Source organism: Lontra canadensis, unplaced genomic scaffold (genome assembly GCF_010015895.1).
Source record: "Lontra canadensis isolate GAN:19392208 unplaced genomic scaffold, GSC_riverotter_1.0 scaffold42, whole genome shotgun sequence".
In the NCBI taxonomy this organism is placed as follows: domain Eukaryota; kingdom Metazoa; phylum Chordata; class Mammalia; order Carnivora; family Mustelidae; genus Lontra; species Lontra canadensis.
The window spans coordinates 11790703-11934881 of record NW_022631036.1 but is presented as its reverse complement, the minus strand read 5'-3'; the positions used below and the strand labels follow the sequence as shown (position 1 = coordinate 11934881).

Here is a 144179-nt window from a genome sequence, read left to right as displayed (position 1 = left end):
AGGATGCTGATATTTCTTAATATAAGGAGAACAGTTTCATTTATGACTTCCCTGAAATAAATGAAGACCAAACCTACATGGAATTTTGAACCATGATCAGGACAAAAATCCTGGGAATTTTTGGAAAGGAAGTAATTTTCTCACAATTTAAATTTTCACCAGAGGAAAGATATTCATGTGTTTCTGGACTATTTCAATTCATTGAGCTCCACCTGTTTCAAATAATGAGGTCCTTTATACAATCAAGGAAGTCAAACACAGCACTATAGTTTCTGAATTCGTACAAATTATTTTCCATTATAAAGGATCCCTATCATTGAGAAATAGCTTCTCTACTCATAGCAGTGATAAGAGAATGGCATCCTACTTTTTTCAGTTATATGAATATTTCCTTTAAGACCCAGCATTTTAACATTGCTGACTCTTCAGACTGATGTCTTGAATTAGGGCCAATTTAAGGAAATGAAATGCATATGTACAAATTCTGTCAGTAAACTGAGACAACTAGGTGGGTCATTTTCTGTTCTCTGTGCACCGGAATGGGCTAGACCTTTTCTTAAATGAAATTGAAATATTTGTCCTTTTATCATGGCTTTTTAATTTGTTCTAAGTAGATTTTATGAACCACAGGAAAAATATTGAAAATAATTTCTCCAACATAACTTCTGAGTGGTAATATTGTACAAGGATCACTGTAAAGAAAGGAAAGAGTTGGATACAATGGACATTGGATGTGTAGAAGTGCCAAAAGATACCATTAGTTGGTAATTTGCAACTGGTTCATATGCCAAGCATTGCAAGGTTTAGAGGAAAATGTGAACAACAGAATCTCCATTTTTAGTTTTTGATACTTTAGTTGCAGGCCAACAAGAGCTGGAAGGTTCAGACATTTATTTTGAAATAATGAGAGAAGTTTTTCATTTCTGAATTAGTTAAAAAGTTCGTACTAAGACTGCCCCAAGGCATGGACTGTGAATCCAAGTGTATCCATACCAAGTCATCTTTCATTTAAGTGTGTTTAATAAATCATCTTCCTAAGTGGCGCTGGGGGTATAAAAGTTCATGCCTCTGGCACAGCTGAAAAGGAGAAAAAGATCAGGAGCATGGAAGTTTTAAGAAATGTAATTTTATTTTCAACTTAGTTTTTCTGACATATAAGGAAAAAATGCTCTTTAAAAAATATTGCTACTTATATAAAAGCAGTTGCTCCTAGATGGCTCAAAATAATAAAATTTGAAAGGCTGAAGATGGTCCAGCTTTTGTCCAGGATTCAGTGGATTTCATGGAGCAAGTGTTAGACTGAAGCTTCATGAGGACAAGGTTAGGTGACCATTCATTGTTGAGTGAATTAGGAAAAGTGGAAATTTTAGTTTCTTTTGACTCAGATAAGTTATTTGGATATGGATAAGGACATAGATTTTGGTACCTATGCTGGAGAGATTGGGCATGACTTTTTTTTTTTTTCCTCTTTTCAATCAAGCTGTGAGTTTTCTCTCTATAGTCAGCAATTTGACAGGATCTTGAAAACTTTGCATTTATTCACTAAAAGGGTTTATAAGCCATTCCTCAAGGTTTGGTAGTTTCATATATTCATTCAGTAGGGAAATATGTGATGAATGCCTACTGTGTGCTAGGCAGTGGTTCTACCCTAGCCTTATATGTACCCTTGTACATATGTCCCTCTGCTCTTGGGGACATAGACATGTAAGCAGTTACAAATCAATACAGAGTAAGTGCTATAACGGACCTTGTGATATAACAGATGTTATATAACGGATGTGCTATAATGGATACATTGTGATAACCAATGTATCACAGGAGCATAGAAGGTAAGTATAAGACCCAGATTTGAGGTTTTAAAAAATCTTTCTAGCGGAAGGAGCATCTGAGCTGAAACTTAATTTAAAATATAAGAGAGTGGGGTGCCTGGGTGGCTCAGTCGGTTAAGTGTCTCCTTTCAGGTTAGGTCATGATCCCAGGGTCCTGGGATTGAGTCCCAGGCTCCCTGCTCAGTGGGGGGCCTGCTTCTTCTTCTCCTGCTTCCCCTACATATGTTCTCCTCTCTCAAACAAATAAATACATCTTAAAAATAAAATAAAATAAAATAAAATAAAATAAAATAAAATAAAATACAAGAGAGCTAGAAGAAGGAGGCAGAAGGAGTGCTCAAGGCAGGAAAGCAGGGTAGATTGTGGAACTAAAAGTGCTTTAGAAACACTTTGAAGTGAAGAGTGGGGAGCGCTGAAGTGTCATGGTGAGCAGAGGCCAGGTTCAGAAGGGCCTTGAAAGCCATGCCAGAGAGTTTAGAATTTATCCTTAAAGCTTAATTAAAATAATAATAGTAATAAGAAGCAAGGATGATGGGGAGTCATTGAAAGCTTTTAAGGAAAGAAACTATATAATCAGACTTGTGTTTTAGAACACCCACTGGTTGTCGGGTAAGAAACAGAGAAGACTCAAGGCTGGTTGCAACAGCCTAGTGAGAGATAATCTGAAGCAGAGAGGTGGCTGTGGGGACTGGAGGCTATGGGCTGGTTAAGGAGATCACTATGAGAAAGAATGTCCAGGTCTTGTTGATTCACTGGACACGAGGTACATGAAAGACCAAGGAGTTATTTCATGGTGACTCCCATGAGTGTTAATGGAGTCTTAGGGAAATGGAATGGATTGTTTGGTGCCACTTACTGAGGAAGGAGGACCAGGATGAGGTAAAAATGTTCGGGTATGTTAAGTTTTAGGTACCTGTAAGATAATTGAAACTGTCTAGAAGACAGTTAAATATATAAGACTAAAGCTAAGGAAAGAGATCTGAATGAAAGATGCAGATTTGAGCATTATCAATCTAAAGGTGGAAATTGAAACCATTGAAACTGGTTCAGGATGAACATATATATAGAGTCTTACAGTGTGATCCTTAGGGATACTGGTTCTTAACAAATGGACAGAAGAAGAAGAATTAGCCAGGGAGACTGAGACTGAGTGAAGAGATGGGTAAGAGGTATATCAATTGAGTGTGGGCTTAAGGAAGCTAAGGAAAGAAAATGTTTTGAGGAGGAAATGCTTGTAGAGGCCACAGTGTAGTGAGTTGAAGACAGGAATTAACAATAAGGTAGCTGTCAGTACCTTGGAGGGAGCAGCTTTCTGGGAATGGTAAGGGAAGAAATCACTCCACTACGAAGGGAGAAGTATGTGGGTGGTGAGCCTGTGGAGAAGGAGAGCTGCTTTAGGGAAGTGTGAATGTGAGGAGAGTAGAACAATGGTATGGTGTCAGATAGGAAAGGGTACTGGGAAAAGCACATGTGGTTTTTGTTTTTTGTTGTGTTTGTTTGTTTATTTTAATGAGCAAGACTGGAGTATGTTCAAATGTAGATGAGAAGAATTTGAAGGTGAAGTAAGAGGGTAGGTTTAGGATTGGATAATTGAAAGAGAAAAGATCCCTGAGGAGGCAATAGAAGAGAGAGTCCCAAGAAGAGCTGAACTGAGAAGGGGGTAGGTCTGAATTTAGACAAAAAAAAAAAAAAAAAAAAAAGGCACATTGGCTGGGCTGTGGTGGGAGTTGGAAATTTGAAGAGCTTGAAAAATGTTTGAGATGATAGCCGTGTGCAACAGAAGAAAGCTAAAACACACACACACACACACACACACACACACAGCCAAGCAGCACGGAGGACTCAGTACAAGTTAAATGCTATGAAACTATAGTGGCACCAAGAAGACTATGATTTTTATTTCATTTTTCCCTCTCCAGCAGTGCCCAAGACCTGAGCTTAGTCAAGGAGATAGCAGATATGGTAGGTATTTCTAGCTCTGTGTCAGTGAAATGCAACAAGGACAAGATAAATGAGACATTTATATCCAAGTAGTTGAAGAGAGGGACTAAGTACTTTTCTCCAAACTTTTTGTTCTCATGTTCTCAGAAGAATTTTGAAAAACTGGCTATACCTCTCATACATTTTGAAGTTGAAATCTAAAAACATTTACCACAAGCTTAAAAAATCATAAAATTAAATAGGTGCAAAGTATGTTTCATATGGCTTATTTTATATAATACACATACATTAAGTGTATTTTTAGTCAAATCTTGGAGCTGTAGATTTAGCTCATTCAGTTATAGAACATGTCCTCAGGTAATCAGGCATCATTGTTAAACTAATCAACCAAATCAGAGTTACTTTTCATCGGAAAAGGTATGATTTTATTTTAAAATTCATATAGTCATAAATCTGCCTAACACGTTCCTCACCTCTATAGTCTGAGATAAGTTAATTGCTTGATGGATGGATGATTGATTGATAGGTACATAGGTGGATAAAACAAGACATGGATGAATAGATACCTGTCTAGACTATGTCTCCTGGATGAAACAGGATCCTCCTGACTATTTCTTTTTGAAGCTTTCATTGGCTTTACTTTTAAGAGACTTTTTCTTAGGAAAGGGACACTCTAGATTTGTTCCTATTTTTGACTTTGGTTTTTTACACCCTGGAACCATACACCAAAATACCATTTAGGACAGGGGAGAGCATGTCTTTCTTTTGTAAAGTGGAGAAAGGGGAGAAAGGGAGGAATGACTGCCAAATAGCAGTTTGCAGGCAGATCAGTTTTAGGACTGAGTTTGTGGAAGTTTAGAACTGGAAGTTTTTACCCTAAAGGTATCTAAGCCCACTTACATTTTGGAAAATCTTTGTGCCTGTACCTTAGTTTGAAGATTATTGTGGGCCAAAGCCAGACCAGGGTAAAGAATGAAGGTGAGAGGTTGTGGGTTGTGAGAAAGTACAAGGGTCAAGAAGCCTGAGATCTTCTAGTTTCAAGATCTATAATTTCAATGCCTAATGTTTAGTATTTTTTGTGTGCTTGACATTCGGAGAGCCTGTGTTGGTTTTTATTGAAAATGGAAATGTTGGGACACATTTGGGTTTGTGTTTCCCTCTGGCACAGTGTAGAGAGACTGGTCTTTGGAGCCAAACACACCTGGATCTGAACCCTTGCTCTACCATTTACTCACTGTGGCTATGGGCAAACCAGTTGTCCTTTCTATGCATCAGTTTTCTCATTTGTAAAATTAGAATAATACTATCTGCCTTGCAAGTTGTTATAACAACTATTACTGGTTCTTTTATTCAACAAATATTTACTGAATGCCTGCTATGTGCCAGGCACTGTTTGAACATTTGGAATGTAAGAATAAACCAATCAATGGCAATTAAATGGGACGTGTTTGAGGGTAGGACACCTGTTGTATTCTTCTGTAACACAAAGACAGTAATTACTGTGTGGAAAATGAAGGACAACTGCAAATGTTCAGTGTTTATTTTTCCTTCTCAGGTCTAAGCTACTTTTTTTTACTCTCACTTTTATAAAAATACAGTCTTCCACAAGATAAAAACATGGCTCTCACAAATATGAGTGAATACTTGTCAGAGATTTTTCCAATTTATTATTAAGTGAGAGAACCAATATGAGGGTAAAACTGATTCCAAGAGCATTTGAGGAACAAGGATATATACAGTTCATTAGGGATGACATTAAAAAGTAAAAAACGTTGGAATAAGTTACCTTGGTTAGGTGTGAAATTGACTAGTGGCCCATAGGACAACAAAATAACGAGCTTTAGGATTATCTTTTTGCTGTATTCTGAATGTTTATCTCCTCCCACTGTTCATGTGCTAAGATCCTATGCCAATGTGATGCAATCAGGAAGTAGGGCCTCTGGGAAGTGCTTAGGTCATTAGTGTGCAGTCCTTATGCGTGGGATTGATATTTTTATGAAAGAGACCCAGAGAGCTCCCTAGCCCTTCCACCCTGTGAGGTCACACTGAGATGATAGCCAGCTATGAACCAGGAAGTGGGCTTTCCCCAGACACTGGCTCTGCCAGCACTTTGATCCCAGACTTTGGAACTATGAGAACTGTCAGGAATAACAAATTCTAAGATTTTCCAAAATGTGTACATGTACATGTGTATTGTCGTACATTCAGTTAATACACCTGAACTTAGGCTTAAAGCCAAGACTCTAAAAATAATATATAAGGTAAGAGCAACAAAGAGATTTTTTTTTCCTGAGAAAAAAATTACAAATGGCAAAAAAGGAGCTTTCATGATACTTTTGGGGCGGCCCAATTAATCTCAGAAACTACTTCCCTATAACTGATTACATGTGTTGTGAATTCCATAATATATGATATGGAATAATAGTAAACACACAAGTATTGTCAATTTTGTGACATATTTGCTCAGAAATAGCTGCTCTTATTATCTCAACAACCTTGTAGTCAGAACAGACACATTATGCCTCTCATTTTAAGAATAAAAAATGTGATTTAGAAAGTGGTTCAGCAACAGGGCCAAGACTGTAAATCAATGCTGCTGTCTTGGCTCTAATCTATTTGACCTGACAGGCTGGAGATGGTTGTAAATGCAGTCCCCAGTTTCCAGGTGAGTTATGTTCCTAAAGATCATTTGTGGGTCAGTTGTTTTGAACTCCACACGTTTTCCCATAGAAGTAGCAGGATGAATAAAGGTTATGTCTCCAGTCCTGCCTGCCAAAGCCTTTAACCCGTGGTGCTTCCATCCTTCAGGGATACAGAGACTCTTACTATTAATATCTACTGGAGAATTACTTCAGAACTCTGACTTGGAATGTAGGGAGCACATTTTCCCGTGCCCTGCCTCCTTCCACTTCAGCACCAGGGTTGACAATGGACAGCACTTAGAGCTTTCCACAGTGGATAGTAGCTCTGGCTGGCTGGGTGGAGAGAGGCTCTCACATGGGCGCCTAAGGGCACTCAATGCAGAATCTCTGGAGAGAGTCCTGACACAGATGCCTGTGTAGAACAGGCCTGTGGAACTTTGTGGGGTGTGTTTGAGGAGGGGATGCTGAATGACTGGATTGAAGCCTGTGTTGACAAAGGCAGACTGTTCTTTTTTTTTTTTTTAAATATTTAATTAATTTATTTATTTGACAGATTGAGATCACAAGTAGGCAGCGAGGCAGGCAGAGAGAGAGGGGGAAGCAGGCTCCTCGCTGAGCAGAGAGCCCAATGTGGGCTCAATCCCAGGACCCTGAGATCATGACCTGAGCTGAAGGCAGAGGCTTTAACCCACTGAGCCACCCAGGCATCCCCAGACTGTTCTTAAATTGGTGGACCCCAGCAATGGGTGGACAGTCTGACTGTGCAAGTCATGTAACAGCTCCTTGAATGAGATCCACAGAAACCACAAAGTTGCTTTTTGCTTTCTCGCTATCCAGTTTAACTCATTCAACAAACTGCTTGTATTTATTTAAATTTCCTTGTTGTTATTATAAAGTATATTGTCAGTGAATTGGAAAATTAAAGAATATTGAAAAGTACCAAGAAAAATGTAAAAAATCACATAACCCTTTTCATCCAGAGATAAGCATTATTAGTTTAAAGGTTTAAATCAGAATTAGGGAAGATATTTCAGACATGACTCTAAAAACTATTCCATAAACTTCTCAGTAAGGGAGTCTGGGGTCCAAGCTTAAATACAATTGAATTTTCCTATCATTTTTCCCAAATAAGGTAATGTTTAGAATATCTCCAGTCCTTATTCTCTTACTTAATACATTGGATCATATATTGGACTTTGTTACTGTTTTGTCACCTTTTCTCAAATTGATATGTAAGAACTATTGAACATTGGAGGAGGATTCGTAGTCAAAAAGCCCAAGCTAAAGGAACACAGTACTTAATGGTGAATGAGGGCATGTGCTTATTTATCCATGTCCTTGCCAGCACTAGGATGTATCAATTTTTTTCTTTCTATATATTGGTCCAAGTGATAAAGGAAAAATGTTTCATATTGTTATTTCTAATTAAGGTTGAGGTTGTTTTCTGTAGGTTGTTTTCTGTACATATCATAGGATATGTACCTGGGTGGTACGAAAAAGAGTTGGGATCTGAAACCAGGGATATGGAGGGTGTGCAGGCAGCAGTAGATGTCGTAAGCACTGATGAGGGCCTCACTGGCAAGGGTGTGTGTGTGTGTGTGTGTGTGTGTACCCATACACATTATGAGGGAGGGAGGGAATTTCTATATAATCAGTATAAATATAGAGTTCCTGAAGTGGTGGGGAATTCCATGTAGTGGCTGAACATCTGAAGTCATACCTGTGCATCCCCCTTCCCTCACATCCAGCAGTGAAAAGTGCTTGGGGGGTTGACAGGCAGGAGTTTTAATGAAAACAAAAAAGAAAATCACCCTTTCCTAACTACTAATGATGGATCTATACTTAATCCTAGTTTATTTACTCATCTGTAAAATGGAGATAATAATAGTATCTATCACTGGACCATTGTGAAGATTAACTGAGATAATATATGTAAAATAATTAGCCCAGGGCCTAATATATGGTAAATTGTCAATAAATATTAACTTTTGTTATTTATTTTTTGTTTCTAAAATAAGGGGATGAACTAAGCAATCTCTAAGACCTCTGCCAGAACTACAGATCCAGATCCTAGATATTGAAAATGTATAGCTGTCCTTATTTGACCCACAAGTTAAAGAAAAATTGAATACATGACAGATTTAAAATGAGCAAAAATGAGCTGGGTAATTGCTCCCAATTTAAGCTATGTCTTCAGGTAAATGAACTGGGTAGATTGGGATAAATGCAACATAACCTGTAAGAAGTGGCTCTAACACAGTCAAAGACACAATCAAGCCACCAGGAAGGAGCTGCCCACATTTAAGGCCACCCCTTTAGCTAACCTTACACTGTTACTGAGGAAGACAGAAAAGTTGGTCAAAACCTTGCAAGTAAATTCTATAAAACGCAAAGAACAGTTATCAGACTTTACTGAAAATCAACAATTCTTATATAGAAGTCAAATGTAAATATTTGCAATAATGTTTGAAAACAAAACAAAACAACAGACTTACCAGGGTTAGAGCTGTTGACCTGTCAATATTTAGTCTTCTAAATCAAGTCTTTGTAATCTCGGCTCAGTATATTTAAACACTGAGCATAATAATTTTCCTACTTTAGGGGAATTTTGACACCCAAAGTTATTTATTTGACCCTGAGAAACAAAATCCCTGATCCTAAAGGAACTGCCTGATAAATTTAGAATACAGAATCCTGAGTTTAAAGGGCTTAGAGATCTAATCGTTTCTATAATATTCCTAACAATGATTTGATCTCTCATTAGATCCTACTGAAAGTTATGGTCAGTGTTACAGGTGCTCCCTGAAACTTTTGACATCCCTCTCCTTTCTGGCACTTGGGGGTTTTACGTTCTCCCATTTCCTTGAAATTAGACATAGTCATAAACTTGCTTTGGCCAATGAAGTTTAAGTGGAAACAATGTGAATCATCTCCAGGCAGGAACATTTAAGAGCTAATTTCCGATTCAAGCTGTTTCCTTGCCATGATGACTGCTGGAGACATGTGTTCGGATGGCAGTTTCATAGGATGGTGGGACCTCTGCTATCCGGGATCTCTGCGTGCTTCAGTAATCAGGGCTCCTGATGGTGGACAGGTAGTGTAAATAAGAAATACATTTTTGTGTGTGTGCCACTGAGATTTGGGGGTTCTTTGTTGCAATGGCACAAAACTAAGCTAACTTGATCATACTTTACAAAGCTTTGTTTTTGTCGAAGCCTCTTTTATGGCTGGATAGAAACATTATTTTAACATTGTGTCTTATATGGAGCTAAAATATGATTTAATCTTTTTATGCCCTCTGAAACAGAAGAGAATTGCCACTTTTGTTTGTCCACATGACAATCCTTCAAATATAAGAACATAAATTTTTTGTTCCCTATAAGTCCTCTCTCTGCAAAGAAATGCTATTTGTCTATTGACACAGAGTTTCTTGACTGGTCTGGTTACTCTCTGGATAACTTTTGTTTTTCCAATATCCCATTCAAATGTAATGCCTAGAACTAAATACAAATCTTACCAAATGAGATACTGCAGAATATTGGCTTTTCTGAGATTTGTGATAATGGTGGATTATGATCATTTATTACAAGTACATTATTTTAAATCAGGCTTAGGACTGTCATTTTTAGACAGGTTCCAGCACTGGGTTTGGTTCAGGAAGGGTTTAAATTCCACATATGAGTGAAATAATATTTTTGTTTTGAAGAGGTTAACTTTTTTTAAAGTTTAAAAAATTTTTTTAAAAATTTCTTTTCAGTGTTCCGGAATTCATTGTTTATGCACCACACCAGTGCTCCATGCAATACATGCCCTCCTTAATACCCACCACCAGGTTCACCCAACCCCTCAACTCCCTCCCCTCCAAAACTCTGTTTGTTTCTCAGAGTCCACAGTCTCTCATGAAATCATGTTATTTGTCTTCCTCTGACTGACTTATTTTTCTTAGCATAATACTCTTCAGCTCCATCCATGTCCTTGCAAATAGCAAGATTTCATTCTTTTTTGTGAATAATATTCCATTTTACATTTTTATGAATAATATTCCATTGTACACTTATACCACATCTTTATCCACTCATCAATGGACACTTCGGTTGATTCCGCATCTTGGCTATTGTGAATAATGCTGCAGTAACCGTAGGGCTACGTATATCTTTTTGAATTTGTGTTTTTATTTTCTTTGAGTGAATACCCAGAAGTGGAATTGCTTGATTATATGGTAATTCTATTTCTAATTTCTTGAGGAACATCTGTACTATTTTCCATAGCGATTGCACCAATTTACATTCCCACAGTGAGGGAGGGTTCCCTTTTCTCCACATCTTTGCCAACACTTGTTATTTCTTATGAAGAATCCACTTCTGGGACTCCAACTTCCAATGAACAATATTTTGTTAACATTCATAATCATTTACATAGTTCTTATTTCCATACTTGCATGTTGGTCAAAGCTAGTTTCTCCTGAACTGGAGCACTGTAGATGTCATCTGTCTTTGGTCTTCTGGCCACAAGAATACCTGCTCTTATTCACCATCTTTCTGTATGTTGGGGACCCATAGTTCACTCTTTGAATTCTGCTAAGAAGTAACATTAGGTTTGGATCTGGAAATTTGCCTCAAGGAACTGGATAATCAGCTCCATTCAGCTCTGTTCACTCAAGGTCTTTTCAGCAAAGGTGAAAGCCAATGTACCCTACACTGTTCTCTTCCAGAAACTCCTCCTTCTCCCTTTATTGGCCTTCTTTAAGATGTACAGTTAGACACATCTGAACATCAGGCTGCACATGCTGCCCTTCCTAATTCCACATGCTCATGAAATGCTTACTGCTTTTCTTTACTTAGTCTTCCCTCCATGTTCCAGTTCATGACATTATTGCCATGTTTCTTCTCAGACTTTAGGGAGTTTTCCATATCATATCCTCTCTAACACTCCCATTCCTATGTTGCATGAATTCATTTTTTTTTAAAGATTTTATTTATTTATTTGATCACAGACAGAGATCACAAGCAGGCAGAGAGGCAGGCAGAGAGAGAGGGGGGAAGCAGGCTCCCTGCTGAGCAGAGAGCCTGATGTGGGGCTTGATCCCAGGACCATGGGACCCTGGGACCATGACCTGAGCCGAAGGCAGAGGCTTTAACCCACTGAGCCACCCAGGCGCCCCATGAATTCATTTTTTAAAAAAATTCTTTAAATTCAATTCAGTTAGCATATACTATATTATTAGTTTCAGGGGCAGAATTTAGTGATCCATCAGTTGCATATAGCACCCAGTACTCATTCCATTAAATACCCTCCTTAATGCTCATCCCCCAATTATCCCATCCCTCCACCCATGCCCCCGCCAGCAACTGTCAGTTTGTTTCCTAGAGTTACAGCATCTCTTATGGTTTGCTTCCCTCTCTCTTTCCATCTTATTTTATTTTTCCTTGCCTTACCTTATGTTCATGTTTTGTTTCTTAAATTCCACATATGAGTGAAATCATATGGTATTTGTCTTTCTCTGACTTATTTTGCTTAATGTTATACCCTCTAGTTCCATCCATATCATTGCAAATGGCAAGGTTTCATTCTTTTTGATGTCTGAGTAATATTTCATTACACACACACACACACACACACACACACACACACACCACATCTTCTTTATCCATTCATCTGTTGATGGACATCTGTACTCGTCCCATATTTTGGCTATTGTGGACATTACTGCTATAAACTTTGGGATGCCTGTGCCCCTTCAAATCACTATGTTTGTATGCTTTGCATAAATATCTAGTAGTATAATTGCTGGGTTGTAGGGTAGTTGTATTTTTAACTTTTTGAGGAACCTCCATACTGTTTTACAGAGTAGCTACACCAGTTTGCATTCCCACCAACAGCATAAGAGGGTTTTTTCTCTGCATCTTTGCCAACATCTGTTGTTTTCTGAGTTGTTAATTTTAGCCATTCTGACTGGTGTGAGGTGGTATCTCATTGTGGTTTTGATTTTTAGTTTCATGATGCCGAGTGATGTTGATCATTTTTTTCATGTGTCTGTTGGCCATTTGTATTTGTTCTTTGGATAAATGTTTGTTCATGTCTTCTGTCCATTTCCTGAGTGGAGTTTTTGTCTTTTTGGATTGTTGGGTTTCCTCAGTTCTTTATAGGTTTTGGATACTAGCCCTTTATCTGCTGTTATTTGCAAATATCTTCTCCCATTCCATGGGTTGCCCTTTAGTTTTGTTGACTGTTTCCTTTGCTGTGTAAAACTTTTTTTTTATTAACATATAATGTATTATTTGCCCCAGAAATACAGGTCTGTGAATCGTCAGGATTACTTCATAGCACTCACCATAATACATACCCTCCCCAATGTCCATAACTGTACAAAACTTTTTATCTTGATGAAGTCCCAAAAGTTCATTTTTGCTTTTTTTCTCTTGTCTTTGGAGACATGTCTAGCAAGAAGTTGCTGTGGCTGAGATCGAAGAGTTTGCTGCTTATATTTTCCTCAAAGATTTTGATAAATTCCTATCTCACGTGTAGGTCTTTCCTCCATTTTATATTTATTTTTGTGTATCATGTAAGAAAATGGTCCAGTTTCATTCTTCTGCATGTGGCTGTCCAATTTTTCCAACACCATTTATTGAAGAGACTGCCTTTTTTTCCACTGGATATTCTCTCTGGCTTTGTTGAAGATTAGTTGACCATAGAGTTTTGAGTCCATTTCTGGGCTCTCTGTTCTGTTCCATTGATCTGTGTGTCTGTGTTTATGCCAGTACCTACTGTATTGAATTTATTTTAACTTCTCTGCCTAAATATTCTTTTTCCATGATACTCTAAATTTACTGAGTCCAAACTCCTGTAATAATTTTCTTTTTCAGTAATAATATTTATCGGTTTCTGTCTTACATAGTTGTTTGTATGTTTGCCCTATTTGAGTTCATTCTTGTGATACTCATAAAGCATTGTCTGTCATATTTTCAGAATGCAAAAAAATACTGGTCTACTAGATCACAAGATTGACTCCTCTATCCTGTACTCTCTCTAGTACTGGCATCTTGCCTTGTGTATTATTTTCACTCAAGCATTTGATGAAATAAGTTTATTTGTGGGAAAACGCATATCAAATTATTTTGTCAATTATAGGATGAGGGTAAGAGAATTTAACTTACTTTCAAATGAAATGTTTTTATATTAGTAGTATCATTCAGCCGAGCATTTCATGTTCCTTTACCATTAGGACCAAGATAACATATTTTATACCTCAGCATTGATTCTGTAGCAGGCTCCTGTGGTTAATAAAAAAAGTGCTAAGTATAAAGCGCTTCTCCATTAAGCTGGGATTCTTTCTCAGAACCCATCTCCATGATAGTTACTGTAAGTTATTAGAGGGAGAACATAATATTGAATATTTAAATGCTTACTAGATCAAGTGAGAATATTATATGTGAATCTTCCTTAAATACAGTTGACCCTTAAGCAATATGGGTTTGATTGGATAGGTCCAGTTATACATGGATTTTTTACAGTATAGTTCTGTAAATGTATTTTGTCTTTGATTCTGTTAGTAACATTTTCTTTTCTCTAGCTTACTTTGTGGTAACAGTACAGTATATAATATGTAAAACATAGAATATATGTGTTAATTGAATGTTTATGTTATCAGTAAGGCTTCTAGTCAACAGTAGGCTATTTGTAGTTAAACTTTTGTGGGGAGTCAAAAGTTTATATGTGGACTTTTGACTGTGCAGGGGGTCAGCACTACTAACCTTGGTGCTGTTCAAAGGTCAACTATAATAATAATAATAATAATAATAAAAACTCTTCTGTATTTGTGTGGCAAAGAGATCTTGTAGAAGGCATGAATCTGATTTGGTTTATGGTGTCCATGAGACAATAAGAAAGAAAAGGTAAAATAATTTTTTTAAAATCATGAATTGTTTGAATCCTGAAATATTGTAAATGTCACGTAACTAATCCTCAACTGCAGACATAGAATCTACTTAAAGACAGAGAACATCTGTAAGTTCTTGTACCTCATGACCACTAAGTTTTTCTAGTGTGTTATGACAATAGTGTGGGAAATTTTACTGTCTGATGCAACTGAATTCTTTATATTTTTTAAGAAAAGATACAGCTGCTAACTTTCCTCTCAAATACAATATAATATTCTAAATCCATGTTTTATTACTCTTCATATTAAAATAAAGGATAATGGTTACTATTAACACAATAGCTCTTAATCTAAGGGAATATTTTTTAGATTTACAAGGCTATCTGTATAAATGATCATTAATCTTTGGAATATCAAGATAAAAGTCTTAGAAATACCCAGTTACTAATTTTTAAAAATATTGTAAAACTGAGTTCTGATGCTGAAAACCCATGAAACAAAGGTTTGGAAGCTTCATCGTGTTTTGTATATAAAGAAATAAGAATCTGGTTCAGTTATTTCTGCATTCTTTAGTTGCTTGTTCATTTTCTCATTGCTAACCTTAATTTCTAGATACTTTGAGAAGAGTCAATCTTCTAAGCTAGGGAATTTTTTTTTTTAAAGATTTTATTTATTTATTTGACAGACGGATATCACAAGTAGGCTGAGAGGCAGGCAGAGAGAGAGGAGGAAACAGGCTCCATGCTAAAGCAGAAAGCCCGATGCAGGGCTCCATCTCAGGACCCTGGGATCATGACCTGAGCCGAAGGCAGAGGCTTTAACCCATTGAGCCACACAGGCACGCCGGGAAACATGTTTTTAATGTAAATAAAGAGTAAATATTTTATGGGAAGAATCTTTGTCCCAACTTTTACCAGTCAAGAAATTTAATATTGTTAAGGACATATTTAAACAGGTCTATTAGAGGTTTAGATTTTCCAAAAAGTCCTTCCAAAGATTTCCTAAAAGAATAATTTTAAGGTTAAGAATTGTTATAATATAGATTTTTCTCCTAGAGCAAATACTATGAAAATACCTAATATTATGACTTTATAGAAATTTAATCCCAGAAATAGTGAAGCATAAAATTGAAAGTATGAGGAAAGGAACTGATTTGTTAAAATGGCCAAATCAATAAAGGTTAATGTCAAAGAACAAAACTGAATTCTGATGAATTCCCATGACCAGACAGATTGATTTGGTGTTTCATTTATTTATCATTTCATTTATTTTCAAGGTTTAGAAATTGACCTAAGCTTCAACTGATGAAAATTATATTAACTTTGTAAGATATGAAATTCATAGCCTTTTTACTTGGAGTGTTGAAAAAGAAATTCTTTGTTTTAAAAGTAAATCTATTTTATTTAGCCTTTTAAAAAGATTTAAAATCCTATCAAATGTTAAGCAAAGCAAAGAGATTTTAAGGAAATGATTTAAAAAAAATATTTTAATACATGCTATTCTGGATCTTAGAACAAAGGAAAAACTATTGACATTTGTACATCTAACAATTTCCTTCTAAAAATATTCTTGTTTATTGTAGAACATGTACCAACATATTAACCTTTATTGACCATTTTATTGAAATAGGCTGACATAATTTAGTTTACTATAATCAGAAAACAGTAGAAATACATATCACCTTCTTTTATTGTCAAAGGAAGAATGTTAATGAAGAAAAATTTAAGCGGTATCCAAAGAATGAAATTGTTCATGAAACTCACTTCATTTTTTGTCGGGTGATAGTTAGATATATTTAATACAAAATGAAACCACAAATTATCCATGGAAGATTAAAATTGGGTATCACTGGGGCACCTGGATGGCTCAGTTTGTTAAATGTCTGCCTTCATCTCATGTCATGATCCCAGGGTCCTGGAATCAAGCCCCACATCAGGCTACCTGCTCAGCAGGGAGTCTCCTTCTCCCTTTTCTCCCCATTCATGCTCTCTCTTGCTATCTCTGTTGCTCTCTCTCTCTCTCTCTGTCAAATAAATAAATAAAATCTTTATTTTTTTTTTATATATTTTTAAAGATTTTATTTATTTATTTGACAGAGAGAGAGAGCACAGGCAGGCAGAGTGGCAGCAGAGGCAGAGGGAGAAGCAGGCTCCCTGCCGAGCAAGGAGCCCAATGTGGGACTCAGTCTCAGGACGCTGGGATCATGACCTGAGCCAAAGGCAGCCGCTTAATTGGCATCCCAAATAAAATCTTTAAAAAAATAAAAATTAAGTTGTGTATCACTATTTGACAGACAGACCAATGGCTTTCCAAAGTGATCCTAATCCCCAGAATCTAAGACTATGTTACATTACATGGCAGAGGGAAATTAAGATTGAAGATTGAATTAAGTTTGCTAATCAGCTGACCTTAAAATAACGACATTATTCTGGATTATTCAGGTGGGTCCAGTGTACTCCCAGAGGTCCTTAAATGTTTAAGGAGAAGCAGAATAGTCATTATCAGTGTGAATGCAATGTGAGAAAAACTCACATAGCCGTTGCTGGCTTTAAAGACACAGGGGGCCTATCAGCCAAGAAATGCAGGTGCCTTGTAGAAGATGGAAAAAGCAAGAAAACAGATTCTCCCCTAGAGTGTCTAGAATGGAACACAGCTCTGTTGACACCTTGATTTTAGACCACTAGACCTGTTTCAAACTTTTCACATCCAGAACAGCAAGATTATAGAATTGTGTTGTTTTGCACCACTGCTTGCATTAATATGTTACCATGATAGGAAATTAACACAACCATATTAATAATATTTTTTGGACATCTTAAGTTAAAATTTTTGAGACCAGTTGAAGGAGATGTACCTAGCAATGATAGTAGCCATAGTTACCCAGCGGAATTGGCTGTTCTGTTTACATTTTATAAAGCTCTTTTATGTGAGTATCTCATGGGCTCTTCATTGTAATTTAGCCAGGTAAAGAGGTAAAAGAGGCTATATTGGTGCGTATTTTAGAGCCATGGAAACTGAGCTCTAGAGAAATGATGTGGCATAGATAGAGATAGGGTCCAGTCCCTCATCTTCCTTTGCTGAATCCTATGTGCTAGCCCAGCACTGGTAGACATTGGGAAGACTGTTAACAAGCATGAGGCTTGTCTTATTTCTAAGAGCTTAATTACAGTTTGAAGGGTTGGTAGCTGCTTGGATTTCAAACCAACCTTGAAAGTTATGAATATGGGGGCGCCTGGGTGGCTCAATAGGTTAAGTCTCTGCTTTTGGCTCAGGTCATGATCTCAGGGCCCTGGAATCAAGCCCCACATAGGGATCTCTGCTCAGCAGGGAGCCTGTTTCCCACCCGCCCCTGCCTGCCTCTCTCTATCTACTTGTGATTTCTGTCAAACAAATAAACAAAATCTTAAAAAAAAAAGTTATGAATATGTCTGGATTTGCTATTGATAAATCTTCTCAGATTTTGGTTGTGTGTAGGTGATACAAAGAAATTGTAGAGTTTCTTATGAATTTCTATTATGACCTTGAAAAAATGGTGAACAATTTCATTTGTTTTCTGAGTTAAGGATATCCATTACTTGTTCAGTTGCTGGGAAAATTGAGAATGAATGATCCTCCTTGCTACGATTTAATATTTTTCAAGTTTCAATTTACTTATAAAATTTATTTTATTTTGAATTTAATATTACTGAGTTAATTTGGATTTTATAATTTATATCAGTCATGGAATAAAAAATTCCAAGCCCTTATTAAAGATTAACAGTGGGTGAAAGGATTGATTCTGCCATGGAACATGGTAAGGTAGTGGAGTCAGTATTGTGTGACTGTTACAAGTATGGGATGCCTGAATTTCAGCTCTGGTTTCCCTCTTCTTAGCTGTGTGACTTTAGGCAAGCCATTTATCTTTCTGTACTACCAATTCTTCATCTGCTAAATGGGATTTGGAAAATTATTAATTTATAAGAGTTACAGCAGAATTAATTAATATGTGGAAAGTATTTAAAACAGTGCTTTATGTAAGTGTTCGTTGTTATTACACAACTCCTGTTTAAATTCATTACTTTTAAAAGAGAGTGAAAAACCTCTTTTTAAAAAAGATTTTATGTATTTATTTTGAGAGAGAGAGAGAGAAAGAGATTGAGCAAGCAGAGGGAGGGGCAGAAGGGGAGAGAGAGAGAGAAAGAATCTCAAGTAGACTCCAGGCTGAGCATGAAGCATGATGTGGGGCTCAATTTCACAGCTGTGAAATCATGACCTGAGCTGAAATCAAGTCAGTCACTTAAGTGACTGAGCCACCCATGCACCCCAAGAGAAACCTTTTAGAAACTGTGCTTCCTAATCTTGATATAATAGTTTTATGTCAGTTCCTATTATATCTAAGGTAAACATTTTGTATCTGCAATAAAAAAACTAGTGCTTTTATGATACTCCTAATAATTTATTTCCTTTGAAATAATAGATTTATCATCAAACTGGAACTATTTAATCATACATTAATAGAGACAAAAACCACATGGAATTTGTATAATGTGCTATGTGAATTATCAATAAGTTCTATAGTGGAACATTCTTTCCATTTCCCTATTCTATATACTACATGAGGAAGAATAAACAATTTCCCAAAGTTGCCAAAAACTTAGCATTTTACTGAAAACTTCATCAAGTTTTGTTTGCTTCATATTATCTTTAAAATTGGTGACAACAGTCATGAGTAAAAACAATCACTTTATGTTATATGTGGCATTCTACATACCCAAAACAAAAACAGAAAGAAAACCCCAAAAAACCCAAACCCAAAACCCCCAAATAACAATGGAACAAATTTGCAGTGTGAAAACTTAGGTAAAAATAAATATCTTTATTAAAATCAAAATAAGCAGTGATTTTAAGGTACATGGTCAAATAATAAGATGTATAGATAGATAGATATAGATATCTATATATATAATTTGATTAAATAGATGGCTTTTAGGAAGGCAGTAATGGTTCTAAATCAAAGGAATAGGTATTGATAAAAATAGTGGTTAATATACAATGTGAATTTTGATTATATATCATTGTTCATTGGAGAAATTAGAATTTTTATTTTAACATTATTAATTCCTTTGTGGAAAACAGAAACTCATTTTATTTTCATACTTGGATGAAGTTACATTTTAGAGACATTTCCCACTGAAAGGAATATCTACATCATGTAAACTGTGAAATGCCAATGGAATCTCAATTGTAAAGAATTGCGGCATATTAACTGATGGTTTATTAAAAGAGACAAGCATCAGGAAAATTACCACCGCCATCTAATTTTTGTTATGACTTCACTTTTGAATGATAATTTTTAGCAGGGTATGAATTTCTAGACTGACAGTTTTTTCCCTAGCACCTTGACAAGTGATTTTATGTTACTGCTATCTGAACCATAGTTTAGAACAAGATCTTATGTTGCCAGCTTGGAATTCCTACTAATAAATTATATTGAGACTATGATAGACTCAGTCATCAAGCCAGCCTAGATCGAATTATATTTGAGACATATTACTGACAAGGATTAGTATTCAGGATAAATAAAGAGAAAAGACAAGTGACATGTAAAATGGGCATAGCATATGAACAGAGATTTCACGTAGGAGGAAAAAAGTGTTTCTAATAAACATATGAAAAGATATTAAATTCCTTGGTAATCAGGGATATATATACTACTTCACATGTGCAAAATTGGCAAATATTTGAAAAGATCAACCTTGTGATGTTATTTAATCATGTTGAGAAATGGGAACTCTTGAATACTGCTAATGGTGAATATACATGAGTAATAATAATAATTGGAGTACAATTGTTGAAAAGAAATTGCATTGGACAAGTGAAACAAAAAACGAAAGCTATTTAAGACTGTTGTAATTAATGAGAGAGATTGAACTCTACTGTACTGAAACTAAAGGTGGAGGAATTTTAAGTTCTATGTGAGCTTTGGGGAGAAGGTACTGGTGGATATTGGGGCAAGTTGGTCAATTGTTGTTGGTCATCTGTGTTTGCTAATTGTTGCTTATCTAAGTTAGGCTAAAATTCTCTGATTGAAACTGGGAGATGGGGTACTATATAACTATATATACATATTAATTTTTCATTAAGAACATAGGAGGATTAAATAATATGTGTTGAAATATAACCAATGGTATTTTTTTCTTTTCAGTGTAACAGAATTCATTGTTTATGCACCACACCCAGTGCTCCATGCAATACGTGCCCTCCATAATACCCACCACCTGGCTCTCCCAACCTCCTGCCCACCGCCCCTTCAAAACCCTCAGAAATTGCTTTTCAATTAAATCATCTGTGAATTGGAGATAGAATAGATGAGGTTCCGGTAACACAGGAAAAAGGACAATTTTTTTTGATAATTTTGTAATTTATTTTTAAAATTACAATAGAAGTAACATGACATGTCATATTAGTTTCAGGAATACAGCATAGTGATTCAACAGTTCTATATGTTACTCAGTGCTCATCATAATAAGTGTACTCTTAATCCCCTTTATCTTTTTTACCCATCCCCTCATTCACCTTCTCTCTGGTAACCATCAATTTGTTCTCTATAGTTAAAAGTCTGTTTTTGTTTATCTCTTTTTGTCTTTGTTCATTTGTTTTGTTTCTGAAATCCCACATATGAGTGAAAACATATGGTATTTGTCTTTCTCTGTATGACTTATTTCACTTACCATTATACACTCTAGATCCATGCATATTGTTGCAAATGGCAAGATTTCATTCTTCTTATGGCTAAGTTATATCCAATTTGTGTGTGTGTGTGTGTGCATGTGCCTAATATATATATACACACACACACACGTGTGTGTGTGTGTGTGTGCATATATATGCTACCTATATGTACTCTTTCTTCTTTATCCATTCATCTGTTGATGGACACTTCAGTTGGTTCCATATCTTGGCTATTGTAAATAATGCTCCAATAAATGTAAGAGTACATATAGTTTTCCAATTAATGTTTTCATTTTCTCTGGGTAAATACCCAGTAGTGGAATGGCTGGATCATATAGTAAGTCTATTTTTAATTTTTTATAGAACCTCAATGCTGGTTTTTCACAGTGACTGCACTAATTTGCATTCTTACCAACAGCGCATGAAGGTTCCTTTTTATCCACATCCTTACCGACACTTGTTTCTTGTGTTGTTGATTTTAGCCATTCTGACAGGTGTGAGGTGATATCTCATTGTAGTTGATTTACATTTCCCTGATGATGAGTGATATTGAGCATGTTTTCTTATCTCTGTTGGCCACCTGTATGTCTTCTTTGAAAGGATGTCTGTTCATGTCTTTATGCCCATTTTTCAATTCAATTATTTGGGTTTTTTGGGTGTTGAGTTGTATAAGTTCTTTATATATTTTGGATATAGGATATGCCATTTGAAAATATATTTGTTTCAGTATGTTATGTTTTAGCTTTGTTGAATATTTCCTTTGCTGTGCAGAAGCTTTCTATTTTGATGTGGTCCAGGAGTTTATCTTTGCTTTTGTTTCCCTTGTCTAAGGAAACATATTGCTTTGGCAATGTCAGGGAAATTACTACCTGTGCTTTCTTCTAGGATTTTTATGGTTTCAGGCCTCACATTAATGTCCTTAATCCATTCTGAGTTTGTTTTTGCGTATGGCATAAGAAAGTGGTCTAGTTTCATTCTTTTGCATTTAGCTGTCCAGTTTTCCCAACAGCATTTGTTGCAAAGATTTTTTTTTCCATTGTGTCTTCTCTTGCTTCATTTGTTGAAAATTGTCTTACCATATAATTGTGAGTTTATTTCTGGTCTCTGTATTCTGTTCTGTTGATCTATGTGTGTGTTTTTGTGCTAATAACATATTGTTTTGAATACTACAACTTTGTAGTATATCTTAAAATCTGGAATTGTGATATCTCCAGTTTTCTTCTTCCTTTTCAAGATTACTTTGGCTATTTGGAGTCTTTTGTGGTTCCATACAAATTTTAGGATTCTTTGTTTTAGTTTTGTGAAAAATGCTATTAGTATTTTGATAGAGCTTGCATTAAATCTGAAGATTGCTTTGGGTGGCATTTACATTTTAACAGTATTTGTTCTTTTAATCCATGAGCATAGAATGTCTTCCTGCTTGTTGGTGTTGTGTTCAATTTCCTTCAACAGTGTTTAATAGTTTTCAGAGTACTGGTCCTTCATCTCCTTGGTTAATACCTTATTTTATTCCTAGGTATTTCATTATTTTTGGTGCAATTGCAAATGGGATTGTTGTCTTAATTTCTCTTTCTGCTGCTTCATTATTAGTGTATAGAAATGCAATGGATTTCTGTATATTAGTTTTTTATCCTGTGATTTTACTGAATTTATTTATCTGTTCTTTTTTTTTTTTTCTTTCAGTTTTTTGGCAGAGTCCTTAGTCTTTTGAACTGAAGTGGTGAGAGTTTACACCCTGTCTTGTTCCTGACTATAGAAGAAAAGCTCTCGTTTTCTCCCCACTGAAGATTATATTAGCTGTAAGTTTTTCACGTATGGACTTTATTATGTTAACATATGTTCCATCTATCTTTACTCTGTTGAGGGATTTTTATCAAGAATGGATATTGTATTTTGTCAAGTGCTCTTACTGCAACTGTTGAAATAGTCATATGGTTCTTATCCTTTCTTGTTGATGTGATGTATCATGTTGATGATTTACGAATATTCAGCCACCCTTGTATCACAGGAATTTTAGTATATGTGCTGCCGAAGCGAGCACCTTGTATCGCAGGAATAAATTGCACTCGATTGTGGTAAAGGTATTGATTTGTTTTGTTTTAAATCTATTGTTGGATTTGGTTTGCTAGTATTTTGTTGAGGATTTTTGCATCTGTGTTCATCAGTGATATTAGTAGTGTCTTTATCCGGTTTTTGTATCAGAGTAATGCTGGCCTCATAGGATGAATTGAGAAGCTTTCTTTCCTCTTCTATTTTTTTTGAATAATTGAGAAGAATAGGTACTAACTCTTCTTAAATGTTTGGTAGAATTCACCTGTGAAGAAGTCTGATCCTGGACTTTTGTTTGTTGGAGGTTTTATGTTTTTTATTTTTGTTTTTTATTACTAATTCAATTTCATTGCTAGTAATTGGTCTGTTCATACTTCCTATTTCTTTCTTGTTCAGTTTTGGGAGTTTATATGTTTCTAGTAATTTTTCAATATTTTCTAGGTTGTCCAATTTGTTGGCATGTAATTTTTCATAATATTATGATCTTTTGTATTTCTGTAGTATCAGTTGTTTTTCCTCTTTCATTTCTGATTTTGTTTATTTGAATCTTTATTTTTGGATGAGTCTGGCTGAAGATATATTAATTTTGTTGATTCTTTGAAGGAACCAGTTCCTGCTTTCTTTGATCTGTTCTACTGTTTTTGTTTTTTTTTTCCAGTTTCTGTTTGGGAAAGAAGAGAGAGGCATGATAAATTCAAAGTGTTAAAAGGGGGAAAAAAAATCAGCAACCAAGAATACTCTACCCAGCAAGGCTATCATTCAGATTAGAAGGAGAGATAGAGTTTCCCAGGTAAACAAAAGTTAAAGGAATTCATGACAACTAAACCAGCCCTATGGGAAATGTTAAAGGGAAAAAATTGAGTGGAGAGAAAAAATATAGGCAGGAGTAAGAAAAGTAGAAAGTAGTAGAGCAGTAAAATTAAGTGTATCTGTAAAAACCAGTCAAGGCGGGATACCTGAGTGGCTCAGTTAGTTAAGTGTCCAACTCTTGATTTTGGCTCAGGTCACTATCTTGGGGTTGTGGGATTGAGCCCTATACTGGGCGCCATGCTGAGCATACAGCCTGCTTAAAATTCTCTCTCTGCTCCTCTCTCTCTCTTTCTCTCTTTCTCTCTCTGTCATAAATAAATAAGTAAATAAAACCAATTGTATGTGGACAGGAGTGGTTATTTTCCTTTTGGAATGATGATGAGAAAAATATTTGATGCTACCAGCCATTCGATATATCAGTCAGTTCCCTCCTAGCCAGCCTATACAGTTGTTTTGTTTTGTTTCTCCAAAATAGAAGACTGCATTATTTATCCTACAAGGAAGGAAGAAAATGAGCAAACTATATCAGGGCTCCAATAGCATACATGATTTCATTCTGAAATCCTATAGTTACACTTTGGACAATCTATGGAAAGAATATTTTGGTGGAGCTATGATTTTTAATTGGATAAATTTATATCCTTTATTAGAATGAAATAAAAAAGGGAGGACTTTTGGCCACATTTCTGAGGAAATGTTCAAAAGAAAAGAAATGCTTTTTTTAGTAAAATATTTTTAGGAGAAAGAGACTGAATGGAGGCAAATAGATAATAGAAATAGTTGGGTGAAACATTCAAGCACTGAAATATACCTTAGCATCTACCTAGAGAGTATCTTCTCATTTAAAATATTCTCTACAGGAAAGGGTCAATTTTACATCTCATCAGTTTCAAATGTACTAATCACAAGATGCAATTTTAAGGTGATTATAAACAATTTTATATAAAAACTGGTAATAGCACCTTTTTTGAAGCCATATATTTTTCCCCCCAAAAATTTCATTGACAAGGGATTAGAAACAGATGCAGCTGAAAAGACTGCATATATATTAAAACAATGATTATTTGCCTACATTATTCTTAATGTTCAGGTAATATTTATATTTAAGAATTTTTTACTTTGCTTTAATGTACTTGGATAAATGTTTTTTTGTTTGTTTGTTTGTTTAAGAAAAATTTTCAAACTCTTCCTTCAGTCATATTCAGGAATTTCCTGGACATGTCTTATAACTGATGGTATAAGTTGACAGTCCCATGTCTTACTGAAACTGTGTTTTCCACCAGTGTCCACCACTATTCCATCAGGTGCATGCCTCTGCCAGGTGCTGTTGTTTCTTGGTAGCTTGATAGAAACCATGATGTCATGGTATTGAGCAGGCAGTGGTGTCCTATAGCACAGACTAGGGTGCTGCTTGGCAGTCTCCAGTGGCTCCCACGAGTATGATGGTTTCCTTTATCTTGACCATGACAAAATTGACCCTCAGATCAGGGGAAAAGTGGGGGAGATGTGTTCTCTTTCTCCTTTGTCTTATACTTTTTTAGATGGTCTTAAAGCAGTGTGGCTTGTGCTTCTTTGATTTGCAGGGTTTTTAGTGAATTCACTTTTTAAGTTTTTGTTTTGTGTCCATTTCTAGAATGTGTCTGAGGACTTTCATGGGGTAGAATGCACTACAGTGTTCCCACAAACTTCCCTCTGGCATTTAGAGTCAGCCTTTCTTACAATTTGTTCTCTCCCAGGAGACATTTCTGGTCCCCTACAAAAAAATTCTTGTCAAGTCATCCCTTCAAGTTTACCAGACATTTCCAGATATGTTTCAGACTTATCAGTGGTATAACTTGAGTTGTTTCTCAGGAGACTCCTAGTTCCCTTACAAATAGGCTTCTCTCAAACTTGTCTGAACAACTAAAGTCTGAATTCCCACAGTGGGCACAGCCTAGACTCAAGTTGAGAGTTCCATTATATAATGAACTTAACAAGTAAAAAAAATGTTTTGAGCAGCTTTTTATTTTGAGGGCATTCAACAACTATGTATCAGGTATGTACAATGGGACAAACATAGTGTTCATTGTCAGGTATATAAAGATTCCCAAGTTGCAGTCCTTATCTTCAAGGACTCCGGTATAGTAGATGGATTCATAACTGTAATTCATTGTGATAAGTTATAGCAAGATATGTGAAACACAGTGATAACATTATTACACAGGGGGGATATGCATATGCATACAGAGATGGAGATATGAAGGTTTCTGGAGTGCAGAGGTATGCTTATGGATGGGGAGGGTAGAGAGGAAGAGTTGAAAGTAATGGTGTGGAATGTAGATTGAAAGATGGACATAAGCCAAATATAAATGCTGTGTTCCATGCTGAAAAATTTCAACAATTTAGAATCACTGGAACATTTTTTACATGACAGAGACTTAATCCTATGTGTTTTAGAGAAATGATTTATTGGAGGGGGCATGTATGAATTAGATTATACTTGTTACTTAATAGAATGGAGACAAAGAGATAAATGGAGAGAGAGTATTTCAGCTGTCTAGACAAGAGATTATGAATAATGCACATTGGAGATGGAGAGGATATTTCTATTATTTAAGAGTGTGAATAAACAGGACTCAGTAAGTGGATCTAGGCATTCTGTGAGAAAGAGGTAGTCGTCTCTGAAGATTCCTGAATGATATTCTTTTTTTTTAAATTTAAATTAATTTTTTTCAATGTTCCAAAATTCATTGTTTATGCACATCACCCAGTGCTCCATGTAAGTGACTTCCTTAATACCCACCACCAGGCTCACCCAGCCTCTCACCCCCTCCCCCCTCCAAAACCCTCAGTTTGTTTCTCAGAGTCTGTAGTCTCTCATGGTTTGTCTCCCTCTCCGGTTTCCCCTAACTCACTTCTCTCCATCTCCCAATGTCCTCTGTGTTATTCCTTATGCTCCACAAGTAAGTGAAACCATATGATAATTGACTCTCTCTAACTTATTTCACTCTCTTCCAGTCCTGTCCATGTTGATACAAAAGTTGGGTATTCATCCTTTCTGATGGAGGCATAATTCTCCATTGAATATATGGACCATGTCTTCTTTATCCATTTGTCCGTTGAAGGGCATCTTGGTTCTTTCCACAGTTTGGTGACTGAATGACATTCTTAACACTACTTGAAACAGAGAATGCAGGATAGGAAAAATTTTAGGAAGGAAAAATAATGCATTCTCTGTTATAAAAGACTAGTTAGGGGCGAGAACATGGATAACAAAAGGAGATTAAAATGCAGGGAAAGAAAATGGAAGAGACAGGAAAAGTAAACATGAACAGAGACAGGTAAAAGCAAAAAAAAAATGTAAGGGAAATTCATAAACAGTTGCAGAATGGTATCTAGGTTTATATTTGAGAATTAATTCTGTTTTTAGTTCTTTGTAGTATGACATCTAAAAGCAATGCCATTTTAATTTTGCAACTATAGGCATTGCTGTTGTTGCTATTGTTTTTATTCATGATTACAAGATGAATTTGGTAAATATTTGTTCTCCGATTTAGAGAAAAGTGAAAAATGGTATGGGAAAGGGAGAGAAAAGAAAACAGAGGCCATGTTTTACTGAAGTTATCCTTCAGTAAAATCTATCAACAATGCCAGCTTTTGCAAAGGAATTTGTGTCTTTAGTATTCCAGAAAAATCAACAAATTTTCACTGGATTCATATTTAGTTAAGAGACTGGAAACTGAGGAGCTGGAAAGATGGGATACATCTTATGGCTGTTTTTTAGTTTCTTTCATGGACTGAATAGGTAACCAAAACTAGGAAGACCTGGGTCTTCCTTTGTTCAGGGCATACAAACCTTGTCAAAACTACTTATCTTACTAAAGTAGGTATTATAAAAATGTCGAAGAAAGGTAAAAATTGGATTTTAGCCTCAAAAGATCACTATAAACCAAAAATATTCTCTATGAATATTATTTTATAATTACCAAGGGTAGATATATTTTGAAATATGATTTGTACTAGAATACCCAATAACATCCAATTGATTCTCAGTTCCTGAAACTGTGGCTTCAGATTTGATCAATGCAGAGTAAAGGATCAGTAATTAAACAATAATGATTTTTTTCAAGTGGAGGTAGTTAATATTATTGTAAATTGCTTTGCTGTGAGTAGGCTCAGAATCTTAATGATTTTGTAAATGATTTTGTGAACAAAACCAGGCTTTCAATTACATTATTATTTTAGCTTTAGTATATGGAGTTTAAAGAAAGTCATATAAGCCTATCACAGAAAAGGTGTGTGACAACCTGAGAATTACTTTATTAACTTGCAAGATAGCCTCTTCAGATACATAAGGGCCCTTCGATTATTTTGATCATTCACCTGCCAATTTCCATGAGATGTACACGGGAAGCAGACAGTTGTGTTGTGCAGAAGAATAAAAACAGGAAAGAAATGAGCAAGCCTTCAACCATACTGCTCTTCAACACAGTAAATACTGTGGATTTTTATTCTAGTGGCTTGGAAACAGTAGGGGACCCTATCCTTAGTTAAAGTCACCCATACGTAGATTTTGCTTTCTTCATTTTGTGGCTATCTTGAGATGTTGGCCTGAAATGTGTAGTCTGTGATGCTATGAGAAAGGCCTTAATGGTTCAGGGTGGTCAGTTCGCTCTGGAGGGAAGATTGACTTAATCAGTTAGTGACACACTCTCTTCTCATGCTCTATATGCTCTCTGAAGCTGGTATGGGGAAAATTTAATCACATCTTCAGAATTCAGCACCCCTAAACTCTGCTGACCACCAAGAGTGATGTGGTGAATAATGGGAGAATCAGAGAAAGGTGTGCTCCAGCAGCCAAAAAAGATTACTTCCAGTGGTTTAGACTATTTTTTCAGCCTTATCATCTATGAAGAAATGATGGGGTGCAGTGTGGTAGTTCAGATAGTTTTTATGCACAGATTCCATGCACTTAACAATTCAGACATGATGGCATCTGGTAGGCCATATATTATACATGATTAGTACAGAACTATTTACAGCCAGTTGAAATTTGTTGTGAAGTGTGGAGTTAACCACTAGATGCTTATTTACCACAGTTCTTTTTCTTGAGTGGTGCCATCCAATCAATATGTCAATATGAGTTTTCAAATTTTACTTACTTTGTAATGTAATTTAATGCATAAACGGTACTTGGATACCTCTGGAGGATTTTGTAGAGAATCCTAGAAATCAAATAATTTCACACATAAATACTTAAGTATGTTTCTCTAATACATGATGATTTTTTAAAAAAATGTAACCACAATAATGTTAAAACATTTTATTTCTCAATATTGTTGGATACACAGTTTATGTTCTATTTTCCCTCATTGTCTCAACTATATCCTTTTGTATTTTGTTGGAATCAGGATCTCACATTTGTTCATTTTATCTCTTAAGTTCCTTCTCTTTTTTATTTTCCTTTTACTCTGTAATAGTTTTCTTCTTTCCATTTACTTGTTAAACATATTAGATAATTTGTCCAGTAGAATTTCTCAAGTTTTGAATTTAGCTGATAATTTCTTTTGGTGTCTTTAGTATGTTACTATTTCTATCTGTCCTGTAAATTAGATTATATGTAGATGTTTGATTAATGTTTCATTGTAGATTATAGTGTTCCTTTAAAAATACTGTATTCTTACTGTACCACATGAGGAGGTACATATACTGCTGTTGCTTTTTAATGATGAGACTGATAAATAGGTTCAGTTGGTGTCTGCCTGGTCCCTCCATTATAATTCTCCAAATACCTTTCAGTGGTTTTAGTGGCCATTGGTGATTGTTCCTAAAATCCATGATCTCAATAGGGATTGAATTCTGATATTCATTTGTCTTGCAATTATTTGTTCTGATTCTTATATAAAGAAGATCTTTCCTTAATAACCATTTGATCATCCTGAAATATGATCCATGTTAAAAGCCAGGATAATGACAGATTGTTTCCACTGATATATCAATTATCAGCATAATGAGTTGATGCCCTAGCAACATTTAAAGGTGATCAATTAAGTCTTATTTTTTAGAGTCTATCTTATTTATTGTGTATATCATTATGAACTTATTATATATAAACATATAACATATTTAAAATATATAAAAATATATAAAATGTTTGATATTCTTCAATGTACTGGAGTCATTATTGTTTTTTGGCTGCTCAAATTGTCTCATCTTTGGTCAGTGGGAATGATTGCCTATATTCTTTTAACATGACCCTGGTTTTTATAGTCTCTTTACTTTCAGGTACTAGCAAGATATTATAAGCTTAATTTGACATTTCCTTTTCCAGACCTGAAATCAACTATTTCTCCACATTCTCCTGTTTCTTTAAGTGGGTAATGGTATTTAGAAACCAAAATATGGACACTGAGGTTTTTCATTGCCATTGGATCATCATTCTTTTTAGGCCTTTTTAGTAGACAGAAGTAGGAAATAGAAATATTTTGTAAAGAGAAAAATTAATTATGAGTAAACTAATATTAAGTTCAAATTAATTTATTTAACTTTATTTTTATTATTATATTTTAATTTACCTATTGTTCTTTTGACCAACTTTATAGTGTTTTTAGTTATTTGTCTAGGGCTTAACAATACTTAATTTTTACAGTTGGCTTGGAATCCATATTTTACCACTTCATTTGGAATATAGAAGACTTACTACTTTATAGAACCCTTTATGCTACCAGTGTGTTATATATCTACAAACACTAAACATCAAAACAATGTTATAGTTTTTGCTTTCAAGTATCAACATATTTTAAGGTGTTCAGTAGAAGAAAAAATGGTCTTTTGTATATTTACCCTGAATATTTACCATTTCTGTTGCTTTTTCTTCATTCCTGGGGGGTCCAGATTTCTGTGTGGTATTATTTCCTCTCTGTCTGGAAAGCTTCCATTAGCAATTCTTTTTTTTTTTTTTTTCCTTTAAAGTAGGCTCCATATCCAGTATGGAGCCCAACATGGGCCTTGAATTCATGACCCTGAGATCAAGACCTGAGTTGGAATCGAGAGTGGATGTTCAACAGAGTGATCCACCCAGACATCCCTGTTCCGTTAGCAGTTCTTTAATATCCATCTGTTACAGAGTCCAGCTGATGAGTTCTTAATTATGGTTATTATATTTTTCAGTTCTAAAATTTTCATGTGGTTTTTTTACATTTCCATTTGGTTTTTCTTTATATATTCTATTTCTTTTTGAGACTTTTTATTTTAACATATATTGCAAAGAATATTTGCATTTTCTTGTCCCAGTATACTTTTAAAATAGCCACTTTAAAATATTTGCCAGATAATTCTAGAATCTATGTTAATAGTGTGGATGTTGGTGTCTGTTGATGACCTTTCTCTATATGACTTGAAATTTTTGTAGGTCTTAATATGCTGAGTAGTTTTGGACTGCATCCTGAATATTTTGAACATTGTATTATGAGGTCTTGTTTAATTTTATGTAGAATGTTGATGTTTTTGTTTTAGCAGGCAACCGACCTAGTTAGGTTTAGGCTATAAGCTCCAACATGACTTTTATGGGTGATAATTCCAATGTCAGTTCAATTTTCAAAGCCTTTATAATGCTTTCTAGATCTGCCTTGGTATATGCAATCCAGCAGTCAGTCTGTAATCTGGGCATTGACAAATCTGTTAGTTTCTTTCCCAGCATCACTGGTATGCTAATTAGACCCAGGCATCTTTAATCTCCCTCCAGAACTTTCTGATTTCTGAGACTCCCCCTGTGGTCCTCTGGTCAGAATTTGGAGCTATAGTTACCCGACTTTGTTGTACTCTCTTGATCACTTCTGTGATTGAGTTGGTGTCCTGGTCCAAGAGGTAAGACACACACACACAGAGAAAGAGAGAGAGAGAGAGAGAGAGAGAGAGAGAGAGAGGCTACTGGGTCTTGCCTTGTATTTTTAGAATGGGAGCAACACCTGAGAGGAGGTGTTGCCTTTTTAGCCCTGTGGGTTCTTGTGGCACTTGTGGGTTTCCATAGCTGTTGCTGACTCCCTGCTACAGGATTGCCTCATGACTGGAGTGTTAGAGAAAGAGAAAAAGGAAGAAAAAAACCTCAGGGGATTTCCACATTTCCTTTAGGTGTCAGGAGTGCCCTTTTCTGACCCTAAAATCGGAGCTGGTGGCTTTTCCTGTTTGTCTGGATCATAATGCTCACTTCTGAGTTTCTGGCTGTGGTACATTCAAATGGGGGATGCCAGAGGGGGAAAATGGTAAACTCTACTGATTTAGCAATATTTTAGATTCTGATTAACAACCGCTGTTATTTATAGAGTCTTCAAAAAGGTACTCATGCATTCTGTCCAGGTTTTATAGCATGTATAAAAGTAGAGTATGTATTCAGTGGAAGTAAAAGGATGAAGTATGCTTATTTTATCTCAACTAGAACCTGAGTCTTTAAAATTGTACTTTGTTTTTAATTGTGTAAAATACTATGTGGTTCCAAAGCCAAAACTAGGAACAAAATACATCTAACAGAAGTCAAGCTTTTTTCCTGTTCTTTTTCCTCCCTCCAGAGGTAACCATACTTTAAAGGTTTTTGATTATTTTTCATTTTTTAATATTGAAAAGTAAGCTTCCATATGTGTGTTCCCTCTCACCCTACTTCTTACACAAAATATAACCTGTTACAAATATTCTTCATTATCTTTCTTTTTTTCACCTAATTATATATCTTGCAGTCATGCCACAGGCATTTATAGAGATTTTCCTTATTCCTTTTTAAAAAAAATTTTTATTTAAATTTCTTTTCAGTGTACGAGAATGTATTGTTTATGCACTACACCCAGTGCTTCATGCAATACGTGCCCTCCATAATACCCACTACCAGGCTCACCCAACTTCCCACCCCTGCCCCTTCAAAACCCTCAGATTGTTTTTCAGAGTCCATAGTCTCTCATGGTTCATCTCCCCTTCCAATTTCCCTCAACTCCCTTCTCCTCTCCATCTCCCCATGTCCTCCATGTTATTCCTTATGCTCCAAGTAAGTGAAACCATATGATAATTGCCTCTCTCTGCTTGACTTATTTCACTCAGCATAATCTCTTCCAGTCCTGTCTTACCTGTCTTACCAGTCCTATCATACCCAACTTTTGTATCCAGTCCTGATACAAAAGTTGGGTATTCATCCTTTCTGATGGAGGCATAATACTCCACAGTATATATGGGCCACATCTTCCTTATCCATTCGTCTGTTGAAGGGCATCTTGGTTCTTTCCACAGTTTGGCGACCATGGCCATTGCTGCTGTGAACATTGGGGTACAGATGGCCCTTCTTTTCACTACATCTGTATCTTTGGGGTAAATACTCAGTAGTGCAATTGCAGGGTCATAGGGAAGCTCTATTTTTAATTTCTTAAGGAATCTCCACACTGTTTTCCAAAGTGGCTGCACCACCTTGAATTCTCACCAACAGTATAATAGGGTTCTCCTTTCTCCACATCCTCTCCAACACATTCCTTTTTAAGACTGCATAGTGTGTGTTCCATTGTATGAACTTACATTGGTCTCTTAACTAGTCTCTTATTGGTGGACATATGCATTATTTTTGAGCTTTGATTATTACTAATCAATATAGATTTTAGACCAAATTTTCTTATTCATTTTACTTGGGGATATGGAATATAATGAGAAACCTTCATAGTATTTTTTATAACCTAATTCATTTTGGGTTTCAGATGTAGCTTATAGCCAATGCTGTAAATCTCTTAGTTATAATTCTTAGATTCATTATGCATGCAGTAAGACTAAGATATTTGAATGCTGGGAATTGCTCATAGGCACTGTCTTTAATGGTAGGCCACTTCCTGTAATGATGATTTATGAAAAGCTTGAATTCCTTAAATGTTTCCTACTAGTATTGTTGGAGAGGCAAAACAAAACAAGACAAGAGAAGACAAAACAAAACAAAACAAAACACCTGTCAGTTTTTCAGCATTGAATTTGTAACCAAAAAACAAGAAATAGGGCATTTAAGAGATAAAATACCAGAGGTAATGGTGATGATTAGTAGCAGTGAGGTTGCTCCACAAATGAATATTGGATGGGAAGAAAACTGAGAAAACTGAGACAATGTACAGCAGAGGATGGCAAACTAGAAAACAGAAGGTCTGGAATAAGATAAAGGCAGCCAGCTGCTGCCACAGTACCTTTTCAGAAGTTTTTCATACCACCCCCATGGGCTTATTTCAGTTGGTATCAAAGGAACAGCCCAACATTTGGAATTTTCTACCTATCTATCTCTAGTTTAAATGTAAGCTGATGTGAAAAATAGGTTAATTTTTCTATTGTATCAGTCTGAAGATGTGGATCAGAAGATTTCTCCCTCAACCCCTTTCTTTTATAACAGCAGTACATTTAACATAGGAAATAGTATAATCTGGGATTTTCAGGGGCATATGGTTCATAGTTTTTACATTTAGTATTGCTCTCTTAAGTGGTAGACAAACATATAGAAATAATATTTGAACATGACTCCAGCATAGTTCACATAATGGCATAATTAAGAATGTCATAAGATGTCATGAGAAAGAAGGCCCCTAAGAAATTTGTGATCAGCACAAATTTTTAAATACTAGCAACAGAAGTAGTTGTGGGTCATCTTGACTCCTATAGTAATAGAAGAGATTCAACTGTCAATTTCTGCTGAATTCTAATCCTGATTTTTGAGCAATGTCTATGCCTCCACATTTTGGACTTTAACACTTAAGAGCAATTCTAACCTTAAACTTGATTTTAGACTTTTACAGTTAAGGACAGTTTTAACCATAAACTTGAAATATTTCTGGTAAGATTCTGATTTGAATTAATTATAATGTAGCTTGAGAGCTGACACCTTTAACTGCTTTTCATTTTGGAAGTGTCTAAAGATTCTATTTTGTAGCATGAAGTCATTCAGCCATGTCTGCCTTTAGCTAAAGAAAATAAAATGATAAAAACTTAAGTAGTTTAAGGAAAGCCTAAAATTCCTACTCTGCTCTTAGAGTAGAGAATATTATTGATGCATGTATGGAATCTTGCTTGGATAAATACTGGTAGTACTAATATGCTGACACTGAAATGCCAATATTGTATTTTCTCTTATCACGTAGATATAAAAATTTGTTTTTCTGGAAGTCATTCTCAATTCATCCACTATGGTACCATATTTATATTCTTGGAAAGTCAGTTTATTTTGAAGTGTTGAGAAGTTCAGAGGTGCACATAATTTTCAAGCTGAAGATGGTCAACTTGACATAAATATTAAAATGTGATGATCCTTTGGTGACATCCTTAAATGCCTGGTGTTGGTGAAGGGGTTGGGGAAAAGTGATGGATATTTACTCAGTATTCTCTATATGACAGGTAATCTGTTAAGTGCTTTACATATACATCTTATATAATAGAGCTTTATGGGTAGATATTACTATATTAATTTGTAAATCAGGGAAGTGGAGTTTCAAAAGTCTAAATGACTTAGTTAGGGTCACACAGACCTTAAGTGGTAGGAAAATGTTCGAACTCAGGTCTGTTGACTTGGGCTTCTCCCACCATGCTTCCCCAGATCCCTTACTTACTCAGGTAGGATTAGCTTTGAAAGACCCTGGCCCCCAGTAGGAGTGATAAGATACTTATTAATAGGTGTTGGATATGGGTGTTGTATTAATGTATTTGCAGGTGTACTTGTAGTGTCCATAAATCCCAATTTAGCCAGCATATTTGATGTGTTTATTTAGTTTATGTGGCTGATTGAAATACTCTATTTGCTGAAATAGTCACTATTTTTTCTTAGGGTAAAATACATACATTTAATTTTTCTAGTGAGTTGTTACAGTAGCTAAATATAGACAGGATAACCCTGGTTTATTTCACAAATTGAAATCCCAAAATGTTTTTAATATAAGCAAAAATTGAGAAATTTTAGAACTCTAATCATGGCATCCTTATGACTTTGATTATCCTGTGACAGAAAAAATATGTCTAAGGGTCCCTTGCTAATTGGACATCAGGATGATGGTGGGGGCGGGGGGAGGGCAGTCTTTATATTAGGTGATGAAAGTTGTCCAAGCCTTGGCTAGGTTTAAATAAGACGAAGTAGAGGGTCACATGATTTATAGATACTAACTCTTCCCATATCTGGAACTCTGCCATCTCCAATAGCAAATAGAGCTTCAAAGCTTAGAGCTTTGAAGCTTTAGAAAGTCAGGCAGGTGTTACTACTATGTTGGGTTTTTCTGAGCTTGTTTTAATGTGCCTTAAGTGTAAGAATAACTGTGGATGCCAAGGAAGTCCGGGTAGCTAAAATTTATATTAAAAGAATTAATTTTCTTATACCTTCTCATTTTGAATCAAGGATGAAGCATCAAAAGTCCGTAAGACCTACGAGTGCAAGGAAAAGTCTGAAAGAAGATTTTTTATTTTGCCCATTGCATTCCAAAATATAGGTATCTGTCTTCTTTTAAGCACCTGGATGTGTGGAACTTAATGTAACTGACCTCATGCATGTTGTGAAGAAAATTAAAAACCCTATCTCATGCTGGGGGCTGTAAGTTTTCATCAACAACTTGGAGTTGGCCTGAAGTTCAGCTCTTACCACCTGAAAACAGATCTATTTATTTCCTAAAATGCTACTCAGAACACTAGTCCTATAAGATGTTTGTAGAAAAAAAAAATTCCATAGTTAAATTAAAGTTTAGGAAATACCATATGATATATCTACCTATTAGATATTTTAAAAAAGATTTTTATTTATTTATTAGAGAGAGACCAGAAAGGGAGACCAAGTGTGAGTTGGGAGGGAGGGACAGAGAGAAGCAAACCCTTCACTGAGCAGGGAGCCCCCTGAGGGGCTAGATCCCAGGACCCTGGAATCACAACCTGAGTTGAAGGCACATGCTTTGCTGATTGAGCCATCTAGGTGTCCCTACCTATTAGATAATTGTAACACACATTAGTGTATTAAATAAGGTTTCTGAGAATTCAAATAGTAAATGAGAAACAAAAGCAACAAAAACTGTTAACTTTTCTTAATAGTCATTTTAATGGGAATCTCCTCCTATCAAGGGGTCACAGAACTAATGATTAAGGCAGGGTGTTTTTGGTGTAAGGACAGGCAAATAGACCACTGGAATAGAATAGAGTCCAGTAATAGACCCTCATTGTAATTTATAACAAAGATGACACTGCAGTACAGTGGACAAAGTATGATCTTTTCAATAAAAGGTACTGGGTCAATTAGACATCTGTAGGAAGAAAAAAAAATGAAACTTCCTTCACATTTACATATGAAAGGTAAAACAATTTGGCTTTTTGGGGAAAAGGTAGGAGGTTATCGTCATAACATGAAGGAAAATTTTCTTAACAGGACACATAAAGGAAAAAGAATGGTAAAATATCCACATCTAAAGTAAGGACTCTCTGTTCATGAAAGGACACTATTAAGAAACTAAAGAGGAGAGGCAGAGAGCAGGACAAGATAATTGTGCTGTATGTATCTGACAAAAGACTTAGGTGTAAAGTATGTATAAAACTGCTACAAGTCCCTATCAAAAACCCAGAATTGAATAGAAAAAAAGTGGACAAATGATTTGAACAATCATGTCAGAGGAGAGGATATTTAAGTGACTATTAGACATGAAAATGTGCTCAAATTCATTAGTCATCAGGAAAATATAAATTAAAACCACAGTGTGATTACAAAGGAGTGGCTAAAATAAAAGCAGAAAATGCCAAGTGTGTCAAGGATATAGAGTGGGGGCAGTGCTCATCCTCTGGTGCGAGTGTAAAATTCATATTACCACTTGGGAAAACTGCTTGGCAGTAATTACTAAAGCTGAATACATGCTTATCTTATGACCCAGCATTTCCAGCCCTAGCTTATACATTCAACAAAAATTCATACATATGCTCACCAAAAGACAGGCACTATACAACGTTTGTAGCAGCATTATTTGTAAGGGTCCCTAAACTGGGAACGTCTCAAATGTTTCTTAACAGTAGAATGAATAACGTGTGATAAGTTCATACAATGGACTATAATGCAGCAATGAGAATAAATAAACTATAAATACAGAATAACATGAAGAAATTTCACTATTACAATTTTGAGGTATAACAGGCAGACACAAAAGAGTACATGCTACATGATTCCATTTATATAAAGTTTTTAAACAGACAAACTAATCTATGCTGTTAGATAATACAACCGTGGTTACTAAGGAAAGGGCCTCAAAGAGGCTTCAGGGTGCTAATAATATTTTGGTCTGGGTGTTGGTTTTACTTTGTGAAAATTCATTGAACAATATATTTATTATTTGTGTGTTTTCTTGAATGGTTGACATACTAAAATAAAATGTATGCTAAAAAAGGCAGACCTGTAAAACAAAAAATTACTAAATAAAACATTCTTAGATCTGGGCTTCCAAGGAACACACTTTGGGAAATGCTGACCTGGTCTACATTGCTATTGATAGGTATTGTTCTTGTCATATTTTTTTAATTGAAATAAGGCCAGATGAAATAATATTCAAGGGAAGACATAAATGGTCATTTTCCCCAATTAATGTACAAATTTGTCATTATTTATGTATTGAAGATAGTGAAGCACTGTTAGTGGTAAATGATTAAAAAAATCATTTAATGAACATTTGAAAAGTAATGAAGGAAATAGATGCATTTTATTTTATTTTATTTTTTTTAAGATTTTATTTTTATTTATTTTACAGAGAGATCACAAGCAGGCAGAGAGGCAGGCAGAGAGAGAGAGAGGAGGAAGCAGGCTCCCTGCTGAGCAGAGAGCCCGATGCGGGGCTCCATCCTAGGACTCTGAGATCATGACCTGAGCCAAAGGCAGCGGCCCAACCCACTGAGCCACCCAGGCGCCCTAATAGATGCATTTTAATTATATAAATATTAAAACAAGATCAAACAGATTACTCTTTAGTTTGAAGCAATAGAAAATTTAAACTTTCAGTAACTTCACAAGAAATATATAAAAAGTATTCTATAGCAAACAGCAATTTTGTGGATTTTTATAATTAAATTATTTTCATACTTTATGTTTCCATTTATCATTGACATGTAAGAGTTAATTTGCACTCATATTTTTATACAACATTGTCCTTTTCCCCCAGTTCTTTAATATGTGTTTTACCATTTCAGAGACATTTTTTGATGACAGAGTGTGTGCCTGGATCTTTGTGTAAATGCTTTTCTCTTACGCTAATTAAATAATTAAATCACTTGCTCTGGAATGTTGAAATGCCAAATGTCCAGTTTCTCTGCTTCCGCAGACTTCATATTCTGACAGCCAACAATTGCTCTAAGTGTTTGACATTCAGAAATTGGAGAGAATAGGTCAGGACTGTGGTGAGTTGGTCTGCATTTTAAGTAAGCTGTGAGTGAAGAGAGAGGAAGGAGATGTGTCCAATGGTAATTTCTCTTACTTTCTGTGATTGTCTTAAGATTTTTGTTTGTTTTTCAAGAGGAAATAAAAACTAAACTGGTTGTTCTTAACCCAATTTTACTTTTTTTGTAGTAATCCCTTTGGAAAATTATAGGAATCTAAAAGTCTGGTTATTCAAAAATTATATATCATATTTATAGTCAAATGAGATATTGCTATGATGCAAGTTTTCAGAGAATTTGGATCGTTGAGAATGACACTGAATTTCTTTTGTGGCAACAACTTTATAATATTCATACTTAGATTTGTTTTTATATAGTAGACTTTGAAAATGTCTAATATTTATAGTTAGTCCTTTTCACTCAGGTTTAAAAGAGAAGGATTCCTTAGAATATTCAAATTATTAATCCAATCACAAATATTATATTAGCCAATCATTTTAATTTTCTCTTCAATAGAAATGTTTGCCTTTTATTTTGATGAGTGTATTTGCTAATGTTATACCATATGTATTTTCTTCTCTTTACCTGCTGTCAAAAAGGCAAATGATGCCAATAAAATGGCCAAAAGGTAGAGAAGGAAAGAGGAGCAGCAGTAGTAGTTGTGACAGCAGCAAGGGATTAGGCACAATTAGCAACTTCAGTCATTTCTATCTAAATAACCAAGTCATAGGTTAAATCTCATATAGGGACCTCCACAGGAAATTACACTTGTGTTGCTGTACTGAAATTTTAAGGTCATAAATATTATTAAAGATGGGGGAATTTCTATTCCATGTCATTGACTTCCTGAGCCAGCAGCCGGTAACTGGTGGAGTCCTAGTCTGTGCTGACAACTTCCTGCACACACATGAGAATGGTTGTGGAGTGACTACAGAGTGATGTCCATGAGCTGGTACCATCCAGGGTGCTTAATGGTGCCAAATTTGGGGTATCCTGACAATGTGCAATGGAGGAGAGATGTCTAGGGCTTTTAGGAGGGATATTGTTCAGGCCTCAAGGACTGTGATTCTGAACAATTCCATAGTACATTTAGATCTTGATATCAGAATTTTATTGTGGAATGTCTGTTATGCTTTTGTATGTATTTGTAACTCTGTTAAAACCATTGTCTTATGAATATATTTTTTAAAAGGGATTGTGTTCACTTGTTCCCAAGCAAGCATGTTTGCCATTTTCATAAAGAGGATTCATAAGGGAGCCCTCTAAGCACTGTTATTTATGAATGATTTGAGTAGAACCTGTGGGAATATTACAATCAAAATTCTGATGTGTGGAATGAGAAAAGTCAGTTAAGTAATTTTTCTTAAGAAACTTTTTTTTAAACGATTTTTTTTTTAATATTTTATTTATTTATTTGACAGAGAGAGACCACAAGCAGGCAGACAGGCAAGCAAAGAGAGAGAGGGAAGCAGGCTCCCTGCTGAACAGAGAGCCTGATGCGGGGCTCGATCCCAGGACCCTGAGATCATGACCTGAGCTGAAGGCAGAGGCTTAACACACTGACCCACCCAGGCACCCCAAGAAACTCTTTTAATGGGGATATCCCTTCTAGCTGGATGTTTGTCACATTATTTTTTTTTAAGATTTTATTTATTCATTTGAAACAGAGAGATGCAGAGTGAGAGAGCATGAGCAGAGGGAAGGCAGAGACAGAGGGACAAGTAGACTCCCTGCTGAGATGGGAGCCCCATGTGGGGCTCGATCGCAGGACCCTGGGATCATGACCTGAGTTGAAGACAGATGCTTAACCATCTGAGCCACCCAGGTGCCCCATGTCTCATAATTTTAATCTATTTGGTAATCTCAAAAGCACAGAGGTTCAAGACTCTGAATCAGTGCAAACAATATAATAAACCCTTTATAATTAAATATTTTTTAAAAACTATTGTATAAGTTTTCACATTTCAAATTTTTTCTTGGTATTTTGGTAAACATTACACACTGACAATATTGTCAGGCTAGTGTATAATATGAACTGGCTCGTTATCAACATTATTTTATTGCTAAAGATAGATAGATGTTAATATGATATTACAGACAGCCTTGCCTATGTTACAGTCAACCTGTAGTTGATCATGGCGGGAGTATTTACACCATGGAATTGCAAATGTCACAAATCAGGCCTCCTACCTCCCACCATGTTAAAAAAACCATGTTATTGTTTAACATTCATCGGTACACATTGGGTATAATAGAGCATGGCTTTGAAGTTGGCTAGATCTAGGATAAAATTCTACTTCTCCCTCTCTCTCATTCTGGCAAATTATTAAACTTTCTTAATTTCCCATTTTCTTACTACAATAAAAGGAGTATTGTGAAAATCAATTTAGTTAATGCACAAAGCACTTGGCACAGGCTTTTAATATAGTTTTGAATCCTTTCTCCACTCTCCTGGTAAGATTGGTCCCAGAATCTGGGGTGAGAATGAAGTAAAATGAAGGTCAAGATTCTGCAACTGTGGATAGAGAAGAAGGCCAGAAGCTGGGCACTAGGAAGGACATTCTGTGTTAGGGATAGCATATCTGAAATAGTTACTCTCAAGATCTGTCCAGCGGAAGTGAAGAAAAAAATCCCGGAAAGTAGAAGCCCTTATACAGCATTATAATACCTCTGCAGAGGCAGGGCTAGCCCTAAGTCTTTCTATTTTAGAGAACCGTGCTGAGCTGGAGTAACAAGCCTAAGCCTGGAGAGTGGGAAACCCCTGGGTGTGCGGACTGAGACCTGGATGAGGAATTAGAGTAATTGAGCCTGCAGTCTTCCAGCAGGGACTGCACTTGGTCCTGAACAAGGCAACTTCTCCTCCAATTTCATGATTTTAGGCCGTAGAGAAGTGGATGGAGCCTGAAAAATACACGGTCCCAGATTTGGTAGGAGAGAAATTAGGACAGTTTCCACACACATAACGTCAGAACAAATGTGGTCTTGAAAGAGCTTCCCACATTAAGCAAAATCAAAATAAAACAAACAAAGAATTGTAACTATGGCAAATCACCCAAACAAGCATACAAAAATCTCTATATACATAGCAAGAGGAAAGAGGAAACCACAGAAAGGCCACAAAAACAAAGAAGGACACAGTCTAAAAGAAAATGTTACTCAGGGAAGCACATTCCTGTTGATTTGCTTGGTAGAGAAACTTACTGAAAACATGAATTTATTACGAGCAGGGCTCAAAGATAAGATAATTAAAGAACAGAATGGGATGAAAAGAGAGATTGCTGAAATAAGAATATAGATTGAGATCCAAACCAACACTATTGCAGCTCTAATAAATACAAAGATTTCTTGAAAAAGTGTTCATATTTTTTTTTAAAGATTTTATTTATTTATTTGACAGAGAGAGAGAGATCACAAGTAGGCAGAGAGAGGAGGAAGCAGGCTCCCCGCTGAGCAGAGAGCCCTTGGCAAGGCTCAATCCCAGGACCCTGGGATCATGACCCAAGCTGAAGGCAGAGGCTTAACCCACTGAGCCACCCAGGCACCCCAAAAGTGTTTGTATTTTTTATTTCAAATTTTTCCTTCCAAAGAGGAGGCTGATTCTATAGTCACATAATCATTTTCGTTTGCTTTTACAAAGACTTGAACCAAATGGAAAAGATGAAAGTATAGCTCTTCATTGAAGTGACTCCTAACTGCCAGTGACCTCTAGAATGTATTTTTCAGTGCAGCAATGAAATTGTTTTATAAATCCCCCTGGTTTTATAAAATAAAATAGTCGTTCTGGGATTAGTGCAGCTTGGAAAAAATTCTCATCTTCCTCAAATTTTGGTTAACAGTGTGTAACAGGATGGTGAATGGGACTTTTTTTATTTGGGAATTTTTGCTGAAACTCCTCAATGGAAAGCAAATGAGGGTTTCCATATTCTACAGAGAGCCATCACTAAACCCTGAGTTCTGTCCTTTGTATTCTGTTCAGAGATAACATGGACTAAAAAACAATTTTTTTAAAGATCAAAAAATAATTTTAAAACAAATTGCATGAAATCACATAAAATAGATGAAGGATGTCAAAAGGTACAAACTTTCAGTTTTAAAGTAAATAAATCATGGGGATGTAATGCACAGCATGGTGACTCTAGTTAGTAATACTGCATTGCGAATGTGAAAGTTGCTAAAAGAGTAGATCTTAAAAGTTCTTATCATAAGAAAAAATGTTTTTAAAAAAAATATTGAGAGAAAGAGAGGGAGAGAGAGAGAGAGAGAGAGAGCAAGCATGAGCAAGCAGGGGGAGAGGTAGAGGGAGCTAACGAATCCTGACGCAGACTGACCAAGAGCACAGAGCCCAACCAACTGGGGGTGGGGGTGGGGGTGGGGGGCGGTGGGCACTAGATCCCTAGGACCTGAGATCATGACCTGAGCAGAAATCAAGAGTCGGCAGCTTAAGTGACTGAACCACCCAGTTGCCCCAGGAAAAAAGTTTTTTTTTTAACTGTATGGTGATGCATGTTAACTAGACTAATTGTGGTGATCATTTCACAATATATACAAATATTGAATTATTATGTTGTACACCTGAAACTGACAAAACGTTATATGCTAATTATACCTCAATAAAAAAAGAAAAGCAAATCCCATGAAAAGAGACAGCTGAATTGGCCCTGCTGCTCCAGCCATCACCCCCAGTAGAGATCAGCAAAAGTTTTGGGCTTCAAGGATATTCAGCTGTGCTTTTGAGTTCTTGATCAAGCAAGGAGTACTGTAGCTTCTCACTCATGATAGCAATCCCCTCACACACTGAGAAAGTGGTGTTAAATACCTCACAGGAATTGGGGGTGCTTGGAAGAAGATGACAGTGGTATCTCAACCCTGGATTAGATGTCTGTTCCTGTGGCAGCCTTGCAGATCTGCTCACAGTTATGTAAGCAGTGGTGAGGCAGACTGAAAGCAACTACTAGGAGGAAGGGAGTAGCAGGTGAGGAGCTTGTGCCCGCATTGTTGAGGACATGAAGGGGTGGAATTTTATTAATTGGGCTGCTGATGCAAAGGAAACACTGTGCTTGATTGCCGGTGATGGCATCTGAGGCAGGGTTGGAAGCACGGACTCAGAGCCAACATTCCACATCAGAAGGTTACGCAGTGGGGAGGTAGCCTCAGAGACACCAATAGAATTTACCTGTGCTCTCCTTATAACTAAAGCAAGTAATTCAGCGCCCACCACAGAGGATGTTGTTGGTTCAGAGGAGACTGCAGTTGCCTGGGGTAGGTAACAATGTTTTGGGCATTTTTCTCCAGGCTCTAGTTTCTGCTTCAAAAAAGCAAAAGCTAAAACAGAAAAGGGAAGGAGGAAACTACAAGGAGGCTGAGTTAGGAGAGGGGAGTGTTTATTGAACTCTTAAATTTGGGCAGGTTTGAAACTTAGAGCTTCTGGCTCAGATTTTTTTAAGAGGTAAGAAAAGGAGGTTTAAAGAGTGGCTTTTATTTTATTTTTTAAAGATTTTATTTATTTATTTGTTAGAGAGAGATCACAAGTAGGTAGAGCAGGCAGGAGGGCAGAGGCAGGCTCCCCACCGAGCAGAGAGCCTGACGTGGGCCTCCATCCGGGGACCTTGAGCTCATGACCTGAGCAGGAGACAGAGGCTCAACCCACTGAGCCACCCAGGTGCCCCTAAAGAGTTTTTTTTTTTTTTTTTTTTAAGATTTTATTTATTTATTTGACAGAGCGATCACAAGTAGGCAGAGAGAGAGGCAGAGAGAGAGTAGGAAGCAGGCTCCCTGCTGAGCAGAGAGCCCGATGCGGGGCTCGATCCCAGGAGCCTGGGATCATGACCTGAGCTGAAGGCAGAGGCTTTAACCCACTGAGCCACCCAGGCGCCCCAAGAGTGGTTTTTAAAGACAATAAAACCATTCCATGTTTGGACTCCACTGAATTCAGGCTGTTGATATCAATACTGGGTATGCCATAAAATGTTACTATAGGCATTGCATAGGCTGCTAATTTTATCTTCTGGTGTGACTGATACATTTATGGTTAGGAACCATATGACGTTTTTAATAGACTTGAGTTAAACCTCAGGCCAGAGATGATTGGCTATATAATGACACAGGAAAACATTTAACAACGTCTTTAGTACTAATGACCATCTTTGAAATGAGAAATATAATTTTCACTCGTAATTCTTTGAGAATTATCACATTATTCATGTTTTTAAATCAAATTAACTCTGATGTTAAGCCTCCACTTTTCAAGGACACAAGAAAGTATATATCAGTGATGTTTTGGGATTTTTAAAAATCTACATTCCTAGAATTTCCAAAATTCCTGTAAAACGTGCCACTATTCTTCCAAAGCACTTCCTCTCCCCAGAGCTACAGAGTACTTTTGGGTCCTGGGTTTTTGTTTGCTTTAAGCAAGGGAAGACCACTAAAATTTTTTTGCTTGACCTGCAGTGGGACTGAGGCTGTTTTATGCATTACTGGCCTGGTAACTTTTGCTGATTTTCCCCATTCATTTTAGCTGTGCTGGTAAAAGTGGAGAGTCTGACACATGCACCCAGTTTCTTATGTCACCCTCTAAGGCTTCTTTTCTATATCCTCCCTTTGGGGGAGGATTCTACATGTTTGCTCCTAAATACACCTTTTTTCCCTATTACAGTGAAGGGGACGTTGACACTATCAGCCTTTTCTTATTAATTCACCATGTTACCCAACAGTGCTTCTGGAATCCTTGATTGATAATAATGAGTAGACAAGAGACAGAAGAAAACACAGTGGAAGAAAAAGGATAGCAGTAAAAGTAGGATGAAAAGGAAGGAAAAACAGGTAGAATAGAAACAAACTATGGAATGCTAAAGTGATATTGGAAGTTGCTTTTTAATTCCATCTGTGGAACTGGCATTTCTGGTCCATCCTGCTCCATGGTTTTCTGGTCTGCATAATTGAATGGATATCATTGAAAGGGTGTATGAATGGCATTACTATGATTAAAAAGCAGAGTCTAAGCAGCTCGCTGTTGTGTGAAAATGAATGAGCATGGCATTTTACTAAACTGTTACCCTGCTTTGACAGCTGTTATGCTGCGATAAATGATTTCAGAATTAATTGAAGAGGTTATTATACTATTAAAACCTATTTCCACTGAGCAGTAATAATGAGAATTCATTGTTAGTCAGTTAGTGTCCACCATTCAGTGATGGGAAATTTGTCTTCTAGTATTCTGTGTATTGTTTTTGAAACACATCTCTATTAGACCACTTATTAGAACTTAATTTATTTGAAGAGGTGTTAACTTTTTATCTTTCCATTGAAGGCCCAGATTGTCACAAATGGGTCAAGATCTCCCTATTCCAAGCTTTTCTTTCCTTTTGGTATTCTCCTATGATCTCATTTTTCCCCCAGTAAGTTACCAAGTGATTCAGTTACAGCTGAGTTGAATCTTCCAATTCATTGCTATTAAATTTCTTCAGGTATGTAGAAGAGTTCCTTATGAAAAACCCCTCAGAAACCAATTTCTATTGATAGGAAAGATAATGCCTTCTTCTCTGCGTTGTTAAAGGAGTAACTATTCCTATTAAATGCTGTTCCATCAAGTATGTTTTAAACATTCCCATGAGCTCACCTCTATTCCAGAATATCTGGAAATTATTGGAGGAAAACTTAATAACTTTCTTTTACAGATAATCCTTAGATGAGGGAAATCGTGTTGCAGCCAGTGGGATTTTTAATGACCTTGTGAATTCACTTCAGGTAGTTTGGACAATGAACCAGGTTTTTCCATCAACCAGCAGGAGGAGCTGCACCTAAACTTACTAGCCCAGGGGCCTGGTAGTTACCCTTCCTTTATCAGTAGGGGCTGTCCCTAAAGACCTGGTTACCAGGTGGTGGGCAGCTTACTTTCCTCAGGCAACTCCTGTTAAATAGCTGGTGCTCCAAAAGATTGTTTTAGTAGCAATTGTGCTGTAAGAGGGGAGATCAAGTACACCTGAAACTAAGGGAACATTGTCGACTACACTCAAAAGATGGTGGGGGCCGGGGGTAAGAAACCTTCCCCTGGAACACGAATGCATTCTGCATGCGTAGCAGAGCACGCTGGTTCTTGTTCACTTTTCTGAGGGATGATGGTAGGGTGAGGGACTGGAGTCTTCTCTTTTTTTTGACCTAAATTTCTCTAGTAAAGCCTGTGTGGTGTTATAGAATCAAGGGATCCACCTTGCAGGGCATAAAGCCACTCTATTGATTCTTGTGAATTATGTAAGGTACTATTTTATTCCTCTGGTTTCTCTGAGGAGGAATTTCCCCTAAACAGGCCTTGTCTTTTACTCCTTGCTCTTTCCAGTCATGGTTGATTTAATTACCTGGCTGACAGGGAAGAGCATTGATCGAAATTTATCAGTTGTCAGAAGGAAACCTATCAATAGGCCTAAATGAAAGGAATTTTTTTTTTCTCTTTTTAACTCTTCTCTCTTCACTCTGGAAGAGAGGAAATGGTGACTTGTGCACATGCTTTGCTCTACAGACTCAAACCTTCCTGTGGGTAGTTTGTCCCTAGGGCCGGATTTGGAGGGCAGGAGGTTTTCAGGCTTGGTCAATTCTCACATTAAGCCGTATCTTCCGACTCAGCCTTTACCAGTGACAGGGATAAAATCTTGGGCTCCCATTTGCCTTGTGCATCTCTCATTTTTTGCTGGTTCAAACTCGGGGGAAAGGAATGGCACTGATTGGGCCTGTTTGGAGTCCAGCATCTCCAGCAGGGAGCTATTGACGGATTGAAGCACTGCATAAAGTGCTTCTCTATTACGTAGATACTCCTGTCTGTGATTGATTTTCTCTCAGTTAAAAGGTGGGGCTGGCTGTAAGGAGAGAGACTTCAGATTTCAAATTCCAAATGTTTGCAACTAAGCACTTGGATTTGGTGAATTTGAAGAGGACATCTCACTAGAGAAACTTTCCTTCCAGCTCAGTAAACAAGCTAATAGGCCTTTGCTTGTGGCCCAAATGCTTTGCTCAGCCCCATTCTTATTGTGGCAAAGGTGTCTAGCTAGAAATGGAATAATATTTTCTGTGAAGTCTGGTCCTAGATATTCCATAACTTAACTCTGTCCTGGCTCTTGAGGAGTGCTTAAATGGCTTTAGGAGTCTCTATAGGAATAAACCGTATTTTAAAGAAGTAATCAGGCATGCAAATTCTAGCATTTGAGTGGAAGTAAGAATTGTATGACACTATAAACATGCCATAAATATATGGTGTGGTAGGTTGGTTTGTTGGGGTAAAGAGTTTAGGTAGAAGAATCTTTTATATTTCCTGAAAGATAGAATGAATGGAAATAACCTCAAAAAGGATTTAAATCTCAAGTGAGTATGTCTGTACAAGTTTGATTACAGCTCCGTTGTGCATTATTAGGCCTCAGTGGATGATTATATGTAACTATACTCTGAATTTTGGAAAATATATTTGCTGTTAGAAATAGAGTGAATAAACAGGAACTTAGTAAAGTTTTCTAATTCTAGTATAACTAGTGCTCATTAGTTTCAAGTGTACAATGTAGTGATTCAACAGTTCTACACATTACTCCAGGCCCATCATGATGAGTATACTTTTTTTTCTATAAAATGTTCCTTTTCAAAATTTTATTTAAATTCTAGTTAACGTATAATATAATAGTGGTTTTAGTAGAATTTAGTGATTCATCACTTACATATAACACTCACTGCTCATCACAAGTGCCCTCCTTCCTACCCCCATCACTTAGCCCATTCCCCACCTCCCTCCCTCCATCAATCCTGTTTGTTCTCCATCATTAAGGGTCTTTTATGATTTGTTTCCATCTTTTTTCCCCCTCTTCCCCTATGTTCATCTGTTTTTTTTTTTTTTTCTTAAATTCCATATGGGAGTGAAATCATATGGTATTTGTCTTTCTCTGACTTATTCCACTTAGCATAATACACTCTGGCTCCATCTATGTCATTGTAAATGGCAAGGTTTCAATTTTTTTGATGGCTAAGTAATATTCCATCATATGTATAATATACACACATATACAACATCCTCTTTATCCATTCATCAGATGATGAACATTTGGGCTCTTTCCATAGTGTGGCTATTGTTAATAATGCTGCTATAAACATAGGGGTGCATATACCCCTTCAAATCTATAGTTCTGTATCCTTTGGGTAAATACTAAGTAATGCAATTACTAAGTTGTAATTGCAACTTTTTTTTTTTTTTGTAGTTGTATTTGTAACTTTTTGAGGAACCTCCGTTCTATTTTTTAGAGTGTCTGTACCAAGCTTGCATTCCCACCAAGTGTAAGACGGTTTCCCTTTCTCTTTGTCCTCTCCAATATCTGTTGTTTCCTGTGTTGTTAATTTTAGCCATTCTGACCGGTGTGAGGTAGTATCAATAAGTGTACTCTTTAAATATCACATCTTTATCCATTCATCTGCCCATGGACACTCGGGTTGCTTCCACAATTTGGCTATTGTAAACAATGCTGCAATAAACATAGGGATGCATATATGCTTTCAAATTAGTGTTTTTGTATTCTTTGAGTAAATATCCAGTAGTGTGATTACTGCATCATAGGGTAATTCCATTTTTAGTTTTTTTTTTTAATTTTAATTTTCAATTGAAGTGTTATTAACATAGAGTGCAATATTGGTTTCTGGAGTAGTGTTTAGTAATTCATAATTTACACTGAGGAGCCCCATACTGTTTTCCACAGTGGCTGCACTAGTTTGCATTCCCACCAACAATGCAAAAGGACTCCTTTTTTTTCCACACCTTTGTCAACACTTGCTGTTATGTTTTTGATTTTAGCCATTCTGACAGATGTGAAGTGAAAACTCATTGTGGTTTTAGTTTGTATTTCCCTGATAAGTGATGTTGGGCATCTTTTCATTTGTCTGTTGGTCATCTGTATGTTGTCTTTGGAGGAATGTATGTTCATGTCTTCCACCCACTTTTTAATTGAATTATTTTTGGGGTATGGAGTTGTATCCACTCTCTATATATTTTAGATACTAATCTTTTATCCGATATATCATTTGCAAATATCTTCTCCCAAAAGGAGCTTCTTTTTAAAAATTAGAGCGAATTGTATAACTTATGAATGTAAGCTTAAGTTAATCAAACTGTCTTAGTGATTGAAAGTTCTCATTGAGTTCATTTTATTGAAACGCTTTTCAGGTAAAAGTAAAATCTTTATGATAATTCGTGTAGGTGAATTTGTTACTATATTTCAATATACTGCTTGAAATCACATTGCCTGTCTACAGTAAGTGTAGCTGGATTAAATTTGCCTGAGCTCTCTGTAGAAGATTAAACAAATTTGGGAAAGTGACAAAATAGTAAGAGGAGAGAATCTGCCTCTTTCTGCCTCTTGCATCCAATTCTTAAGCCTTGAGATTACTTAAGTTTGCATTAGGTACATTATTTATGCATTTCTTCCATTTTTACTTTTTTCTTTCTTTTTTTTTAAGATTTTATTTATTTATTTGACAGAAAGAGATCACAAGTAGGCAGAGAGGCAGGCAGAGAGAGGAGGAAGCAGGCTCTATGCTGAGCAGAGAGCCCGATGCAGGGCTCAATCCCAGGACCCCAGGATCATGACCTGATCCGAAGGCAGAGGCTTTAACCCACTGAGCCACCCAGGTGCCCCCAATTTTTACCTTTTTCTTTCTGATACCCATTTCCTTCTCTTACTGTTACCAATGATGTTTATTCATAACTCTGTTCCACATTTTTTCTGGACTGTGACTCCTTGAGGAAAGGAATTACAGAATAATTGTTGTATTCACTGAACAGGGCCTACACAGGATAGTACCAAATTAATATTAACTAAATGAGCTATTAGTATGTGAATACAAAGTAGTTTTGTCCTATAGATACCTCTTTTTGTAATGTATTTGTGTTCTGGTTTTATATTACGGAAGACTATTTTGCATATATTCTAATGCAGAACAACTTTGTTCTGATGTTTGTTCTTCAACAAAATAGGTTTAATTGCAAAACATGCTTCTTTGCAAAGTTCCAGTGATGATTCATTGGTTTTCATTATTGTACTGGTATCTAACAGTACATGTTCTGTTGCCCATGCCATCACTACTAATGAAGAAGTACTTTCAAAAAGTGGAGTGGACCATTGTTCTATCTTGTCAGCCTAACTGGAGACTGCTAGAAGAAAGTGATTAGCTATCTCTTGGAAGTTTACGAAAACTGCTTCCCCCCAAACCCCCCAACCGCGTACCTGGGTGTCAAAGTGGATACATCTGCTAATCCTTTTTAGATTCTGGGTAAGTATCTTCTATAAGGAATATAATTGGCATATCTTTGAAATGAATCCATCTAGTATTTATTGAAAGGATTCAGATATAGCTATTAAACAAATGAATGAAACAGCAAGCATAGGATTTGTCCCAACCATATAGAAAGTGGTTTCTCATTCCTAGGAGCTGTGGAATCTAGATGTGTGACAAGAATTACAAAGATGCAACTCAAGCATGGATAGATGTCCAGTCTGGAAAGAGGGACATACCTATACCAACACCACACCCCTGTCCCTACTTTAAACATTCTCTAGGAGTTGGTCTATGCCACATCACTTTCTTTGAAAATTCTGTCTTACAGAATTTTATTACATAACCTTGTTTGTGAGAAGGCTAAATGATATGAGAAAGGCTAAGGAGTTTAAGAACAGACTAATTTACCAAAGGTTTTCCTTTGGTAAATATATATAATATATATATACATATATAATTATCAGAAGTGATGGGCTTTTTTGCTTTGCTTCCTTTTCTGTGCCCCCTCATGCAGACTTCCAGTGGTCTTCCTAGGATGCGGAAGATTTAATAAAGATATGGGAAGAACTATTTTGACATTTTAGTATCTTCCGTTATTAACAAACTGACATTTTGCTTTATAAATATATTTGATATTTTTAACTGAAATACTATTAAGATTCCTGTTCAGAAAATACATTGAGAAAATGTCAGATGTGTAAATGTCTTTTTTTCTCCATCAAGTATATTGCTATGTTATTCTGACCTGCCTTAAGTATTTCTGCTCATTTTCAAGCTCTGAAAAATTTGCTACAAGAAGGCTGCCACTGGGCTAAGAGCCTTTGAGTCTTAAGATGCCTCTGTGGAGCAATGCATACCAAGTAGGCAGGCCATGAGTCATGCAGAAATGCTGAGTAGTTTCTTCCTACGTATGCATAATTTGGGGCATTGCTGTTCTTCACCTAAGGTTTACATTTCTGCTGTTTCTAAATGAGCTTTTAGGTAAGGGCTATTTGGAAGCTAAAAGCTTGGCCACTTTAATCAATAACTTAAAGAATTAGTACTAAAATTCCTTAGAGAAAGAAATGTAAAATTTTTCAGCATGAAATTTACATTCCCCTTGTGCAAGGGCTGTTTTTTTCCAGTAATTACAGTCAATAAATTTATCTCTGAAAGCACAAATGTGTATGCAAGAATCGTCAAACATCTGGTGAAGTGGTTTCTTTGAGAAAAGCCAAAAATCTAGTGCTTTGAGGTTGGCAAACTATGAGAAATCTTTTGAAATGAATTTTTTTTCTTTTTTGTACAGGAAAAAGAACGTTCCAAATTTTGTTTTTTGGGTACCCAATTATCTTTTTAAAAGAAAACATTTTGCAAATTTGCTAAACTGATTAAGTCTATTGCAATTCCTGTTAAAAGCTCTATAAAGTAAGGATTACATATAATCTTAACTAATAAATGTGATGGATTAAATAACCCAGAAGAAGGCTCCTTTAGAGGCAATGAATTTTTGAAAATTACATGTTATGAATTTTATCAGGTTTTTAAGGAGGAAAAAATATGGTCATCAAGAAATGTAACATGGTAAATGTGTATATACTTTGTCAACAGATGTTAAATATATTTATATTTAATACTTCTAATACCCTTTGGTATCTAAAATAGCTCCCATTTCCTTTTCTAATCATAAGCTAACTTTTCAGATAATTAACTTCTAATTAAGTAAAAATTTTTGTGCTAGCAAATGAACTAAACTCTGAAGCAAAAAAAAAAAAAAAATTTGCTTCTCTTCTTTTCCCTTGCTCCTTTTGCCCTTTTTCCTTTTCTCTTCCTTTTTCCCTTTCTTCTTCCCTTTTTCCCTATGACACAATTTCCACATGTATAACTTGTTAGGCACTGGGGAAACACGAGTAAATGTCTTCAAGGAACTTATAATTCATTGAGGAAAATGTACTAATCAAAAACTATGAGAATGTGATAAGCAACCTAATGGTACATGAAAATCATATGGAGAGATATTAAGTATTAAAGCAATTCCCATGCTTAGAACAACACAATCTGAAGCTGGAATACTTTGGGATGGGAATCTGTCTATGACTTGGTGAGGGGAAAGAGGCCTTTGGGAAAAGAGAATACCCAAATATCCAAATAAAAATTTGGAAACAAGATAGTGAAATTCAAGTAGTTCTTTTGGGTTGAAACAGATGGTGGAATGTGGGAGATTAGGCTGGATATGTAGGCATGGGCTAGATTTGAAAGGGTCTTTTGCTTAGTAATGGATTTAGACTTGATCCCATAGTACAGGGGTTAGCCTATGTTCTCCTGCAGTAAGTCAGGTAGTAAATGCTTCACTTGTGGGATATAAATCTCTGTAGCATGAAAGCAGCCACAGATAATATGTGAACAAGCATGTTTATATTCTAGTAACTATTTATAGACATGGGAATACAAATTTTCTGTAATTTCTACTGGTCTTGAAATATTTCTCTTAATATTGGGTTGAGGAGGAACAATTCTTAGCTTGCAGGTGATACAAGAACAGATTGCAAGGCTGGATTTGGCCCATGTGCTATACTTAGATTGCTGACCTCTGCTATAGTAGATGATGAACTATCATTGATGAGTTCTAATCAGGAAGGGCATAGGCTCTTATTTGCATTCTATAAAGGTTTCTCCAGTGCAGCATTTTCTAAACTGTGCTCTGAGAAACCATGCTAGAAGTTGTTCTGGGCAAGAAAGATCCCAAAAGCAGATCTTAAGAAATGCTCTGTTATATTTTTCTCTTAGAGATTCACAAAGCATTGGGGTATTAAAGGCTCTGAGAAGGGTTGCAGAGAACAACTTATTTAATCATTTTGTTGGCTAGTGTTCATTACAGTAAAACATGCCTGAGGAAGTATAGTGGCCACTATGTTAATGAAGTTCAATGAAGATCATCAAGATCAAATAAGCAAAATCTGTTGTAATACTCATGGGAAAATGAAACAAACCAGGCAGTAATGAAAGTCTAAAAACTTCATCACTATCAAGGAAACACAATTTCTAGAGGAGAAAGAGTAATTTTAAGTATTTTTCTTTTAAATAGGAAACATTTGAAGAAACATGAGTTTTTTTACACACAGTATTAAAAAACACATTTTTTTTAAAGATTTTATTTATTTATTTGAGAGAGAGATAGTGAGAGAGAGCATGAGAGGGGAGGGTCAGAGAAGCAGACTCCCTGCTAAGCAGGGAGCCCGATGTGGGACTTGATCCCAGGACTCTGAGATCATGACCTGAGCTGAAGGTGGTTGCTTAACCAGCTGAGCCACCCAGGCGCCCTAAAAAACACATTTTAAAATTAATTAATTTATTTGACAGACACAGGGAGAGAGGAAATACAAGCAGGGGGAGTGGGAGAGGGAGAAGCAGGCTTCCCACTGAGCAAGGAGCCCGATGCAGGGCTTGATCTCAAGACCCTGGGATCATGATCTGAGCCAAAGGTAGATGCTTAACCAACTGAGCCACCCAGGTGGCCCCCAAAAAACGCATTTTAGAAAACAGCAACAAACAAAATGAAAAATATTTGAGAACTTAAAGTAGGAAATCCTGAGTCAAAATTTATGCTACCCAGTCCAATAAAGGTAGATCCTGTCATTTCCACATGGTCAAATGAAGATGCTTGGAGATTGTCTTAATATTATTCCAATGTTCAAGAAAGACCATAAGAAAAGGATTTACTAAAATCCTTTCAAAGACCATGTCAATTAGGGTTCTTGGTTCTCAGTAGCAGAAATTGACTAGATAACTTAAAGCTAAAAGGATACCTATTAGAAATACATTAGATAGTCATAGGCTTCAAAGGAAGGTAGAGAGCCTGACTCAGAAAACTGTGAGTACAGACAGCAGAAACCAAATCTGGATCACATCATGCCACTGGAACCATCTTGTTAAATGCTGTAGCTGGGAACTTGTGCACAGCTGATGGACTGCTATGGCTAGGCCCCACTTGTAATGGTCTTTTGCTACTGCCAGCTCCAGCTGACTTATTTTTGACTTGTCCTGTGTCTTCACATTCCTTCCCCCAGATCTAAAGCCCTGGGTAAGAGTATCAGATAATCTGATTGGCTGAGCCTACTTTCCATGTCTGTTTCCTGGATCCTAGGGATAAATACTATCTCCTTCCTTAAACTTCCATAGAAGTGGGATACTCTATTCTATCAGTATTATAACCAATTGAAAATTCAATACAGATAGGAGTATGTGTGTCCCCAAAATGATAAATATCCACCCCAAAAACCCAAGAAAAAGGGTCTTGTGAATAAGATGCTTTATCTGAAGTATGGTATTCTCATTACTGTGCAGACTAACTGCATTAGCTGGATTCTAGCACTTAAAGGATAAACCAACATTACAGGAAACTTCCAAATGTAAATGTGATTTGGTAAACTTGAACCTTTGGGATGCTGTAGAATTAGAACAGTTTTAGTTTTTAGTGAATAGGGTTCAGTGATCTACTAAATTCCAGAGAATTCAAATAGATACTATTTAAAATCTTTCTGATGATCTCAACAGATTTTCTTGAAAAGAACTTAAGAGTTAAAATTTAAGTGCTATATATTTTTATGTAGATTGAAAAATGTCTTTTGTCAAAATCCTTAAATCTTTAGAACACAATATTGATGATTAAACCATTTGTATACCTCCATTTGGTTCCTATACTAATTAAGGGTAGAGTATTAAGAAAGCTTCACCCTGTTCACTGGAAGTTATAAGTGAATATTTCATTGCTTGCTGAGGCTTTTCTGTTGTTTCTTTTGTTTCTTTCCTTCTGGAATCTTGGAAGGGGAATTTGGCTCTAAACTACCAAAATTGGTAAAATGATAGATACATGCTAAACTCATTTAGGTGAATGAGTTGTCTTCCTTAGAGCTTTATTTCAAGACGTAATACTCCAAAAAACTAGTAACTTTTTTTGTCCCTTAACTTTGGATGGTGATAGCCATCTGTTTCTATTTGTTTTAAAATAGATTACTGAAGAAGAGATATTTGGTACTTTATAATAGAAATATAGACAGAGTGCTTTTAGAGACGTGGTATAGGGACATACTTATCTTTCCCACTTGCCCTGACATAGCAGGCTAGAAATATGTGAAACAGGAGGAGGGGCAAGACGGTGGAGAAATAGGAGACCCTATTTCAACCTGTCCCCTAAAGTGAGCTAATTATCTACCAGAACATTCTGAAAATCCATGAAATCAGTCTGAGATGTAGGATTATACAGTTCTGGATCTTTAGGGGGCAGAAGACACCAATGGAGAGGTAAAGCGCAGTGGGAATGATCAGACTGATATCAGAAGATAAACAATAAATCAGAAGGGAGAGGGAGCCACCAGAAGTGACCCATTGGATAGAACTACTCCAATATGGAAAGTGCCCTGTGACTGGGGACCAGCATTAACTTGGAGTCTGGGTAGAAGCACTCAAAAAGAGCAAAGACCTTAAGGGGCAACTGGTGGAATCAGGCAGTCATGGGCACGGGTCTAAGCCCACAGACCCAGGACTGCCACCACTGGCAACCACCCGTGCCAGGGAGAGTGTGGCAGAGCCTCTAGTTCCTGATCCCGAGCCCCCAGCTTTCTGGGGCTTGCACCACTGCTTGGCTAGGAGCACTCCCGCTGGCGTGTGTGAGGAAGTCTGGTGTGGGTGCCAGCTGGTGCTCCCTAGAACCACAGCCTTTTGTTGCTCAGTGTGCAGTGCATGACCAGGGTCTGAACTGTGCTTCCTACCCCCATGTGTGGGAGCTCCGTGCAGGTGCTAGCCAGCGGTCTCTAGGACTGGCCGAGAGTCTGGACACTTCCAGCCCGGGCTTGAAGGAACTCCGTGCACTGTCTCTGGTCGGGGTTTCTCGGCCGGCAACAGCGGCCTGTGTGGCTGTGAAGTCTGGACCCCAGACAGCAGTCCCAGCAAAGGCAGCCACTGGAAGTGGTCTCCCTGGACCAATATCGCTCGTGGTTTCAGTGGCACGGGTGTGCAGAGACAAGTGGGTGCTTCGGGTGACCCCTGAGATGGTGGCTGGGGGTGTGCACTGCCTGTGGGAGGTTGCACGGCTCAGCAGAGTTTGCAAATGGGGAGTCTATGTGTTCTGGAACACCCAGAGGGGAGCAGACTGAAGCTTCTCTCTGAGACAGAGGGCTGGGTGCAGTTTGCTTTCCACTAAACCTCCAAAAAGCTGCAAAAAGTCTCCAAAGAATAAAAACATCCAAGGAACAAAAGCCTGAAAAACCAGTTTCCACAGAGCCCAGCCTATTGATAGGGAGCAGGAGGACTCAACCCAAGGAAGACTGACTGAAAAACAATGCGGCAGGCCCCTCCCCCAGAAAGCCAGCTGAAAGAACAAGAAGACAACCACCCAGCATCCCCATAAAACTGTAAAACCCCAATATCAGGGGAAAACAAGATATTAAGCTCCCAGTATTACCTGAAAACCTGTATATTTCATAGATACAACTTTTTTTTAAATTCCTTCTCACTATTCTTATTATTTTTAATTTTTTAACCTACTTACCATTACAACTACAGGTTTAATACAATATTCCATAATAACCTTTTAATTTGAACTTTTTTCATACATATACCTGTGTTTTTCTTTTGCTTTTCTATTTTTTTTAGTATACATAAAGATATAAGCTTCAAGGTAATCCTTTTTCCCTAACCAATACTACCCCTATATATAAACCAGTTTTAATCTCCCTTTATCTCTGGAAAGTTGAGTCCTTTAACAAAAATATCAAGATACACCCAGGAAGAACCAAAATAACCTTCCTCACCCACATCGAGGATTTATAACTACCCTCCCATCTTTTTATTCTGTCAGTGTTTCCGTGTATTTATTTTTATTCTGGTATAATATGAATTTTATCCTTGGGGTTCATTTTGGCTGGGTTTTTTTTTTTCCTTGTCATTTATTTTTGTCCATCTTTTTGTTTGTCTGCTTTTGTTTGTATACCTTATAAATCTTACCTTTGGGGCCCATTTTGACTGGGTCTTCTCTTTTCTCTCTCTTTCTCTTTTTTTCTTTCTTTTTTAGTGATGACTTCTGATTGCTTAGAAGCATTCCAGGGTGCACCTTGTCTGGATTGTGGTTGATATATTCAGCTACACATCCCCTCAGCCATCTCTCACCAAAATGACTAGAAGGAGGAACACCCAACAGAGGAAAAATTCAGAAACTGCAACCTCTCCATCATAACTATTAGATATGAACATAAGCAGTATGTTGGAAAGGGAATTCAGGGTAACAATTATCCAGGCAATGGCTAGGTTGGAGAAAACCATTAGTGATAACATAGAATCTCTAAGGGCAGAACTGAAAGCCACATGGGAAGAAGTTAAAAATGCTACCAATGAGATCCAATCTAATTTAAATACTCTAGCAGCTAGGGTAACTGAGGCAAAAGATAGAATGACTGATCTAGAGGACAAACTGATAGAGAAAAAGGATCAGTACGAGCCATGGAAGAAACAGTTTAGAACCATGAAAACAGAATTAGGGAAATAAGTGATGCCATGAAACATTCCAACGTCAGAATTATTGGGATCCCTGAGGGGGAGGAGAAAGAAAGAAGACTAGAAGATATAGTTGAACAAATTCTTGATGAAAATTTTCCCAATCTGGGGAATGGAACAAGCATTTGTGTCCTAGAGGCAGAAAAATCTACCCCCAAGATCAATAAATCTAGAAAGACCTTGAGACATTTGATTGTGAAACTGATGAATCATAATTTTAGACAGGTGCTCCTGAGGGCAGCTAGGGGAAGAGATTCCTTCTGTATAGAGGAAGGTCCATCAGAATAACGTCAGACCTGTCCACAGAAACCTGGCAAGCCAGAAAGGGCTGGCAAGACATATTCAGGCACTAAATGAGAAAAACATGTAGGTAAGAATACTTTATCCAGCAGGGCTGACATTCAAAATGGATGGTGAGATAAAGAGCTTCCAAAACTGGCAAGATTTAAAAGAGTATGTGACCACCAAGCCAGCACTACAAGAAATATTAAGGGGGGATTCTACAAAAGAAGAAAGAACCCAAGAGTGACATAGAACAGAAATTTACAGAGATGATCTATAGGAACAAGGACTTCACTGGCAACATGATATCAATAAAAATGTATCTTTCAATAATCACTCTCAATGTGAATGACCTAAACAATCCTATAAAATGCCACAGGGTTGCAGATTGGATAAAACAACAGGACCTGCTCATATGTTGTCTACAAGAGACCCATTTGGAACCTAAAGATACATCCAGACTGAAAGTGAAGGGATGGAGAAACATTTTTCATGCCAATGGGCCTCAAAAGAAAGCTGGGGTAGTGATTCTCATATCAGATAAATTAGATTTTAAACTAAAGACGTAGTCAGAGATAAAGAAGGATACTACATCATTCTTAAAGGATCTATCCACCAAGAAGATCTAACAATTGTAAATATTTATGCCTCTAATACGGGAGCAGCCAACTACATAAGCCAACTGTTAATCAAGATGAAGAGTCATATTGATATGAATACATTAATAGTAGGGGATCTTAACACATCACTCAGTAATATCATCCAAGCAGAAAATCAATAAAGAAATAAGAGCACTGAATGGCACATTGCACCAGATGGACTTCATAGATATATACAGAACATTCCACCCTAATACAACAGAAAACTCATTCCTTTCGAGCACACATGGAACTTTCTCCAGAATAGACCACACACTGGGTCACAAAGCATGGCTCAACTGATACCAAAAGATTGAGATTATTCCTTGCATATTCTCAGACCACAATGCTTTGAAACTGGAACTCAACCACAAGAAAAGTATGAAAGGAATTCAAACGCTTGGAAGCTAAAGACCACCTTGCTTAAGAATGTTTGGATCAACCAAGAAATCAAAGAAGAACTTAAACAATTCAAGAAACCAGTGAGAATGAAGACACATTGGTCCAAAACCTATGGGATACGGCAAAGGCGGTCCTAAGGGGGAAATACATAGCCATCCAAGCCTTCCTCAAAAAAAATTGAATCCAAAATACACCAGCTCTCTTTACACCTTAAAGAACAGGAGAATCAACAACAAATTAAGCCAACCCCACACACAAGAAGGGAAATAATCAAGATTAGAGCAGAGATCAATGAGATAGAAACGAGATACAGCAGAACACATCAATGAAACTAGAAACTCGGTTTTTGAAAGAATTAATAAGATCGATAAACCAGTGGCCAAACTAATCCAAAAGAAGAGAGGACCCAAATTAATAAAATTATGAATGAAAAGGGAGAAATCATGACTAAAACCAATGAAATAGAAACAATTATCAGAAATTATTATTGACAGTTATATGCTAATAAGTTAAGCAACCTAGATGAAATTAATGCATTCCTGGAAACCTATAAACTTCCAAAACTGAATCAGGAAGAAATTGACAACCTGAGTAGAACAATATCTTGTAAAAAGATTGAAGCAGTGACCAAAAACCTCCCAGAAAACAAGAGCCCAGGACCTGATGGATTCCCTGGGGAATTCTACCAAACATTCCAGGGAGAAATAATACCTATTCTCCTAAAGCTGTTTCAAAAAATAGAAACCGAAGCAAAACTTCCAGACTCTTTCTGTTAAACCAGCATTACCCTGATCTCCAAACCAGGCAAATACCCCACCAAAAAGGAGAATTTCAGACCAATATCCCTGATGAATATGGATGCCAAGATTCTCAACAAGATCCTAGCTTGTAGGATCTAACAGCAGATTAAAAACGTTATCCACCATGACCAGGTGGGATTTATCCATGAGATGCAGGGTAGTTCAACATTCACAAATCAATTAATGTGATAGAACAAATCAGTAAGAGAAGAGAGAAGAACCACATGGTCCTCTCGGTTGATGCAGAAAAACATTTGGCAAGATACAGCATCTGTTCCTTATTAAAACAATTCAAAGTATAGAATTAGAGGGACCATTTCTCAACTTCATGAAATCTATCTATGAAGAACCCCCAGCGATTATCATCCTCAATGGGGAAAAGCTGACAGCCTTCCTTTGAGATCAGGAACACAAGGATGTCCACTCTCACCACTGTTGTTCAACATAGTACTAGAAGTCCTAGCAACAGCAGTCAGACAACAAGAAGAAATAAAAGGTATTCAAATTGGCAGAGAAGAAGTCAAACTCTCTCTCTTGCAGATGACATTATGCTTTATATGGAAAACCCAAAAGGCTCCACCCCCAAACTACTAGAACTCATGCAGCAATTCAGTAGTGTGCAGGATACAAAATCAATGTACAGAAATCAGTTGCTTTCTTATACATTAACAATGAAAATATAGAAAGGGAAATGAGAGAATCTATTCCATTAACTATAGCACCAAGAACCATAAGATACCTGGGAATAAACCTAACCAAAGAGGTAAAGGATCTGTACTCAAGGAACTACAGAATACTCATGAAAGAAATTTGAAAAAGACACAAAAGGATGGAAGAGTATTCCATGCTCATAGATCTGAAGAATAAACATTGTTAAAATGTCTAAACTGCCTGAGCAATCTATACTTTTAATGCCATCCTGATCAGAAGTCCACTGGTATTTTTCAAAGAGCTGGAACAAACAATCCTAAAATTTGTATGGAACCAGAAAAGACCTCACATCACCAAGGAAATGTTGAGAAAGAAAAACCAAACTGGGAGCATCACGTTGCCTGATTTCAAGCTTGACTACAAAGCTGTGATCATCAAGACAGCACGGTACTGGCACAAAAACAGATAGACCAATGGAACAGAGTCGAGAGCCCAGATATGGACACTCAACTCTATGGTAAAATAATCTTCGACAAAGTGGAAAGAAATATACAGTGGAAAAAGACAGTCTCTTCAATAAACGGTGCTTGGAAAATTGGACAGCTATGTATAGAAGAATGAAATTCAACCGTTCTCTTACACCATACACAAAGATAAACTTGAAATGGATAAAAGACCTCAACGTGATGCAGGAATTCATCAGAATCATAGAGGAGAACATAGACAATAACCTCTTCAACATCAGCCACAGCAACTTCTTTCAAGACATGAGGAAGGAAAAGGAAAAGGAAAGGAAAGGAAAGGAAAGGAAAAGGAAACAAAAGCAAAGGAAAAGGAAACAAAAGCAAGGAAGGAAAGGAAAGGAAAAGGAAACAAAAGCAAAAATGAATTTTTGGGAGTTCATCAAGATCAGAAGTTTTTGCACAGCAAAGGAAACAGTCAGCAAAACAAAGAGGCAACCCATGGAATAGGAGAAGATATTTGTAAATGACACTACAGACAAAGGGCTGATATCCAAGATCTAGAAAGAACTCCTCAAACTCAACACACACAAAACAGATAATCATGTCAAAAAATGGGCAGAAGATATGAACAGACACTTCTCCAAGGAAGACATACAAATGGCTAACAGACACATGAAGAAATGTTGATCATCATTAGCTGTCAGGGAGATTCAAATCAAAACCACATTGAGATATCACCTTACACCAGTTAGAATGGCCAAAATCAGCAAGACAGTAAAACAACAAGTGTTGAAGAGGATGTGGAGGAAAGGGGAACCCTCTTACACTGCTGGTTGGAATGGAAGTTGGTGCAGCCACTTGGGAAAACAGTATGGAGATTCCTTAAGAAATTAAAAATAGAGTTATCCTATGACCCTGCAATTGCACTACTGGGTATTTACCCCAAAGATACAGATGTAGTGAAAAGAAGGGCCATCTGTGCCCCAGTGTTCATAGCAGCAATGGCCACAGTTGCCAAACTGTGGAAAGAACCACGTTGCCTTTCATTGGATGAATGGATAAAGAAGATCTGGTCCATATATACAATGGAGTATTATGCCTCCATCAGAAAGGATGAATACCCAACTTTTGTATCAACATGAACAGGACTGGAAGAGATTATGCTGAGTGAAATAAGTCAAGCAGAGAGCGTCAATTATCATATGGTTTCACTTACTTGTAGAGCATAAGGAATAACATGGAGGACATTGGGAGATGGAGAGGAGGAGTTGGGGGAAATCGGAGGGAGAGATAAACCATGAGAGACTCTGGACTCTGAGAAACAAACTAGGGTTTTGGAGGGAGAGGAGGGGGTAGGAGGGGTTGGGTGAACCTGGTGGTGGGTATTAAGGAGGGCATGTATTGCATGGAGCATTGGGTGAGGTGCATAAAGAATGAATTTTGGAACACATACACACAAAATTAAATTAAAAAAATGTGAAAACAGCTAATTTAGCATCTATAAGCTTAGTTGCATTTCAATGCAGGCAGAAATTATTACCTTGGTTAATCAATCCCTGGTGAATATGACATCTGTTCCCTACCTCATCTCTAATGCACAGCTCTGATCTCTAGAAACTCTATACAAAATTTATATATAATTTTCAAGCATAGATTGGTATGCCTGAATTACTTTTAGGATCTGTTATAACCACATGCTCAGTTGATTCCCTAACTCATCTGAGTGATTTGCTGTAGCTTTGAAACCACAAGTTTTTTTTGTTGTTTTGTTTTTTTGAGATTTTATTTGAGAGAGCAGTGAGCAGTGGAAGGGGCAGAGGGACAGGGAGAAGTAGACTCTGCACTGAGCAGGGAGCATCACAAGGGCAAGACCCCAGACCCTAGGATTAGGACCTGAGCCAACGGCACTTGCTTAACCAACTGAGCCCCAAGAACACAAGTTTGATAAGACTTTTAAAGGGGTTTCATGCCATGTTCTAACCAATAGGTGCTGATAGTTCTAGGGACAGTAAATATACCCTTCTAGGGTTACATTTTAAGTCACTCAAATGCTTATTTAGTGCACAGTATTTGCAGAGCATGCTGCTGAGTTTAGATTAGTGTAAGTAGATACACTTTTTCTTCAAATATCTTAATTAAATGAGGAGATAGCTTATCCTTTGAGCATACTGTCTTGCACAATCTCTATGCTGGAAGAGTATAAATAATGACAGATTCTTTCCTCTCTTCCTTCATTCCTCCCTTACCCCCGACCCCCACCTTCTTGCTGTCATTGTACCAGGCTCTGGGACCAAATCTGTTAGTTCATCACCTTATCCCCAGATTTCCCTCTTTCCAGAAACTCTGCTTCCCTTTCTTCTTCTAGTCCCTATGTTTTAATAAAACAAGCCAGGAATAACAAAAATAATAGGGAGCGGTGGTAAATGTTCCAAAATTTTTCAAATCATTAAAAATTCCATATAAAAGAGTAACTAGAAATCTTATTGAATGACTGCTCCTTATTTATATTTCTGAGTGAGGGAACTAAATAGCCTTTACTTCCTTTAGGTAATACCATTGGGGATTTAGGGAGTGAGGGAAGAGATGAGCTTTCTCTTGAACATAAAATTAAATGTGCTCGTAGGGAGTCCCTCTCCATTAAAGGGATAGTTTTCCTGTCTGAGGATTTCCATACCAGGTGACTTCAATTCCCTTGCTTCACACAGAATTAGCAACTTTAAAAACTCCTTTGCAAGACCTTCTTGACAGATGATACTAGTACCTTTGACTTATTCAATGGGCTTGGCTCAAAGTAGTTTTGTGGTTTTTAAAAACTAAGCAATGAGTCTTAGAACACTACATCAAAAACTAATGATGCCCTGTATAGTAACTAACATAACATAATTTTAAAAAATGAAATACACATTTACAAGATAGGGATTCATTACAAAAAATTTTTAAAAAGTGACATGACTTTCAAAAATATGCTCTAAGTTCTGAAGTCATTCTGGGAGAGTAGTTCCATACCACATTTTGCTATAGCAGGGTCACTGGAAGAAATACAACCTTGTATTTTTTATTTTTTTAATATTTTATTTGTTAGAGAGCACAAGGAAGGAGAGTAGAAGGCAGAGGGAGAAGCAGGATCCCTGGTGATCAAGGAGCCTAATGTGGGACTCCATCCCAGTGGGATCGTGACCTGAGCTGAAGGCAGATTTTTAACCAACTGAGTCATCCAGGCATCCCAGAATACAGCCTTCTAAACTGAATAGTGAGGGGCAGCACTCCCATAGATATGCCTTTCATAAGCTTGTCAAGCAAAAAGACAAGCTTACAGATGATGACAGAAGTCCAGAATGTTATCCTTTAAAGGTGGCATCTGTGTAAATTAGATCTGTTCATTTAATTACATAAAGACTAAAGAAGTTTTCTCTACATTAGACTTTTAGCTTAAAGTGGTATGACTTAAAATACTGCATAGATATACAGGGAGTTCACTCTGGGCAACACTGGGGCAGGGGCACCTCAGAGGTAGGCAGACATCATCCAGATGGATGATGATCGTCTGCCTCACATATGAATGACTTCACATTGTGCTCCAGGGTGATTTATATTTTTAAGGGTAGATAATGTTTTCTAGAGCAATGTGGGAAGGTCACTCTAGAAAACTCCAAAATTTAGTACAGTACTACTTCATTTCAATTTGCCTGGTCCTTTTTTAAAAAAAAGGATTGATAATTCTAATCAACTTTGACTTTGGTTATTATGTAATTACTTGGAATGAATGACTTAGCCAGAAAATAAAATAGTCAATTCTGTAATATTAATTACTTCTTGGTGCACTAAAGCAGAATTCAGAATACTTGCATTTTAGTTCTAACTCTTCTTCCATCAATCTGGGAAGATTTTTCCAAAATGAGATGGAATATAAATAAGAAAAAATGTTTCCTGCCTGCTTGGGAAATTAATACCCTTGAAACTCAGTTTTATCATTTACAAAATGGGAATAATAGCTACTCTTCTTGTCTCCTGGAATTGTGATGAGCATGAGATCAAGGAACGAATGTTCTGTAAATTGTAAAATAGATAGTGTATGGCACAGTGGCCATCACATTACTGCTTTTGTCCCGTTGCCCAAGAAACGGATGCTGAGGTGGGATTTGTGTGCAGTTTGTTGTCCTGTTCTCTTAGCAGTAGGTCCTATGAGAATGAAGTAGGTCCTATGAGAATGACGAAGCCAGGATTGAGCAGGGAAAGAAATTGAACAATGTTGCTGTTTCAAACAGTTGTAGCAAATGCTTCAGCCAATCACAGGGGAGCACTGAATGTTCTTTTAATGTTGGTCTGAAATGAGGCAAAGGGGCCAGATTTTGTACTCCTTAACCAACGTGGCATTCAATGTGGGCTGTCCTGTGGGATGGGATAATCTTGGATAAAGCTGTTCCTCTGAGTAGATGAAAGTCCCCAAGGAAGGACTCAACAGTGAACCTTCAGTGGGAAATATTACCGGAAGCTGGGAAAAGGAGTTCTGGGTCCTGAAGGGAGTATCTTGATGGTGTATCATAGCACTCATTACAGTATAATGTTTAAATCCACTTGATCTGTGTAAGAAGTTTACTTCATCTGAGATCAACTTTTCCAAAATTCTAATTGGTCTTCTTTAGTGAGGGAAATTTGCAAAAGGAAATACAGAGATGTACTTTAGCCTCAGCTACTGCATTTGGTGTCAGTACTATGCAAACAAAACACCCCAAATCATCCTTTCCTACTGTTTGTTCTAGATTCTTTATAACCTTAACACCTCTACTGGTTAGTTGACTTACGTGGTAGAGTAACCCAGACTATCCGTGGGTGTGCTTTTCTGGGAGTACCTCCTTTACTTGCCCATTTACTATCAAAATTGGGCAAGGAGCTACTAACAGGTGTCTGGTACATTATCTCAATGCCAAGCGTGTTGTTCTCTGCCTTTAGTAACTCTAGGTTGGATGATAAGAATAAATTATCTCTACCAGGGTGCTGACTCTTTTCCTTGTCTGTTGGTCTTCTGACACAAGAAACCACAAGGACTGGACAGCATATGTAGCTTAAAAACTTAATGGAACTCTTATCCTATACTGTGGTGGAAGCAGGACCTATAGGTCCACAGATCCTAGACTTGTACTACAAGAAGCACGACTTTCCCCAACTATGTCGCTGGTAATGATGGTAAGTGGGGTAATTTCTGCCTCTCTCTTATTCTATTGACTGTTTTCCAAGAGTTGGGAATATAGCAGCAACATAATGATCATTGACTGATGGCATACCTGCATCCTGGAGGCTGGCTCCATGTCTTATAGGGTATTTTCTCTAAGATGGTACTTCAGATACTTCTTCCCAATGCTCTTTTGTTGTTTTATCAAGCTAGCAGTTTCTGGGTAGTATAGTAAGTATGATAGGATTAGTGGGTTTGTGGGGGCAAATGCCTTTCTTTTTCCATAAAGTGGGTTCCTTACTCTGAGGTGGTTTTATGGCCTACTTTATTAGTGGACCAGACTAGAAACCTTAGAATCACCATGGTAGGGGATAAAAAAGGCTCAGAGAAGTAGGTATGCTAATGTGGATTTGCTACGTAAAGTCAAACAAACAAGCAAACAAACAAAAACACCTCACCAGCCCCAGAGGACACTCTATTCACCAAAGAAATTAAATGTTCTGGTGAGAAAATGTCCAGCATCACTGAAAAGCTCTTCTCTGTAGTCTAGAACTGATGGGAGGCAATGCTGTGAAAGAACTGGTAGTGGGGATAACAGGGTCTTGTAATAACAGAAACTGAGTAAATGACAGTCTGGTGTGGCTGCAGATGCAAATTTTTCTCAGAGAGAGAACAGGACCTTAGGCAAGGAAGTACTTTTTCTTTTTTCTTTTTTAAATTCAAATGTGATTAAAATACATTGTATTAGTTACATTAGTTTCAAGTGTACAATGTAATTCAACATTCCATACACTTCTCAGTGCTCATCAAGATAAATGTTCTCCTAATCTTTATTTCACATTTCACCCATCCATCCCACCCCACCTCTTCTCTGGCAGCCACCAGTTCTACTTAAGAGTGTTTTGTTTTGTTTTGTTTTTTTCCTTGTCTGTTCCTTAAATTTCACATGAGTGAAATGCTCTGGTGATTGTCTTTATCTGACTTATTTCATTTAGAATTATACCCTCTAGGTTGATTCATGTTGTTGCAAATGTCAAGATTCATTTTTTTTTTTCTTTTCATGACTGAGGAAGTGTGTATGTGTGTGTGTGTGTGTGTGTGTGTGTGTGTGTAATATCTTTTTCCATTCATCTGTTGATGGGCACTTGGGTTGCTTCCTTATCTTGGCTGTGGTAAATAACACTATGATAAACATAGGGGTTTTTGAGTTAGTGTTCTTGTTTTCTTTGGTAAATAGTAATGGAAGTTCTAGTCCATATGGCAATTGTATCAGTTTTGGGGGAAACCTCCCTACTGTTTCCACAGTGGCTGCTTCCTTTGGCATTCCCACCAGCAGTGCAACAGGGTTTCTCTTTTCTCTGCATCCTTGTCAACATTTATATCTTGTGTTTTTGATTTTTAGCCATTCTGACATGTATAAGGTGATCTCTCATTGTGGTTTTGGTTGGCACTTCTCTGATGATTAGTGATGTTGAGCATCTTTTCACATGTTGGGCATCTGTCTTCTTTAGAAAAAATATTCATGTTTTCTGCCCATTTTTTAAATTGGATTATTTGAAGGTTTTGGGTTTTGTGTGTGTGTTTGTGTGTGTGTGTGTGTGTGTGTTGAACTGTATAAATTCTTCATATATTTTGGTTATTATTTGCAAATTTATTCTCCCATTCAGTAGTTTGCCTTTTTGTTTGGTTGAGGATTTCCTTTGCTCTGCAAAAGATTTTTTTTTTCCAAAGATTTTATTTATTTATTTGACAGAGAAAGAAAGAGTGCACAAGTAGGGGGAGAAGCTGGCAGAGGGAGGAGGAGAAACAGGCTCCCTGCTGAGCAGGAAGCCTGATGCAGGGCTTGATCCTAGCACCCTGGGATCATGAACTGAGCTGCAGGCAGTTGCTTAACTGACTAAGCCACCCAGGTGCCCAAAAGCATTTTATTTAATAATAAACTACTTCCAATAGTTCAATTTTGCTTTTGTTTCCCTTGTCAGAGGAGACATATCTAGAAAAATACTTCTATAGCTGCTATCAAGGAAATTACTTCCTGTGTTTTCTTCTAGGCATTTTATGGTTTCAGGTCTCCCATTTAGGCATTTAATCCATTTGAGTTTATTTTTGTGTTTCATATAAGAAAGTGATCCAGTTTCATTCTTTTGCATGTAGCTGTCCATTTTTCTCAACACCATTTGGTTTAGACTTTTTCCTATTGTATATTTTTGACTCCTTTTGTTGTAGATTAATTGGCTATAAAAACACAGGTTTATTTCTGGACTCTGTTCTATTGACCTTTGTGTCTGTTTTTGTGCCAATACCATAGTGTTTTGATTTTTACAACTTTGAGGTATATTCCACATCCCCCAACCCCAGCCCTGATTGTTTTGGCTAGTCAGGGTCTTTTGTGGTTTCCTACAAATTTTAGGATAACTTATTCTAGTTCTGTGAAAAATGCTATTGGTATTTAGTTAGGGATTATATTAAATCTGTACCTTGCTTTATGTAGTATGTACAGTTTAATAATATTGGTTTTCCTAATCCACAGGCATGGATATCTTTCCATTTGTTTATGTCATCTTCAGCTTCTTTCTGTTTTATAGTTTTTTATAGTTTTCAGAGTATAGGTTTTTTTATCCCTTGGTTAAGTTTATTCCTAGGTACTTTATTATTTAGGGGGCAATTATAAAGGGATTTTCTTCCATGATTTCTCTTCCTGTTGTTTCATTATGAGTGTATAGAAATGCAGTGGATTTCTGTAAATTGATTTTTGTATCCTGCAGCTTTACTGAATTCATTTATCAGTTCTAGTAGTTTTTTTGGTGGAGATTTAAGGGTTATGTTTACACACCCACACACACACAATCATGTCATCTGCAAACAGTGAGTTTTACTTCTTTGCCAGTTTAGATGCTTATTCTTGTAGGATTGCTGTGGCTAGGACTTCCAGTACTTTTTTGAATGAAAGTGGTGAGGGTGGACATCCTTGTGTGGCTCTTAATCTTAGAGGGGAAAGCTCTCCGTTTTTCCTTAATTGCGTATGATGTTAGCTGTGGGTGTTTCATGTATGGCCTTTATTATGTCGAACTATGTTGCCTCTGAACCTAGTTTGTTGAAGGTTTTTATCATGAATGATGTTGTACTTTGTTGAATGCTTTTACTGTTTATCTATTGAAATGATCATATGGTTTTTATCTTTGTTCATGTGATGTAGCACATTGACTTATGAATATTGAACCCCCCTTTAATCTGTGGACTAAACCCCACTTGATCATGGTGAATGATTTTGTAAATGTATTGTTGGATTCAGTTTGCTAATATTTGGTTGAAAATTTTTGCACCTGTGTTCATCAGATATTGGCCTACAGTTCTTCTTTTCCTCCTCCTCCTCCTTCTTTTTGTTTGTTTGTTTGTTTGTTTGTATCTTTATCAGGTTTGGATACTAGGACAATGCCCACCTTATACAATGAATTTGGAAGCTCTTATTCTATTTTTTGGAATAGTTTGGAGAAGAATAAATATTAACTCTTCTGTAAATGTTTGGTTATATTCGCCTGTGAAGCCATCTGGTCCTGGACTTTGTTGGGTATTTTTTGAATACCAATTCTATTTCATTGCTAATAATTGGTTTCTTCAAATTTTCTATTCCTGCTTCAGTTTTGGTAGGTTATAGGTTTCTAGGAATTCATCAGTTTTTTCTAGGTTGTCCAGTTTGTAGGCATGTAAGTTTTCATTATATTTTATTTTTTAAAATTAAATTGAAATTTTTTTCAGTGTTCCAAAATTCATTGTTTATGCACCACACCCAGTGCTCCATGCAATACATGCCCTCCATAATATCCACCACCAGGCTCATTATATTTTATAATTCCCTCTAGTGTATTTTTAATTTGTTATTCTTTATCTCTGGTTCTTTTTTATATAGTCTATCTTTTGAAGTTCTCACACAGATCCTCCACCATTTTTTCAAGTCCATCTTTATGACCATTACTTTGAATTATCAGGCATATTGCTTATTTGTTTCATTTAGCTCTTTTGCTGTGGTTTTGTCTATTCCTTCATTTGGGACTTATTCTTCCATGTTCTCATTTTGTGTAATGGTTTCTGAGTAGAAAGAAAGTCATCTACATTTTCTGATCTTGGAAGTAATGGCCTTATGAAGAGGAGCTCCTGTGATGCCCTGTAGTGCAATATTCTCTGTTCACTAGAATGGGGTGCTTCATATATCCCCCTATATGGGGATATGTATGTGCCTTACTGTTGTGGCTGAACTGTCTTTGCCTTCAATCCAGTTGGCTGCAGTTGCCCACTTTGCCTGTTGTGGGCAGGGTTTGGTCCCTGTGCTGTTAAGGGAGCAAGCCTCTGACTGTTTTAGGCTTACAGTTGGTCAGTGTCAGCTGTTCAACCAGATGTCTGCATTTAGCCTGTTTGCTGGGTCTGTGGTCACATGGAGCTACAGGGCACCCTTCCTGTGTTTCCTGAGGAGTTTTCATGGGTGGGTACAGCCTGCACTCAAAGCAGTAGTATTGACCTTCAGGGTACTCTTCTTGACTTGTCTCGTGAGTGGCTTTTACTGGTGGGTGGGGCTGGCAGTCAGATCAGATGTCTGCTTCCAGCCCATTTCTGGGGCAGCAGTGAAACTGATGTGTGTGGTTCTTCTCCCTAGGTCAGGAGTCACTTCGGAATGGTGCCGGTCCCAGCCATGGTTGCTTGCAGAATGTGATGCAGCAGGAGCTGCTTTAGAGGTACTCATTTAGAGTGGGAAGTGTTGGATGGGGCAATCAGCAGGAGAATGCTGGGGAGGGGGGAGGCAGGATACACAAGCAAGATTGGTGGAGTATATTTGCACTGGTTCCCACAAGGGTCTGGCTGTCTTAATTGGGGGTGTGGAAGATGGTGCCTGCCAATTCTTTTGTCTTGGAGAAGTCTGATTCCTGCCTCTCTAGGGCACATTCTGAGATTAGTAAATAAAAGTCCTTAGCACCCTAGGTGCTTTTCAGACTACTGCTTTTGTGCTGTATCTCAGTAGGGTTATTATGTTGGTTCTTTAAGAATGAGGACTCAATTTCTTATTGCCCTTCAGCTCTCCCATAGTTCAAGCCTCACTGATTGTAAAAACTTAGAGTTAAACCCCAGTGGTTTTCAAAGCCACATGTTATGAGGACTTGTCTTCCCAGCACAGGTCCCAGTGTCCTGGGTATCTGTGTGAGGTCTGCTCCTCTACCTTCTCTGTGCTTGTGATGTCTTTCCTTTTTGTGATTAGTCTAACTGGGAGTGTGGTTCCCATATTTCCTGCCCTTTTTGATTTAGCCTCTGCTTTAGGAATGTCTGTTCTGCTACTCCTTAAGCTGTTTTCAGGGTTAGTTGCACTGATGTGTTACCTAGATGTGTCTGTGAGATGAGGTGAACTTAGGATCTTCCTATGTTGCCAACTTCCCAGAAGCCAAGAAACACTATTGTGATGAGGATAATTCAGAAAGAAAGACTCAGCTGTGAGGTATGAGCAGTCAACCTATGAAACTTTTAGCATCTGGGTAAATAGTGCCTTGGTTGAGAATGGGGGTATTTGCATAGCATAGCATCTACTTCAGCCTTTAGAGACAGATGGGCAATACTAATTTTTTTATAAGCACAATCTGGTTATGGTACATGTAGTACATAGAGAACATAGATTCTTTGAGGTGTTTAGCACCGAGAGAGCATTTAGTATAATAAATTTTTGCATTGCCTCTTGGAAAACTAGTTAAAGCCTAAACCTAGTGTTTTGTGTACAACTTAGGTCAGAAAAATGGAAGTTTCAAGTAAAGGATAATAATTAAAAACTCAATCACTTGGGAATGCAAGCTGGTGTAGCTACTCTGGAAAGCAGTACAGAGGTTCCTCAAAAAGTTGAAAATAAAGCTAGCCCACGACCCAGCAATTACATTACTGGATATTTACCCCAAAGATAAAAAAGTAGGGATCTGAAAGGGCACCTGCACCCCAGTGTTTATAACCACAATGTCCACAAAAGCCAAACTATGGAAAGATGTCCATTGACAGATGAATGGATAAAGATGTATGTGTGTATGTGTATATTCCATACACAAACAATGGAATATTATTCAGCCATCAAAAATATCTAGTCATTTGCATTGACATGGATGGAACTAGAGGGTATTATACTAAGTGAAATAAGTCAATCAGAAAGACCATTATCATATGATCTTGCTGATATGCAGAATTTAAGAAATAAGGCAGAGGATCATAGGGAAAGAGGAATAAATGAAACAAGATGAAACCAGAGAGGGAGACAAACCATAAGAAACTCTTAATCTTAGGACCCTTAATCTGAGGGTTGCTGGAGGGGAGGGGGGTTGAGGGATGAGGTGGCTGGGAGATGGACACTGGGAATGGTATGTGTTGTGTGTGTTGGCTGCTTTGTAAGACTGATAAATCACAGACTGTATTATAAATCACAGAATGTATTATAAATAATACATTATATGTTAATTAAAAAAAAACTTAACCACTGATCTGAGTTTACTTGTCCACCATGTTGGATAACATTGGTTAAAATGAGTTTAAACCAACTAACTTGAATGTGGAACATGGTTTAGTGAGATGTTTAGAAAAATGTCAGAAAAAAATAGTCCAAGGAGAATATACACAATAGTTCTTTACTATTCAGTGTTATACAAAGCTGAACAGTTCATGTTTAACTTCTTTCTATAAGTTAGAGGAGAAAGAGTATGGAGAATCGATAGGGAAAAGAATGTATTGCTTGCAGGATATTTGGAGAGATGACATTTGACTCTTTGTTGGGGGGAAACAAGTAATTCATTGTTTAGCTGTTAAACATTTTTGGGAGGGAATACTTTAATTTTTGGGTTTTGAGTGCCTAGCCTTTTCTCAGACTACTGAATCTCTTCTGAATATTCCTGTTTACCAAGTTTTTGCTGCCACTAAGAAAGGATTATTGGTTATCCCTGCCTTGGGATTCCTAAAATTAGTGTCTCCATTGACTGAAGTTTAACAGGTAAAGTAATGTGAACAAAATATGGTCTCATAAAAACAAGGTCCTGGGACTGACTTGAAAAGGGATTCACTTCCAAATACATAGAAGTATGTGGCTTCTGAGAACATACAAATCTGACTCGTTATGACTTTTTGTGCTATTGATTATTCATTCAACAAACATTGAAATATTAACCACTGGAGAGGTACATGAAGTGTATTTTTTTAAAAATATTCCTATTTGACCTAAAGTGGACAAAATTTGAAAATCTCAGGACAAATTATTTCATTTTATAATGTATTAGAAGTGCCTATATTCCTGCAAATATTCTGGTATTCACTCAGGGAGCTAACTTTTGACAGTATTTCCTACTCTAATTTGATGTTTCTTTGGTGAGGCATCTGACATTTTTTTCATAGCTCTTGTTTAATACTGACACTGTTCTTTTAATTATTGGAAAAGCCACAGGCAATGAAATGTAATTATAATGAAATGAATTATGGACCCCTAGACCAGCTAACCTTTTACCTTGTATAAAATTGTATAGTCTCAGCATTAAAACATCTGATGGTTATTTCTAACCTCCCTATTTGGATGAGGTGAGGAAGATCTGATTGAGAAATTACCTGTTGTGCTGCCACAAAATGAATTTTTGAGATTGACTCTCTGTATGCAAGGTATAGTGTGATGTGTTATCCTGCTTCAAGATGCAGCTACCTGCAGGAAAAAAACCAAACTATCTTTTAAAGTAGTTAGTATAGGGATCCCTGGGTGGCTCAGTCAGTTAAGTGTCTGCATTCAGCTCAGGTCATGATCTCAGGGTCCTAGGATTGAGGCCACATCAGGTTTCCTGCTTGGAGACTGCTTTTCCCTCTCCCTCTGCAGCTCACCACCTGCCACGCTCTCCCTCTCACTCTGTCTCTCTCAAATGGATAAAAAAAATCTTAAAAAAAATGTAGTTAGTATAGTCTTACTTCTTTTGTTAAAATTTAAGTAGATGTAAATGCTTACATTCTAGTACATAGTTTTGAGTACGTATATTTATCCCAGTCAACAAATAGTTTAGGAAATTAGCAGTTGAATTGATATTGATGATAAATATTTAGCTGATACAACATAATTTTGAAATTTCATTGAATAGATCACCTGGACAAAAATGAGAGTTAAAGGACTAGTACTTAAAAATTTCTTACTCTAAAGAATATTTACCCACTCTTGAGGGTTGCTTGTTGAGTGAGGGAGTTCTGAAGAGCAAATTTTAACCTTCTTTAGACAGTTCTCATTTGGCAGGTTTTGGTGAAGTGGAATTAGGCAGATACTGAAGCTAATTAACTGCCAAGTTATTTAATAGAACCAATTTGTTCTTCTGATTATTCTTATAGTTCCTAATCTGTTCTTGAAGAATTAAATTTCACTTTTTTTTTTTTTTTTTAGTTGCTATTTAAAAGGTCTTGTCTTAGAAGGATATACTTACATACTAATGTTTTAGCCTTTTACTTTCTCATCTTGGAACCTATCTTCTGGAATTAAAACACGTCAGAAAGGTCAAAAGCTTTGATGTGAGAAGAGACTCCAAGAAAGTTGATGTTTCTCAGCTGATGAGATGACAGATTTCTCTTACTGCATTGGGGAAGATATGCAAAAGGAAAAAATAGCAATCAAAAAGAATAGGAGAAATTAGAAAAGGAAAGGTCTCTAAGGAGACTGGGAGATGAAGGACATGGAGTTGAAAAAGAGGAGCACACTACCAGAGAATAATCACATAAACACTATTTCTGGGGTCTTTGAACTTTTTGCTTGCTTACCTCTAATGAAAATTTAGAAACAAAAACCTATACTCACGTATTTTTAGACAGATCTAATTTTTTTATAACTTTAGGTAGCTGTGAATATAATTTTCAGAATATTATAAATGTTACCAATTCAAATAAAATTTACATATATCCAATAAATTTTTTAAGATTTTATTTATGTGAGACAGAGTATGCAAGTGCACAAGTTGGGGGAGGGGCAGGCAGAGGGAGAAACAGGGAGCCAGAGCAGGCTGGATCCTAGGACTCCTGAGATCATGACCTGAGCCGAAGGCAGACACTTAACCTACTGAGCTACCCAATGCCCCTCCAATAAATGTTTTTAATGTATCTAAAAAATTTAGATATAACATTGATAAGCCATAATTAAAAAATACATAAATGGTTATATTCATGTCAGTAGTCAAAAGCTTTTTTAATCATTTCTTTTCCTTTTTTGAACTTATATTCCTTTCCATTTGTTCCAGTTTTTTTCTAAGGTAATGTGGTTTTATGCTTGGAAGTCTTTCATTGATTATATTTTGTTTGCAGGAAATTATTAATATACAAGTAAAATTAAACTTCCAGTGGCAACATGGCTCTAAATGTTAAATTTTCTTCTTGATTGTCATCATTATTCACAATTGATCAAAGCAGCATAAATATAAATGATGAATTTGGGAAGTAATGGTTACTCAGAATTTTATTGGAAATGTATCTTCATGAATTATTTTTAGTTCAGATACCTGTAAATGAATACTATAGAATAAAGAATACTAATTTCTATTTCCATAGGTCAGACAAATGGAAACCTAATTTATATAAAAATGTAGAATAGCTTTGTTACATAACTTACTTATAATAACAAGTGCTATTTCTACTGTTTCTTGTTCCTAAACTCAACTCCCTTCTTCTGTAGGATACAGGGGCTGGGATTCAGAATTATGTCTGCTAGCTGGCTTCTAGGGGAATACTAGATGGTAGGAAGAGGGGGAGAAAGGGAATTCCTGATTTCTCTATACTTACCAGTGACACCCCAACTATGGTGGTTGATCCTCTAGTTTTGCTTTGTGTGGTTTGTTGTTGTTGTGAGTATCTGATTGTTTGTTTGCTTTTGGTTTTTTAGGGGGTGGCTGATTGGTTGGTTGGTTGGTTGGTTCTAGAGTACCACAAAAACAACCCTGCCATGCCCTACTCCTCCTAAGAGGTACTGTGTTTAAGAATACCAACTCTTCCCCAGAGGTCTAGGTACCAGCTCAATGGGGCCCCTCTTCTGAGCCTCTAGGTTTGGGCAGATCTACCTCTGCCCTTTGGTAAGTCTAATCCTGGGGTTGTAGCAATTTCCTGCAGTTATGTCTGAATTACATCAAATTCTTTTGCTCTGATAGCTTTAACAACAGTGAAACCAATTCCCTATACTAAATAATCTGTTTGAAATATCTAGTTTTATTTCTTCTTTTTGACTGGACTCTAGCTGACATAGGAATTCAGAAAATCAAATGAACAACTTACAAGTTACATGCTAAAAGATCACACTTATTACAAGTTATTTCTAAATTTGCAGTTGGCTCACAACTTAGCAGATTTGCTTCAGGTTTTGTTTGTTTCTTTGAAAGCCAAGAATCGGGGGTGGGGGAGGGGGGAGAAAACCTCAATTCACAAAAGTATTTTATTCAGTCTTTAGGACTATTTTTCTCAATTTCCAAATATAACTTACCAGTTTATGTAATGGTACCTTGTTTGTTAAATGTATTAAGGGATTGGGATCTATTGTTAATTTCAGTACACCTTTGCCACTATCATATTTTTGATAAAATGATTTATCATATCATGTACTCTATAATTTGACCTAAGATGAACAGAATTATAAACCTAAGGTAAAAATTTGCTATTAACCTAACTGAAAAAATCTTTGTCAATAAATGAAGTAGGTAAACTAATTTAACCATTTTTAAATTTTTGGTGAAAAACTTGTTTTCAAAATTTTTTCTACTAAGTAGTAATAGGAAATGCTTGTTTTCTCTATGTGGAATGTTTACTATGTTTTATTTGGAAAAATCTCCTAAGAGATAAAATGAAAAATAGGCCTTTGTTCTATTTTATGATGCCTTTGTTCTTATATTGGCCACTAAAGGTGTCCTGGAGGGTGGAGGAAGGAGAAACAGCAAGAAAATTGTTTTAGGTTTCTTAAAGATTTACTAAAAAGAGTAGAAAAATTTATTTTCTCCAATTTATGCTTCTGAAATACTTAGGAGGAATTTTTCTCTTCCTTGATCGGGAAACATATTAATTAAAAAATTCTCAAAATGGATACCACTGCAAAATGAAAATCTAACTTATTCAAGAGGAGAAATATACTTAAAGTGTGGACATGTAACATGCGGTATGACTACACATATGGCTGAATGCTGCCATAGTGCTAGCCTCTAAAAAGTAGCATGATATCCTGGGGCACCTGGTTGGCTCAGTCAGTTAAGCCTCTGACTCTATTTTGGCTCAGGTCATGATCTCGTGGTCATGGGGTCAAGCCCTGCACCTGGGCCAAGGCTCAGTAGGGAGTCTGCTTGAGATTCTCTTTCTCCTCCTTCTGCTATTCCCCTTGCTTGTACACCCTCTCTCTTGCTCCTCTAAAATAATAATAATAATAATAATAATAATAATAATAAATCTTAACCACCCCCCCAAAAGTAGCATGATATCCTTGGAAAATCCAGTGAAGTCAGAATCACTGAGTCATGGCAGTATATCACGATTTGACAGGAATTCCTTAGGTGGTTCAAATCAGTGTCTTTATAAAATGAGCTACTAATGTCTGAGTTGCAGGGTAGTTGTGAGGGTCAAATGAAGTAATGTATATAAAGCACTTAGGATAATGTCTGGCGTGTGATAGGCTTTCACCAAATGGTGGCTATTAAGATCTGCTCCTTACTTCATCTTTTACACTGTGGACATAGAATATGGGTCACCATAGTCTGGTAGGGTGTTCTCCATTCCTCCTGAAGCCATGCTGATCAGCTCTTGGTGTCCTTACTGTTTTTGTCCTAAGCCATTTTTCTTTGGGACATAATTCACTTCCATTTTATCAGGACGATTTTTATACCACTGGCTTTTGCCGGAAGTTTTGTTTCCTTCCAGCACATCTGCAAATTGTCCGTCTTTCCCCTGTCGTGTGCTTCTGTATGTCTCTTCTGTGACTGTGTCTCTTACTCCTGTGCCTGTATCATCTGCCTGGATGCTGCTGTACTTGCAACGTCTTACTGTTTAACCATTTTCAAACTCACTAACTGCTATGAAGTCTGTATATCATTTGGTTCTCTAATTTAGGACATGATAAAGTGTAGCACAGGGTATGACTTTGATATAACCATGTTCTTTCCCTTTTAAGTGACTTGCTCATGATCTTTTATTAATAAAATATTAGGATTTTCTGTCTATCTTGCTACATCATCCTTTTCAAGTGGGTAGAAGAGGGAAAAATTAAAGATGTTGACTTGAATATTTAGTGTCTAAAGACCATTATATTATTTTAAAACAGTTGAAATATAATGACTGCAGTTTTTCAACTCCAATTGCTTTCCTGTGCCGAGGGCATGAGGGTGGTGTTTAGTTCCCTTTTAACTGCATCTTAAAAGTTGGTATTTGAGGGATTGAAAAAAAAAGTTCATTACTTACAATATTTTGGTATTAGAGTCAGAGATGAAATTATTTTCCCAAACAAATACCCTATTTGCATTATCCTCCTCATTCTTCTTTTGGACAACAATTTCTTTGATTTTTCTCTCTAGATATATCTCTTCCAAAACAGACTGGCAAGAAGGGTGGTGAAAAGCTTCAGTTAATGCTAGTGTCTCCCCTTCAAGTTAATGGAGCAGTCAGACCAGAGAATAACCCTGGCTTTTGACTGTGAATCAGTAGAGTCAGTTGCTTTTAAGAAAAAAAGTTTCCCACAAGCATCACTAAAGGGGAAAGGAAGAAAATTTTAGAGGAATTAGGTCTGTTATAAACCTGGCATTTTAAATTTAAACCTCCTCTTTAGAATTACATTTTTAGGGGCCTCAAAGAAAACATATCTTCTAGTTCTTAAAATAGCTTAGGTGAATTTCTGTAACATTTTTTTCAAACCTGCATGCTGATTCCCTTTCCCTTACTTGTTAGGTGTACAGATAATACTTTCTCTTCAGATTGCAGACACTAAAAATGAAAATAATTACTATGAAGAACCTTTCCTCTGTTTCAGTAGGAGTGCAAGATTTCCATCTCCATGGTTTCTATTTCAATTTATCTTTTGAAATCAAATTAAACCTTTTCTTTCTTTGAAATGCCAGGCTCCATTTGTGGTAATAGTTTCTGACAGTTTTAGGCTTTTACCAAAACTTCTTAGTGAAAATGTGTTAGATTATCTCTTTATTCTTCATATTGTTACTTAAAAATGAAAGACAAAAACTTTCTTTTTATAAGAGAGTCTAACAGGATTGGCATTTCCTAGTAATGAGGATGTAGTATCATATCAATTTAATTACCCTAAGTCTAAATTTTTCTGCTTATACTACAAGAAATAAAATTTATTTATTACTATAATCATACTGAACTTAAAATGAATACTTAAATGTGAATGATCATGGCTAATTATAAACTGTACATTTTTTTTAAAGAAAAGGTTAGAAAGTACTTTTTTTTTAAACATAACACATTTTTATGGTCCTAGCACAGTTCTTTATCCTTCCCTATATTTGTGAAAACATCAGTGTCTCTAATCTTCTAAGTATGTGGGCACACACACACACACACACACACACAAACACACTTGGTATGTTTACATGCGTTTCTTACATGATTTAATCAAACACATCTTTAATGGGTGTTAACATATTTCAAATGAGGAAAGGGAAATTGTGGATAATCATATTTGACTTTGAAATTCAGTCAAAACTATTTAGACAATTCATAGATAATTTATTACTAGTGCTGATTTAGAAATCATGAACATTTTTGAAGCTGGAGAAATCTAGTTGCATTCAGGCACCCAAAATATTTTGCCAATCTTTCACTTCTAGACTCCTGTATATAGCTGGCCCACAAATTCAGACTGTTGGGTACCAACCACCCTCTGTATTCCATTGACCAGGGATAGAACTCCTGGGCAAGGAAAGAGCAGTCCCTTTACTGGGATGCAAAACCTGGGCCCCGATCCCAGCATGCCTCAGTGTGTGAAGATAGGACATTCAGTGACCAGCTGCCTTTCTCCTGTTTCTTGGACTATGTTAGTATGCCCTTTGGCCATTATTTATCCACTATTCCTTAACCCATGTGTGGAGATTTGGGGCCCTAGTTCATGATAGGTGAAGAGTCAGAAGCTACCCCCTTACATGATGGTGCTCTCCTTCTTCCACAAAATTTAAAAAATGAAGTCTTAGCCTCAAATTCTAGCTAGCTTCTAATATAGTTCGACCTATTTTACTACTAAACTCACTTGGAACATAAGGGGAAAAGGGCAGACAGGGAGAAATATTGCAAATGATCATACAGCATATCTTATTCATCAGTCAGTGAACACTTGGGACATTTCCATAATTTGGCTATTGTAGATAATGCTGCTATAAACATTGGGGTGCGTGTATCCCTTTGAATTAGTGTTTCTGTATTTTGTGGGGGAAATACCTAATAATGCAATTCTGGGTCATAGGGTAGTTGTATTTGTAACTTTTTGAGGAACCTCCATACTACTTTCCAGAGTGGCTGTACCTGTTTGCATTCCCACCAGCAGTGTAAGAGGGTTCCTCTTTTTCTTCGTCCCCTCCAACATCTGTTTTTTCCTGTGTGATTAATTTTAGCCATTTTGACAGGTATGAGGTGGTATTTCATTTTGGTTTTGATTTGTATTTCTCTGATGTGTGATGTTAAGCATCTTTTCATGTGTCTGTTACCATCTGTATGTCTATGAAAAAATGTCTATTTGTGTCTTCAGCCCATTTCTTAATTGGATTATTTGTTTTTTGGGTGTTGAGTTTAAGTTCTTTATAGATTTTAGATATTAACCCATTATCAGATATGTTGTTGCCAAATGTCTTCTCCCATTCTGTAAATTGTCTTTTTAGTTTTGTTCTCCTTGCTGTGCATAAGTTTTTTATCCTGGTGAAGTCCCAGTAGTTCATTTTGTTTCATAAGAATTTGCTACAGGGGCGCCTGGGTGGCTCAGTGGGTTGAACCCTCTGCCTTTGGCTCAGGTTGTGGTCTCAGGGTCCTGGGATCGAACCCCGCGTCAGGCTCTCTGCTCAGTGGGGAGCCTGCTTCCCCCTCTCTCTCTGCCTGCCTCTCTGCCTACTTGTGATCTCTGTCTGTCGAATGAATAAATAAAATCTTAAAAAAAAAAAAAAGAATTTGCTAAAGCCATGGTCAAAGAGGTTTCTGGCTGTGTTCTCATCTAGGATTTTGATGGTCCCTGTCTCCCATGTATGTTTTTCATCCATTTTAAATTTATTTTTGCGTATTATATAAGAAAGTGGTCCAGTTAAATTCTTCATATTTTTTATTAACATATAACGTATTATTTGCTTCAGGGGTACAGGTCTGCGAATCATCAGGCTTGCACATTTCATAGCACTCACCATAGCACATACCCTTCCCAATGTCCATAACCCAGCCACACTGTCCCTATCCCTCAGGCCCAGGAACCCGTAGTTAGTTTCCTGAGATTAAGAGTCTTTTATAGTTTATCTCCCTCCCGATCCCATCTTGTTTCATTTTTTGCCTTCCTGCCCCCCGTACTTCCTACTTCCCCCACCCTGCCTCTCAAATTCCTCATATCAGAGAGTTCATATGATAATTGTCTTTCTCTGATTGACTTATTTTGCTTAGCATAATACCCTCTAGTTCCATCCATGGTATTGCAAATGGCAAGATCTCTCTCTCTTTTTTTTTTTTTTTTTGGATGACTGAATAGTATTCCATTGTATATATATACCACATCTTCTTTATCCACTCACCTGTTGATGGACATCTAGGTTCTTTCCATAGTTTGGCTATTGTGGATATTGCTGCTATAAACATTAGGATGCACATACCCCTTTGGATCACTACCTTTTTATCTTTAGGGTAAATACCAAGTAGTGTGATTTCTGGGTCATAGGGTAGCTCTGTTTTCAACTTTCTGAGGACCTCCATACTGTTTTCCAGAGTGGCTGTACCAGATTGCATTCCCACCAAGAGTGTAAGAGGGTTTCTCTTTCTCTGCATCTTCACCAACATCTGTTGTTTCCTGACTTGTTAATTTTAGCCATTCTGACTGGTGTGAGGTGGTATCTCACTGTGGTTTCGATTTGTATTTCCCTGATGGTGAGTGATGTTGAGCACTTTTTCATGTGTCTGTTGGTCATTTGGATGTCTTCTTTGCAGAAATGTCTGCTCATGTCTTCTGCCCATTTCTTGATTGGATTGTTTGTTCTTTGGGTGTTGAGTTTGTTAAGTTCTTTGTAGATTTTGTATATTAGCCCTTTATCTGTTATGTCATTTGCAAATGTCTTCTCCCATTCTGTCAGTTGTCTTTTGGTTTTGTTGACTATTTCCTTTGCTGAGCAAAAGGTTTGATCTTGATGAAGTCCCAATAGTTTATTTCTGCTCTTGCTTCCCTTGCTTTTGGCGATGTTTCTAGGAAGGAGTTGCTGCTGCTGAGGTTGAAGAGGTTGCTGCCTGTGTTCTCCTCAAGAATTTTGATGGATTCCTGTCTTACATTGAGGTCTGTCATCCATTTTGAGTCTGTTTTTGTGTGTGGTGTAAGGAAATGGTCCAGTTTCATCCTTCTGCATGTGGCTGTCCAACTTTCGCAACACCATTATGGAAGAGACTGTTTTTTTTCCATTGGACATTCTTTCCTGCTTTGTCGAAGATTAGCTGACCATAGAGTTGAGGGTCTATTTCTGGGCTGTCTATACTGTTCCATTGATTTATGTGTCTGTTTTGTGCCAGTACCATACTGTCTTGATGATTACAGCCTTGTAACAGAGCTTGAAGTCTGGAATTGTGATGCTGTCTACTTTGGCTTTCTTTTTCAACATTCCTCTAGCTATTCAGGGTCTTTTCTGGTTCCATATAAATTTTAGGATTATTTGTTCCATTTCTTTGAAAAAAAAAGATGGTATTTTGATAGGGATTGCATTAAATGTGTAGATTGCTTTAGCTAGTATAGACATTTTCATAATATTTGTTCTTCTAGTCCATGAGCATGGAATGTTTTTCCATTTCTTTGTGTCTTCCTCATTTTCTTTCAGGAGTGCTTTATAGTTTTCTGAGTACAGATTCTTTGTCTCCTTGGTTAGGTTTATTCCTAGGTATCTTATGGTTTTAGGTAAAATTGTAAATGGGATTGACTCCTTAATTTCTCTTTCTTCTCTCTTGCTGTTGGTGTATAGAAATGCCACTGATTTCTGTGCATTGATTTTTATATCCTGATAGCTTACTGAATTCCTGTATGAGTTCTAGCAGTTTTGAAGTGGAGTCTTTTGGGTTTTCCACATAAAGTATCATATCATCTGCAAAGAGTGAGAGTTTGACTTCTTCTTTGTTGATTTGGATGCCTTTAATTTCTTTTCGTTGTCTGCTGAGGCTAGGACTTCTAGTACTATGTTGAATAACAGTGGTGATAGTGGACATCCCTGCCATGTTCCTGACCTTAGGGGAAAAACTGAGAGTTTTTCTTATTTTTTTTCTCAGTTTTAACCCCTTGAAAATATTTGCTGTGGTTTTTTCATACATGGCTTTGATGATATTGAGGTATATATCCTCTATCCCTACACTGTGAAGAGTTTTGATCAAGAAAGGATGCTGTACTTTGTCAAATGCTTTTTCAGCATCTATTGAGAGTATCATATGGTTCTTGTATTTTCTTCTTTTAATGTGTTGTAACCCATGGAATGATTTGTAGATGTTGAACCATCCTTACAGCCCAGGAATAAATCCTAGTTGATCATTGTGAATAATCCTTTTAATGTACTGTTGGATCCTATTGGCTCACTAGTACTTTGGTGAGAATTTTTGCATCTGTGTTTATCAAGGATATTCGTCTATAATTCTCCTTTTTGATGGTGCCTTTGTCTGGTTTTGGGATCAAGGTAATGCTGACCTCATACGATGAGTTTGGAAGTTTTCCTTCCATTTCTATTTTTTGGAACAGTGTCAGGAGAATAGGTATTAACTCTTCTTTAAATGTTTGTAGAATTCCTGTGGGAAGCTGTCTGGCCCCGGGCTCTTGTTTTTTTGGGAGATTTTTGATGACTGCTTCAGTCTTCTTACTGGTTATGGGTCAGTACAGGTTTTGTATTTTTTCCTGCTTCAGTTTTGGTAGTTTATATGTCTCTAGGAATGCATCCATTTCTTCTAGATTATCAAATTGGCTGGCGTATAGTTGTTCATAATATGTTCTTATAATTGTATTTCTTTGGTGTTGGTTATGCGCTCTCCTCTTTCATTCATGATTTTATTAATTTGGGTCCTTTCTCTTTTCTTTTTGATTTGTTCTATTGTTCTTTTGGTTTCTATTTCATTGCTTTCTGCTCTGATCTTTATTATTTCTCATCTCCTGCAGGGTTTAGGCTTTCTTTGCTGTTCTTTCTACAGCTCCTTTAGGTGTAGATTTAGGTTGTGTACTTGAGAGCTTTCTTGTCTCTTGAGAAAGTCTTGCATTGCTATAGAATTTCCTCCCAGGACCCCCTTTTGCTGTGTCCCAAGGATTTTGAACAGTTGTGTTTTCATTTTCATGTGTTTTTTTAATTCTTCAATTTCCTGGTTGTCCCACTGATTCTTTAGTAGGACGCTCTTTAGCCTCCATATATCTGAGTTCTTTCCAACTTTCCTCTTGTGGTTGAGTTCTACTTTCAAAGCATGGTGGTCTGAAAATATGCAGGGAATGATCCCAATCTTTTGGTACCAGTTGAGACTTGATTTGTGACCCAGGATGTGATCTATTCTGGAGAATGTTCCATGTGCACTAGAGAAGAATGTATATTCTGTTGCTTTGGGATGGAATGTTCTGAATATATCTGTGATGTCCATCTGGTCCAGTGTGTCACTTAAGGCCTTTATTTCCTTGTTGATCTTTTGATTGGATGATCTGTCCATTTCAGTGAGAGGGGTGTTAAAGTATCCTACTATTATTATATTATTGTTGATGTGTTTCTTTGATTTTGTTATTAATTGGTTTATATAATTGGCTGCTCCCATGTTAGGGACATAGATATTTAAAATTGTTAGGTCTTCTTGTTGGACAGACCCTTTAAGTATGATATAGTGTCATTCCTCATCTCTTATTATAGTCTTTGGCTTAAAATAATTTGTCTGATATAAGGATTGCCACCCCAGCTTTCTTTTGATGTCCATTAGCATGGTAAATTGTTTTCCACCCTCTCACGTTAAATCTGGAGGTGTCTTTGGGTCTAAAATGAGTTTCCTATAGACAGCATGTTGATGGGTTTTGTTTTTTTAATCTATTCTGATACCCTGTGTCTTTTGATTGGGGGCATTTAGCCCATTTACATTCAGGGTAACTATTGAAAGATATGAATTTAGTGCCATTGTATTGCCTGTAAAGTGACTGTGATTGTATATTGTCTCTGTTACTTTCAGGTCTATTACTTTTAGGCTCTCTCTTGCTTAGAGGACCTCTTTCAATTTTTCCTGTAGGGCTGGTTTGGTGTTTGCAAATGCTTTTAGTTTTTGCTTGTCCTGGAATCTTTTTATCTCTCCTTCTATTTTCAATGACAGCCTAGCTGGATATACTATTCTTTGCTGCATATTTTTTTCATTTCATGCTCTGAATATATCATGCCAATTCTTTCTGGCTTGCCAGGTCTCTATAGATAAGTCTGCTGCCAACCCAATATTTCTACCATTGTATGTATGTTACAGACTTCTTGCTGAGCTACTTTCAGGATTTTCTCTTTGTCACTAAGACTAGTAAGTTTTACTATTAGAGGATGGGGTGTGGACCTATTTTTATTGATTTTGAGGGTGGTTCTCTGTGCCTCCTGGCTTTTGATGCATGGTCCCTTCCCATATTAGGGAAATTCTCTACTATAATTCTCTCCAATATACCTTCTGCCCCTCTCACTCTTCATTCTTCTTCTGGAATCCCAATTATTCTAATATTGTTTCATCTTACGGTATTACTTATCTCTCAAATTCTCCTCTTGTGGTTCAGTAGTTGTCTCTCTTTTGCTCAGCTTCCTTATTCTCCATCATTTGGTCTTCTATGTCACTAATTCTCTCTTTTGCCTCATTTATCCTAGCAGTAAGAGCCTCTATTTTTTATTGTACATCATTAATAGGTTTTTAAATTTCTTTTTTTTTTTTAAAGATTTTATTTATTTATTTGTCAGAGGTCACAAGTAGGCAGAGAGACAGGCAGAGAGAGAGGAAGGGAAGCAGGCTCCCTGCTGAGCAGAGAGCCCCATGTGGGGCTCAATCCCAGGACCCTGGGACCATGACTTGAGTTGAAGGCAGAGGCTTTAACCCACTGAGCCACCCAGGTGCTCCCAGCTTTTTTTATTTCAACTTGGTTAGATTTTAGTTCTTTTATGTCTCCAGAAAGGGATTTTATTTCTCCAGAAAGTGATTCTCTAGTATCTTCCATTCTTTTTTCAAGCCCAGCTAGTACCTTGGTAATCGTCATTCTGAACTCTTCAGACATATTACTAATATCCATATTGATTAGGTCCCTAGCTGTCAGTACTGCGTCTTATTCTTTTGTGTGTGTGTGTGTGTGTGTGTGTGTGTGTGCGTGTGGTGAGTTTTTCTGTCTTGTCATTTTATCCAGATAAGAATAAATGAATGAGATAACAATATAATAAAAGGATAACAACAACCGCAGAAAAATATACACTAACCAAATTAGAAGAGAATGGAAACTAAGGGGAGAAGAATGGAGGAAAAAAAAAAAAAGAAGAAAAAATATGTATGACTGGTGAATAGGATAGAGACACACACTTGGTTTTGGGTGTATTTTGGTCTGTTAGAGGAAACTACCTCCAAAATTTTTAAAGAAAGAAATCAAAATATACAAAAATAAGGGTAAACATAATGAAGGGATGGACTATGACTTTACAGATGAAAATTTAAAAAGATTTTTAAAAAGAAATTTGTAAGAAGTTGGTTGAAAAAAAGAAAAAAAAAGAGGAAAGAATATGATCAGGCTTTAAACTAGAACAAAGCCATACACTAGATTTAATGTATATCTTGATCTATTAGAAGAAACTGTATCCCAAAATTTTAAAGAAAGAAAAACCTATATGTAAACAAAAAATAAGTTTAAATACAATGTAGGGTTAGACTATGACTATAACAATGAAAATTAAAGGTTTTAAAAAAATATTGGTAAGATAAAATAGTTAAAAAATGTTATAAATATAGTTATAAATAGTTAAAAATAAAGAATGTTAAAATAGGAAAGAGGAAAAATTTAAAAATAGAATAAGAAAAAAAATAAAATTTAAAAACTTTATCTTTGAAAGACTAAAGAATCATGGGGAAAAAGCCATGAATTCTATGTGTTGGTTTCCTCTAGCTTTGGAATTCAGCAGTTCTCATTGATTGGTGAACTTGGTCTTAATTGGATGTTCTTGGTAATCTTCTGGGGTGGGGCCTGTTGCCATGATTCTCAAATATCTTTGCCTGAGGCAGAGTTCCACCACCCTTGCCAGGGGCCAATCTGCTGTTTTGCTCTTGGTAGTTTTTCATTCCTGAATGCTTTCTGTACAGCTCTGGAGGACAGGAATGAAAATGGTAGCCTCCCAATCTCCGGCCCCATAGGAGCCGAGAACTTGGGACCCCACTCCTCAGTGTGCCCTCAGAGAAAAGCAGTCAATCCCCCCACCCCCACCCCCATTTCCCTGGTGGCCAGCCTCACTCCATTCTTACCCAGCTTGTGATCGATCATTTCTATCTCTGGCACACAGCTCCTTTTGGAGTCTCCAAAACCAGCTGATTCCTGACACGGGTACTCCCACGCTGCTCCTCCCAGAAGAGGAAGGAGGGGCTTTCCGTGGATCTGCCACGTGTGGGGTCCCTGCTTGAAGAGCAGGGGCCTGACTGTGCCTTGGATCACAGTTTAAGGTAACCCCAAGCTGAGAGTGCACTCCTTAGCTCTGTTTCTGCAGCTGGCTTTCCTGCTCCAATACCTGGGAGCTCTGACACTCTTAGACACCCCTGGTCTTTTTGTGACCCTACAGGTCCTGAGACCACACTGTCCCCGCGAGTGCTCCACCTGCCCCCCGACACCCCTCCCCCCCAGCCTGTGGAGTGAAGTCCCTCCATGGAGCAGCCTCTAAAATTTCTGATTTTGTTCTCTGTTTCTCTACTGCTTGCTGGGAGCCAGCCCCTCTCCCTGAGGTCTCTCTTCCTGTATATCGCTTTGGATTCACTTCTCTGCATGCCCTACCTTCCAGAAAGTGGTTGATTTTCTATTCCTAGAATTACTGCTCTTCTCTTCAATCTCCTGCTGAGTTTTTACGTGTTCTGAATGGTTTGATAACTACCTAGCTGAACTCCTGGGACTTGATATTATTTAGGTCTTCTACTCTTCTGCCATCTTGCTCCTTTTCCCCCATTCTTCTGGATATTGCTGTCCTCTTTTCCCAGCCCCATTTATTGAAGAGACTTTTTCCCCTTGAGATATTCTTTCCTGCTTTGTTCAAGACTAATTGACAATATAGTTGTGGGTTAATTTCTAGGTCTGCATTCTGTTCCATTGATCTGTATCTGTTTTTGTGCCAGTACCATACTGTCTTGATGATTAGATTTGTAATACAGGTTGAAGTCTGTATTCTTGATGCCTCCAGCTTTACTTTGCTTATTGGAGGTTGCTTTGGCTACTCAGTTCTTCTGTGGTTCCATACAAATCTTAGGATTGTTTGTTATAGTTCTGTGAAGAATGCCTTTGGTATTGAGGTAGGAATTACTTTAAAAGTGTAGAATGCTTTGGGTAGTATAGACATTTTAACAATGTTTGTTCTTCCAACCCATGAACAATGAATATTTTTCCATTTCTTTGTGGCAACTTCAGTATCTTTCTTTCATCAGTGTTTTATAGTTTTCAATGTACAGTGAAATTTGTTTTTTCCTGCATTAGATGTCTGTTCCAGTTTTTAAGAATCTGTGATCTATGAACTTAAGCTCAAATGGAGGAAAACAATCTCCATTTAGGGAATTATTTCCAACTACTTTTTTGGAGTACAGGTTTCCCACCTCTTTGGTTAGGTTTATTCCTAGGTATCTTGTTGTTTTGGGTGAAATTGTAAAGGGGATTGATTCCTTTAATTTCTCTTTCTGATGCTTCATTATTGGAGCAAAGAAATGCAACAGATTTCTGTGTAATATTGTATCCTGTGACTTTACTGAATTTATCAGATCTAGCAGTTTTTTGTGGAGTCCTTCAGCTTTTCTATTTATAATACCATGTCATCTGAAAATAGTGAAAATCTTACCCTTTCTTTACTGATTTGAATGCTTTTTATTTCCTTTTGTTGTCTGATTGCTGAGGTTAGGACTTCCAGTTCAACTGCCCCTCAGAACAATGTATTACTTAAAATATAACCCCCGGGAAATTTTACTAGATACCAAGCACATTTAGATACAGCCTTAAGAAAAACAGGTACTACAACAGGCCTCTGGGGGAGAGGACAATATATGGCCTTGAAGGTGAGCAGCTGGGAATGCCTGGCCCGCTCAGAGTGGAATGCTGCCTGTTTCATTTTTCCGTTATCTCCCCTTTCCCCCCCAGAGAGCACCTATGGCTACTTAGATAAGTCCTTTGAATGTGCTTGTTCAACTATAAACTTTATACTACTTATACAGACATATTCTGCCCTCCTTCTTGTTTATCTACATGGCATATGACTAACGTTTGACCTTCATCGACTCTTCTATTGGTTACTGTTTCTATCTAATAAAAGCGAGACTGTGGAGTTGCTTGGGGCAACAGTCTTTTCAGACTGTTGTCCCCTGCTCCCAATCTCTTGCAGCTGACTTGTTTATGCCTAATTCTTCTCCCGTTTGCCGACTGGAAGCGGCATTCCAGTACTATGTTAAATAATGGTGTAAGTGGACATCCCTGTCTTGTTCCTGACCATAGAAGAAAAATTCTGTTTTCCCAGTTGAGGATTGTATTAGCTGTTGTTTCTTCATATATGGCCTTTATTATGTGGAGGCATTTTCCCTATAGACCTAGTTGAGGGTCTATATCATAAATGGATGTTGTACTTTGTCAAATGCTTTTTCTGCATCTATTGAAAGGAGCGTGTGGTTCTTGTCCTTTTATTAGTGTTATGTATCACATTGATTGCAAATATTGAACCACTCTTGAAGCCCAGGAATAAATCCTACTGGATAGTGGTGAACAATTTTTCTTCATGTATTGTTGGATTTGGTTTGCTAGTATTTTATTGAGAATTTTTGCATCCATATTCATCAGGGATGTTGGCCTGTAGTTCTCTTTTTTAGTGGGACCTTTGTTTGGTTTTGGTATTAGGTAAGGCTGGCTTCATAAAACGAGTTTGGAAGTTTTCTTTTCTGTTTTTTGGGATAGTTTGAGAAGAATAGGTATTAACTCTATAAATATTTGGTAGAATTTGCCTGGGGAACCATCTGGTCCTAGATTTTGGGGGGATTTTTACTACAAATTCAATTTCTTGGCTGGTAATTGGTCTATTCAAGTTTTCTATTTCTCCCTGTTTCAGTTTTGGTAGTTTGTATGTTTGTAGGAATTTATCCATTTCTTCCAGAGTGTCCAATTTGTTCACATATAGTTTTTCATAATACTCTCTTAATGCTTGTATTTCTGTGGTATTGGTTGCTATTTCTCGTCCCTCACTTGTAAGTTTATTTTATTTTAAATTTGAGAGAAATGCAAGCAAGAGAGCACAGTCTCATGATTCATTAGATCATGACCTGGGCTGAAACCAGGAATTGAACACCCAACCAACTGAACCCACCCAGGCACCACTGTGATTTTATTTACTTAGGTCCTTTCTTTTCTTCTTGATAAGTCTGGGTAGAAGTCTATCAATAATTTTTTCAAAGAACCAGCTCCTGATTTCATTGATCTTTTCTGTTCTGGGGTTTTTGTTTATTTATTTGTTTCTGTATCATTTATTTTTGCTCTAATCTTTATTATTTCCTTCCTTATGCTCGTTTTGATTTTGTTTGTTGTTCTTTTTCTAGCTCCTTTAGGTGTGAGTTTAGGTTGTTTATTTGATACTTTTCTTTTTGATGTAGGCCTGTATTAGTATATTCTTCCCTCTTAGGACAACTTTTGCTGCATCCCAAAGATTTTGAACCATTACATTTTTCCTTTATCCATGTACTTTTCCATTTCTTCCTTGACTTCCTGCTTGACCAATTCATTGTTTAGTAGCACGCTGTCTAACTGTCTAGCTGTTTTGTGGTTTTGTCATCTTTCCAGATTTTTTCTTCTGGTTGACTTCTGGTTTCACAGCATTGTGGTCAGAAAAGATACATGGTAGGACTTCAGTCTTTTTGTATTTGTTGAGACTTATTTTGTGACCCAGTATGTGATGTATTTCTGGAGAATTTTCCATGTGCACTTAAAGGAATGTGTATTCTTCTGTTTTAGGATGGAATGTTCTGAATATATCCAGTGTGTCATTCAAAGCTATTGTTTCCTTGTTTACTTTGTTTAGATGATCTGTCCATTGATGTAAGCAGGGTGTTAGACTCCTACCATTCTTATATTATTACCAATTAGCTCCTTTGTTATTGTATATGTTTGGGTGCTTTCATGTTGGGTGCATACATATTTCCAATTGCTATATCTTTTTGGGTTACTCCTTTATTATTATATAGCACTCTCCTTTTGTTCTTGTTGCAGTCTTTGTTTTAAAGTCTAGTTTGTTGAAGTATTGTTACTCTGGCTTTCCTTTAACATCCATTTGCCCAGTAAATGTTCCTCTATCACCTCACTTTCAATCTATTGGTGTCTTTAGGTTTAAAAAGAGTTTCTTGTAGGCAGCATTTAGATGGGCCTTGTTTTTTGATCCATTCTCACACTCTAAGTGTTTTGATTAGAGTGTTCATTTAGATTCAGAGTACTTACTGATATATATTTATTGCCATTTTATTCCTTGTTTTGTCATTGTTTCTGGAGATTTTCTCTATCCTTTGTTGTCTTGTCACTTTTTGTCTCACCTTTGCATTCAAAGAGTCCTCTTGAATATTTCTTATAGGGCTGGTTTAATGGTCATGAGCTCCTTTAGTTTTTGTGTGGGAAAACTCTTTATCTCTCCTTCTATTCTGACTGAGAGCCTTGCTGGATGGAGTATTCTTGGCTGCAGATTTTTCCCATTCAGGAAATTGACTATATCATAACACTTTCTTCTGGCTTGCCAAATTTCTGTTAAGAAATCCCAACTAGCCTTATGGGTTTTCCCTTATAAGTTAAGGACTCCATTTATCTTGCTGCTTTTAAGATTTTTTTTTTTTTTCTTTTATCACTGTTTTGTAAATGTGACTGCAGTATGTCTTGATGTTGGCCTGCTTCTGTTGATTTTGATGGGATTTCTCTGTGCCTCCTGGATCTGGATGTCTATCTCCTTCCCCAGATTAGGGAAATTTTTAGCTATTCTTTTCTGAAATAAATTTTCTTCCCCCTTTTCTCTCTTTTCTGGGCTCCTATAATATAGATGTTATTCTGTTTGATGAAATCACTGAGTACCCTAAATCTATTCTTGTGTTGCCAAATTTTTCTTTCTCTCTTTTATTCAGCTTCATTATTTTTTTATTATTTTGTCTTCTAAGTCACTAATTCATTTCTCTGCTTCTTCCAGTCTGCTATTCATTGCATCAAGCCCCTTTCCAATCTTGTTTATTACATTCTTCATCTATGTTGGGTTCTTTAACTTTTTTCCTCTGGTGGTATCTCCCTGATGTCTTATAATCTTTTCTTAAGCCCAGTGAGTATCCTTATGATTGTTGCTTTAAATTCTCCATCAAGCGTGTTACTTATATATTTTGTTTTGATCACTGGCCTTGGCCTTCTTTTGTTCTTTTATTTGGGGTGAATTTCTCTATGTTGGCATTTTTTTCTTCTAAGTCTCTGCCTTTTTCTCTGTGTTAGAAAAGCTAGTTATGTATCCTGATCCTGGAAATAATTGCTTTATGGACAGGAGGTCATGTAAGTGCTCAGGGTCTGGTGCTTCAGGAAGTGTCTCTGGTGTGGGGTCTGCTGCTGTGTTTTGGCTTCTCTTTCCTTAAGGCCAGTTGTCTGCAGAGGCTGTCCTTGCCTACTGTGGGCAATGTTTGATCCCTGGTCTGAATGTGATGAATTTTTAACTAGGTGTGCTCTGGTTTGCTTGTGAAGTTCGGTCTTTTACCACCTCTGCTGGATCTGGGGCCCTACAGAACTCTTTAGTCCAGAGATGTGGTGTGGACAGGGGTTTGTGTTGGCCTTTTGGGGGAGGGGCCCACCACGCTGGGACCAAGGTAAGCTTGACTGAGATGTTCAGTCCCATGGGGGTGCAGGGGTGTGGGGCTTGATGCATGTAAGTCAGGAAGGCAGTGTCAGTGCTACAGTGCTTCCCATAGGTGGCTTTGTACTGAAGGGCATGGGTGGGAAATGGTGCTGGCCAGTTCCTTTATTCTTAGAGAGATGTTTTCATGAATGCTGGCTCTCAGGGACATGCTCTGAGAAGAGTGAATATTCTTCCCACTGTTTGCCCCAGGAGCTCTTCAGTTTGCTCTTTCCATGCTCTCTGCCCTCCAGGTTTTTGCTTCTTCTCTCATGGAGCAGGGCAGTGCCCTCTGGGTTCTATCCCAGTCCAGCCTGTTGACTTTTAAAACTTCAGGCTTTAAGTCCCACTGTTGTGTGAATTCACAAAATTCAGTTCCTCTCTTTATCCAAGACCACAGCTTTGGGGAAACATACTCCTTGTTCATTCCCTTGTATGATCCTCTATCTCTTTCTTACCATTTGCTGTCTCTGTCAAATAAATAAGTAAAATCTTAAAAAAAAAAAAAAGATGATCTCCCATCAAATCAATATTGAATTCCTACTTGAACTCTATCTGTTATCCTGTCTGGCTGTCCTTTTACTGTGTCTCCATGTGTGCCTTTTATTAGACTTCTAAATTTCTGATCTCATGCACATTTTTCAACAGAAGAACTCCTATTATCTGAAAACCCATCCTATGGTTCTTCAAAAATTCTATGCTGATTCTTTCAGTGTTGTTCTTTTAAATTTGTTCATATTTTATGTAACCTTTAGGTCTCACAAACTTGAAGGCATGTGTGACAAATCTGTATGCAGAGCTTCTACTTCTCACCCTCTGGTAAATGTCTTAGGGCCCTTGTTACTATCTCTGATCTGGAAACAACTGATAGCCTCCCTCAAGACTGGGCTGGTGGATCTTTTTTATATTTTACATCTGCCTATTCTTGCCTTTAACATTACTTTTCCTTTAGCATGTGGGTAGACATTTTCCTTTATTCTAAGAATCTTTTTTTCCTCCAGTTTAATCAGGCCCTCTCCTTTCACCTTCTGTTCTTCAGGATACTGCCATTCTGCTATGATAGTAGGACTGAAGTCCATTCTTATATTGCTCCAGTTTTCCTTAATTTCCTAGTTGGCATGATTCCAAAGAGACTGTGCTTTTGAGGTCCAGGTATTGTCCTTTTTAATTACATTTTTTTTGACTGTTGAATTTATAGTAATTTCTTCTTCACCCAACAAAGGTGATATAATTTTAGAATCTTCATTCCTTATCTATATATCTACCCAGCATGAAGTGATAGATTGGGCCTCTGAAATGTAAAGGTGAGGCCAAAATTTACCTAATAACCAAATCCAGAGCTAATTTGAGACTAAGTGGTATCCAATAATCATTAAGAGCTTATATTTAAGCCACATGAATCTAAGAGATTAGCTTGCTGCAGATTTTGTTGGCCCAGGGCATGGATAGGAAATGGAATGTGAGCATCTAATGTGGCCTACTAAGGTCTAGCACTAACAATTAAGAAAAAGAATAATGTGGTAAAATATAATATAAAATTTACTTTTTTACCAGTTTTATTGAAGTATAATTGACATGTACTCCTGAAATTAATGTTATAGCATAATGATTTGACATTTGTACACATTAGGAAATGATTATCACAATAAGTCTATTACCATCTGTCATTATATGTAGTTACAAAAACTTTTTGAGAACTTTTATAATTTACCCTTAGTAACTTTGAAGTATGCAGTACAATACTGACTATAGTCACCATACTATACATTATATCCCCATGACTTATTTTATAACTTGAAGTTTGTACTTCTTGACTCCTCTTCACCCATTTCATGTACCCCCAAACTCCCTTCACCCCTGGCAACCACTGTTATGTTTTCTATATCCATGAGTTCTATTCTTGTTATATTTCACATCAGTGAGACAATACAGTATTTGTCCTTTTCTAACTTATTTCATTTAGCATAATACCCTCAAGGTCCATCTATGCTGTCAGAAACAGTGAGATTGTGTTGTTTTTATGGCTAATATTCATGTGTGTGTACCACATCTTTGTCTATACCACATCTTCATCAATGGATACTTAGATTGTTTCCATATCTTGGCTGTTGTGAATAATGCTGCAGTGAACATAGGGGTACATAGATCTTTTCGAATTAGCATTTTTGTTTTCTTTGACTAAAAGCTGAGCAGTGGAATTGCTGGTCATATAGTAGGTCTAGTTTTTTTGTTTTTTGTTTATGTTTGTTTGTTTGTTTGTTTTTGTTTTTTGCAAAACCTCCATGTGGTTTTCTACAGTGGCTGCACCAGTTTACATTCCCACTAGCAATGCATGAACATTCCCTTACCTCAACATTGTTGCCAACATGTTAGTTCTTGTCTTTTTGATAATTGCCTTCATAATAGGTATATGGTGATATCTTGTTACAGTTTTGATTTGCATTTTCCTTATTAGTGATGTTGAATATCTTTTCATGTGCCTGTTGGCCATCTGTATGTCTTTGGAAAAATGTCTATTCAGGTCCTCTGCTTACTTCTTAAATCAGATTTTGTTGTTGTTGTTATAGTAGTTTTTAATGTATTGTTGGATATTAACTCTTCTCAAATTAAGTACATTCACATTATTGTGCCGCCATCAGAACTATTCATCTCCAGAACATGTTTGTCATTCTTAACTAAAACTCTATACCCATTAAACAGTAACTTCCCCATTTCCCCTTCTTTCCAGCCTCTGGTAACCACTAATCTACTTTGTTTCTATGAATTTGAATCTTCTATGAACCTCATAAGTAGTATCTTACAATAGTTCTCTTTTTATGTCTAGCTTATTTTACTTAGCATAGTGTCTTCAAAGTTCATATTTTAGCAGCTGTCAGTTTCATTTTTAAGACTGAATAATATTCCATTGTATGTATAGATCATGTTTTCTTTATCAATCTGTTGATGAACATGGGGTGTTTCCACTTGGTTTTTGTGAATAATGTTTCTATGAACCCTGGTGGGCAAATATCTATGAGACCCTCCTTCAATTCTTTGAGATATATGCCCAGAATGAAATTAAAGGATTATATTTGTAATTCTAGGTTTATTTTCTTTGAAGAACTTCACTCTTTTTCACAGCAGCCTTACCATTTTACATTTCCACCAACAAAGCAGAGGGTTCTAATTGCACTACATCCTCACCAAAACTTGTTGTTTTTGACAATAACTATTTTAAATGGATGTTATTTGATTAGATTTTCAGTGCTCTAATGATTAGTGATGTTAAGCATCTTTTCATGTGTTCATTGGCCATTTGTATATCATTAGAGAAAAGTCTATCCAAATCTTTTTAAAAATTGGGCTGTTTTCTTTGAGTTGTAGGAGTTTTTTATTCTCGATATTCTTAATCAAATACGGTTTTCCAGTATTTTCTCTCCTTCTGTGGGTTGCCTTTCCACTCCCTTGAAAATGTCGATTTGAGGCACAAAAAAACCCTGAAGTTTGGTTTTTTATTTTTAAGATTTTATTTGAGAGGAAGAGAGAGCATGCATGTACACAAGCCTGGTGGGGGGTTGGGTGGAGGTGGTGGGCAGAGGTCTAGGGAGAAGCAAGTCCTCACTGAGCAGGGATCCGGATGTGGGGCTCAATCCCAGGACCCTGGGATCATGACCTGAGTCAAAAGCAGATGCTTAACTGACTGAGGCACCCCACTGAGAAAGTATAATTTATCTATTTTGTTGCTTTTGGGTATCATATCCAAGATTAATCATAACCAAATCCAATATTATGAAGTTTTCTCTGTTCTGTTTTCTTAGCATGAATAATTTGAAGGACTGAAACTTTCTATAGTGTGTGCCACTCAAAGACTTTAGGGCTGAGGCCTAAATACTCTCCTGGCCAGAAAAGAAGGAATCAAGGTAGAAGGAGCAGAACCTCTCTCAGGAAAACAAGACTTCTCTGGAAATCCCCAGCAGGCTTCTACTTCAGTCTATTGGCCGGAACTGGTTATGTTGCCACTCCTGGCTATAAGAGTATTTGGCTAGGAAATACATAAAGGTAGTGTTGGTGTCTTTTAAACTGGACACATCACTGTCTAGAGTGAAGATAAAAAGAATGAACAGTTGAGCAATATGGTATCTACAACAGGTTTAAATTTCACTTGGTGTATTGAAACTTTTTCAGCAGAATTGTTCAAAAGTTTGTGGCATGTAGACAGAATTCACCAGAGTCCAGTGTTAACATGTTAACTTAGCCTTCTTTTATAGTTAAGTCTATTTCTGGGCGTGGGAGGTAGGGTTTGAGACAGTGGCCAATGATGCATAGGGCAAGACTTACTTATGCCCATATCCTATTCTTTCTTGGGAGTTTATACAATGTGTTTTTTGTACTACATCTCTGAATGATAAATTTGGTGTGTGTGTGTGTGTGTGTGTGTGTTAAGATGAATTTAAGTTTCCATTCTTTTAAGTTTTACATATTAGGGTGAATTACTGTTGTGACCATGGATATACCACAGAATGCCAAGTAACTTGCTTATGCTGCAACCAGCACTTAGATTTGGTTGTCTGAATGGTGGTCACCCCTTCCAGGGGCCACCTACATCAAATAGGGTACACCTAATCAGGCCAAGTGTAGAGAACCTCTTTCCCATAGTGATACCTCAGATCTTGCTCCCTCTCTAGAAATTCATTCTACTCTTTCATAATCTGGTTTGGATGCATTGGTGCCAAATATAGCTGCTCATTGGCAAACTGCTTCTGTCTCACCCCACTTTTTTCTACAGAACTTCTGGATTTGATTTCCTTTCTGAATCAAAAAGCACATACATATATTAACTTTTTTTTTAAAAGATTTTATTTATTTATTTTACAGACAGAGATCACAAGTAGACAGAGATCACAAGTAGGCAGAGAGGCAGGCAGGCGGAGGGGGGAAGCAGGCTCCCTGCCAAGCAGAGAACCCAATGTGGGACTCGATCCCAGGACCCTGAGATCATGACCTGAGCCAAAGGCAGAGACTTAACACACTGAGCCGCCCAGGTGCCCCATATATTAAATTCTTTAAGATAATAGGTTTTTTTTGGGCGCCTGGGTGGCTCAGTGGTTAAAGCCTCTGCCTTCGGCTCAGGTCATGATCTCAGGGTCCTGGGATCGAGTCCCACATCGGGTTCTCTGCTTGGCAGGGAGCCTGCCTCCTCCTCCTCTCTCTCTGCCTGCCTCTCTGCCTACTTGTGATCTGTCAAATAAATAAACAAAAAATCTTTAAAAAAAAAAAAGATAATAGGTTTTTTTTTTAATATAAGATATTGTAGAAGTTGTGACTTTTCACATTTAGTCTTTATAAATCAAGTTATAAGGAAAGAAAGTCAAATAGAAGACTCAAGTCAAAAAATAATAATAAATGGAGGGAACAAACCCAAACAATGTTTTCTTGGGAGTTTGTTCAAGACTAAAAGTAATTTGTTGTTTTGGATTTTCCTAATATTGAGTCTTAAATAAAATATAGTATTACCTCGGTGTAAAAGGAATTCTCATATTTATAGTGAACTATTTTACAGTTTCCAATTTTGTACAGTTTAATTTTCCCTTAAAGATCCTTTTGGACCTTTTTTTTGACCATTTTATATTACCCTGAAGTTATGGAAATGATAATGTGTTGTGTGATTTCCTGTTCCTGCATGGCTCTCACAGCTGTGACCACTTACCTTTAAATGGAAATTTCAGTCTCTACATTCTTTAACCTTGGGAACAAGGAGGCCTTAATAAAGAGAAATTCAAGAAATATAAGTGTAGTAACTCAGCATTTTTTATCCTTCTCGCTTATTTTTACTGATTTTCTTCTTTAATCCTAAAACCTGGAACTTGGGTTTTGTTTTTTTTTTTCTTTCCTTTCTGTCCTTTTCTCTTTCTTCTTCTTTTTTTAACGTGCATTGTGTCATTTTAAACTCCATTTCAAGAAACAAGTTCCTATTTCTCATTTTTCTTCACAGTGCACTGATTTCTCTGGGATTAACTTCCTATGTTTAATTTCTGGGCCTCAGCAGTTGATTACCTGTATTTGGGCAGGCTTCACTCCTGTAAGCATTAAGGGAACATAGAATAAGCCTTCTAAATGTTAACCCTTTCTTTGTTTGAATATTAGACATTCCTTGTGAAACTGTAATGTGGAAGAGGAGCTCTTTTAATTCAATGCCCCGCATTCTGGAGTGGCTTAATGGAGTGATGATTTAGTGCAGATAAGTTTGAAATTAAAAAATGACTGTTTTGAAAGTATGTTATTTTTGCCTGCTCTTTGTTATTATATCCCAACAAATATTGACATGTGTTCTTTTCTTACCACACAGCAAAAAAGTATTAGTATTGCAGGGGCGCCTGGGTGGCTCGGTGGGTTGAGGCCTCTGCCTTCAGCTCAGGTCATGATCCCGGCGTCCTGGGATCAAGCCCTGCATCGGGCTCTCTGCTCAGCGGGGAGCCTGCTTCCCCTTCTCTCTGCCTGCCTCTCTGTCTACTTGTGATCTCTATCAAATAAATAAAAATTTAAAAAAAGAAGTTAGTATTGCAGTAATGTTCTGTTCTGAGATTATGACAGTCTTCCTTATAAAATTATATATTTTGCTATGCACATTGCTTACATACAACTATGAATATTATGCTTTTTCCACATAGTTTTTTTTTTTTCCCCACTCAGGAACTTTTAACTAGGATGGCCAAAAGATAGCTTCTGTTTTGCTTTGATCTACAGTCCTTTCCTTCTCTGAAAAGCAATTCTATGTGTCCTAAGTCTTTGTTTCTATCCTGTAGCATTTATGTCTCCTTCAATATTCTCTATAACTTGCCAAGCTGATGCTTTATATTTTTATATTTAAGAGCTATATTTAATTCTCATATTCTAAGGGTGGTGGGTTTTGTTGTTGTTGTTGTTGTTGTTTTCAAAATTTTGAGTCTGTTTTTTGGCCCCCAAACCTTGCTGTGATGATGATGGGGTATTTCAAATATATTTTGATGGGAAAGATCATATCTACATTATGTTCTAAACTGAAAACAGATTTCCCACTAGAGAAGGATGACAAATATATTTCTTCTGTATATCATCAAACTGTTTTTAGAGTAACTTGGGGGTTTGTTTTTCCGCCCATCCTTTTATTGATTCAGTAAATATTTATGGGATGTCAACTGGTACCAGACATTTTTCTAGGTACTTGGGATTCAGCAATGACCAAAAAAATTCCTGCTTGTGTAGAACTTAACTTTCTTGTTCAGTGGTTCTCAAACTTTGCTGCATATTAGATTCACCTAGGGAGATCTAAAAATTCCTAGGCCTTGCTCCATGCCAGTTAAATCAGTCTCTTGGGGTAGACACAGGGGGTCGCTATTTTTTTTTAAACTTCCCAAGTGACTCCAGTGTACATCTAAAAATGAAACTCATCAGTCTACAGCAGAAATTATCACATTATAACACTGGCCAGAGGATCTTGTTACAATTCAGTACAGTTTCTGAATCAGTACTCTGGGACTAGGCCTAGGAATTTGCATTTCTAAGTTGCCTGGTGAAGCTGCTGCTGCTGGTTTGGAGACTCAACTTGAATAACTGATGTAGAGCCTTGACACTCAGTTCATGGTAGCAGATCTGCCTCAGCTTCTTAGAAGTACAGAATTTCAGGCCCAATCCCAGACCTAATGAGTCAAAAAATCTGTATTTTAATAAGATCTCCAGATGACTCAAATGCATATTACAACTTGAAAAGATGTACTTCATTGCGCTTTGTCACATGCATGTCATGTAAACTATAGATTTATTTTCTTTCTCTTGAACATACTCTTAGCATAAGTGGATAGTCACACAAGTTTTGGAGACAAAACACTATTGTGGTGATTTACAATGAAATAACCTGTTCTTTCTTTCTTTCTTTTTTTTTTTTTTTTTTTTAAGATTTTATTTATTTATTTGACAGAGAGATAGAGAGCACAAGCAGGCAGAGGGAGAGGGAGAAGCAGATTCTCTGCTGAGCAGGGAGCCCGATATGGGACTCGATCCCAGGACCCTGGGATCATGACCTGAGCCGAAGGCAGCCGCTTAACCCACTGAGCCATTCCAGGTGCCCATAACATGTTATTTCTTATGTCTTTTTCTACAAGGGGTGTATAGTGGCAAATACAAATGAAAAATAATAGGTTCAATTTTTCCGAGTTGAAAATAAGATTCTCTCATGGTCCCCACCTTTTCTTAAAACATTTACTTTAGAAAAGTGCAAACTTCATTTTTCATCTCTTTGAAATGTATATAAAACCTTTAAAAAGACAAATAGCCTCTAGCCAACACCTGGGAAGTATATCTTTGAAATACAATCAGGGGAGATCTTGCTTCTCTCTCCCCGGTTCTGTAAGGTGGTAGGAGCCTAGGTCACTTCCTCCATGTTGCAAAACTACATCTTTTCATAAAGCTGTGAGAAATTATTTTTTCCTTTGGATAAAGCCACTTAGCTAATACAGATGGTCACCCCCAACTACCAAGTGAATTTGGGATGAACTCTGTGTGCAAATGGTTGGGTCAAATCCTCCTGATGACTAGTTCTTTCTCTTCTAGTGAGTTGTATCTGCATGGCTATATGAAGGGTGAGATTTCTTTGTGACTTTACAATCTCAGAAGATTGCCTAAAGTGCGTATCACATTCTGGCTTAATGATCATTCAATTTTAAATTGTTTTTTCTCTTCTAGTTTTATGGAGAGATTTTTCTGGGTGGAAAGGAAAATCTGTTTTTAATTCTATTTTCCCAACAGACTCTAGTCAGTATTTTATTAACTTTCCAGATTACCTTCTTCCACCAGCCAGCCAGAGCATTCATTCTGCATTGAAATTTTTTTGAGGGGATGAGGATGAGAGGCATATTAGAATATACATCTTATAAAAATAAGAGTGTAATTTAGATATTCTATTTTCCAATCTTTGAAAAATTCTTAACTGTGGAATTGTTTAATCATATATAAAAATAGAATAGTATAGGGGTGCCTGGGTGGCTCAGTGGGTTAAGCCTCTGCCTTCAGCTCAGGCCATGGTATTGGGGTCCTGGGATCGAGCCCCGCATCGGGCTCTCTGCTCAGCAGGGAGCCTCCCCTGCCCCCACCTGCCTCTCTGCCTACTTGTGATCTCTGTCTGTCAAATAAAGAAATAAAATCTTAAAAAAAAATAGAATAGTATAATTAACTCCTCTGTACTCATTTCTAATCTTCTTTCATCCATATCCACTTTTTTTTCTTTTTTTTTTTTTTTTTTGACTGAGGTCTTTTAAAGCAATATCTAGATATCCTATCACTAAATCTGGAACTACTTCAACATGTGACCCTAATATACTTAAAAAAAAAACAAAAACCTTTCATTCATGGTAATCAAATGACATAAATGCCCATCAGTCATTGAATGGGTAAACAAATGTGGTACATACATATAGTGGAATATTTGACTATAAAATGAAGAAAGTGCTGATGTATACTATAATGTGGTTGAACCTCCAACACATGATGCTAGGTGAAAGAAGCTAGATAAGAAAAGTCACATATTGCATGATTCTTATTATATAAAATATTTTGAATAGGTAGATCTGTAGAGACAGACCTGGATTGGTCATAACCAGGTACAAGAGGGAAAGGGGAGAGGGGAGAAACTGCTGAATAGAAAAAGTGTTCAATATGGAGTGATGGAATGGTTTTGGATGTGGATAAGGTTAGTTGCACAACATTTTGATGTCCTTGTCATCTTATAGGACAAGATGTCCTTGTCATCTTATAGGACAATAATAAGTGAAGAGGTTAATATTTCAAGCAATTACAAACTGAAAGGTTACAATGAGAGTAAACATTGTTCTGAGCGAAAATAATTGGGGAAATTCTTTAGAGCATAAGGTCACAGAAGACCTTTCTGAGGCTGTAATATTAAAATAAAGTCTAGATGTTGAAGAGAGGCTTCAAGCAGAGTCAAGAGTCTTCAGGTAAGGAAGAGGTTGACAGGTTTGAGGAACTGAATGCAGGTGTGGGTAATAGATGTCTGTGCAGACTTTCCCTATGAATGGACTGGGCCTGTAGCTGGCTTACAGTGTAGTTTAATAAACGGGACCTGTCATTCTTTAATGAACTGAATAGTTGAGTCACCATCTACTCTTCCCTCACATTGTGGTAGGATGAGGATATTTGTATAGAGGCGTCAAGGATGATCTTATTTTTATTTATTACTCTGTTCATCTTTTATGAAGCAAAGAGGTATAAAAAATGTTAATACAGGATACATATTAGGTGTATGTGTGCATGTATATACTAGGTATATATGTTTAGCATATAACAAGGGTATATATATATATATATCTTGCATATAACAGGGATATGTGCTAGCATACAGTAATAACTTTTTTTTTTTTTCCCCCAGAGAAGGTTGGGGTGTAAAACCAGACCACCAAAAGAACCTGGAGCTAGGAGAAGGAAATAGGAGACTGAATGGAGAGGAATAGGGACATCAAGGGAAGGAAACCATCTCTTCTAGTGTATGGTGGGTAGAAATGGGGTGGGTATCAACTCTTCCCTTCTAAGCTGTGTGCCACAAACAAAGCATTCTAGCTCTGGAAACATCAGCTGTGAAATAAAAACTATATTAATACTCCCACAGAAATTGTATGGGGTTCAGACGAGATAATGTTTGAAATTGGCTCAGCAGGTTGCCTGAGACAATGTAAACCCTTAAATGTTTTCTTCCACTGTGGATATTACAACTTTCTAGATATTCTTGAATTCATATTTTGTTCTTTTGTTTTTATAACTTGAATTCATATTTTGACTTTCTTTTGGCAGGGGGGCTTTAACAGATGCCCCTTTCGAGAAGACTGTTGAAAGTTTCTGAATGGCCCAGATTTTCTCTTCAGCCTCTTACTACACTTTAAAGAAGTGAGAAAATTCTTTGTTACTAGGATATAGGTTACTGACTGTAGTCAGTACATCATACTGGTAATTCAAACAGCAAAATAGTAATTGAATTCAACCATTATTCAAACATGAAGTTGTTTCACTGAATTAAATAGCTTAGATGCTTTTGTGTATGGAAGCTGGCAATGCTTAGAAGCATTTAGGTATCAGATGTAAATAAAGTGTGATATTAGATGCTTTAAAGAAGGATTGAATTAGACACAAATAATGTAGGTTTACTATTTCTAGCTCTTTAACAGTTACTCATTAGACTCATAGCACATTTTTTTTTTATTACATTTTATGGCTCTTTCTTATATTTACGGAAACAGAATTTTGGAAGGCAAAATGAGTTGCCCATAAGTAGTAAATTGTAGTAATAGGGTCAGAATTTGTTTGTTGTTTTGACTCCCAAGCCCAGTATTCTTACAACACATAAAGATCCGGGTAGATAAAGCATATTCACTTACTTAGCAACTGAGGCTAAGCATAACTTTCCAAGTAGCAAATCTATAAGCTCTACCCTTATAGTAGGGGGTATTCACTGTAGTACAACCGCCCTAGATTTATAATCCAAAGATAATATCCTCAAATCTCAGCTTTGCCACTTACTGCTTCTGGGGGGTTGGATAAGTCACTTTGACCTTGAGATTTAATTCCCTTTGATGAAGATAAAATTATAGAGTATAGTGAAGCCACTGAGAAAACTAAAATGCTCTGTAAATAGAACATCCCATTGATTACAAGATACTGATTTGAGATCTGTAAAATTTTAATTTTTGAGAATTATGAGTTTCTATATATTGCATTTAAAATATTTAAAGAATGCTTTAGTCAACTGTGGGATAGGTTTAACATTTTCACATGGGACAGTTTTGCCGTGAAACACTTTTAAAGTAGGCAGAGGATTCATTTTAAAGAATGCTCTTTATCCTATTGTTTGTTCAAATCCATACAATCAGAGGTTATTTAGAATTCTGTCATACCCCATGTATTACTCTTTAAAAGATCTTTAAAAACTATTCTGACTCCCCCTCTCTTCTGGATTGTAGAGGTTAATAAGTTCCTTAATATGTTAACTAAAAAAAAAAAGATTTTTTTTATCCAGTCCTGCAATATTTTCAATGCAGGTGTTCTTCCGTTCATACCATTTGGGCACTTCAACTGCAGAAACAGCCGAAGTACTTCTGAAAATGCCGATCAGGGAATATCCTACTAATTGCTTTTGATCTGCCTTAAAGAGAGCAATTAGCAACAACTCAAATTTATCTTTGGGGATACTAATATTCTCATGACCAAACTTGCGTTTTTGGTCCTAAAATCTTATCGTAGAGAAAATGATGCTTCTAATCCCATGAACGCGTTCAAAGAGTTATGCTGATATTTTTCTCAGATCTTCTCCTTCGAGACACAAAGTTGAGGTCCTTTTTCCTTCCTGAGGGGTTAGGTTTCACACGTGTTTATATTTAGTACCTGTGGGAGTCTAAATTGATGATTAATGGTTGAGAATCCTTTTTAAAAAATGTTTGGCTGAAGGCGGAAAATAAAGTGCTGATTGGTTCATTAAGCAATTCAATCCCAAACCGTAAAAAGTTTTAAGTTTAATTCTGCCTGAAGCCTGACTGATCCTGTCATAAACACTTTTCATAAACCTTCCACTTAAACCCAGTCTTGTGGTTTTATTAATCTAGCAATAATTCAAAATGACACCCCATGTAGCAATATAAATCTATAAGATGAATATCATAAAACTTGCACCATTACAACACCACGGGTAATTACGTATAAATGCAGTTTCCTTTAGTTAGGTATGTCTCTGTGAATTGCTGCTTTTGCCTTAGCTGAACAGATGTGTTGACTGTAAGTCTCAGTGTGTTGGTATGCCTGAAGGAAAAGACAGAAATGCAGACAGTCCCTGATGATAAAAAGTTCTGGAGTTTGGAGAGCCTGATTTGCAAAACTCAGGGAGCAATTTAGCAAAGCCCTGTATTTGCGGAGTTTCTAGTCTCTGGGAAGATTCCTTTTCTGTGTTGCTGTGTGGAATTTTTAGCTCTTGGATTTAATGGCTGTATTGATATTCTGTGGATGTATCCGGGCTCATGTGCTTCAGGCACACTTTTAGAAACTCCAAGTCCCAGCTGTCAGACTTTTTTTTTTTTTTTTTTTTTCTTTTTCCTTTTGAGGAGAGGGGCATTTTAGTTCTGAGTCTAGGGGTTAGATGAGCTCTCAGACTAGATCATAACAGACTTAACAGGATTGGAGCAATACAAGATTTCTAAGGTTATTTGGAACAGAAGACTGCATGTTTATTTTAATGGGGCAGAGAGACCTTTCCAAGAATAAGCTTAGGAGTCCATAAGAGCTAGGAGTTTGTTTTCATATGCCTGCTATAGTCACTCAATTGCAGCAATCTGCTCTCAAATAAAAATAAGCCGTGAAGGAGTGTTCAGATACCTACTATTGAACCCATGGGACATTTAGGCTTTTATAAGACAGGTGTTGGAAAATATCTGAAGCCATAGCATTCCTCCTCTCCACCCGACTCCCCCACCCTGGCTTGTGCTTTATGGGTTTAGATTGACGATATAGGAGAAAGATCTGCTTTGTGACAGGAAATGAAAACCAAGGATTACACAGTATTTTAGCACTGTTACAACTATAATTCAGTAAAATACATATGTAATTGAGGATCTTCTCCTCGGCTAGTTTTTGAAATCCCTAGTGCTTAGTACAGCATGGTAGTTTTTCCTAAGATTAAAATTTGGCATTCTTACATGGAAGCCTAAGACCTCTACAACAACTTCTATGCATTAGGTACTTACCAGATTTGTGTCTCAAAAAATTTGCATTCTTTTAGTCTCTCAAATGTAGCAGTATGTGGATAACACAGCAATGATGTGAACTTGAATATCAAACAGTTGGCAATTGGCGCTGACCTTTGCCCAGCTCCTGATCTCCATAAAGGCAGACAGAGGGTGTGGTGGTAGGCTAAGGTTATGTGGTGGTGGTGGTGGTGGTCAGGATAGGGGTGGTTGGGGAAACAATGGACAGAAGGTTGAAATCCTGTGGGGAAACTTCAGGCATTCAGCAATCCCCTTCCTCAATAGTAGCAAAGGAGATAGGATCCTGTATTCATCTACTGATAGTCTCTGGACCCATTCTTTTTTGACTCAGGCTGAAATTCACCCCTTACTTCCTGGACCCTAAACTACCATATTCTTGGAGTCCCTGCTTCTGTCTTTGAAGCCCCTTTGATATTTAACTTGGAACAGAAAATTATCAGAGGTGTCAAATCGCAGCCAGAACAGATGGATTTCATAACTTTGTGATGAGGGAGGCCTATGTTTTACCCAAGGGTTTTTTGTTTTTGTCGTTTGACTCCATTTGTAGCTGTCTGTCAAAGTTTTTACTGGTGTACAGGTAGCCTCATTTTAGATATCAACCACTATCATTATATACAAACAATGGAAAAAGTTTTGTTTTTTTTTTTTAAAGATTTTATTTATTTATTTGACAGACAGATCACAAGTAGGCAGAGAGGCAGGCAGAGAGAGAGAGAGGGAGAAGCAGGCTTCCTTCTGACAGAGAGCCCGATGCGGGGCTCGATCCCAGGACCCTGGTATCATGACCTGAGCCGAAGGCAGAGGCTTTAACCCACTGAGCCACCCAGGCGCCCCCTGGAAAAAGTTTTAATAAATATTGACTATATAAACAATTTTCTGTTGAATTATGTGGACTATTACCATCAGGGAGAAATATTATAGTAAGTCAAAACTGTAAGCTCTGTATAGTACAGTATTCCTATACCAAAAGATATAGATATTTGCTAACTTTTCATCTTTATGAGATTGAAGCTACTTTCTGATTTCAACTTCCAGGTAGTGCAAAGAATTCTCTTACTTACATTTACTCATCACATTCAAGACTCTCCAGATCACTATCAAAGTACCAGAGACCCAAGAAACGTAAGAGCCAGAGTCACAACTGAATTTATTATCCTAATTTTGCTGCTATCCCAATAGATACTTTTATTCAAATAATTATAATACACAATAGCAAATACTCAATAGCAAATACTCATTGTAGTAAACACTTTGCAACTATTTGCCTAACCCGTTTAATTGAATGCAAACAGTTGGATATCTTAAATTAACACTGGCTATTTTCCTTAAACCTTTAAAATAAGACTGCTTGAGTTTGTTTTGTTTGGACAAGAAGTCTATGTACCTGTTTATCTACTTTGCCCTTCTCACGTCAGGGGGATAAAAGAGAGAAAATGGACTCTTCCTTAGAGCAAATGGAATTCACCCTTCCTCTTTTTACTACTTTTGCTAAAACATTACTAATTAGGAGAAAAGAGAAAGTTAACAGTTGGGAAATCCTTTAGAGCTTTTGAATGAATAGGGAAAAGCAGAAAGAACTTTCGTTCAGAAATAGAGTAGGATCATGGAACTCTACCTCTGAAACTAGTAATACACTATATCTTAATTGAATTTAAATAAAAAAAAATTGAACTTGTAAAAAAAGGTATCAGCAATCGTACTGTGTACTCGAATGAAATAAATGTTAATTAAATTAACAGCAACAAAAGAGATAAAGCAGGACTTCTATAAGCTCTTCTTCAAGATTCCTCCCTCAGGGTGGCAGGAGGGTTTCCCTCAATGCAAAGCAATTCTTGAACACTAGCTGGGGGTCCGCTAGTTCATCTCAATTCTGACACCATCTATCAGGAGATAGATAGAGCATCAGATTCTACAGGCTAAGGGCTCAGTCCTACAAGACTTCCCTCTACCTCCATCCTCAAAGTTTGTAAACCACAAGTTGTTACCTATGCTTTTGACCAATAGGCTACAGATTGGACATTCCAATATCCTCTTCCTCAGATTTGATTAATTTGCTAGAGCAGCTCACAGAACTTAGGGAAACACTTAGCTTTGCCAGTTTATTAAAGGACATCGTACAATATGAATCCACAGCCAGATGAAGGAACATGTGTGGCAAAGTATGGAGAAAGGGTGTGGAGCTTCCATGCCCTCTCCAAGTATACCATTCTCCCGGGACTTCTGTGTGAGTTCATCAGCATGGAAGCTCCCCAAACCTCTGCCTTTTGTTCTTTTTTTTTTTTTTTTTAATGAAGGCTTCCTTACACAGTCATGATTGACTAGGTCCAGCATATCTCCCCTCTCTGGGAGTGGAGCTAGGGCTGAAAGTTTCACCCCTGTAATCACATTGTGGGTGCTCCCAGTGACGAGTTTCTGCCTTTGAGTGGGGTCCAAAAGTCAGCTCAGAAACCTAGCAAAAGTCAGCTTTATGCTCTTATCACAGGAAATTCCAGTGGTTTGGGGAGCTGTGGACAGAGACCAAATATATATGAAAACTAGGTTTTCATCATCTGAGGGACTAAATATATAGGAAAACTATATTTTTCTCATCTCAGTGATCAAATATATATATACATGCATACATGTATATATGTATTTACAGATCACCATATCTTAGTGGTTCTTTTTACATTCTTGTCTTTGGATAAGAACACAAGAGTTTTATAGTTCTAGAATTTGCCATCTGTCTTACCAAATGGTGTTAAGGTAGGGAAGAGCAGTATTTAAACACACAATGTACTGTCAAAATATAATATAGAAAAACCTATTTAAGTGTCTTAATATATTTTTGTTCTCAGGTCATAAATATTCATAGAGATCAATTGTTGTTCATCCTAATAGTCCCATACTTTACCATTTTCTAAGAGGGACAGAAGACTCTGGAAACCTTTACTTTAAAATGCTTTTTAAAATTTGTATTTTTTAAACTAACGCAATAAAGTTCTTTTTGGTGTACAGTTCTGAGAATTATAACAAATGGGCAGTGTCCTTAATTACTACCATCAAGATATAGAAGAGTCTTATTACCCCAATTTATTTCCTCATGCTGCCCCTAATTCCTGGCAACAAATGATCTACTGTGTCTGTGTAGTTTTACCTTGTCCATAATGTTGTATAAATGGAATCATCTAGTATAAGGTTTTTTGATTCTGGCTTCCCTTACTTACTTACTTACTTCCCTTACTTAGTATACTTCAGGTTTATTTATGCTGTTGTGTCAATTTGTTTCTTTTTATTTTCTATTTTCATTCATCAGTTGAAAGATAATAGGGTTGTTTCCAGTTTTGACTAATTATGAAGAAAATTGCTGTAAACTTTTTGTGTTGTAAATGGGGCAGTAAGTTCCCCTCCTGGATGCTTTAAGGAGCATTCCAACATGGTCACATAAATTAAACTCAGACATATGAAATTCAAGGTCTTATTATACTCCTAGGTCCTATTAGATGGAAACAGAGGGCCATACAGAAGGAGCTTCTAGGAGATGGGTTCAGCCAAGCAAGTGGGGAGCTGAGAGAGTTAAGGACTTGGTGGACAAATGCCTTTATTGGGTGGTCGGGGTGAAGTTTCCAGCAAAGGTGTGAGGGAATTCATTGGTGCTGTTGAATGCCACGAGGTCATAGCCAGGGGAGGGTAAGAAGGGGATCTTGTAGCAGCAAGGACCAGCTTTATCATCTTGGTATACCTGGGTGCCTGGGTGGAGTGCTCACAGCCTTTTTTGAGGGATATTGAAGCATCAGGAAAATGTGAAGTTCTAAAAATTTATGATACATTTCTGCATGCAGGTTTTGATGTGACCACGGTTTTAAATTCTCTTGGGTAAATACCTGGAAGTGTGATCACTATGTCATAAAGTTATACATTTTTAACTTGATAGGAAGTTGGCAGACTTGTCTAAAGCGAAGGTAGCACTTAATTTTCACTAGAACTGTATGAGTATTCCAGTTGCTCAGCATTCTCACTAACATTTTGTTGTTGTTTCAGTTTCATCTTTCTTGTAGATGTATAGTCCTGTCTTGTTTTAATTTTCATTTATTTAATGACTAGCGATATTCAACTTCTTTCCACATACTTATTTGCCATCTTGTAGTTCTTTGATGGAAGTATCTTTTCAAGTATTTTATGCTTTTTTTTTTTTTTTTTGGTTCTTATATTCTACATCTTTGTCAGATGTGATTTGCAAATATTTTCTCCCACTTTCATGGCTTATCTTTTCATTCTCTTGACAGTGTCTTACACAGAACAGAACTTTTGGTTTTGGATGAAATTTATCTTTTTTTTCTTTTATGAATCATGATTTTAGTGTATTTAAAAATACTTTACCTAACTCAAGATCACAAAGAATTTCTGCCCTATTTTTCTGGAAGTTTCATAGAAATTTTAGTTTATGATGCATTTTGAGTTGTTTTGTATATGGTATGAGGGGTGGGTTGAAGTTTGTTTTTTTATGCATTTATCGATTTATTCTCACCTATTTTTTTGAAAAGCTTATTTTTTTTCCTATTACCTCTGTGCTTCTGTTAAAATTCAATTTTCCTTACTTATGTGGGTCAATGTCTAGACTATTCTTTTATACTGAACTGTGTATCCTTTTGACAATGACACTTTGTAGTGTCATTATTGTAGCTTTACAGTAAGTTTTTAAATTAATCATTTATGCTATAAATATTCTTCTAAGCATTGATTTGGCTATATCATACTAATTTTAGTATGTCATATTTTCATTTAGTTCAAAATAGTTTTTAATTGAGATTTCTCTTTGTCTCGTGTTATTTTAAATTAGTACGTGTTCTCTAACTTTTTTCTCTTGCAGAGTTGTTTTGGCTATTCCAGTGTTTTTCTCTTTCTATATAAACTTGAATTTTCTTGTCAATATCTTAAAAAAAAAGTTACCTGGGATTTGTTAGGATTTTATTAAGTGTTGTGTTATTTTGAAGATTTTCAGTTTAATTCTGTTATTAAAGGACATACTTTTTCTAGGTTCTTAATTCTTCAAATTTGTTAAGATTTGTTTTAAGGTCTATGCTTTTTATGATCTCTCGTAGGCCCTTTATCCTTCTCCCTATATTAGAGTTGTCACACACATATAATGTATATCCTATACATACATTAACAGCCCCAGTAGGAAATATTCATTTTGTTTTCTTCAAAAAATGCATATTTTAAAGAACTTAAGAAGAATATTGTCCAACTGTTTAGCATTTGTTACTTTTCATGCATGTATCAAGTTCTAAATTTCTTGCTAACATTTCATGAACATAGTTACGATGGATGCTTTTAAAGTATTGGACTGATGATTTCAACATCTAGGTCATCGTGGGATTTTAATTACTTGATTGTCTTTTCCAATGAGAATTGATCAAATTGTGTTGTATTTATATGCTGATATATAAATATTATATGTAATATTATATATTATATAATTATATAATATATAAATATTATAATATTTTGAATTTTACATCATATGTTCCTTTGTCCTCCAGATAATGTTGATTTCTACCTCCTCACCCCAACCATCTTAAATTTTGAGGTAATCAACCTACAACCTGGGTAAGTTAAGACCATTCATTTTATTTCCCTTTCTGTGGGTGGGATTTCTAATATCAATTCGTTTTTCAAAACCTTTACTATGTTGCTTTGGCTAAATTCTGTGCGTGCCACTCAGGGCTTATTTTAGCAAGTAGATCATGTTTTGCATTATTCAGCTCTTATAACCTTTGTAGTGAATTGGGTTTGTATTGTGCATATAGCATATGCATGCAGGGGTGAGCCTAGAACATGTGGTGGATCATGGAATTCCCATCTCCATCTCTCTACTTGACAGGACCCCCCCCCCCGCCCCCAACACACACACTTTTTGGCTTCTAGGATCCATTGTGCCTTGTTCTCTTTCTAGAAAGACAGGAATTCTCTTTTAGATTTTTGCTGTCTATGCCCACTGAATAGTTCCATAACGGGGGTCATCTTCATCAAAGCCAGGAGAGAAAAGATGATATATTAAGTTTGTAGAGCTGCCATAACAGATTGCCATAAAGTGAGTAATTTAAGCAATAGAAATTTGTCTCATTGCTCTGAAGGCTAGAACTTTGAGATCAAGGTGTTGTCAGGGCCATATTCCCTTTGGCACTAGGGAGGGATCTGTTCCAGGGATCTGTTCCAGGCCTCTCTCCTAGCCTCTGGTAGCTTCTTTGTTGTGGCAGTAAGATTGTGATCTTCACATGGCATTCTTCCTGTGTGCATGTCTCTGTGATCAATTTTTCTCCTTTTATAAGGATATCAGTCCTATTGGATTAGGGACCACCCTAATGACCTCATTTTAACTTGATCATCACTGAAAGAACACTATATCCAAATAAGGTCACATTTAAATACTAGGGGTTAGGACCCCAACATAAATTTTGGAGGGACATGATTCAATCTGTAATAGATGAAGGGGGGGTGAGGGGTGGTACTCTAGGAAACTACTGTACTGGCCACTTCAAGTTTTGACTGTCCTTTTCAGTCTACTTACTACTTTTCAGAGTTTTTAGGTAATTGCCTTTTTGTATTTTGTTCAGATATTTTTACTGTAGTTGGTTTACTTCCAACTGGTGATTGTAACTTTTAAAAATAAAGATCTTTTAGTTTTAGGGTTGTACAAGTACTTCTTAGTTTCAAGGAGCTGTTAACAACCAAAATGAGAACCACAGTTGAAATGATGGCAGGTTAAAAGTCTATTTGGATGAGAACTTGGGGTCCAATATGATGATAGTAGTTTGGAGTTGAGGTGAAATATATTCCAGTCTCTGAATCATTATGATTCAGAGCAACTCAGCCTCATACTCCAGTTCTCTTTCAGTCGTGCTACTCTTGATTGATTTCTGGGGTAAGATATTGGCAGTATGGGTAGGACTAGAAAAATAAGTTGTATATTATTTCAGTGGTTGCTATTTATGGTAAAGGTCCCTTCAATTTATCATATACTCATTTATGGCTTTCTGGGGTTACAAGGGTATATTAGAAATAGTTCCTGAGATTAAGGAGTCACAGTCTAGGAAGCAAGGGAGAAATGTGGGTAAATAATTGTTGTATCGATATGCTAAGTGCTCTGAGGTAACTCACAAGGTAGGGATGGGGTGGGAGGGTTAGGCCAAGAATAGGAATAGGCCAAGAATAAAGAAAATTATTTTACTATGGGGATAGGGTTAAAATAGGGATTTGGAGAAGGGCTGGTTTAGGCAAAAACAGCCTTTAAGTGTCAAGGATGCTCTGTTATACATTTCTCAAATATTGATTATCAAGAAGCATTATGTATTGGTGCCCTTAGATGTCTGTTTGGTGGCCAAGACAGAGATGAACAGGAACGTAAGGAAAAAACATATTTCAGACAAAGGACTAAAGCACTTGCTACTATTTTTGAGATGTTCTTCTAAGCATTGATCTAAGAAACAACACACGGGATAGAAATACAGAAAGACCTCAGGAGAACAAACTTTTATCCCCACAAGCACATTTCTATTTCTTTGGTTCATTACATTCAATAATTCAGAATGGTTCATTCACGGTTTGATCTGATAATAATCAGGCCAGGAAGGGGAAGTAATTTGTAAATGCCATCCAAAGTTAGGTTGTGCCCTGAAGTCTTTTATTGGAAATCTTATTTTGTTTTGAAGTTAATTGGAGAACAGTTAATTGGACAAGGCAGTGGAGGAAGGATTAATTTAAGTTTCTATGAAAATTGGCACTCAGGACTTATGTGAACCATGGAGGGCTAAATTAGTAAGGTGTACTCTTGCTAGTTATTATCTAGCACAACCATAGTGATATGTATCAGAAAGTGAGCCTGCCAACAGAACAGTTTGGGCTGTTCTTCTCTAAAAGGCTCTCTTACAGTATTTCAACAACCGCAATTTCAGATAGCACATTCCAAAATTACACTGAATTGATCATGTTGCAATCATAGTCGAAAACAAAAAGGTTGTTCTCTGTAGTATGAGAGCAACCCGCAGCCTCAGAAGGATGGAATAAGTAAATATCGATTTGAGTTGGGGCTCAGAGTCACTATTACCCCATCTGTAGTCCACATGGCTACTAATCTCTAATTTCTTACTTAAAAGGACACTGAAAACGAATCTTAAGTATGGAACAAATTCCAGAGTCCTAGAATTATGACGAGTACCTTATCAGTGCTTCCATTTTTACCTCCCCGAACTCCAGAGCATGCCCTGCATAATCAACAATTCAGAACCTTTTACCAAACCGTAACACAAAATAAACCTGCCTTTTCACACCTCCTTGCCTTTACCTAGTGTCCCTTCAGGGCACGCATTGCATGGAGCACTGGGTGTGGTGCATAAACAATCGATCTTAGAACACTGAAAAAATAAAATTAAATTAAAAAGAAAAGAAAAGAAAAGAAAGAAATGCACTCCCTGACTGTCCCAGCCACCCTGCCTAGAAAATCTATTTGTGCTTTATGACTCTGTTCAAACAAGTATCACTTCCTCTCTAGTGCCTTTTTGGCTTTCCTAGGCAGTTACTTACTTTTTCCCCCCTGTAAACTTATAGCAATTTAGTCATACTTCTATTATAGCCCTAATTAAATTGCATTTCTGTTTACTTAGTTACATTTCTCCCATGTCTTCTTGGCTCTTGGCTCCTTTGTCATCGTTTACTGTTGTAGTAGAAGCTTAGTAAATTTTGATAGGTAAATATTTCAAAAAAGTAATCTTTAAAAAAATTAATAAACTAATATACTATACTTGGAAGGGAAATGTACTATATAGACCTCAGATGTAGTATTACTGTGCTGGATATTTGCCTAACCAGATCTATTATTTACCCTTTTATATCCTGCTATGTGTCCAAGAAAGCTGAACTTTACGGACAGAATTAATGTGGTCCCTTAGTCTCCTGGTTTTGGTTGAGTTTGGCCCAGGGGACCAAGGATAGGTGATCACAGAGTGAAAAAAGAGTGGATCTGGGTATTTATTCCCATAGCTTCCTTTTTGCTGTATCTTATGGGGTTGGCTAGGTCCCTCTACCAAAGGTCACACCTCCACATGATAGCAGTCTACGCTGGGTTCTAGTCTCTGCTCCTTCTCTCTGTCCCTTAGGGCTATGGGTGGTGGTAATGGTCTCATAATGTTGCTTGATTGTCAAAATATAGCCTCTCGTATTTCCTTAGTCTTATCCACACCTTTGTAATTTGTACCTTTGTTAAACTCCCTCTCCCCAATTATCCAGTATGGGTGTGCCAATTAGTATAACCTTTAGGTAAGATTTTTAAAAGGAGTGTTTCATGGAATAATTTTCCTCAGGTTGTTACCGAATATGTGACAAAAGTGTCTATAATTACGAGTTTAGGAAATACTGAGTTCAGTAAGTTTTATTTAGTATTCCCTAAATATTTTACCACTGTAAAGTATACTGTGGCTATCTTGTTATTTAGCATTACCATTAATGCCTCACAAAACTAGGTGTTGTTGTTTTTTTCCCCCAAAGTGAAGTTGCAAAAATGCTGCCTTAAGCTCACCAAAGATAGACTATGGTAAAATGTCAAAATTAGACTCCTTCTTATCATCAGTTTACCTATTTGTTGGGAAGAACATTTATTTTATTCTAGTAAAAATCTAGGACCTTAAATTACTATTTGGATACTGAAGTGGTTATCTGGTTTTGTCTTTAACTCTAAAAAATATCCTGAACTACTCTGTACTATGTAACTCCAAGTACCAGAGAAAATGATCACAAGTAAGAATTATGGGGATGTAAATATAGTCTCTCGTAAGTTATTCCTTTTTGAAAGTAAAATAAATTGAGAACTATAAACTCCTTGTTAGCAGATGTGAACTGAGAGAGACTCTGCTAATTTGTTTTACTGCCAAGCTCATAACTATATATATCAAGACTGACAATATTTGTAAGGGCATTTATTACTTAGATTTTTCTCAGCAGGAATTACAAGCTCACCTTATAGTAAATTACCTCCTCTTGGATTGATAAATATGTATTATAGAATAAATTATTTTATCAAACTTAGCTCGATCATAAATTACAGATTTTGATGAAAATGTCAAAATGTTTGATAAACTAAGTGGCCATTAAGCCATTTAATTTAGAAACTTTAACATAATGAGAAGTAATAGTACATCTTATATTTATCCAGCATTACTTAAATGAACTCCTAGTTGTCTTGCTTCCAAGTCCAAGCTTTCAATTACTTGATAACTATTTTGAAATTGTAATGCTTATATTACAGCACTTCTAATTTTTAACATTAGAGTTATAAAAGGAACACTGTTTTTGCAAGTATATTTTTCAGCTATAGTATAGCTAAAAGATGATGGATATGCATGACAAAGAAACAATCTTTCTAGATTTATATAATTTTCCTGATATAGGAATAATATGATAGAAGCAACAATTAAAAACATAATGGAAGAAAACACCTCTCAGCCAAAAAGTAGTTGAAATAAAACAAACTGTCTTCCATATTGGAAATGCTCATTATATCTTAGGTGAGATTTAAGTGATTGATATCCAGTAATATTATAGCAAAATATTTGAGTTACAAGAATATGAAGATATCTTACAACTGTTAAGAAATCTGTACCAAGAAATGAGAATGAGGTTGTCCTTAGGCTTCATAGTAAAGATGGACAATGGAATTTTATACCCATTTGGGAACTCAGAAAATAAATTACTTAGTACTCTCCTTACAAACATTTTTTGAGGTGCACCAGGGTGGCTCAGTCAGTTAAGAGTCTGTCTTAGGATCAGCTCATGATCCCAGGGGCGCAGATCATGATCTCATGATCTTGGGATTGAGTCCCTCATTGGGCTCCCTGCTTAGCAGGGGGTCTGCTTCTCTGTCTCCCTTTGCCTCCACCCCCTTGCTCATGTTCTGTCTGTCTCTCTCAAGTAAGTAAATAAATAAATAAACAAATAAGTAAAGTCTTTAAAAAAATGCATTTTTTGACTTCAATTTTTCATTCAAGTGAGAAATGTCTCAAAATTATGAATCAGGATGGGAGAGAAGATCTAAGATTTGTGAGTTAAAATGCTGTGTTTGCCATATATTTAGTAATAGCTTTGTGACCCAGATGAGCATTTCAGAAGATAGTTACCACAGAATTTGGTGAATGACTCCACTACTTTTGAGTTGACTAGCAGTACTGACACACTGAATCACAAGGCTTGGATTGTGTCCTTGGAAATGACATACTTAATCCTATAGAAAAAACGGAAAGACTAAGGAGCTGAAATAGCCTGCTGTGTTCTGGTAAATCAAATTGGCAGTAACCTCCAAACTGAGCTGAAATCAGTGCCTCAATTTTATCATAAGATTTATTGGGCATTAGTCTGAATTTGATCTATAGAACATCTAATTTACTTTGGGTGTTAAACTAAGTGTGCCATTTCCTTTCAGATTCTATGTATTACAAAACAGAATCACTTTCAGAGATACAGACTCCACCTCTACAATGTATGGACAGTGTAGCAATTACTGGGGTAGGACATGTGTGTAGATGTGGGGGTCCTCCAGAAAGAACATGTTGTCTTAGACAGAAACATGAACTACTAAGTCTCTAAAAGAAGTAACTTCACTCCTGAGAAAATCAGTTGTGAGTGAAAGGAATGGTAAGTCTCAGATGAAAATAAAACAGGCAGCTGAACCAATTAGAAAAAGTTAAATCACTTAGGTGGAAGCCAACTGAACTTGAAATTGTTTTGGAAGCTGAGATAAAGAAGGACATTTTAACAGAGGCTATAATAGGAGAATGCAGTATGGTTTCACTGCCTTATAAGTACCTCAGGTGGAAACAGTAAACTAATTCATTTTCTTCCCCCATGGCTGCTTTTAGAAAATCTCCCTAAACTAATCCTGCGTTAAAACTTGCTGTAATAACCCTATGCATGATTCAAGGTAAGTGACTGAGAAAGTGAGTGATGTAAATATGTTATTGGTTATAGCTAGATGACGCACATCTAGCAATATTACAAAGAGGCAATAGTGCTCAGTTTTCAGTAGAGCAGAAAAATCATTTGGGGGTGCCGAGTGAATTTGTCTATTTTGAGATTTTGACTCAGAAAGTTTGGAGTAGAGTCATGTTAATTTGTATTTCTAATAAGCACACTAGTTAATTCTTCTATAAAATGTTTTAAAACAGCAGGATGCCATAGTTACTTACAAAATTAGGGCAATTACCTTAAATTTTTAAAAATTAGGATGATTACCTTAAAATGTGGATATGATTCAATTAACCACTTATGTGAATCTCTTAACACAAAACCTAGGACACTGTAAATGTATAATAAAGTCATATTCAAAATGGTGTAATACTTCTGCTATACTTATTAGTAACGTTTCTAGACCTGGATATATAACACAATTATGTAAATGTATTTATTGAAAAGAGACTAGAAGAATAATTACAGTTGACCCTTGGACACAGGTTTGAACCGCACAAGTCCACCTACACATGCCCCCACCCCCCAAACCAAACCAAACCAAACCAAACCAAACCAAAGTAAACCAAACAAGCACCACTTTACAGTTTTCCTTAGGGAATGGGCTCCAGGGTAGTTAAACAAACAAACAAACAAACAAACAAACAAACAAAAGACGGAAACTGCCTAGCAGCTCTAAGCAAATCTAGGCAGAGAAGCCCTGAAGGGGAGCCAGAGGAAGCCCTCAAATGGCTGGTGCAGCTCTAGAGGCTCCTAATTGTGCTTGAGGATATGCCTTTAGAAGAGTTACTTGTTCAGCCCAACATGGGGGTGGTCAGCTAGCCTGGGAAGGTTAGTCAGGTGGTTGCCTTGACAAGTTTTACCTCCTCCCCTAGGAAGTTGTTATCCAGGAAGTCAGAGATGGGGGTCTTCACAGGCAGAACCCAGGGTATGCAAATCAAAAGGGGGGACTAGTTCAGGTTCTTCTCCAGGATCATGGTGGCTTCTGTGGTGTCCAGGTTTTTGTCCCATTCATCTTGGGAAAGCTTCTGTAAGTCCTGGAAGAGAGCATGGCCACAGCATTGTTTTTGCATCTTAGGGAGGCCTGGTACCTTCAGCTTCTCCTTGGCCAGCTCTGGAAGAAGTGGCCTGTTTCCCCAAGAGCCACATCATCACAGCAGAAATAGGAGCCAAAGGGGTAAGTGTAGGAGGCCTGTAGATGCATGCCGTCACCAGGTGCTTGATGGCCTCTACCTAGATGGAATAATTCTAACTAATTTGGGAGCTTATGGTTGATTTGGCAATAAGCTGAAAAAGTGATACTGGCTGGTCCCAGAGGCAGAGAATGGCTTAAAGATGGTTTCCGGGTTGTGACTAGAAAAGAGGTTGGTTGGAGGGTGGTTTGAGGCTGGGGAAGGGGTATCCCTGGGTCTGCTGCATTCACACACAGTTGAAGAAAGAGACAGATCTGGGGTACTGCAAATTATACCACCCACACATGGCTTTTTTTTTTTTTAACTATATATTAATGTATTTTCTTACAATTTTCTGCACGTTGTTTCTCTAGCTTGCTTTATTCTAAGAGTACAATATATAATAAAACAATGTAACATACAAAATATGGGTTAATTGCCTATTATCAGCAAGGCTTCTGGTCTACAGTAGACAGTAGTATTCATTTTTGGGGAGTCAAGTTATATGCAGATTTTTGACTGCACAGAGGTTGGCACCCCTAAGCCCTGGATTTTTCAAGGGTCAACTGTAGTAATGTTAGTAGTTGACATTAGCCTTTTAAAAAATTAAGTTATTTTGGGACACCTGGGTGGCTCAGTGGGTTAAGCCTCTGCCTTCGGCTCAGGTCACGATCTCAGGGTCCTGGGATTGAGTCCCGCGTTGGGCTCTCTGCTCAGCGGGGAGCCTGCTTCCTCCTCTCTCTCTCTGCCTGCCTCTCTTTCTACCTGTGATCTCTCTCTGTCAAATAAATAAATAAAATCTTTAAAAAAAGTTAAGTTATTTTAATTCCAGTATAGTTAACATACAGTGTTACATTAGTTTCAGGCGTACAGTATAGTGATTCAAGATTTTATACATCGGTACTTAGTTCTCATCATGAGTACACTCTTAATCCCCTTCACCTATTTTACCCATACCCTCACCAACCTCCCATACGATACTTTATTTTAAACAAGTACCCTCAGTTAAAATTATTTTTTAGAGTTTGAGATGGGGGTGGGAAGGAGGAAGAGGGAGAAGTAGCCTCTGCTGAGCAGGGAGCCCATCATGGGGCTCGATACCAGGACCCCAAGATCATGACCTGAGCTGAAGGCAGGTGCTCAACCATCTGAGCCACCCAGGCACCCCTAAAGTTATTTTTTAACAAGGACATTTTTTACTTGAACCATACTTCAGGAGACATGGTTCTAAAAGACATATAAAATAATTCCATCCAAGAAAAATAGAATACACATCTTCTTCAAGTACACACAAAAGAATCCTCTGGTTAAATCACATAAACAGGTAAAGAGAGACATAACAAATATTACAAATTTAAGAAAACAAAAATCCTACCAAGTAGGTTTTCCAGCCACAATAGTATAAAATTAAAGATCAACAATAAAACAAAGGGGGAAAATCTACAATGTAAATATTAAGTATTTAATATGTAAATATTAAACACTACTGCACAAACAATGGGCCAAATCAGAACTCAAACAGCAAATCAAAATGTCTCAAAACAAAAGAAACCATATTCTAAAACCTATGGGATGCAGCAAAAACAGATCTTAAGGTGAAATTTGTGATAAAATGCTTGTATTAAGTTGTTTGAACTTTTTTTAAAAAAAGATTTTATTTGAGAGAGAGAGAGAGAGAGCGCATGAGCACAAGAAGGGGGAGGGGCAGAGGGAGAAGAAGCAGACTCCCTGCTAAGGAAGGAGCCCGATTCGAGACCCAATCCCACACAGCCTAAGCCAAAAGCAGATGCTAAGCCCACTGAGCCACCCAGGCACCCTTGAGCTTTTTTCCTAACATTACAGCACAAGGAACTAGAAAAAGAAGAAACACAGATGAAATTTAGTAGAGGAAGAAAATAATAAAGAAAAATCAGAAATAGAGACCAGAATAAGCAATAACATAACATTGAAAGTAATGACCTGTTTTTCCAAAAATAAATTGGCAATATTTTAACTACATTAAGGGGAAAAAAAAAAAAAGATTCAAAAAGCAAAATGAGAAATGGGAGAGAAAACAATACAACAGATAAGCCAGAAATCCACAGTGCAATTGGATTACTATAAACAATTACATAGTAATAGATCAGATAATTTAGGGAAAAAAAACCAGATAATCCCTAAAAATGCACAAGTTATCAAGATTGCCTCATGGATCTTGAATCCAAGATGTAGGAAATCTTCTTAGACCAATAGTAAGAGTGAAAGTTGAATTAGGAATAAAAAATTTCCCAGCACAGAAAAGCCCAAGACCATGTGGTTTCATTGGTGCATTCTACCATTAAAAAATCAACAACAACAACAAAAACAAGACCATCTTCATCAAAATCTTACAAATAACGGAATAGAGGGAACACATTCAAAATTACTCCCTGTTTATCCTGCTTTGCCTTCCAGTGAATCATCTCCCACTGTGTGTCCCAGGTTTCCACACTGTCTGCCACGTTGTTTGCTTGTCTGCTCTCCTGGAGCAGGGCAGTGCCCTCAGGCTCTATCCCAGTCAAGCCAGTTGACCTTTAAACCACCAGGCTTTAAGCCCTGATGGTTTGGAGAATTCATGGAATTCAGCCCCTATTGTTTTCCAGGCAAATGGCTTTGGGGAAACACCCTCCTTGTGCATTCCCGGATATTTCTCTGTCTCTGTCTCTGTCTCTCTCTCCATCTCCGTCTCTTCCCACCCCCAACCCCCTTCTCTGTGACTATGGCTCCTTCTCTGCAGTACTCATGATTCATTTCTCTCCTAAACTATGTCTCCACATCCTTACCTTCCTTGATGTGGCCTCTTCTCTCCCTTTAGTGGTGGAATTTGTAATGTTAGTCTTCAGGTCTATTTCTAGGATCAAATCTAAGGATGACTTGATAGTTATCTACATGTGTTTGTGGGAGGAGACAAGCCTAGGGCTGTCCTACTCTGTTGACATCTTGTTATTCCTTTTTTCATCTTCTTTTCCCCTTCCCACCTTTTCTCTGTATTGTGAATATAGACCAACAGTTACTACTTCCATAACAAAAATTAAACTTAAAAAAACAAAGGTAGGCACTAACTAAGCTATATTCTTCATATAATAGGTCCCTATCTATCATCTTCATGATCTTAAGTAATTGTGAGTAAGGTCGATTGTTTTATTTCTAACTTAAAGAATATTTCTGGGTCTTGAAAACTTGTGTTTTATTTTTAACTACTCTGCAGGCTCTAAAATGAAGAAAGCAAGAACTCACAGTAGTGAATGCTTTGAAGACAATGAAATTTGAATTTTAAAATTTATCCCTTTTGAGAAGGAAATGAAAAGACCTCCCCCTTTAAAAAAGATTAATCCATGAGAAGCTACATAAAGGGAGCCCACTCCTCATGGGGAAAAAATGTATGCTGTATTGCTTGTATCATTTGTATCACTTGCTACAATGAGAAATGCAGGTACTTTGAAGGGGATGGGTGGAAAATTATCCAAGACTTTGAAAGTAATAAAAGAAATCATCGTCTGGGGAAAAAAGAAAAAAAAAAGATGTACTAGACATGATTCACAGATTTATTGTAGTCATTTGGAAGCATTAAAACAGACCAAATGTGTGGAGAAATTATTTCTGATTGCATACTGAAATTTTAAAGGCACTCAGATGGCTAAGGTTTGTGTTCCATGTAGAAACTGACTTTGAATGCTAGGTCTGGGAATTGGATAGGAAAAGGAGGAGATTCACATTTTGAGCAAGCTTGAGTGGCAGAAAGGTGGGAGAAACTTAGAAGCAGAGGGGAAAAAAATCTAAGATTAAAGTGAGCATTGGCCTGGGTAGCATGGTAAAATATAGATGGAATGCAAAAAGATCTGTCTGAGAATAGAAAGGGCTCACAAAGCATTCATTACAATTTAGGTGAAGCCTAAGTGGTTATTTTCTAAAACTAAAAGAATACTTATAGAGTACTGAAGCAAGAGGCAGGCATAGGTATTTAATGAGGAAAAAAAAATCACTTAAGATGTTAGTTCTGTTTTCTATTTTGGTTTGTTCACTAAGAACCTTGGAAGTCACATAGTCTGACTAACGTGGTCAATGGCATTTTATCTATAAATCTTAGTGTTTGTCTGTATGGATATACATAAAATACCCTTCTAGTTTAAATAAGTATAAAATAAATTTATAAACAAATGAGTGCACTGAAGTTCCAAATCTTCACTACTTTTTTTTAATAGAAGCCTAGAAAAGGAGAGTTGAAATGGAAGTTCGAAGTTATTATCCCATTCAGTGAAGTGTCTCTGTACCACTTCCAAAAGTTAGTCAATCTGGCATCTGCTTGAATTAAGATATAGCATGTATATGTTATCAACTCATTTACCATTTTAGTAATTCTATCAAAAATGAAAGCAAGGTTAATTGAGCATGAATTAGTCTTAGAGAATTTAATAGCTTTCTAGAATTTTTTAGGAGGGGTACTAATATTATACTTAATCATAATTTTTAAAATCTTCTGTTAGATACTAAGCTTCTTCATAACTTTTAATTCTGTGATTTAGCAGTGACTAAACAATGGCAACTCTGACATCAAATCCTTTTTATCTCCAGTTGCAACTCCAGGTATGCCCTACTCTGATCCTCTGTCACATTACTGCCAGCATAGTTTTTCTTTCTCTCTCTTTCTTTCTTTCTTTCTTTCTTTCTTTCTTTCTTTCTTTCTTTCTTTCTTTCTCTCTTTCTCTCTTTCTCTCTTTCTCTCTTTCTTTTTTTTTCAGAATAGTTTTTCTTAAAAGTCTTTCTGGATGTTTCCTGCTAACTGTCATTTAGTGATTCCTCACTGGCTTCAAAAGAAAAATTCAAATTCCATTCCATGGCATATAATGATATCCCATAATCTGAATATTTCTGTATCTAGATATTTTAGTTTCTATTGCTGTAAGAATGCTGCAATAACGACCCCAAAATCCAGTGACTTAAAACAACAAATATGTATTCTCTACTAGTCTACAGGTCAGTTGGGGGTGTTTTGCTGATCTTGGTCAGGTTTAGCTTACCTCACCTAGATCTCATGCATCTGTGATTAGCTGGCAGGCACTCAGTGGGTGGCTCTTGGCTGGTGTGAGAGTGGATCAGGCCATGAGTATGTTTTTCCAGAAGTCTGGATAGATAGGCTAAATAGAAAGAGCTTGGTTTTTTGGCTGTCGAGCAGAATTCCAGAAGAGGGAGTAGAAATTCACAGGCCTTTTGAGGCCTATGCTTGGTCCCAACTGCTACTTCTGTTGGCTTACATTGGCCAAAGTAAGTCATAAAGTTAGCCCAGATATAAGAGATAGAGGGATAGACTTTAAAAGAAAGAACAACAAATGAACATAGCAAAGTGTATGTATATAAGGACGGACAAAAACTGGAGTTTTTGCCTCTAGTTCTCTGCACTTCCCTACCTCTCCATCTTTGATACTTGTTAAGCCCCAACTTAATCATTATGCCCAACAGTAGTGAATTTTACATAACTATCTAAAAATGGTATGTCATTGCTTCCTTTGATCGCTGCCACTAGTATTCCCTTTGCCTGGAATTAACTTCCGTATCTGACTGACTTCTTTACTTCAACAAAAATAACCACAACGATGATAAAGTATTAGGCACACACTGTATATTGGGCATCATTCTAATTTCTTTACATGTAGTAACTCATTCAATTCTCATTTTGAGATAAGTACTATTTTTTGGATCTTACAAATATGAAAACTGAGGTACAGCAGGGTTCTCTGTAGCTTATCCAAAGACACAGCTAGTTTTTGTGGTGAGGTCCGAATTTGAACCCAGAATATCTGAGTCCAGCCACCACTAACATCTACTGCCAGCAACTGATGTGGCGGAGAGTGCCCTTTTTTTATGGAAGCCTCCCTTCTCTCTCTGGATAAGCATAGGTGTTACTTCTCCTGTTTTACGTATATTCCATCATGATTAGCTCTAGCCCAGTTCTCATACTGTACTCTTCTGTGGGGTTAGCTTCATTGTCTTTGCTTGGGATGACAATTCTGAAGGACAGAGGCTGAGTCCTTCATTTCTCAGTTCCCAGAACTTAGCACTGTTTGGCCCAGAATCTGGTGCTTTGTCTCGTAATTCTTGAATGAGTGAATTGGGTTTCTCAGCCATAGCACTATTGACATTTTCGACGAGATAATTCTTTGTGGGGGGCTGTCTTGTGCATTACAGGATGATTGTTAACATGTCTGGCCTCTACTCAATGGGTCCAAGTAGCACTCTCCCAGTTGTGAACAATCAAAAATGTCTCTAGAGATTGCCAAATGTCCCCCCGGGGAGGGGGAAATGAAATCATCCCTGGTTGAGAACCACTGAAATAAATGAAGGACCTAAAGCAATTGTTTTTAAAGTTGTCTGAACAGTAAAACAACTTCTGAAAGTCTCCAAACCCCTAAATTAATTAGGATTTCTGGGCATAGGGCCTAGGCCTCAATAGGTTTTGGAGCTCTCCAGATGATTCCAGTGTGCAGCCATTTGAGAACTAGTCCGGAGGCTTGACTCTTAAAGAATAAATGTCTTACTAATTCTTCTTCACAAGTGAAACCTTCCTTCAGAAATGGAGCTGGAAGTGAAATCTCTTTGTTATGAAATCAGGGACTATATTTGATATTTCTTTATTTTTTTTTAAAGATTTGTTTGAGAGAGAGAAAGAGAGAGAGAAAGAGAGGGCAACAGCAGGGGGAGGAGAAAAGGGAGAAAGAATCCTGAAGCAGACTCCTTACTGAGCCAGGAGCCTGATGTGGGTCTTGTTCCCAGGACCCTGAGATCATGATCTGAGCCGAAGTCAAGAGTCAGCATCTCAACTGACTGAGCCACACAGGTGCCCCTACATTTGGTATTTCTTTGAGTTTTCCTAGGAGGCTATTCCAGTGCTTTATGCTGTTGATTTTTTTTTTTTTTTTACTTTTCAGGTGAGATTGAATTAGATAAAAAGCAAATCAGAATTAGCTATCCCCAAAGCCAAGGAAAGAGGGGCATAGTAGACTGAGTGGCATTCTTACCTGTGGCAGTTGTTTGGCTAACAATGCTTACTCAAACCTCTGACTTTATATTCACCAAACTAACGGAGTGTGCTGTGTGCAGTACCTCTGTCCCTACATGCTGTTTGTGTGGTATATGGTGTAAGAATATTGCTGTTGTCTGATTTTACACTTCTCAGCATTCCAAATGTTTCTCTTAGGTTGAAGGGGATCTGTTACAGAGAACACTTTGAAAGGAGTTGTGAAAACTTTGTACATCTCAAATGGAATCAGAAGTCTATACACAGGCCACATTATAATTCTCTGTGCCTTAGCATAATTTAATTCCTTTTGGTAGTATTAAAAGTCCTTCTGTTCTCAAGCAATGTTCCACGTGTATTTATTGGAAAATTTGTATTATGTACTGAATAATTAGATCTTGGGAATTGTGGTTCTGCAGTTAATTCTTTATACAATGGGATATATTGATTTGTACCAATAGCTTCCAAGTAAATCACAATATATAAGAAATAGAATTCCAGGAAGAGATTTATGATCATCTCAATTTATTACAGTGACTCAATGGCTATCACTCTTAAAAGGAACATAACATGTAATAAATTGAAATCAGTCTTCTTTAACTGAGTACGAAGAAAACAGACAGTTGCAAGTGTTGGCCATCCATAACATAAAAAGGTAACAGATTTTAAAAACCACCAAAATACACTTATTATTTTTGGCTCCAATGCTACTTTAATTTTGTTTTAATTAAAAATCTCAATTCTTATTTAGATAAAATACCTTCTTAGAAGTACCAAAATATTATGCTACTGCCTAGCCATAATAAAGCTGGTTTTTAGAAGTGGATAATTGTGCCTCAATGAATAGTTTGAAGCTCTTGCTTATGTTAAGGCACCTTGGACTTTTGTGCTTTGATAAATTGTATTTTTGACTTTACATAACTCTGTCATAGGAGGGCCGTATTTTTTAAACCATCATTGTAGAATTTTAAAATCAATGTTTTCAGCAGAAAAATATACCTGTAATCCTGGTGTTCAGTAAACTAGTGATGACAATCAGTAGTGAGTTTTATTACTCTAAATGACTGCCCTAATTAGACCATATAAATACAGATTTCATTCGGGGGTAACTATCTAGTTTCCTTGCTTTTATTTAATAACTCTATTGGCCTGTGATTGTTTTCTTGGGAAATGCACTACTGTGCCCAATTTTTACTGAAATCTATCCTATAAGAAAAAAATTTATCTTGAAAGTATAACCCTCTTTTATATTAATAAAGGGAAATATATTCCACAAATCAGATTTTCTTTTGTCAGGCTAGTGTGACATTTTTTTGGCAGTGTGTTTCCTCAGTCTGAAGACCTCTTTAATCTGAAACTAATGAGTAGAATGAGCTGATCAGAAATATAGCATTTGCCCAAGGGACATTAGAGTAGAGAGAGTCACCTGATTCAGATACAGCTCTGTGGAATGGCTGGAAATTGGTGTCCATAAATCAACCTATGGCATAAAAGTGATTTAGTTAATGGGCAGGTGGCTGGTTCTCAAGCTTTTGATGCCCACTGGGCAGGCACTTCTGGAATCCTTTTAGCACTCCATTAGGAATATCTATCAACTTCAACCAAAAGATAAGTTTTTCTCTTGAGCAAAATGTTCTCCCTTAGAAATGATAGGTAATATGCAGTTGCAAAGTAGCAAGTCAAACTCCCAAAACAATTGACACCAACCAAAATACATAAATAACACTGCTTCACTCTTAATCATTAGTAGCACTTTAGTCCTGTCACTTTGACCATCCTTTACCAGCCTTTCTGTAGAGCACAGATTGGTCTGTACTGAGCCACAGAGAACACTCTATCACCGCATCTCAAGCACTCTAGCAAATATTTAACTTTTTTTTTTTAACATGGAATGAATTATTTAAATGGAAAAATTTTTTTTTTATATAAATAGGCGGAAATTTTTAGGGTAATTTTGTTTTTTTAATGCTTCCAGTAAGAGTTCAGGATAAATAATCTTACAAATCTTATAAACAGGAAAACCACAGTAGATGAACCATCCTCAAGGTATCTTTACTTACCTTTTTAAGCTTTAACAAAGATGTAAATAATTTATTTTTACTTAACAAAAGGACAGAAAAGGTTAAGATAGAAATTTTCACAAAAAGATCCAGATCTCCACTTTATTTCTGCCAAAGAGTAAAGCATTACAAATACTCCCTCACCTGCACAAATTGTCTGTATTCCCGGCCTGCTTTTCCACTGTTGAACCGTCACTGAATAACTGGGCATGTCTGGACTTGCTCTTTCAGTGTAGACTTGCCCTCAAATTGATTTTTAAATTGCTTTAAAAGATCTGATGATATTTTGAAGGTGTCCAGATTTGGATTAATATGAGGTATAAGTTGTCTTCCGATTCTTCGTCCAACAGAACCAATGAATAGGGTAATAAACAAATGGGGCACAGCAAGAATTCTGAGTTCATTAGCCATCTTCATGAATTGCTAAAAGACTGTACATTTTCACAGCACAACTTGCTGCTGCAAGAAGTAAGAGAGCACCAAGAACCAAGACATTTTCTAAGCCTTATACGCTCAGGAAATATGTAGATAACCCAGTTGAAATGATGATTAATTTATTTTGTGAACCAATGCACTCGGCAGGATTCTTCCATTTTTGCAGTATTTTTGATACCTCCAAATATCAAATTTCTAAGTACTTTTTTCAAAAGCTATTTTCCCCATGAGGGAGGTACACAGAAAAGAAATAAAATGGTTTATAATTATTTGGGTTCTCTACTACAGCTGTTCACTTATAGAAGACTGCATCTTCAGACAGTTGTTTTTAACTATATTTTTATTTATAAATCTTCAAACATTAACCATTGATGGTTACAAAAGCTCTTTTTCAATTTACCTTCTGGTCTGTTGACTTACTGTTTGCAGTCCTTTGTTACCATCTCTGAGAGTGGGACGGACCAGGAGTATAATGTGGTAGGCCATTTCTCTGATTATTAGTAGCCCTGCTATGTGTGGATGAAATAATCTATTCCACTACTGTCAACTGTGCATTAAATGCTTAATCTTCAACAAGCATCATGCTAGGTGATATATATCAGTTCCGTATGGTCCTTAAAAAGATTCCTGCAAAATAGCTACTGGTATACTTTTTTTTCCCCCTAGGAAAACAACTAAATATTATGAGGTGTATATATAATTTTCTCAATGATCACATCTAGTAAGTAGCAAATCCAAGGCTGATTAATTTTATTTTTTAATTTTATTTATTTATTCATTTATTTATTTTTTAAAGATTTTATTTATTTATTTGACAGAGAGAGATCACAAGCAGGCAGAGAGGCAGGCAGAGGGAGAGGAGGAAGCAGGCTCCCTGCTGAACAGAGAGCCCGATGCAGGGCTCAATCCCAGGACCCTGAGATCATGACCCGAGCGGAAGGTAGAGGCTTAACCCACTGAGCCACCCATGCGCCCCAGGGCTGATTAATTTTAAAGCCCTTACTTTTCCCAGTATGACACATAGTGTCTTTGAGTGTAATTAGATTTGACTATACCATGGAATTGTCTATACCCCAAATTTAGTCATTGGAATTAAATTGGGCTATGAAGGAGGGCAAAAGGTAAAGAGCCTTTGGAATCAATTGATGGGGTTACATCTCAGAACCTTATTTGACCTCACTGAGCCTCAATTTTCTAGTGGAAATATAATATCTAACTTTACAGGGCTGTTGAAATAATTAAAGGAGGTAAAAATTTATAGTACTTAATAGATTTGGTTTGATATGACAGAGAAATTTGGAAATGTTGAACAGTTCTATAGTTTGGGGGGGATTTTCTTTCCTTCTGTTTCTCTTCCCATAAATTGTTTAACCATATATATATTCAGCTCCTATATACTGGTGCTTTTCTAAGTGTGGGGAACTTATGAATGAATAAGAAACTTTGAAGATTTTGCTCCACAGGGAGTAAGTACCCTGAAGAAATTTGGTCTTTTGGAGGCTTGAGATGCAAATGCTTATAATATAATGTAGAAAATGCATGGGTTTTATGTGAATCTAAGAGAGTATGCATATAACCTAGTATGGTTAAGAGAAGCTTACTAGATTAAGTTATGCTCAAGCTGGATCTTGAACTAACATTCCTAGAAGTGAGCTAAGTGAGAGGGATACTAGGCAGAAGGAAAAATTAGAGCAGAGACATGAAGGTGCAAAACATTTAATGTCTCTGGATTGTGAAGACTGGAGACCATGCTGGAGAGAAGGCACCTATGATGTGCCTATGATGTGGGGATTATATATATATATATCTCCTGGTAAGAGGTGCATGAATATTTGTCATCTTGAAAATGGGGAGCTATAGAAGGATTGTATTTAAGTATATAGATTTATGTGGCAGACCTACATGTTGGGTGGATTTTGGGGGAATAAAATGAGTAAAGGAGTTAGAATTTGTTATGGTAGTGGAGGCAGTGGATGATGGTAATTTAAGCAGGGACAATTGGAGTGGGTGATGGAGAAGAGAAGATGGATTTGGGAAATACTTATAAAGCAAATTTAATGAATTGAGAGGTAGGAGAGGAGATAATGATTACTGGTTCCTAATTTGGGTAAATTGGAAGGGTGGCAGGAGCATGAGCTAAGAGACAATAAGGAATGTAAAGGCAGGGGGATGCATCATCCCCGATCTCCCTTTAAGAGAACCTGTTACAGGGTATGTAGTGACTGATAGCTCCATCCATAACACCTTTGGATTGGCTGCAGCAAGGGATGCCTAAGCCCCTAGCATCCAATGGCTAGTCACCATGGTAGTGTTGAAGCTGGGCCATTCTTGCCTGGTGTGAGACTCTTCACTGGTAATTTTTGCTCAAGGAATTGCCATTTGTCTGGCTAAGACTTTGAGCACTACACTGCAGTATGAGGCTTTTTCCTGTTCAGTCCTTTCTCCACCACCTCCTTTCACATGTCAGACCTACACTGTGGTCTAAAGGGTCTCCCTGCCTACTCTAGACCTAGCCCTTCTTCGCAAGGATCTCCATGAAAGCTCTTACATCTCTAATCCCTATGGTGCTTCTGCTTCTTGGAGGACCCAAACTATCATTAAGGAGCATTTAGACATGGGCAGGGTAAAAATGATGAGATCAGTTGCAGAAATACTAAGTTTGATATGACTGAGAGAAATGACCGATATGGCTGGAGATGTTGGATAGCAGCTGGATAAACAAATCAGAAAACAAAACAGGCTTGACATGTAGATTTTGGGAGTGTTCAGCCTGTGGTGTGTAATCACAACTGGGTAGATGGAATCACTCAGAATAGGAATCATGTAAAAGAGTAGAAATTTTTATAATTATGGAACTTCAGAGGCATTAGAGCATATGGAGATCAGCCTGTGACCTTCACTTTCCATTCTCTATTCCCTTTATCCTGTTTGTACCACTTCCTTCTGACTGGATGTGGTATCTTGTACCAGTCAGCTCCTATGAGCATAGCACATTTAAGACTCTCTGCTGCAGGATTAGTACCCATTCCTATGTTGGTTGTGCCTTATACCTCCATCCTTTCCAGAAGAGTGATGATTCTTAGTAGTCCTCTTGAGGTTACCACTCAAGGATTCAAGTTCCAGGTCATTTTAGGTCTGATGCTCTTTTTTTTTTTTTTTAATTTATTTTTATTTTTTACTTTTATTAACATATAATGTATTATTAGCCCCAGGGGTACAGGTCTGTGAATCGCCAGGTTTAGACACTTCACAGCACTCACCATAGCACATACCCTCCCCAATGTCCTTAACCCCACCACCCTCTTCTGCCCTCCTCCCCACAGCAACCCTCAGTTTGTTTTGTGAGATTAAGAGTCTCTTTTGTTTTGTCTCCCTCCCAACCAGTCTTGTTTCATTTTTTTCTTCCCTACCCCGCAAACCTCCCACATTGTGAGGTCTGATGCTCTTAACCTTACAGTTGAAGGTTCAATTCACTGCCTTAGTGCAGCAGGTTTCTACTGTAAATTTTCTGATTTTGTTTTCTACTTCTTGGTTTTATTCTGTATATTTTCAGAATTTCTAGCTTTGTTTTCACCTGACACGGTAAGAATTTCTGTATTTTTTTTTTCCACTTTTGGTAATTACTCTAGTTTTATAATCAGTCTTTTGTGGCAGGAAAATTCCTCCATCTTTGGAGTGCTAAACTGTAGTCTGAATTCCAGCTTCTCTCTGTTCTTACCTGAGGAGGTAAGTTCTTTTTACCTCCTCATAGTTCTTTTTATGCCAGTTGACACTGCTTTGTGGCTTTGGATGTTTTCAGAAGGCTCTGGCATTTCATCTCATCCAGTCAGCAATAAATGTGAAGTGAATCCTGTAATACTGTTTGTGGTGGCAGGATAGGCATTTAGCAAGAAACATGTCTGGATCCACTTGTCTTTTGAACTGGCCTCATGTTTTTGGTGTATTTTACAGCATGACTGAAGGGGGAGTAGGATGGCCCCGTGCTGGGGGAGCGGAGTAGAAATGTGCAGTGTTCTTCTGTAGGAACTTCCTTTCAGAAGTTCACCTAAAAATGAAGTAGATTCTGGAATGGAATATACAAACTAAAGATAACATTCCCGCAATAGTCTTGATATGGTGGCTGCCTCTAAGTGTGAGAGTTGGGCATTGCAGAAAAATTACTTAGTTCCTCACGAGATATTATCAATGCATTTTTGATGCCCAGGATCAAAAGTAAATTATCTGTCAGTTCCAGAGGTCTGTTTCTCACCACTGCCTCCAGGTGAACTGATGTAACTGGCAACAGACTCAGTTATATATGTCTGGTCCCAATCTCAATTTCATTTGAGGCAATTGGAATCTCTTCTACATAAATCTTATGTCAAAGTCACCATGTGCCATTGCCCCCAAATTAAGTATTATCGAAACTTGCAAAATTTTATGAACTCTCCCTCATATCCATATAAATTTCATGGGACATGGATGGACTCTTTTTTCCTCACAAAGACTTCTGGCAGTATTTGAAATACAAAGGAAGCCCTCACACCACAATGTTTTCGAGAAGGCTAATTAATAGAACTACCACATGTATGTCAAGAATTAACTGAGTAATAAGAAGCTAGTGAAAGATCTGAGCAAAAGCTAAGAAGATTAGAGTGAGCAGAATGGTGTGGAAAAAAGTAGAAAACCTAGAACTAGGATGAGTGAGGATCTGCTGAGATAGTTTGAGAAGACTAAAGCTTTAAACAGTGTGATAAAAGAGAAACTGGAAACCAGTTTCAGGAAACAACTGACATTTGGTAGTCAGGAATGGTGTGACACAGGCTGCCTCAGGCACAATACTGTTTCACAAACAACATATTTTTGCAAATGTTGGTGAAAATATAGGACTATGAATTTTTAATGAATCTATCTATATACATAAGTAATGGTCATAATAGTGTTATTTCTGGAGCTGATCAATACAGATTAGAAACCCTTTGAGGCCAAATCTATCAAAATTTAGAGAAAATTTTACCTGTGCTGAGAGTTAGATTTTTCGCCCAATTGTTTATTTAGCTGATGGTTACTCCTCTTAGGTCTCTGTTAGTGCATTAAAATACTTTGTCCACATGAGAAATCACTTTTGTATTTGGTTTCCATTTGACTGCTTCCCTCCCCTTTCCTGTTTCCTCTGAAGATAATGGCTAGGTTTTTAAATATCCCACTGATGAAATAATATTAATCAATGGAAATAGTTAAATAGAACTTCAGGTTAGGAAAAGAAATGTTAGCATATGCATAATTTAATAATTTGCTCATTATTGATGGCCATTAGTCAGATAATCAATTTTATATACTCTAAGTATATAATTATTTTAAAATTATCTAAATGTTCACTGACTTCCAGAGTTTTTTTTCTTCTGTGAGAATGAGGCTCTATGACTCATGATTAAACTAATCCAGGTTGAAAGAAGGTGATTTAATTATCTCTTTGTCCCAAATCACCTTTCAGTAAATTAAGCTAATAGAAAATAACTTAGAGAATTGGAGGGAATGTGAATTTAGGCATAAGAGGCAAAAAGATTAAACACACCTGTTCTGGTGGTCCTTTTAAATATTTTCTGTAATTGTAACAGGTTTGATATAAACAACTGTTGAAGCTGTGGACCACTGAGAAAGTATGGAAAATGGGCCAACACTGGAGGTCTGTGAAGTACAGTTGTGATCTTCGGCTTAAACATTTGAGTATTTGTTTCTCCATAAACAAAATGAGTATCACCCTAGGGTTGAGTAGGTATCTTTCTTACAACTCTGAGAATCGATGGTATTAGGATAGAGGGATTTTTGCAGATATGTAGACTTAGTCATTGAAAAAGGTATAGAGAAGAATATTTCCTCCTTCATCTTCTTCCCCAGAGAAAATAAGAACACTTTTGTTTGGAAATATCTTTCATATATCCAGTTCTGGAGTCATAGTTGGAAAACCAGGTCTTTGGATATAGAAAATGAAGCTATACCTTCCAAGGGGCAACATGGTGGTTTCACTTATTTGCCCTTGGTTTTGCTGAAGTAAGCTTGTTGATAAGGCTTTATTCTTTTCCTTCATGCCTGCAAGTCAGGTATTTCTGACAATGAACAATTTTGTCTTGTTAAGCTCTACAGCCAGGTGTCATTTGTTTTCTTCATGGACAAATGGAATACATCTAGAGTAAATCTAGGTATTATCATTTTCTATTAATACAAACTCATTGAAAACTTAGAAAATGGGGGGCGCCTGGGTGGCTCAGTGGGTTAAAGCCTCTGCCTTCAGCTCAGGTCATGATCGTGGGGTCCTGGGATCCAGTGCCTCATCGGGCTCTCTGCTCAGCAGGGAGCCTGCTTCCCTTCCTCCCTCTCTGCCTGCCTCTCTACTTGTAATCTCTGTCTGTCAAATAAATAAATAAAATTAAAAAAAAAAGAAAACTTAGAAAAGGGATTCTGATAAATATTCCCTAAAATTATATGAAACACTGTGGTATATATTCACATGTATATTTGTTTCTCTGTATTTTAAAGGGAATGTCTATAGCCTTCCCCTGATATTTAAGTGGAGTTTGTCATCATCCCAGATGTTTAGAATTACTTCTGTAGAATGAAAGAAATACAACTGACCCTTGAATAATGCCAGGGTTGTGGTGCTGACCCCCTGCACAGTTGAAAAATCCATGTATAGTTTTGGACTTCCCCAAAACTTAATAGCCAACTGTTGACTGGAAATCTTACCAATAACAGTTGATTAATATGTATTTTGTATGTTATATGTATTATATACTGTATTCTTAAAATAAGCTAGAAAAAAGAAAATGTTGAGAAAATTGTAAGAGAAAGTACATTTACAGTACTCTTCTGTATTTATTAAAAAAAAAAAAACACGTATGAGTGGACACACCTAGTTCAAACCTGTGTTGTTCAGGGATCAACTATAGTAAGAGCAAGAATGAAAACAGTGTAAAAATATAGTGAAAGTTGTTTCTTTAATCAGTAGTACTGATAAATTCCAATGTTTGTCAAGTTTTATTTTATTCTAAATGTTTCCGTTTATATGTGTAACATTTAATGGCATGTTATAATTTTGTTACATAATGTTCCCAAATAATGATATTCAGGGTTGCTGTGTAAAGGATATCTATTTTATACATTCAAGTTGAAGAAATAGCTTTTTGTTTAAATTAATCTGGGGGAAGAACTAGGAGGAAATTACAGAATTGAACACTAATTTTTTCCTATAAATAAAGACCTTAAATCATTTAATCAGAATGATCCTAAAAAACACAGAAATTCTATAAGTGAACAAAATATTGACTTGCAGTTTTTAATTATACAGAATTAGATACTTTTTGGGTAAGAGCTTTGGAATATTGTCTGCATATAATGATGGGTAAAAGTATAGTCTTTGAATCATTCACTCTAATTTCAAATTCCAGCCTTAGTACTTATTGACAGTGTAGCCCTTAGCCAAATAATATATTCTCTTTCAACAGTAAATGAGGCACTGCACTCAAGGTCTTTGTTTAGTGCCTGGTAAATGAAAATGCCTTATAAGAAGTAGTAGTAGTAGTAGGCCTTCCAGGAGGGAGACACAGAGCCTTAATGTGTCCAGTTGAGAGGGTCGTGAGGGAGGTTCGAAAGAAGCTAAAGAGGGTTAGCTGTACAGAGAAACGGTTCAGGCTTTATTTAGTTTAGCAAATCAGCAGACAGTATCCTAAGAATCATTGCTGTTTAAAGTTAGTTATATCAAAGTTTGTTTCCTTATTTGATATCTTTATAGGCCTGAATAAAAGAATATTGGATGAAATACTGATATAACAGAAGTGGTGGCAGTTGATATTTAAATTTAAGTTAAAGAGAGATTATTAACAGCTATGAGAAGATCCCAGGTATGGCAGAGAACCTCTTAGAAATAAGACTGTGAAATATGCCAAGTGTAAAACCCTGGAGGTAATACAATTGATAATCCACATAGGCACAAATTTTGTGAGACCATTCAGAATTGTCAGTGCTGTGTAATAATTGTTATATCGACTATACTGTGTCTAAAATGACTTATTTTACATGTGGCAAAATTTCACCTGTGAAATCTTTATGCATGTGCACCAGGGAGTAGTTTATGTGCTCTATTTTTATGTTTAGTCGTGCATGCTGAAAAAAAAAGCCTTATTTTAAAGGTAGTTATAATTCAATAATACCTCAAAAGATAGTATCTTTTCCTTTTCTTTTCCCTATTTTTGTGTCCAAGTATAGACAGACCCCAAATAAATGCTTGGGTCCATCTAATCTAGCTCCTGGGAGCTAACATTAATTACAGCAAATGTGTATCTAGTGTTTTTCTGTGTAGGCACTAAAAGCTCTGTGTATTATCTTGTATAATCCTCACTGATAGTCTGTAAGATAGGAACTAACATTATCTCTATACCACAAATGAGAAAACTGGGCTTTAAAGAGTAATTGTTTTGCTTAAGCTAGCATAGTTAGTGAGTGGTAGAGCTTGAATTCAAACTCCTTATGATTGCAGAACTCCTATGCTACAACATGATACTAACCAGCATCTCAGGAGGAGAGGTGAGGTGAACCATTGAATGTAATACCCGTTATCAGTAAAAAACCCCAAAAATACACACAAAAAAACACTTGCGCCTATGTGCCCTGGAGCCACTTGTAGGACAATTTTGCCCAAAGTTAGAGAGAATACTGTCACATCCTTGTGTTCATAATATGCCATGTGCTTTATCTCCAAACTCCTGAATATTTATAAGCTCATCAATTTACTTCCACACACAGGAATAGGATTCATTCTTTGTTAGAGCCAGGCAGTGCTCTAGGTACTTGGGATTCATTTATCCCTGAGCAAAACACACAAAACAAAGAAACTTTAATTTCTTAGAGTAATTTCCTTGGTTTCAGTTTCAAAAGGAAACTGAAAGCCCATCAGAAAAAGAAAGAACTTCTAATAGTCGAACAAAACTGGGTAACAGTTTAGTGGGGGTTAAGTCAGCTCATTAAAAAAAAAGAGTATAATTGACAGTGCTGTTTTTTTTGGTTTGTTTGTTTTGTGTTAAGATTTTATTTATGAGAGAGAGAGTGCGCGCACAAGTGGGGGAAGGAGCAGAAGCAGACTCCCCACTGAGCAGGGAGTCTGATGCGGGGCTCAATCCTAGGACCCTGGGATCATGACCTGAGCCAAAGGCAGATGCTCAACTGACTGACCCACCCATGCACCTTCGTTTTGTTGTTGTTATTATTAAGATTTATTTATTTGAGAGAGAGGGAGCACATCATGCAAAAGAGCGGGGCGGGAGGGGGTGCAGCAGAGGGAGAGGGAAAGAGAATCACAAGCCGACTCCACCCTGAACTTGGAGCCCATCAGGAGCTTGACCTCACAACCTTGAGATCATGACCCAAGGGGAAGCAAAGTGTTGGATGCTTAACTGGCTGCTCCTCCCAGGCACCCCTAGCACAGATTTCTTAAATATCAGGGTTTCTGAAGTCAAATATGCCTAAAGTAGAATTGCTTCATTTTTACAGATTATTCTTTCTCATCCTTTATTTCCATATTAAATTGGGCTAGTAAGAGAAACTGTTTTCTTCTGTCTTAGAATATTTTGGCTTTATCATTCCCATATTCTGACATGTTGTCTTTGGGCAGAAATGGGAGAAATAATATCGGTTTCAAGATGTCAGAGCTTTTGTCTACCTAGACACTGCTCTTTATTCATGTGTGAGCGTTTGATGCTACAAGATACTCAAAGCAAGAAGGCAAACTGGTCTTCCAAGGCCTGAATGGCATGGGAAAAGGGGATGGTTTCTTACTATTATCATGATAATGTCCCTCCTATTTGTTATAGTCTGAGTTTTGTGGTGGATGAGATTGGAGGATTAAAATATGAAGAGGATTATGAAATTTCTTAATGGGAGAACTTCTTTTCCTTGTAGCCAAGATATATAGCTGTATAGGTGTTAAGAGTCTTCCAGAATTTTGCATAGGGATGTATAGGATACATTTAATACAATCTCCTAAATGTATGAAAAGCAGAACAGTTTTGTCTTTACTGTGTTCTCTAGAACTCCCAAAGGTTTCTGCCTAAAAAAGGAGGTAACTATACAATGACATGTTGAAAGGCAGTAATCTTTCATGAGCTTTGGCAAGAGAAAAGTAAACAATCACACTTGAATAACTTGGTATTTCCTTCTGTAGAGCCCCAATCTGGAGACTTTTCCTGGTGGTACACCTGAACCTTTGAACAATTACTGTGTATTTGTAAAGTGTCTCGTTCTCCTTTGAACTCTTAAATGTTTGGTCACGAGCACAGTTAAACCCCATGACTATATTCAGTATTATTAGGAACCTGGAAAAGTGAGTAGTTTCTCTCTCTCTTCTGTTTAATGAAATCTTTGTCCTGATGAGACTGTATGTGCTAAGGTTTTAAATTCAAAAGCATTTTAACTTGGAAATCTGGAAGCTAAGGGGAAATGCATGAAAGTAATTCGCTGAGATACTAGAAAAGCTAGAAGAAAAATCTTCAGGTAAAAAATTGTAGAGTTTGCAATGAGTAAGATATTAACTGGTGTAGGTTTGTATTCTATTTAACTTTACTAATGGTGTGCTATTTTCTAAAACACTAGCAGAGTTTTAAAAATTAACACATTTAGGGGGAACTGGGTAGCTCAGTTGGTTAAGCAACTGCCTTCAGCCAGGTAATGATCCTGGAGTCCTGGATTGACTCCTGCATCAGGCTCCTTGCTCAGCAAGGAGTCTGATTCTCCCTCTGACCCTCCTCCCTCTCATGCATGCTCTCTTTCTTATTCTCTCTCAAATAAATAAATTTAAAATAAAATCCTTAAAAAACATAAAAATTAACACACTTAGCACTTACTATTAGGTAGTATACTATGCACTTGATACATATTAATTGAATAAAATGACTTTATCCTTATAATTCTAAGAGCTAGGTACTATTACTATCTTCAGTTTATAGTTGGGGAAACTGAGGTGCAGAGGTGAGGTAGCTTTGTCATTGTCATATATATGATGGGTAGTTTCTATGTATGGTTAGAACGTTTGTGTTCACCCTGCCTTCTACTCCTCCCCACAAAAGTCATATGTTGAAACCCAAACCCCCCAAAAGGGATGTGTGTGTTAATAGGTGGGGCCTTTGGGAAGTGATTAAGTAATGAGGGTAGAGACCTCATTGCTAGGATTTGTGTTTATTTTATAAAAAAGACTAGACACGAATCCCTCACCCCTTTTGCCATGTGAGGATACAAGAAGTCAGGCTCTCACCTGACCATGCTGGTGCTCTGGCCACGGACCTTCAGCCTTCAGAGCTGTGAGAAATAAATTTTTGTTGCTTATAAGCCACTCACTGGCATTTTGTGTGGCCTGAATGGACTAAGACAGTTGTACAATGATATGCCAAGGACAGAGAAGAGAACTTGCCTTGTCTTATCTTGTTATACCAGGTGTGGTCCAGCTGTACTGGCATCACCAAGGAGCTCATTAGAAATACAGCATATCAGGTCCCACCCAGACCTGCTAATTAAATCAGAACCTGCATTTTTAACAACATCATGAGGTGATTTTATTGCACGTTAAAGTTTGATAATCATTGTAATGGATATAATTTTCAGGTTTTTGCTTTGTCTTGAAGGACAAGAAATAGCCTCAAAAACCTTTTGGCATATTTCTCCTGTCTCTTTAAGGACTGTTTGGCCGGCAGATCTGATTTTCATGAAAATTTCTTTCCTTTTCCTTCCCCAAGTAATAGTACTAACAGTAATAATAGTAGTAGCTAGGATTTGTTGAGTGTATTCTAAGTGCCAACCACTGTTCTGCTTAATGATTATCTCATTTAATCTTTACAATGAACCAAAAAAGTTGGTATTCTTATTTTAGGTGAGGAACCTGAGGCATAGAAAGGTTAGGTAACTTGTCCAAACTTCTACAGCTAGCAGAATCCAAACCCAAATCTGAGTCCAGACTCAAGTGGCATCATCTCAGCCTGCATGGTCTTTCAGCTAATTAAATGTATTCTATTCCTCCTACAATAACTTAATTTCTTATCTTATCCTCCTATTAAAAACGAAAATATAGAGAGAGCCTATACACTGGGGGCAGCAAGTAGAGTTACCTAAAGCTTCTGGGTAATATAAGAATTCCACAATGAAACTCTTTAGAAAATGTCTTAATAAACAACTGGCATTTGCTCAGTATGTATACAGGTCTGTATCATAGGATATATATATATATATTTTAAAGATTTTATTTATTTATTTGACAGACAGAAATCACAAGTAGGCAGAGAGGCAGGGGGAAGCAGGCTCCCTGCTGAGCAGAGAGACTGATGTGGGGCTCGATCCTAGGACCCTGAAACCATGACCTGAGCTGAAGGCAGAGGCTTTTTTTTTTTTTTTAAAGATTTTATTTATTTATTTGACAGAGATAGATCACAAGTAGGCAGGGAAGCAGGCTCCCTGCTGAGCAGAGAGCCTGATGTGGGACTCGATCCCAGGACCCTGAGATCATGACCCGAGCCGAAGGCAGCGGCTCAACCCACTGAGCCACCCAGGTGCCCCCTGAAGGCAGAGGCTTTAACCCATTGAGCCATCCAGGTGCTCCAGAAGGTATTACTTTCTTATTCCTTTGGTATAATTTGGAACATCTGAACTATGGCAGTACCACCTGGAGTGATGATGGAGGCTTCTGGGGGAAGTGTGTTAAGAACTTGACGGGAAATAGAAGAGTCACTGTGAATGAAACAAAGCAGGTGTTACCTGTTAACCTTAGAGCATGAGTTTGTTGAACCTTTGAAGTCAAGGGATCCTAGAGGACACTAACTGTGATTCATCCCAGGGAGGCTAAGTTGGAAGATCTTTCCCAAATGTCTTTCCATATATTCTTTGACTTGAAGCTTCACTCATAGACAAGTGAACGTTTTCCAAACTCTCTCTTCAGTTCAATGAGAGCTGTTTCTGTTGTTGAGTAGTGTGATTTTTTTTTTTTTCCCAAAAGCCAA

The 144179-nt window shown here is 36.9% G+C and overlaps 1 long non-coding RNA gene across 2 annotated transcripts; it reads left to right on the top strand.

The window, feature by feature from the left end:
• Positions 1–22688: 22688 nt before the first annotated feature.
• LOC116875676 lies at positions 22689–121633 on the top strand. 2 transcript variants are annotated; one of them, XR_004384243.1, is made up of 3 exons: positions 22689–22798; positions 114004–114070; positions 121551–121633. It is a non-coding gene; the product is annotated as an uncharacterized LOC116875676 (long non-coding RNA). The 2 variants fall into 2 exon arrangements; XR_004384242.1 differs by lacking the exon at positions 22689–22798 and adding an exon at positions 109569–109603.
• Positions 121634–144179: the final 22546 nt, after the last annotated feature.